Source organism: Pseudopipra pipra, chromosome 2, assembly GCF_036250125.1.
Source record: "Pseudopipra pipra isolate bDixPip1 chromosome 2, bDixPip1.hap1, whole genome shotgun sequence".
NCBI lineage: Eukaryota > Metazoa > Chordata > Aves > Passeriformes > Pipridae > Pseudopipra > Pseudopipra pipra.
The window spans coordinates 17,325,447-17,468,927 of record NC_087550.1 but is presented as its reverse complement, the minus strand read 5'-3'; the positions used below and the strand labels follow the sequence as shown (position 1 = coordinate 17,468,927).

The following is a 143,481-nucleotide window of genomic DNA, read 5'->3' as shown; positions in this document are numbered from 1 at the left end:
AATGAAAAAGAGGGGGGAAAAGAAAGTGTGGCTTTTACAGAATTGCATTTCACAGATGCAAACTGTGACATGTTTCTGCAGGTTTTTCCTAGTACTGGTTTCCCATTACTAGGTGGTGGAGTTGTTCACTGGACCTGCTAAGGAGAGGTGCAATTTAGAAGTCCTGCATAACTTGATTCTCATGCATCTCATTGAAAGGCTCGGTTTCAGAGCACTCATTTCTTCTTGCCATGGGGGTTGGCCATGGCTGCTTTCAGGTGGCATGTGTGACTGCAGATTTTCAGTGGGAGAGGACAACTCTTTGGGAGGGGTAAAAATTAATTCTTGCCAACATGTAGCGGCTTGTCAGGAGTGTTGGATGATGAGCCTGATTTTGGTACTGAATCTTCCTTACAGCTGATCTAAGTCTCATCTTTGTGTTTGCAGGGAAAAAACCTGCTCCAAAGTGTCCTGTAGACTGTGAGGGTGGGATGTGACAGTGCTGGGATAATACTCAACATGAATGAACTTCAGGTATCCCACACTATGGTGCCCAAGTCATGAAATGGCATAAAGCCTATTCCTTAACAAGCAGAGCTTGCATATTCCTGATGATGGCCAAAATAGGAATATTTTGCTGTGGCAGGAAATCCTCTTAAAGCAGTGGTACAGTGTAAATGGCAGTTTTGCTGCTGACAGTTTTAACTGTGGAAAAGCTGTGCCCTCTTTAAAGATTCTCAGAGAGACCAAGTGACTACTTTATAGTTCATTTCCTATACCGTGGAAGTGATGTGTTAGCCATTTTATTTTATGGAGGAATATGTAATGGTGTTAAAAATTTGGCTTTAGCAAAATAGGAAGATTTATGGAACATTGAAGTTTACAAGTGAAGGAAAAAATCATAGGGAATTGCAGTAGGCAGTTTTTAAATTTCCTTGAAACTGTAATGTTCTAACAGTTTTTGTTATGACAAGGTGCCTCTTCATTTCCAAGTTTAAATGCCTTTTGAAGGCAAAGATAATTGTTTTTTCATGCAAATCAAATGACCATGCTTACTTTGGTCTTCAAAGTGAAAGATCCACCGACCAGTATTAACAAGAAATGGTGTTATTAGAGTCAACAAGAAATAGTTTCTGCAATGCCATGCTTGACTGTAGAAGAGAATAGTACAACTGTAAGCAGTAAAACAGAATACTGCTGCAAAAGGGGTTAATTAAGTGGTTTTGGAAATCCAGATTTTGAGTTTCTCTGAGACTTGCGTGATGGAATTTTGTGTGTGTCAAATAATAATTTTAGATCCAGACCACTTAGATCCTTGGTTTTATTGTGCTGTTATAATGCCCTTGGAAATTAATGGGAAATAAAACTGAGCATGTGCAGACCATGTTGATCATTGACACTATCAACTGATGTTTTTCAGCTTAAGCTGTACTGTATTTTGGCACTGTTCCTTTCTTATTCTTTTTATGTTTGGTTTTTTGGTTTGTTTTTTTTTTTTTTTTTGATCCTGGCTTCACTGAAACTGGTCAGACCCTAAGCCTTCACACTTAGGGATGACATTCTTACACTCTGCCTTTTGCAAGGTGCAGCAAGCAAAAATGTTTTTGTTCCATCCAGCACAAACACCAGACATTACCTGGCTGTGTGTGTGTGAAGGGGAGCAGGATCTGGCATGCAAAGGAGCAGTGACTGCCTGTGAGGTGGGATTGCTCCTTGTAAGCACTGCAGGCATGCCCTTGGTCTGCAGTTAGTGTGGAGTGGGCAGTCAGCCAAAATCCCTTGAACTGGGGAAAAAACCAAATTTTGTACGATGCAGCAGCAAATCAGTCCTCTGTGGTCCTCTTGATTATAATGAAGGTGGTGAAGCACAGGAATAGGTTGCCCCAAGGTGTTGTGGATGCCTCATCAATGAGAGTGTTCAAGGCCAGGTTGGATGGGGCTTTGGACAACCTGATCTACTGGAAGGTGTCCCTGCCCACAGCAGGGGGGTTGGAACAGGATGATCTTCAAAGATTGCTTTCAATTCAAACCATTCTATAACCCTATAAAGAGCATTCTGGGGCCTGTCCTTCAAGGGGATAGTAGAAATAGATAGGCAATGACCGACCCGATTTGCTTCAGAGACAGCTTGGGAAGAGATATTAGGAGATCAGGTTTTGGAAGAGAGGGTAAAATGTGGCTGTGTCTTCTGAGAGAGAACATGGGATACTTGTCACTCTTCCTCTTCTGCTTGGTAAATCCATGCTTGCTGAAGATGTTTTATCCTGCAGCTTTTCAGTCAGTCCTCTGCAGAGGGAAGCAGTTTGATCGTCCCTTTTCAACACCACAGTAGTTTACATCAGTCTTTAAAAGATGATACAGCAAATGTGAATGTGTCCTTTATTAATCAAACCTTCTTACTAAGTGTTGGTATTGTCTTGCTTGATAAGTCTTGGGAAATATGATATAATCAAACAGTGGATCAGAAAAGTGCTCTTCAAGTGCAAGTCAGGCTCATTATCCAAATGAAGGAATTCATCAGAGAGGCCTCATGTCACTTAGTATTTTTCCTGATGACCTGGACGATGGAACAGTGATTCATGATTAAATATATTTGAAAATGGAAAATTTGAGATGGGAGTGGGGCTCAGGAGTTCTAGGCAACAAGTTTCTGGTTCAAAATAACTGAAAGAAACTGAAAAAAATTATTTGAAAATAGATTATAGTCCAAGGAAGAAAAATGTGAATTTCTGTATTGTAACAAGTCATAACTTTTCAGTTGGTTACAAGGTGGGAAACAAATGGATAGACTGCAATTCTGCAGAAAAAGATCTAAAAATGACAGTGACTGAGGTGATAAATATATTATCAATAATATATATTATCAGTTATTCCACAAGGTTAAACAGACAGAGATGATAGGACATGCAAAGGGATCATGCTCCCTGTGGAGGTAATAGTGGTAAGACCAATTGGAGAGGCTTGAAAAGAATAAGACAGACCAGGGTCCTATACCATGAAGAGAAAGGTATGGGGTTGTGTAATTTAAGTGATGGTAAAGCTGAAAGAAACCAAATGAGTTTTGTGAAGATAAAAGCAATACTCTGTTCTCTGGTCCACGGTGGCCAGAAGAGGAATTAAGATGGTTTCACTGAAAGTAAGAGTCGTTGGGACAGGCAACTTGCAGTAACTCTGTTCATACCATGTAGATGACCATGTCAGTCAGGGGTGGTGTGTGTGCAGCCATGCCTGGGGGTGTGAATTCATGAGGCCCCATTTGGTCTTGTGCTTCTGCAATCAAATCAGGACATGAGGGGGAGGGAGGAACTCTTAACCAGTAGTGATCTAACATTTTGGCCAGTGCTTGCTTCTGCCTCTCTTCAACCTTGTGCTTCTAATTCCTGAGCTCAGACTCTTTGCTCTGCTTGTGTGTTGACATAAATTATACAGCAAGTCCATTCAAGCAGGGGCTTTGTTTACCTGCCTATTTGTCTGGCATCAGTGGGGCTCCAGTGTTGACTGGCGCTCCAAGCATAAACAATAACCATTGTCAGAGTAGATTATTCAGAGCAGAGCAATCATGAAGTCATTTGCTTATGAAAAGCTCCCCAGAGCATGAGTGCTTGCTGTGACCCAGAAATGTTGGCATGAAAATCGATTACATGGTAGGATTTATGTGGCAAACTTGTGGTTCTTCCTTGTGCAGACAGTGCATGGTGTCATGGAGATGGTGCCTATTGTGTGAAATGTATGTGCAGCCTTCCTAAAGGGAACACAAACTCTAGCCACTGGGAAAGAGGGCTGAAGGAGCCCGTTTGTTGGGAAGGGCAGTGATGAAAAGTCTTTGGATTTTTTGAAGTGAGATGATACGAACAATAATTGTTGGGGAGGGAGTGAGATATAGAGGCCAAAGATGCAGGGTACGGAGCCGAGTGACTCCCTTTGGACACATTCTCTGAAGTCATGGCAGCACTGTTGCTTGAGAGCTGATTAGACAAAGCACTGGAGAATACAGAACTGTTTGAAATGGGCCCAAAGCCCTTTCCCTCTTCCATTTCTCTGCCCTGCTGCTTCCTGCCTCTGATGAACATTCCTGCCAGATCCTGCTTGCTTTTTGGTTGGTGAGGAGAAACTGGGCATAATTGTTCACATCATCTGCCCTATTTCCACAGCTTTGCTGCTGTTACTGCTGCAGCCTGGCAGCGGCTGAAGGTACAGCATCTCTTGAATGTGGATTCAGGCCCTGGAAACTGCGGTTGTGTTCCCCACCAAAATTTTGGAAACTGTTCAGAAGGTCTCCAGCTGTTTTACCTAGCAGGTTTCTCAGAGCTGTTAAGGACAGCCACCTGGGCAGACACATTGTGGGTGCATCACACCCCGCCCCCCAAAATCTTTATGAAAACTTGGATTTTTCTAAAAATAGCTTTAAAATGTAAAATTTGTGCTTAACAAAAAGCAAAAAAACCCCAAAACAATAACAAACAACCCACCCACGCACACACAAACAAACAAACAAACAAGCAAACAAAGCTAACTAAAACCCTCAAAATGGCTAAAGGTCCTAATGGGAACTATGTTAAAACTTAATCTGAAATGAAAAATCAGCCCCAAAGACTGAATGCATCTGAAGATGATCAAAGCCATTCTTCCAGTGCATTCTAACTAGCACAGCAAGGGTATTTCCTAGCAAGTCATTATTGGTATGTGAAAGTGCAATGTGTGAAATCTCACAAAGGCATGCTCAGCTCAGAGCAATGAAACTTGTCTTGATTTCTGCTCTGGACAAGTTTCAAAAACACAGAGCTAGAAAAACAAAGCAGCAGGGGGAAGATATGCATATCCAGCATCCACACCTCCAGCTGGGGCAAGTACTTAATTCTTGAGCCTACAGCAAAGAAACCACTAACAGAGCTATGAACTGGTGTGATAGTTTCATATGCGGTGAGACACAGTTTCTTTCCTAATCCATATGGTGATCAGTTTAAACCATGAAGTGTGAAATGTGATTACCCTTGTCCAGTGTTTGAATTAGAGGGCTGCAAGTAAAGCCTTATTGCTCTGACTTGCATGAAGGAGGGGAAAACAGGCATAAGGACTAAGAGCAGCTCCTGCATGTCTCTGTGAGGCAGGGCAGAAATAATCCTCTTCCATTTATTCCCTGAGATTTAAGTAGGATGAAATAGATAAAATTCTCTCAGGAGGGCTTTAATACAGGTCTTTGGTAGGGGCAACAGCTGCTATGGAGGACAAAAGAATGACATTTCATGTTAGTCTTTCTCCACAAATTGGAAATCAATTCTTGGGAAAAACAAGACACTTTGAAATTAACATTTAGCTACTGCCAGCCTTTTGGCAGTTCATGACCACTTATGTTATAAGTAGGGTCACAGTCTTATATTGGCTTTACCTGAACATGTTAGTTGGCACAAAACTCAGAGTGCAACTGCCTGTGAATTAACTTGCATTTGCAGATTTTTCTTCCTCTGGTAAGCCCATCCATTCTGAGTGGGCCTACTGGTTATGAGGAGAGAAGCTGATGGGAACCCTTGTTTCCTTCTTCAGTGGTTGAAGATATACTTTGATACTGATGCTTTGGCACAGGTCTGATGCTGTGAGTAGGAGTAGAAGCAATGAGATGGAAAGACTACCACTTCTATCTACTGTACAACAGAATTGGGGATGCCTCATGGTAATGCTTTGAACTGACAAACAGGATTCAGTTTTGCCCAAAAAAGTGTTCCTCACTATGTCTAAATGGAACAAATACAAATGTGTCTACAGAAGTACAGAAAAGACTACTGATGGTGGGCTGCAATGTGTGACCTGGAGCCCCCACCCTGCCCCAAAAGGTTTTCTAATTAATAGAAAAGCTTCTGTGTTTTGCTGTTGATCTAGCACTGGTACTTTTCACACTACAAGGCTGAGAAATTCAGTTTGGGGTTAGAGAAGCTTTTTTTTTTTTTTTTTGAATCTGTGCTGCCATTTGGGCTGTTACCTTCATAGAGAAATCACAGTATTCACTAAACTGTGTGTCAGGCTAGAATGTGAAAACAAAACCAGCTGAAAAACAGCGGTGGGTGTCATTGAAATTCTGAGTGTAATTTTCTGTTGCTTCTTCACTTGTTTAGCTTCTACAGGCTAAATTTCCATTATCTAACCAGTTCTGGTAGCTTTCTAGAGTCAGAAGGGTTGCTGCCCTGCTCTGGAAGCAGCTGCATGAAATGTTTTGATTTTAACAGTGTGGCTTCATCTTAGTGCACTGGCACTCTTTGATTGCCTTTTGAGAGACAAATCCCAACATAGGCTCTGTGTGCTGTAATCAACTGCTTGCAAGCGCTTGACTCTGCAGTTGCTTGGACTTGGACATGTTATAATATTCATGAAATATTGATGGTCTGTGTCAAAGGAAAAGAATTCATTATGCTAGCCAAGTCTGAAAGATAGACTGGAAGAAATCTACACAGTATGAAAATCTCAGCTTTAATTTTAGTTTTTAGTTGGGCTCCTAATATGTGGTTGGTCTATTGAATTCTAACAGAATTATATGTTCTTTGCTTGCCTATAAAATGCTACAGAGCAAATACATTAGGGTGGTAAAGATTAGTAGTCTTTACTCTTATTCTTAAAGGCTTTCTACTGGCCTTTGAAAACAAACTTATTTTCAATATTTCATTATTCACTCCGTGCAATATCCACTCCATTGTGTAGACTATTGGCAAGCTACCTACAAAGAAATTCCATTCTGGTTGCCTGTTGCCCTTTTCTGTCACATTTATTGATGTATTAACATCTTTCTAAGCATAAGTCTGTGCACTGGGATTTTTTTTTTCATGGCATTTTTTCCCAGTCTGCTGTGTCCTTGAGGGAATTCTGGAGGGATGCTGGAGAGCTGTTGTCATATTGGGTGTGTCTCACTGCTGAGCACAGGGATTTTCACTCATGAGCTGAAGCCTCCTTGACCCAATTCTGTGACTCTGCTGCTCAGTAAGAAAAGACAGTGAAGGAAAGAGTGGCTTCAGGCTGGGAGCCAGGAAAAGTGGGGACATCCCTGTGTTTGGCCCACTGGGGATTTGGCTAGGGTTTTGGGGTGCCTTTCAATGAGCCCCCCTATTCAGCAGCAGCAGGGGATTTTTTCATGTATGCCCTGTCCTAGGCTTGAGCTGCCAGCATGGAAGTACAAGGCTGTGGATCTCATGAGAGTTAGTATTTAAAAGGCCCATTTTTTATTATAAAATAAGCAAGTACAGATAGGAATGACATAGCTTGAGCTATGAATCACACCTGACTCACATTATAGGTTACAAGTCCAATTCTGCTTTCATCTGTATTGAGTGCTGTTCTGCTATTGGTGCTAATACATGGAAAAACAGGTGTTAGTACAAGAAAGTATTTAATATGAGGGATTCATCTTATCTTGTTTCAGACTAGGTATTTCAACTGTGTCATCACTTGTATTTAACAGTTGTCAAAACAGTTGAATAAGGCAGAGGGGTTGTTTCTCATCAGCAAACTTTGCAGCCTGCCTGACTTCACATAATAAATCCCTTCAGAGCACAAGATATTTTCCTGTGGAGAAACCAGTTATTAACTTTTGCCTTCCTCAACATTTTAATAATATGCTGCATACAGGAGATATCTGTGGTTTGGATGGGAGAGAGATGAGAAGAAATATAGCAATTTATTTTTACATATTAGGCAATATGTCTGGATGATGGGGGATGTGATAGAATTATTTATGTAGAGCTGCAGTGACAACTAAAAAATGGAGCATACAAATATGGATGAATGTCTTGACTGTTGCTAGTGCTGGCCACCACAAATAACAGAGTATGAAGTTGGGCCTGCTTGGTTAGTTCATTATTTCCAATTAACTCTAATTTCCTCCAGATGTATGTGGCATTAGTCATTTTTGTATGGTGTATATATAGTTTGCTTAATATTTTTGGATTATTTGCTCTTCTTACTCTGGGCTTGGTCTAGTTATCCTGATTATGCTACTTCTATTCCCCCACTACATGACTGAAATACATGGAAGAGCATTAGAGAAAGAAAGGAAATGTACTTGGACATTCTAAATTTCATAATCTTGTTAATATTGATCAATGCTTTAGGAGCCACAGACACTTTTACAAATACTTGGTAATCTTCAAATATTTGCAAGCAATTAATATTCTGGTTTGGCAAACGAACACAAATTAAACTTGGGTTTAATTGTTTTTAAAACTGTGTATTAATTTAAGCTTTCTTTTCTCTTCTCATGCTACTGTATTTGATGAAATTGTTGCTAGCCACAGGGGTTTGTGTTTGTCACAGGGTATCATTTTCCACAGGAAGTCAGAAGCCTTTGGGTTCCTGGGGCCAGGAGCTCTCCTGCTGCATTGCTCTGCTTTGTTCCCAGGGTCTCTGCCCTGAGCACAGCCACGCTCACCACTGCTGCCCTGGCTGCTTTTCTTTTTCTTTGCTATTGCACAAGCTCAGCATTATTCGATTTGCATGGCAAGGGTTTGGTAGCAGTGGGGTTACAGGGGTGACTCCTGTGAGAAGCTGCCAGCAGCTTCCCCCATGTCCAATGGAGCCAATGCCAGCTCCAGGATGGACCCACCACTGATCAAAGCTGAGCCCATCAGTGACAGGAGTAATGCCTCTGTGATAACATGTTCAAGAAAGGGGGAAAAGTTATTCTGCAGAAACAAATTGCAGTCAGAGAAGAGAGGAGTGAGAATATGTGAAAGAATCAGCTCTGCAGACACAAAGGTCAGTGCAGGAGGGCAGAGGAGGTGCTCCAGGCACTGGAGCAGAGATTCTCCTGCAGCCCATGGTGAAGACCACAGTGAGGAAGGATGTCCCCCTGCAGCCTATGGTGCAGCAGATATCCACCTGCAGCCTGTGGAGGACCAGAGCAGGTGGATGCCCAAAGCAGGCTGTGTTCCTGTGGCCAGCCTGGGCCTTTTGTTATATTTTCTGTGCCCTGTCCAGCTGAAGAAGGGAGTGATAGAGTGGCTTTGATGGGCACCTGGTGTCTAGCCAGGATCAACCCACAACATCAGCTTAGTGGATATATTTTTTGGCACTGGCAGTCCCTCTTATGGCACCCATTGGCAGGCACTCTTGTGCCTACTGGCTGGTGCACAAAGCACGGGAAGCTCCTGACCTGTGCCTCCAGGCAGCTCTCGTGACTGGTACCAGCAAGTACCACCTTCCCACATAAATCCTCATCTACTACTGCCCCCCACCATTTCCTAATTTTTCATCACTGATCCATCTTCACTTAGAAGCATGGTTCCCAAAATTAGTTTACCTCAGTATTGACACTGGTAACAGCAGCAGCTCTGGACTCTGTGCTTTGTACACAAGCAGTAAGAGATGGTTGCTGGTTCAGGCAGTTTCTGTGATATGAGAAGTATCTTGCATGCAACTTGTCTGGGAAACCTTAATTAAGACCATTCAGGTCCTGCAGCATTGTTCATCTATGGCTGGATGTAGAGTTGAGGAGATGTCATGGGCCTACCTGGAGCCTCAGCAGTGAGCCTCTCACTCTTGGTACCAGACTTCTTATTTCTGCTGTTCTTGAATCCTTGAAAGAAAGTTAAGAAGCAAGTGACATCTGTCTTGCACGTCTCTTCTTCACACGCTAGTAATGGATCTAATAATTATCAAAGGAGACTTTGAGTGGAACAAGCAACAGAGAGGCACAGGCTCAAAACTTTGCAAAAATTTTAACTGTGTAGCTCCTCCGGATGTTTGCTTCATCTGTGTGGCTCCTAAATTTTCAGGCTAATTACTTTAAATCCAAGCTAAGCAGGACATATAATTGTGTAGCCTTAGTAGCCTTTGGAAATAAAAATTTTTTTGCTGTTAGGCCCCTCTAACCTTGTCAGGAAAATCCCGTTTCATAATATCAAGCAAAAAAATTAAACTTTACCCTAGCTGAGGCCTCTTTGGGTATTTGTACAACTTTGCATGATCTTTTGGAAATGCCTGATGTAGATGAGCCTAATAAATCTCCTGCAGTGTCTCAGCTGTAGGCAAATGGCTTTGTCTCTGAATGGTCCATGCAAATGATTTGCTATCCTTGAGGGGCAAATTGTATGATTAGGCAATTAATACTACAAAAACTGCACTCTTCCCACTGGAGAGAAACAATATTCAGCTGAATGTATTGCTCATTTGTTCCTTGTAGTTCTTCTTTGCTTCCTAAACAGTCAGCACTGGTTGAGTAATCACTTTTTCATATAAGAAAAACAGCTCTGATTGCAGAGTCATTGCTTTCTGTAGCCCCATATTGAATGCATCTAAGACTCATTTCTCCTTTTGGACCTACATGTAGAAGAGTCATCAATACAAGATACTTTGCAATTACCTCTGCTTGTTCAGAGAAGGCAATTAAGCATGTGATTCTTCATCTTGTAAGGTGATGTTTTGTCTCAGTGGACCATTTTGCAAACAAATTCTGAGGATCCATTGAGCACATGGGTTCAAGTGCTGCAGCCATAGGTGGTAAATAAAGCAAAGGGATATATAGGGAGTAGCAGCCTTTTCATGAGGGTATATGATGTGGTTAAGGGAGAAAATATTAGTACTGGGGAAAAAAAGCAATCTTCCATTCCTCACAGAGTCACTGATATCCAGTCTTTCCAGTGTTATCAGTTTTGATAATATAGGCCTGTTTGTAAGGAGCAGCAGAACTTGCCTAAAACAGAGTATGCCTTTGACAAGCCATTACTTTGCCTCAGAAAGGATTATGTGTATTTGCTGACTCATTTGGCATAGGCACGTGATTATTTTACTTTGTTAGATAGTATTAAAAGATGGTTTTTTGAGACTATTTGGTTGGTGAGTTTAAACGTCCCTGTGACTCGCACGGGGAATAAACAGTCTGGAGGAAGATGTTTAATGTGTCATCATTCTTCATTAATGAAGCAAAATCTAAAGAAAAGTGTGAAGATGGACCCTAGTATGGCTGACTTCAGTCTAGTCCTGAGGTATTGCCTGTTCACACTATCTAGCTTGGGCTTCTCTGGTACCAATCAAAAGTCGAGATCTCCAGCATATGTAAGCACAACCCCTGCCCAGTGCCTCCCAGCCTCTAGGTATGGCTGCTTCTGATCAGTTTAAAAAGATATATATTTTAGTGATGATTAAAGACTCAGACAGAAAACCAGTCTCTTCAATTTTATAAGAAATGAAGGTACACTTGCATAAGGACTGCAGCTGACTTAGGATTTGAATATATAGGAATATTCCTTAGGCTATTAATGCTGACAGATGATTTTTGTATAGGAACAGTTCTTAGCTTATAGAAGATTGATTTTCAGCTTTGAATATCATTTTTTTTAGCCAGCTTTAAATATTGACACTTTTAACACATTTATCTTCTTAATGTGAATCTTCTCACCCCACCTCCTTTTCTTTGCACCTCCAGAAGCTGTTCCAGCATGTCTGACCATATTATTTGGGCTGCTGGTCGATGTCTGAACACGGGCAGCCCGGGCATATGGAGGAAATAGAAAGGGAGGTGGTTGAACACCCCCTCTCACCCTGGTTTACAGGACAGGGATGGCCTGAAGCTGGCAGAAGGCAGCACATGTATGTGCACACACCTGTGTCTCTGCCTGGCCTCTCTGTGGCCCCTCTGTCACTTGTAAGAGCTGTCTGTGAGGACAGAAAGGCAGAACATACATGAGTGGTGGTAGGAGAGGCTGAAACACCCAGTACCTCCTTGTGCACTTTGGATGCCGTCAAGGTCAGTGACTACACTCCTAAAGGCAAATGTAAGCTGGCCAGAAAATCGAGGACTTGAGCTGGATATCTAGAGGTGTTTTGTATCCCCAAGGTAAGTGCCAAGGGCATTCGGCCCACCTAAATAGTGGGGCAAGGCTGGGAAAGCCTTTCCTCATGCAGGCAGCTTGGAGCAGGAGCATTGCTTCAGTTCAGTACTTGGTCATTCCTTATATCCTAAACATGGGCTCTCAGTAGCTGCTGTACAGCAGGAAAGGGGCTAGTTAGCCCACAGCCACCAGCAGCCCCTTGGGGTTCGTACATAGGGTTCAGGCCATGGCTGTCCTAAGAAATCTGTGTCATGAATGAGCTGCAGAAGCAGGAACTTCAGGCTGTCTCTTCCCCCAGGGAATTAAAACCCCCCTTAGACCAAAGCTGTCCCTATTCCATGGCATGGGATGGCTGGGTGGGTATCTGGCAGTTCACAAAGGAAGAAAAAAAAGGATTCTCATGACACAGCTCCCAAATACTGAGTCGTCCCTTCTTCAAAGGTGTATTGGTGTCACCAGCTGCTTATATATCCCTGACAGAAAGATCAAAGAGGGTGCATGAGGAGACTGGTCCTGTAATGTAACCTCCTGAGGTAGGTCCCTCAATTAGGCAGTGAAACTACCCCATCTTTCCCTTGGCAATGAAAATAGCTGTTTAAAATTTACTTTGAGAATTGTGACAAAAAACTGCATGTGGATTATGGGTGATCCATAATGAAGTCCCTGCTGAAGCACAGGTTGAAATTGCATGGCATAATTTTCTACAGTGACTATTGGTGTTGTCTTCCCAGTGGTGGCTTCTTAAAGTACACCATGTAGGATCTGGGTTTTCAGAGGGAAAGTCTTCAATACTGTCTGCAAAACAATGCCATCTGAGCTGCTCTGTGTGTTGCATATGCAGAATCAGAGATCCAAACTCACAGTTACTTTAGAAAATACAGACTAGAATATTTAAAAATGAATTCTTCATATTTTTATTTCCAGGACTAATTCTCTTAACTTCACCAGTGACATAGATGTTGTCAGTCTCAGTTTTATTACTATTGCTGTGGGTATTTAAGCAATGGGAGCTTTATAATACTTGCAGTTCTTATAGTGCAAAGAAAATCTCAGCCTTTTTTAAGAGACTTGTTTGCTCTGACTGAATTCTGAGAAAAATCCTAGCCTTTGGCTTGGGTATCTAATTAGAATTTTGGTTAACTCGTGACATGTTGCAGTCTATTTATGGAATCACAGAATCAATTATGTTGGAAAAGATCTCTGAGGTCGAGTCCAACTTTTGACTGAACACCACCATGTCACCTAGACCACGGCACTAAGATTTGTCTACATGTTTCTGCAAATCTAGATTTTCTGGTATATCATGAATCAAAAACTAAATGAAGTGGAGCAAGACTTCAAAATATTAGTTTTTCCAGATGTGCCAGTTGAGCCTAACATGTTCAAAGAAAAAGCTTTTGGCTTTCTACCAAGATGTCGATGACATTTGTGATGGATTAAAATACATTTTGTTAACTGCCAAAAACCAAAAGCGTTTTGTGCAAATATAAAAAATTATTCTGACTCCTTCCCATTACACTGGATGGTAAGATCTAAATTCCCTACTCAGGCTGAGGCAGATGCATAGTTGGCCTTCCAAAATCAATACCTAACTCATATTTACAGGCAAGTGAACTCAATATTCCTCAGGTACTTTCTGCAACTTGGATAAACATTCCTATTTTTGAAGAAGAATCACTTCAGATTAAACTTTTAAAAGGTTTACATAAGTCTTAAAATGTATATTTATTTTTTGAATATTTCAAATTGAAAGTACAGAGCAATCTGTTTGTGGAAAATAAAGCCATGTTTTAATTGATACTAACTCCATCTTGCTAAAATATTTTCTGAAATTTAACAACAAGTGAAACTTTATGGTTTAGAAAAAGAAAAGCTGCTTATTTAGAGATACAGGGAGTTAAATTTAACAACCTAGTTGCAGGCATTAAGCATTAGAAAGACCTTAAATTAAAACAGTAATAGTGATATTTCATTTTGGATTAATCTCTAAAAGGACAACCTGCTAATTAAAAACAAAATACTGAATGTTTCTCCCATTACAATGCTTATAATGCTTCCTAGAAAATGGGAGTTACTTGCTTCAAACAAGTCCCTGACTACACATGCTCTTACTTTACCAAACTGCCCAGACCCAGCAGGACACACATTGAGCTCCTGTGCTGAGATAAAAGATAACATTTGAAATGCACCTAAACCACAAGGGATGTCAGCTCAGCCAAACTGAAAGTACCCTGTTAATGTTTCTCTGGGGCCAGCCCTTTGTGGCAGAATCCCTGCTTGGTCCCCCGTCCCTTTTTGGGCAACAGCAGCAGAGCTGTTTGTGTGGTGTGTGTTGATGCTGTTTGTCTGAATAGTTCCTGCTTAAAGATAATAAAAATCAGAGGATTGCTGCTGGAGATACTGATACAGAGCTGCATCCTTCTGAAATGGGACTCTAGTAGACTCTGAATGAATCAGGGAGTACTAAAATGTCATTAGTTTGCCTTCTAGAAAGTGGATCTAAAAAATTTCCATGGTTTGCTTTTCTTTCTAGTAGCATGCATTCAAAGTCCATCGAGAGGCGTACACAGACATTTTGTTGCTTCTTGTGCTCTTTTGTATTTGGCCTGAAATGGTTTAGCAGATTGGATCTGAATTTGTACTTTTAGTTCAAATAAATTTGTCACTGTATTACGCCAGTACTTATTTCTCTTGCTAATACCGAGTAAGAAAAGAATTTTATTTGTGCATCAAACTTCATGAAGCAGGAGTATGCCTAGAGGGATAGAGCATGCCTTGGGATTAAATCATTAAATTTAGTGTATAATACAAGTGACAGAATTAGCAGAGTAAAGCAGTTTATATATAGCATTTATTGTACATTAAACAAGATAAATACTTCAGTCATTATTAATACAGCAGAGAATAAAGTCAAGAATCAGAGAAAAGAGGGACACAAGACTACTTTTTAAATATTAGTTTAAGTTAATGATTAAAAAAACTCCAAATATCTGTGGAATAGGTCATGGTGGGAGAAGAAACAAAGTAATGACAGATCAGTGGCTGGTGTACTCTTAATATAACCTATGGCTCCTTGGGCCCCAAAGCTCATCTTTGGAAGGAACAAATAAGGCTTTTCAGTGAATGTGATGGTTTCACAGGGTCCTACTGGCTTGAGAGCTTCTGGAAATGTTTCCTGTCTTGGTGCCATTTGGGTGCCTGTTACTCATGATTAGGTTTCCAGACCACTTTGGTGTTTTGGAGAAATCTGAGAATAAAAAACAACTATCTCATCTTTTTAGAAACTAAAAGAGTCTGCTTTTGAGTTTTAGCTACAGGAGAAGCTGGACTTTTCTGAGGGACAAAATAGGATGGCGTAAGAAATGGCATGTTTTAGTACTTGTGTGTTTTACATTAGATGAAGATGACAGATATCACTTGTTTTCACTTAGAAGCCTCCTTCAGTTAGAGCCACCCTTCTTTCAGTGTGGCCTTAACCTATATGCAGCAAGTTACTGTGTGAAATTAATTAATTTAAAACATACTGTTTGTATTAAGGCCACACAGAAGAGTTTTTAATCTGAATCTTCAAAAAGTCTTTGACCTGAGCAATCAATCTCTTTCTTGTCCTTTATATTCAATCCAGTTTTCATTCCATTCACCTCACTGCCTCATGCAGATACTAAACGCATACTATTCTTGTTTACCTTTGGCTGCAATTTCTGTATCTCTGTGGGGTTTTTCCCCCCACCCAGCCAGGAAACAAAAAGCAGGGTGTGCTTTTAAAGGCAGGAAAGTAGCTTTAAATATCCTATTGGAAGAACTGTGAGATTATTTTTTTTTTGCTTTAAAAAAGGCATCATTTCCCTGAAGACTTTCAAAATTTGTGGCTTTGTGAAATATTTATTTTAGAGTCTCTTTCTGAGTCTAGCAGTGAAGCTTCTTCTAACAACATAAGCAGGACTTCCTTTTCTCCTCTCATCCCCCTGCCTTCCTGGGGCCTTACAAATAGCATTTTTCCTGTAGAATAAATAACTTCACCGAAATAGATACATAAGCCCACTGTAAAACTCAGTTTGTTTATAGGTGAAACTGAACTGTTATTCTGCAGCTGGTCTCTGTAGTTCATGTTTACACTCACAGAACGTTGTTAACTCCTCTGAGATCTTTGTTTTACACATTAGTTCCTTTTGAAGGAGAAATCAGCCTTGTTCCTGACCTTTCTTAATGACAACTTCTACAAGTAGTAGGTACAGGAAGGCTCAATAGAAATAGCTGGGGGTTAGTGAGTATTTACAAACTGTTCAGCACATAGACTTTCCAAATGGGGAAGTTCACCAGAGGCAGGAGCTGGTGTCAGGGCTGGATGCAGCTCTGGCAGTCATCAAGGCAAGGAGAGGAAGGTGATGTGACTGTGTGCTGAGATAATACGGATCAAGAAAAAGCTCCATGTAATTATCATTATTCCTGCTCTACTCATCTATGCTGCTTTGCTTTTTCAGTTTTTGAGGTAGGGGAAGAGAGACAGAAACAAGATTTATGAATTAATCTGTGCAGGGCCTTTTGTGGGTGAGTTAAGGAGAGAGCTTCATTTTGTAATAAACTGTAACTTCTAAGCTATAGGTCATGGTCATAAAAGGTTCATGATCCCGGGGGTGATGTTATGTGCCTAGAAGCATGAATAAGAAATGTATTTACAAAGCAAAAATTTTGGGAAGCAGCCCTCTCTTTCTGTCAGAGCTACTTTTAGGTTCTGACCACAAGAAAGCAAAGTGTGGAGACAACTGGAAAATTATGTTGCTGTTCCAGTTCAGGTGGTGGTGTCAGAATATGCAAGACTTAACAAGATTAGAGCAGTTTTGCCCTTTAATTTGAACAGATGCAAGTTGAAGTCACTAGTAGATTTACATCACAACTCTGGTTCAGCCCTGAGTCATGGGTTTATTTCATTCTGCTATACTCATTCTTGATGAACCACTTTGCTCCTTTTTTTTTTTTTGTAAGGGTGGGTTAAACAAATGCTAATTCCTCAGAGAAAAATTTCTCCCTTGTTGAAACTTGAATGGGATATTTTACAGAGTGCAAGATCAGAAACCACCCTTCATGCAATAGCTGTGCCAGAAATGGCTTACCAGGAAAGCAGATTGCCAAGGGCTGGGTAACATTAATGAAATGGACAAGGGGAGGGGCTTTTTAAGGAGTACTTTTATTTCAACGTTTTTCTTGTCTTGTGACATTAATCTAATTTTTTTTTTTTACTGAAGCAAGTTGGATGTCACACGTTTCTTTTATCCAAGTTGTTAAAATTCCCAGCTCTTGCTCAAGCACACTGTCATTTCTGCTTTTCATTAAGGTTGCTTGACTATTTCATGCCATAGAAAAATAGGTTATTCAGATCACAGCTTTGCTAGCTGTGAGCACCAGATAGGACCGTATCCACCTGACTGCTACAGCAAGTCCAGGACCAGGTAGTGACTCTGGATTTTGGTAGGAACCCACATGTTCAGCTGCCGACAAGGGGAACCGGGCAGGAATGCAGAACCACAGCACCTTCCTCAGCCCAGCTGAGGAGGAGTCCCAGGCCATTTGCGATGTGTGGGTCACCTGTGCAGCTCCAAATTGCAGCTGCTGCAGAATCATAGGAAAGCACTAAACTGGAGCTTAAAAACAAGGGAAAAGGACAAACTCAGTGTAAAAAGAAACTGCAGGCTAGCTGAAGGATACAGAAAGGATTTTAAGAGAGACCTATAAGATTTTCTTGTCATTCCTACCCTATAATGAATAGAAGCATTTGTCCCAGGATGGAGAATAAAATACAGTTATGTATATAGTCAGACTAGGCTTGACTGTGGATTTTATTTTTCAAGGCACTCTATTTAAACCAGAGTTTAAAGTATTAAGAAAAAAGACCATTCATGCCCAACACTGATTTTCCCCTGTACATTTTACCTATTTTTAAATCTGTCGTGCTTTCTCTCCTAGAAATTAAATTGTCCGTAAAGGAGACTATGTAGCTAAAGGAGCAAAACTGCACTGCTCTTGGAAAGATCTGCATACCTTTGTGCTTACATTTCCTTGCTTTTGCGTCTGAGCTGAGCCCCTGACAACTGAAAATATTTAAAGAAGAGAAACTAAAATCTAATGAATGTGAAAGGCATCTGCACAAAAACACAAGCCTTCTTCCCTCTGTTTCAATTGAAACACCCTAAAAGGCTTGTGTAGGCTATACAAATAAACACATCTACTCATTCCCTCTGTGCTCTTGTGTGCCAGTTTCTGTGTCCTTATTCTTTCCCCTAATAAAGATCCCCAAGTAAAATTTCTGCCTGTGTAAAAGCTCAGCAGCTACGTGGTCACATCTTTTCCGTATCGTTTTCCCTGTGAACTTTCCGTTCCTTCTTCTTTACTTGGAATAAAATCAAGCACTCTGTTAATGGCCAGATGCCTGCAGCGGGCGAGCCATACCACAGCTCATCTGGGCCTGTGGATGCAATAGGTGAAATGCTATCAGTCTACTGGAACGGTGATTAGTATCTTTAAAGTCACTTTCCTATAATAGAAACTTAGTTTAAGAGCAGAAAAAGCACGGGGCTGCTTCACGCCTTCTCAAGACCTGCTTTCACCATGTAAAGTCAATTGGCTCTAAGCTGTGGACCCAGCTTGGCTTCCAAGTGCGCCTGGCTCTTCATTCACAAACTAAATGCTCTAGAGAGCTGCCAAATTGGGGAGATTATTCTGTCTCATTTTCTGGCAAGCTGCGACTGCGTGTACCACTTAATTTATATGCTAATTGAGGCCAAGCCTCCAAATACACTCCGTACAATATCAGTGTGACTTGGCTTTGACTGTATGGTTATTCTGCCTTCCAGCAGCCTTGGTGTGTGTGCTCCGAGCCCGACAAGGTTTAGCATGTCTTCATCAGTGAAGTCCTGTGTCCCAACCCCAGCTTTTGGAAAGCGACAACTAAACTTGAGGAGTGCGGGTCATTCACACTGAGGATTCACCACGTTGCTGTGAAGGTGAGCTCATGCCATTTCTTGACTGGGGCTCTACACATTTCAAGTCTGAGGAAATGTTGATGTTTCTTAGGTCAGCTGGCCTAATAAGAGGTTGCAGAGGGCACAGCTAATTATGGGGACAGCGTGTTGCCGAGCCAGCTAAGTTGAACAGCTGGTTTTGTTACCTCTTCTCCTCTGCCAGCTCATGCATGACTGAATGGCAAAAGCCCACTCTCTCCTAGACTGCCCATTTTAAAAGCATAGTAAGGATCCATGCTTTGTCAGCCATTCCTTGAGGAGCACTGTATTGTTACAAAAAGAGCAGATACAAATATATGCATTCAGGGCTACTGTAAAAATATACACATTAAGGGTTCTATTTGACAGTTTAGGATTTTGTGAATTTCAAAAGTCAAGGATGAACTAGCCAGTAAAGGGACATGTGCCTCATGCTGAATATAGGATGTTTCACTGAAGGCTTCTGAACTTAGGTTGGGAAATGTACATACCTTTTCAGAGAGAAGTATTAGTACCTCATGCTTTAAGGCAGATATGTGACATTGGCTCTCATGTGTACTTTACCATTAACCCCACAGATCAGAGCTCTGTACTAAGTTTTGAAGTTTCTATGTGATATTACTTCCATGCTTTTTTAAACTTCCTTTTAGAAACATATCAAAGTGTATTTTTAGAATCTTGTTAAAAGAGAAATGATTGCTTGAAAGTTAGAAAATTTCCAGCTGTCAGTCACCTTGTGAATCTTTTGTGAGTCTACACAGCAGTAGCATATGTCATTTTGGACAACAGCAGCATGGGAACAATGATTTGCAACATACCTAACTAAAAGCAAGGGCTCACACTGCAATTCCAAGTCTTAGTCCAAGTGTTTAAAATGGGGCTCACTAGCCATTACATACTGGAGAGAGAGCAAAAAGCTATGGAAAGGCTGTTGACAGGAACAAAAATGTGCCAAAAATTCCTGTGCTCTCCCAAGCTGAATGTATGCTTACAGATTTGAAATAAGGGATTATTTGAAACCAGGATTCATGGCTTGAGCTCAGGCACCTGTATTGTGTCTTGATATATGGGGGAATTGCTGTTCTCTTCTGAGTTGTGTCAGTGCCCACCTCTTAGCCAGGAAGCAGGGGTATCACTTCAGCATGAGCCCTTTCCTGAGGCTGCTCAAATTTACACCTCCTGTGCAGGATAATTGGCTTATCCAGTTAAAGAATTGACACAGAGAGGCTCTCCACCTCACATGTGGATGTGAGGTCACGATCTGGTCAGAAAAGGAAGGAAAGACTCATCAAGCCACAGAGTAAAAAGCAAGAGGTAGCGTGACTCCTCTGCCTAGTGATGATGCAATTTCCTGGGATGGAGCAGTTATGGGATCTGGTACTTCCCAGAAGTATTTAAGCATTTTTGTGATCTGCTCGTCATTCATCAGGTAAAAATTTCATGGGATTTCCAAAGCCTGCCTATGCATTCAGTTTTCTTTGTTCCTGTGAACAGCTTGTGCCTGTTCTCAATAGTGTGTTGCCTCTGGGTAATGACCTGTTGGTTGGCAAAAACAGGTGCCAGGTGAGGTACCTGCCAGGGCAGGACCCGCCAGGCTGAAGAATCCCAAGGAAGTGGCTCATTTATTTCCATGACACTGTGCTCCTTTGTGTGCTTTGTGCAGCAGGTCTTGGCAAGCAGCATTGAAGCAAGTCTCTCTGTTTAAAGTGGAAAAGCTCCAAAGCTGATAAATTTCCTCTGTCAAGTGGGTCAGAGAGAGGACATCCCTGTTCCAGGCAAGGCTGGTGTCATTAGGCAAACAGGGATTGTTCCTCAGCCTTGGAGCTGGCCCAGCCTAGAGTTCAGCATTCAGAAGCTGTGCTAAAGGAGATGATTGCAAAGGGCAGGATCAGGGTGGGGGATCAGCTGCACCACAGGGAGGAGAACTTGCTGCTGTGCTCAGAGCACCATCCCGTGCTTTGGGAAGTTCTGCAAGGGCCAGTAGTCCTTGTTCCATCACACATCAGCTTTTGCCCAGGAAGCAAAGGAAGTAAAAAAAAACTGAACAAGCTGTGGAGTGCCAAGTTGGCTCCTAGGAGACTCATATCTGAAGAACCACCCAAAAGTCTGAAAATACCCTGTGAACAGTGGAACTTAAAGGTTTCTGCCCAAACTCCACTGGTGCTAATGCTGTGGTTCTGTTACTGCTGGAGTACAATGTTTGGTCCTTAGCAGTGTCAGAGGCTTGAAATTTGTTTATTCCCTGCTGGAGTGAAAGGAGAACTGTTTGAAATGTTCCTCTCTTTTTTACGTATATATTTTTCCTGTTAACTCAGTTATGTTAATGTTTGCTTTTGGATGCTAATGGGATGTTTTAATTCGTGAACCTTTTTTTTTCTGGTATCAGGCACTGACCTGACATAGGATCCCACTTTAAAGTTCTGCCCAAGTTGGAGCAGAGGTTTTTACTCCACACCTGCTCAGATGAATACATCAGGAACTTGACTGTGGGTGTCTCATTGTCAAGAGCTTTCCAGAGTATGAAACCAGCTTCTACTCATTGCCAAAAATGCCATCTTTGACCAAAAGGTAAAAATGTCTTTATTCCCCAAGATACTCTGATTACTCTGTCTTACCACATTAAGGCTAGCTGACAATATGGGTTAATTTTGAAATGTGTAGAGTTGTGTTTCAAAGGTATGAATCTACAGCTAAGGCAAAATCCAGATTTTTCAGCAAATAGAGCAGCCTGTTGGCATATTTAACTGGAAAATTGAATTTGTTGGAGAGACGAGAATGATTTAAAGAGCAGGAAGAAGAGTGGAACAGATTCTACCTCTGTCAAGGAAAAGGGAGCTGCTGCATTTAAACACAGAGCTTCTCTACTTTAGAAATATAGAGGAATGTGTTCTGCAGCTCTAGCAGTTTCTAGCAGTTTCATGGGAAGTGATCTGTGTGTCTGAGAAAACTTGCTATCAGTGGTTAGTGTCCTGTTGAGCAGTTCTGAGGCACACAAACACAATGGCTTGCCTGGGTACTAAAAATGCTCATCTTGTGATGCCGGCAGTTGCTGAAGGTAGTGGGTGTAACAACCACCTTTCATTTAAGTCAACTGCAAAGTGCAATTAGGCTTTAGGGAATAGATAGCTGAAACAATAGGAGCCACCACCCCGAAAATGGGGGTACACACAAAGCTGTTTAAGAATGTGTCGCGTAGGTGGAGGGTTTGATAACAGGCAGAGTTAACATGCAGGTGGCTGAATATTGTTCATGTGTAAGAGAAACCAGAAAGACATCAGGGCAGCATGCAGAGAAGGCATCAAGAAAGTCACAGCCAAACAAATACTTTCTGCCTGACTGAATAAAAGCTGAGTTTTCAGAAGTCCGGCACCTGGAGTTCCAAGCAAGCAAGGTGTTATCTGCCCTGAATTGTCACTGATATGTGAGAACTTGTGTTTAAGGAGTTGCTCTGAAATCAGAAGGCTTTGTATCAGAAAAATGCAGTACCAGTTTCCAACATCTGTCTGTCTGCAAGAGACAAATGACACAAAAGTACTGACCAGGTAGAACGTGGCAATGCTTTATGGATCTCCTCATTATTGCAGTGGTAAAGAAGCAGGTATCTCTGCTTCTAACTGTAGTTAAGCAAATTTATCTTTTATATGGAATGAAACTTCAGATTTCAGTGTGGAAAATATAAATGAACATCAACCAGAAGGGAAAGGCCAGATCAGAATAAAACTCAAACTAGGCCCACCTGGCTTAAGTCAGGACCTTTCTACATAGGAATATTTACTTGCTGCAGAGTTGAACTTGGCAAAGTGAGACTTACACTTGGCTTTGGAGGTTTGCTTTTTCTCCCTATTATACAGTCAATTTGCTCACAGTTCACCTTGATTTTTTGAGCAGTATCCCACATGCTCTCTCCACTGAAAGAGCTTTACTTGGTTATTCACCTATCTTATTGCTTAGAAGACACCAGATTTTTTGCACAATGTTTGCTTTGCTGATTACATTTAGCATGTGAATAGGTTGTCTGGCTATGACAGAAAGGTTGTTCCTTATGTCTTTATTTATAAAAACCCCAAACTTTTGACAGTCTGTTTATAAGCCTGACCTTAAGAGATTTCTAACATTATGAGTTTCGGCTGCAACTGAGACAAAGTTCAAGACCATCCAAACTGTCCCTTCCACAGATATTTCCCCTGGTTTGAAAGTGTCTGCAGGCTCCACGTAATTTCCCGTGCAACTGAGTCTGACTTTTATTAGAGCACTGTCTGCATCTGACTTTCATTAGTTCCATGAATGATCACTAAGTGTAGATTTAGATTCTTCTTAAACTTTCATTGCAGAAAATGAAAAGCAAATGGGTTCAAGCTAAAACTGAAGCCAGGCTGCACGTAATTCTGCTGCATTCTTCTGAACCCCAGCTAGCTCTCTGGTGATGCACTGGCCAGACTACTGGCTTTTCTGGGCTTTCCAAAATGCATTACCTAGAGTTCAACCTCTTTCATATGTATTAAAGAAGTTTTTCATCAACTTTCAAAGTGAGAATATAATCAATGCAATAATTTATTTCTCATAAAATAGTGAGCAGTGTGAGATATCACGCACTGTACATGGAATAAGCCACCAGGGCCATCCAATCCAATGCCTCACAAGTGCAGAGGTAATAGTTGGTTAGACCCAAAAGATCTACAAATCACCCATTCTGCATATACCACAAGCCACAAAACACTCCCCAATGCTCTATAACAGCTTTAAGAGGTACAGTACAACCCATTCAAAGCCACAGACCATTGTTTGTCATAGTCAGGCTGTTGCAATCATGCCAATCTAGCATCTCTTATCACATACCACAAGAGGATAGCAAAGAAATCTAAGGCATTTTCAACATCCTAAGCACCAAACACCCTGAAGGCCTCTAAACAAAAATGCACTAAGCAATGTATCCTACCCCATTCTTTAGCCAGACTTCAGCACCCTGCTGGTGTTACATACACTGAGTACAGGATGCACACCTTGCGCTTGCACATGCAAGAACATGAACACGATACCTGCTGAGCTTTCAGAAGCTGCTCTTCTGTCTTCATGGCACATTCCTGTTGTCTTCTAGCCTCTCCAGAGCCAGAGCTTGTCCTTCCCAAGCACTTCCAAAACCTGTCAGCAAGGCAACTGAGGGTTCAGCAGCCTTGGCCATGACCCAGTCCAGAGACTAAAGGTTTATTGGTCTCTTTGGTCACTGGAAAAAGAGAAAAAACTCTGATCTGTGTTTTAAGTGGAGCAAGTTTTGGGTCCCAACCATCTGAGCAGAAACATACCCTGGGACTTTCACTGCTCAGATGCACAGCTTTTTTTCCTCTCACATCCTGCTGGTGACTTTTATTTCCATGAATAATTAGGTGTGAATTGCCAGGGATATTTGTCCTCTCATGCAAAACCACCTTCTGTAATTTCAGAAACAGCTGTGTGTGTTAAATATCACCATATCTGGATGCTTCTAGCAGAGTTGCTGTGCCCTGCTGTCTGTACATGTGCAGAAGAGATATGGAGTATGCTTTTCTCCCCCTCTCAGAGCAAAACATCAGATATAGTACCCAAAAAGATATGTGCTATGCAGGACCCTATAGAGAGTAGGTGTGCTTTCAAAAAGATGCTTGGTTTTAATTTTGAGATTTAGTCCAGTTTAGGTCTTCACTTACCCAAAACAGCTGCATCCATCTTAATTTAATAAATGGAAATAGCAGCTCTATTAGGGACCTAAAGCTAGTTCCAAATGAAATCTGAGAAAAAAAAAAAAAGGAAGAAAATCTAAGAGCAGTACTATTCTGATAGCAGGTAGATGAGAGCTTTGCTTCAGATGAAGGATAGGCTTGGACTATTGGCATCCAGGCAGAGCAGCAATGTGACATTTTTTTCTCACAGGAAAATCCTTTCCCTAGGGTAGAGACAGGAAATCCAAAATGAGAGGAGGTAAATACCAAAGGACCACTGAGGAAAGGGGAGGAGAAAGAGCAGAAAGCACGGTGTTCATTTGTGTCCACTAAGGAAAGGCTTGGGAAAGAAAACTGCATGAGAAATAAGTGCTTATTTTGATATTATATGAAATGCTGTGACTGCAGGATGAACCACTTCCGTGCTGCGAAGCTGTAGTGCAGATTGTTGTCCCACTCAGTGAAGTCCTTATTTACTGTGTTCTTTATTTCTTTAAATACCATTGAATTCCTTTGTGAAAAAAAAAAAAATCAAAATTCACCTTATTCAACTAATGCATGAGACAGACCTTTGAGTTTGTTCACAGCAGTTGTTTTCCTGACTGCTGACCATTGTAGCTTCTGTGAAGTCCTTGACTCTTTTGTGTTAGAAATTTTGGTGCAAACCCAGTGATCCAGTAGCAGGTGAGGATTACAGCAGCACGCGTACTTAACCTGGGGAGCTTTTGCCTACCGTACCTCTTCTAGGATAACACAGCCTTCTCAGGCTGCTTGCCTCTGAGTGCAGGATGCTATGCTTCAGATGTAATGAGGGGTGGGAGGGACAAGGGCCAACCCACTGAGCCTTGCAATGGCTCCTTGAACCCACTGATGGGAGCTTCGTTTTGGACCGATGCTGTCACATCAGCCTCCCCCAGAGCTCAGCATACAAACGCTGGGCAGACACGGGTGGGTTACAAGAGCTAATTACTTAAGCATGAGGAACAGGGTAAGGATAATTCACCTTGTAAGGAAGGGCCAGGCAAGGCTCTGCTGTGTGGTGCTATTGAGGTGTTCCGTGACAGGGAGACTGTGAAACAGGGACTCTGAAAAGGACATTCTTCACATTGGATTTGCTGACTTGAGGTTTTTGTCAGCTGGATCTTTGGGCTTCTTGCCAGCCCAGAAAAAGCTAACAAAGGCCGTTTCTACTGTTGCACATGATCAGAGAAGAAGTAAAGGAGGAAGAAAAGAAATGAGGGACTGTAATACTTTTAAAAGAGAAACATTTTTTCCAGAGAAGTAAAAATGTCTTCTTTATATAGATACTCGGCCTTTGGTTACTGTGAGCCCCAGCATAATTCTTAAATCTTTACAAAGTGGCACAGACCACACTGCGTTAACATTCTTCATATGCCATTTGGTACTACATGGAAAGTTAGGACAGCCTGGAAACTGGAGCTACAATCTTACTGGGGTCGAAAATTAGAAAAGATACAACATTAAGACTCAGAGGGAATTGTTTGAACTGTGTTTGTTAATCAAAAGCAAATTTATTTAAAGTGTTATTTTCACTTAACATTTTTTCACTCAGTTTCATATGTTCTTCGGAGTGTTTGTGCTGTCTTAAGACAATGTTTATCACAGTGCTGTGATTTCTGTGCTTTCCAATAAAAAAATAGATTGGATACTCATATATCCCTATTTTTCAAAGCTCCCATTTCAGTTTTTCAGCCATTTAAAAGCTGTCCAACTGAGCTCAGTGATTTCATGGTGCTCACAGCCCCTGGCAATGGCATATTTGATGAAAGTTGAGCTCTTAGATAGCATTTCCCAGACAAATTCCAGTACAGCTACATTTTGACATTCTCTTCCTGAGCTGCGACCAGATACAAGTGGCACCATTTCATTGCCATATTCTATCCAACTGCTCGAAAAAAAAAATTAAAAAAAAGAAAGAAAGAAAAAAGAGAGGTGAAAACAAGATTTTTAATAGTGAAGTATAACAAACTGTTGCTGTCCCTTCTCTGTATAAACTGTTATCAAGACTTTGAAGTTCTGCCAGCTTGTTTCCATTACAAGGAAAACCTGATACCAGCTGGAATTTTTGGAGTACAGAGGGTGCAATGGCAATGGTCCTGCTGACTTAAAAACTTTGCGTAGTGTCCTGAGGTTTAGGAACACAGAATAAAGAAACTGGAAACAATTTCTTTTTAGAGGTCTTTGCTTTTTCAAGACCCCTAAGAAGCTTCATCTGTTAAAACTTCTTCCTAATGTGACATCCACAGGAACTTTTCTCATGCTGTCTCTTGTTTTCAAGGCTTTCATTTCTTGTCTCTCCTGCCCATAAGTACTTCAGGCTATCAAATATTCCAGTCCTGTGCTTATCTGCCCCACGAGAAGCTTTCCAGCTCACATAGCGTAACTTCTACTTCACGTTTTGGGTGTTAGCTTCTGGGATTTTTCAGACATCACTACCCCTGAGCGTCTTCCAGTTTGCTTAATGCAAGCCTGGGACCGATGAAAAGGGTGATTAACACTTTCAGTCTAACAGCTGGCTGCAGCTAGAGACATAAAAACCAGCTGCCATGTTCTGTTGATTGCACGCATCAGCGGGCAGGTAAAGCTTTATACTCAAGATAATCTGCAGTAAGGGTCCTTCCTCGGATACTCAGTATGCACAAACAAGCTATAGCCCTGCTTCACCTCCAAAACAGCCTTCAGTTTCAGCATGTGTACCGTATTAAGCTTTCTTTGCATCAATGTAAAAAAAATCTTCTGCAATATGTCAGGATTTGAGCCATATGGTGTGTGAGAAACAGGTGGAGCAAAGGCTGAGCAACAAGCACTGAAAGACAAAAACAACCACTATTTTACTAGTCAAGATAAAGGACTATATTTGTGGCCATCACCCTCCAAACAATTATTATCAGAATAAATAGACAAGGCCTTCTTAATAAAGAACTTATCTAGAGAATGGAGGCTGAATATAAGAAGTTATCCACTGGTGTGCTGCACGCCTGAGAGAGGTGCTACTAACAGTTTTGTGGTGTATGTTGTCTATGACCATAAAGTGCTCAGGACTGCTGTCTCTGACTTATATTTTTGAGTATTCACAATCTGCTCCTTTTGTTTTGATTTTTTTCACCTCCATCAAGGAGATTTATTTCAATGCCCTGATTGTGTGATTCTCAAACCCACTAATACTCTTCAAAGTGGTCACTGGACCACTTCCCAAGTAAATATTTGTTGAACTGCTTATTAGCAAGACGATTTCCTTGGATATTTTCTGTTTCCATAAACATTCTTATTAGAAATGTTAACAGAAATGAGAGGTAATTTTCAAAATTTGTTGATATTTCTAGCATAGTTGAATAGGATGGTTTAATCAGGGTATTTACAAATGCAAGCCTACTTATTATTTTGCCTTTTGCTTGACATCTGTTTTCTTTTTGTAACAAAAAAATAGTATGCAGTTGCATGTTCCTATGGCGAGTAAAAGCCAAAGCAGTCATCCAGCTGTTAAAATTAGTGTTAAATCTGAATTTTCTATGGATTTCCCACTGCACGGCAGGAAATCAGCTTTCATTGCTGCTTCCCCCTCCTCCCCATCCAGCCTCCTATTAGATTAATACCAGAAGCATGAAGTAACGTTTAACAGAAAGTTGTTGCTTTTAGCTCTGGGAAAACTTGGCAGCCTCTCCAGAAATGAAGGGGGAGGGGGAACCTGAAACCTCCGTTAACTAAAGAGGAGATCGGAGGCAGAAAGAAGCATTTATCTCCCGTTAAAATTCTGAGGTTTAAGAAAACATGCTAATGACAAACTGTTCCTAAGTTTAATGAGGATCTGCTGTCAGCCCTTCTCTCTCTTTATGCACTAATCGCCTGGCTCCTATGGGCTAGTTTTGTGTCCCCATTTCATGTTGCTCAGTAATTTACGTCCTGTTAGCAAAGCCTATCACTGAGATAGTGCATTTCTCTTCTTGGTTAGAATGGGCTTCTAGTTCACAGGATGGTTTGGGAAGCCTGCAACCAAAATGAAGGTTGTTGCTCACCAGCACTGGGATGCCTCCCCCTGAGTGCTGTAAGGTTTCAGTAGTACAAAGAGAAAGAAAAAAAAAGCAACGTGCAAACAAGGCATTATGAAAAAGAAGCCAGACTACTCCCAGCTTCCTATCTCAGATTTCACAGTGGTCTTTAAACTACAGTACAAAATTATAATTTATTAAAACAGTGTGTTAAATATTGTCATATGTTAATTTCCTGTGATACTGTGGGATCAGCAAGCATATTTTATTACTTCCTGTGGGCCTAATCCTACATCAGTCAGTGGAAATTTCATGGGAAGCATGTGGTGTCACGGCCACACCAGTGCAGGCCCAGAGTGAAGAGCACATACAGGGTTTTGTGGCAAACAGGCTACCCAGGCTGCCTGGAACAGCACTGTGGGATGGGGACGGACGCTCTCCAGCGAGCAGCGTAGACAAGGATATGTGCGTAAGTCAGCAGACTTCTCATGGTCCAGCTCCTGTAAAATAGCATTTCCAAACTACTCGTATTCCCAAAATCTCTGTGTTTGTTTGCTTCTCAGTTTACCTTGTACTGTTAGCTGGGTGCTGCTCTGTAAATCTTTAGCTTCTGGTTAAAGTGCAGGATTCCCAGCCACTGCAGGCTGGGCGGGTGGAGAGGTGCGGAGCTTTGAATCTGAAGTACCCAAGTGCTTTACTTCCTTTACACAAAGATCGTGGTACCAAAAGCTCTTCCAGCAGTTTGCAGCCTGCACAGAGGCTGAGGTCATCTGGAGCCCTCCCAGTTTCATCCCCTGCCCTGCCTGCCAGAGCCCAATCCTGTAACTAGCAAGCATGACGGCAGACTCTGTGAGGAAGGTGGCACACCCAAGAGCAGGCAGAGGGAAACAGCGTTACCGGTAGGATGGCTGGGCATGGTCCCCCATTATTCCCCAGGGTAACCCAAAATGGGGCTGACATAAGGAGGAAAGGGAAGGACAGGACACGGATTAATCTGGCACAGGGCGTATATGATGGGCATGTGCCACATCCTACCTCACAGTGCCTTGCACACCAACAAGCTCTCTGGTACAGAAGCTGTCCTGGCCTCAGGAGTCAGATTTTGACAGCACCCATCAGTTAAAAACCTGTTGGGAGATGCTAAACTACCTTCCCCCTTCCCCTGGATATTCTGATGGGAGATCTGCTCTTCCTTTGTACTGACTGCCCAGCCCAGTGTATGACTGTATTCCATTCTGTGACATTCTCTACTACCCTGTAATACTTTTAGGATTTTGTTGAAGGGGGTGCAAGTGCAGTGGGGAAGCTAGATGGTCAGTTTTCACTTGGTTTCTATTTTGGTTTAGGTTGATTTTACCTTGTGTATTCATGCATCTTCAGGATGTTTATCATCGGGTTTAGTATATTTTGTCTAAGCATTTAAGGCAATTTTAAGTAGAGTCTTTGTAGGGAGAGAATGGTTATAATTTGCATTTTGCAGTTGCTTATAATCCTTCCTCTGTTAGGAGGAAAAAGAAACAGAAATCTGAGGCTAAAATATATCTCTGCATCTTACTCTGCCCCTACTAGTGTGAGAAAGTAGTAGCGATACTGTGTCATCCTTTGTGCTGTTAATGGGACATAATTCCACATTTGGGGGCCATCTGCTGAGAAGAAAATCTCTACAACCCTTCTCAATGCACATATAAAAACTTGCCAGCAAAGGCAGCTTCACGAATCCGTTGTGAGAATATATTTTATCTCAACTTTGTTAGGCAAAGCTTTTTACTTTACAAAAGACCAAATGACTCTTAATAGAATGAAGTAAGTTTTGGCAACCATCTTTCCTTTTGGTACAAATACACTGGCTTACCTCTTTTGACTGTACTAGTTAATTTAATTCCACTTGAAGGGGAAGAACACTTTTTGCAGGAGGAAGAAACCAAATGAGAATTTATTTCAGCACAGGGAGATCTATCTTTACAAAGATTAATTGTGAAATTAAAGTAGTAACGCTGGTTCTTGTGTTCCACACTTTGCCCCTACTGAGATTTCTCATGTAACCCTCGGCAAACAGCTTAAATTCTTTTAGATTTCTTCTCACTTCCTACTAAAGAAAGTACTATCTCACCGACATGACCCACAATATTGTTATATGCGCACGCCGATTTGATAAACAGAGACCAAAGGAGAACAGAAAACTTCCTGGCTTGGCATCAGAAGCAAATCATAAGGCCCCAGACTAATGTACATATAGGAACTTTTGTCCTGTGCAGGGTTAAGGTATGGACTCAATGACCCTTGCGGGTCTCTTCCAACTCCAGACATTCTGTGATTCTATGAGTAGCTTTACTGCTTGCTGGGAAAAACGCAAGACTGGCAACTGTAAAGCGAAGGTACCCATGTATCCAACCACTGAGTACAGAATGATTGGCTGCCCTGATCCATGACTATAACTGTAAGCCAGTGTAGCTACAGAATTCGCACCATGTCTTCTGCCAACTGTTTTCCTACTGTTTTGGCATCTATGAGGAGCGCTGACCAAGGTTTTGCCTGCAGACCTAATGCTTGCAGTTTTCAACATGTTTTCTCACAGATCATATGTCAAAAACGTACTTGTGTACAGGAAAAAAACACTTTAGTACCACTGTAGATAGCTTAGCTGCTGTAGCAGCTAATGAAGCCCTAAGCCACCCCCACTCACTAACACACCCTGATTGTAGGAAAGGGAAGCAATTAATCAGCAATGAAGACAGAGAGCCATACACAAGCTAACAGGGGAATGCTCTTGTGAGTTGAAGCAATGTCTGTCCTGTGTTAGAAAAAATTCTTTTGATCGCTAAAATGCTCTATTTAAAGAAGAAACAGCATGATCTTTTATTGCATTAAATGGTCTAGTTGCTTAATAAAAATGGTTACCTCTCCAACAAATCTTGTCTTGTTTATATCTTTAGGCCATTATGGCTACAACACTGCTGCTACTTAAATGAGTCATTATGAGTTGTGCAATTATTGACAGAGAGATTTTTTAAGGTAACTACTTATTATTAACAGAAAATTAACTGCCTAAATTAGTCTCGCTTTAATGGTAGTTCTGCAACACAGTCATACTCTGGGCTAGGCAGTCAGCACAAAGGAAGAGCAAATCTCACAACTGCACTGCAACTCCAGGCAAAGCCTCACAGAACTGCAACAAAACCCACCTACCAGACCTGTCCTTTCAGCTCTGAATTCAGCTGCAAAAGCAGCCAGTGCCCAATGATTCAGAGGAATGCAAGACCTAACTGCTTTCTTGCCTTGCAATTACAACCTAGTTAATTGTGTACAACTGTGCAAAGGAAGAGAGTGAGGAAATTCCTTTCTTGACCCTTCCAGCAATTGACTTGCGCCCTGGAGCATGAGATTTGATTACTCATGTAACTTATTTTCCCCGGGCAGTTTCTTCTTGATAGCTCTTGTGTGACGACTTAGGTTTCAGGCCGAGTCATAAGAACACTCCACTGGTTGAACACCAATTTACATTATTATATCACTGTTTGATATGCATCCCCTACTGTGTGCTGCATTTACAGATTTTTAGATTTTTAACTAGGATGACCACTGTAACTATGGGGTGTGATTTTTTTTTCCACTGGAATGGTACTGATGAATGCAGTACCATTCATGTTGCCTTTAGATTTTGCAGAGATTCCCAGCGAGCCATAAAAATCAAGTTTCTTTCAGTACCTAGCATCCAGTCTTCTACACTGCCTCAAAATGTCTTTGAGGAAGTTACAGTGGAAGAATCACTGCTTGCTTTGAAGTTTCACCAGAAGTTCTGATTGTGACGGTTGTTATTATTTTCAAGCTATAAACAATTGTATAATTTTATTCTTCAATGGCAAACAACAGCTGGGTTTTTTCACAGTGGTTCAAAATGCTCTGGTTAAATGATGGAAAGCACTGAACCTTATGATTTCATTTGTTGTGACATGTTTTTTCAAAGAGGGTGCAACTTAATAATCCATTAGTGTGTTGGTGATGCCAGTTCAAGAAACAGAGGTTTGGTCTCAAGCACAGCGGCTCATATCTATTTGTTTCTCTTCTCATCAATCACCCTAATGCAAGTACTGTTTGAAAATTTGTTGGAAGGGGTAAAGGTGCAGGGAAGGAAGAGGTTTCACCTGGATTATTTTCTTGGTCTGGTTTTTACAAATAACTGCATCAACCCTCCAAAGAAGGTCACAAACCATAAATCAGGAACCCAAATTAATAGTTAAGGCAGGAAAGGGAAGAAACCAGACCAGTTTTGTCACCAAAGACTGGGTGTAACAGCACCCAGTCATCAATGGGTAGCTTTATCTCAACCGATTTTGTCAGGCTCTCCTCCTGCAGGTAACATAAAACCTGAACCAACTCCCAGCTGTGGGCTCTGGCTCATTTGACAGAAATGCAGTCATGTCCACACCTGATGTGGATAAAATCTGTAAAGGTAAGGGACCAGGTTGTGATTGTGGGTGCCTGCTCAGAGGTTCTGAAGCAGCTGATCTCTCCTTCCCTCTTACAGGAACATGACATTGAAATATGGTAATAAAATGATGTTTTATTACCATTTGCAATGCTCCTGATTAAAGCATGATTTTTGCAAACATTCCAACATTTGATTTCTACTTATATGAATTACCATGGAAACTAAACTTTTATTGGGCATGCTTGCATGCTGAGGGGTGGAGAATTTTAAAAGCTCTATAATATGCAGTACAGTTGTTGTAGCTGAGCAATTGCCATTAAAATAATTTATACTAGCTAGGTGGATTGTTGAACCCATCTATGGCTTGTAGCTCTTGTGCCAGTTTCCATACACTTTTTCCTGACTTTCTTTAATAGTAGCATTGTTGCTTTTATTTCAGCAAGAGTTTTCAGCTCTTTAGGTTTTGGAGTTTCACTTCTTTGCTAATTTTTAAGTGTTTCCCACTCGTAAAAATTCCAAGACGGGTTTTTTTTGTTGTTGTTTTAAATTGCCAGAGTCTTACCTGTTAGACATTACAACCCACCAAGTTATTTTAGGGCCTCAGCTATGGCTGGTTTTAAGTACCTCTTATTATTTAGAGATAAGTCCTATTCCTTATTTTTATTTCCTTTGCTGCCAAGAAACAGATGACATTTATTCAGATAGAGTTGTCCAATCATACAGGTATCAGGGGAAGCACATGGTCTGCCTTATCCAGGTGTGCTGCCACCTCTTGTGTTGTGTAGGAATTAACTGAAGGTGTGTTTCAGCTCGCATATCGAAAGTCCTTCAGAGTAACAGTTTAACGGCAAGAGCAAAGTTACAGCTTTCCGTACTATTAGGCTTCGTTTTCTCTAGGGAGCTTTTTGCAGACTGTTATCTAGAGTTTTCCCATTTAAAAGGAAAAAGAAGATCGTGTTAGATGAAGGGAAGGCTGGCTGCTTTCAGTTCTGGCTGTGGCAGGGTTAAGAGTCATTCTCACCTCTACCAGCTGTTTAGCATGTCCTTAACTCTGTATTAATTACATGCATCTACCTTTATTTTTTTAACCCTGTGTACTCCTTCTTTCTTGTTCAATGAACAAAACAGAAAAGCCAGGTTCAATGCTGGTGATAAATGAAGCATTGGGATGTTTGTGGAGGCATCACAGAAGTTCTGGCCTATTAGTGTAAGTAGTCTCAAAGCTGTCTTTTTGTATGTAAACTACAGTAGACATCAGGACAGTCAGGGGTGTCGGGTTTTTTTGTTTGGTTGGTTGGTTGGTTTGGGTTTTTTTAAATATTCTCTGGTATTTTGGGTGTTACTAGACAGATTCCAGATATTAATGAATTATTACAACATTTATATTGTGGTAAAGTAACTGTTCTAGCCAAGTAAAATATCCTCTGGAATATGCCAGGTAGGAATCGGATCACCAGGGCCCCCATTTCCTCATGGGAACACTCAGCAATCACAGTAATGTGTTACCTGGCTGAGGGCTGTGTGAGCTTTGACTCATCCCACAGGACCCTTGCACAGCAGGTATGTGCTGCGATGCCTGAATTTCCTCTTTGAGAAACAAACGGGAAAAGGTAGAGTGATGAGGCCACACAGCACGAAACAAGATCGCTATGCAGGATACTCTGGCTCACTGCCCTGAGCACAGCCCTCCAGGCTGGCTCGCATCTCTCATCGCCGGGCTTTGCCTTACCAAGCTGACACTACACGAGCGCTTGGAAAGCGAAGGTTGCTTATATGCCCTGGGCTCCCAGCGATCCCAGGGATGGCATGACACCTCCCCGGAGGCTTTATCCTCTTTTCCCTGTAACAGCTGCAACCCAGTGGTCAGCCTCGCTGCCTCTGTCAATGAGCACTCTCCAGAGCCAGGAACCCTGAAGGGTCCAGACTGGCATCCCCAGGCACTTGCCAAACGTGGGATGGGTGAGATGCGCTGATCTGGCAAACATGCTTTGCGGAGCCGGTGCTGGTTCGTAGGCTTGCTTTGGTGTGAAAACCCCTCCAGCAAGGGCCAGACAGGCTCACCGGCCCATTGCCCGCTTTTGGGACAGCTGCCACCTGCGTGCGTCCTTCGCTGATGCGTGGGGCCTGGATGGGGGTTTTTTGGGACCCCTGTGCGTGTGTATGCACACACGTGTGTCTGTGCACACACACACGTTCAGAGGCGTACTTTCCCCAGGTAAGACTGAATCGCGGGACGCCTCTGGCAGGTGGCAGCAGGGTGTGACCCCAGGCTGGGTGAGCGGCAGGGACACCCCAACCAAGGCACGGAGGCAACCCGGCTCCGTTCCGGAGTCTGGAGGTCAGAGGGCAGCCCCCCCTGCAACACGGCTTCACCGGAGATGATGAAGAGAGGAAGACGAGGTGGAGGGCGAGCGCAGGTAAAGGCAGCCCCGGGCACGGAAAACCGGGCCCGCGCCCTGCCAGCGCCGCCCTATTTGCTCAGCTAATCTCGCGGGCAGGAAATTGCCTGGCGACTCATATTTATGGATCGTGAAGAGCCCGCGGCAGCCCCTCCGGGGGCATCCCTGTGCCCGTTTGCCCCTTTTCGCCCGTCTACCCCCGCCCCCGGCACACCCCCATCCCGGCTGCCCTTCGGCCGCCCCGCTCCCGCGACCCCGGCCTGAGGGGAGCGAACCATTCCGCCCGCGGGGGTGTCCCGGCCGCGCCGGGGGGCGGGCGCTGCGGCGGGGGGCGGCTCCCGGGGGCGGTGGCGGCGCTCCCAGAGCCGGGCGGGCAGCGGGGACCGGGATGCGCGGGGAGCGGCGGCGGCCGGAGCCGGCGGTGAGTGCGGGGGAAGCACCGTCCCGCGGGGCGGGTGAAGCCCACCCGGGCAGCGGCGGCCCCGCTCTCGGCGGCGGAGCCCCGCGGGCGTGGGGAGAGGGTCCCTCCCGCGCGCGCAGAGCCCGGGCTGACGCCGGCTCAGCCACTCGCAGCCGTGCCCTGGTTTTGGCTACTTTTAGGGGAGTTTGTGCCACCCCCTCGCCTCCAGCCCCCTCGCACGTCTGACGGGTGTGGGCGGCGGGGTCCCCCGCTTGTTGCCCGTCTCGGCAGGGACCCCGCAGCTGAAAGAGACGGGGCTCCCCCCGTTGTCCCTTTCGTCACCGGACGCCTCTCCCTCCCTCTTCGTCCGGGTGTTCTCCCCGGTTCTGCCGCGTCCCCGCCGATGAACAAAGCCTCTGACCCGGGCGGCGGCGGGGACATCCGTCCTCGCGCGTCCGTGGTCCGAGGAGGCAAGGGAGGAACGGCAGGGCTTGGCTTGGCTTGGCTTGCCTTGGCTTGGTTTTCCATCGTCAGTAGTCTACCTGATGGAAGGGAAGACGTGGGACAGGGCTCTTTGTCCGCGCTCCTTTGTTCGGCTAGTGGCTTTTAAAGGCTCCTGCGGCTGTGCGAGGGCTGCCGTGCCCGGCGGGGATGGGTTCCCGGGGCTGAGCCGGTGATGGATGCCGTCTCGGCATCACTGGAGTTTAGCAACAGGAACCCGGCGTTACGGCTGATCGGTTTGCGGACGGAAATCGAGGGGTTTGGGCTCGGTCTCCCCTGACAGATTTAGACCTCGTAAGTCCTGCCTCGTGTAGCCCTGTCAGCAGCCGGGGTGGGATTCGGTGGCGCTGGGAGCCGCACGCTCGGCGGTGAATTCAGCTTGGAAATCAGAGCTTTCTCGGAAAGATACCTGCTGCCCACCAGCAAAAAGAGGAACGGGATGAAAACTACAGCCCCCACTCCTTCTCCTCCTGCTCCAAAGCTGCCCGAGGAATTTCCCCCTGTGCAGAAGTGTAAATAGACTGAGCGTGCTTGCATAGAGGCTCAAGAGATGGGCTTTCTGCTCCTGCCACAGTGCTTGCGTGATCTCGAACACATGGCTTTTGTCACCAGTTCCTTTTCCCCCAAATGCTCATCTTGTCAACCTGTCATCTTGTCTCTGAGCCTTGACTCCGCACGTGCCCAAATTCTCTGTGTCTGCATCTCCAGGGCATCTGCGTGAACATGATGCCAGTCAGAACATGGTGAATATTTCATCTTTGTGCCACACGTTCCCTCTCTTTTGGGGGAAGAGGGACACAGGAGCAGCCCTTTTTGCAAGTTTTCGTGTTGGTGAACTTCTCAGTTTTTCCTTTCACTATAGTCTCATGGATAATGTCACCAAAGATAAGGTACTAACATGGGAGGAGGTAAAGCACGATAGTGCCAAATGGAATTTCGAAGGATGAGGATGGGATTGCTTTCCCGCAGCAGAAGGAAGCAATATAGGAAAGAAACAAGATGAAGTAATCAGAAGATGGGAGAGTGCCTACATCTGCTGTCATGGGGAGGGGTAGTCTGAACCGAGAGGATAACAGAGAAAGAGATTCTTTTCAGGCTGTCAAATAGTAATACTATCATTTCTAGATAGTTCATTTTACACACTTCCTTTTGCACACCAGCAATTTATTTCCCTTCCATTTTGACAAATGCTAAATGGACTCACTTGTGTGTCAACATTTTTACTGAGGGAATGGAAATATTTGCCAGCAAGCAGGAGGGGAAGAGTAGTAATTTTTTCCATATCAGTTACTGTCTACGCTTATCAGATGCAGTTATCAACCAGCTCCTTGAAAGTAGGCAAAGGCACCAGTTGACTATTGCTGGGAAGGAACAAAGACCATCGTGAAAAATTTGAAGTATTTTGTTTGTAGATAGGAAGCTGAGAATGGGTGAGGTAAAGATTGCTGATCTATCTTGAGGCTGGAGTTGGATCAGAAGGACTAAAAGGGTTTGGATAGGAAGATTTTTTTGGTCTTTTTTACTTGAAGATCCTGAGAAAAGCTGAAATAAGCGAAGTGGATGGGGGGAAATGCTGATGATTGTTAATGCTGTGTTCACTGCACATGGAGTGTATTCTTTCCATTTTAATTTGTTAAAACAGTTGATTCTGATGTGTGGTAGCTGTCAATGTAGGAAGCAGTGTTTCCCATTGAATTAAATGACTACCTATAAGGTGATGCCCTGCTCTGGGGTGTTCAGAGCAGGTGCTGTTCATTTAGTTTTTGTTTTAGACCAGTGGGACACACCCAAGATGCCACAGAAACTAAAGGGGAGTTTTCCCCTGTAGAAAGGAAGTCTTCCAGAGACTGTCATGTAGAGTGAACTCCATAAATGTGACCAAGCTTGGTTTTTTCTTTACTTAGATCTCATGCAGGGATCAGTTTTTAAGTGAACCATTTTGTTTAAGTTCATTAATTATAGTAAATGGTGTAACTGCAGGTATTAGTACCCATATTCCTTGCTTAAGGGAACAACAGTGCTGGGACTTGCTGATAAATTCTGTCCTGTGTTTGTGCAAGAAGACCCATGGCTTGGTAGCACAGCAGCCACAGCAGATGCCACTTGAGCTATCACTGTCATGACGGGGTTTGCCAAGCAAGTGTGATGAGAAGTATTTAGTCTGGGGGCATGCTTGCTGCCCTGAGAGTGCTGGAAAATGAAGAAGCGTTAAAGAGCTAGAGGGGACGTTGGGAAATATGGGGCAAGCATTTCGGAAAGGAGACAAATTGAGGAGAAATGGAAGAACAAAATGAGAGACAGAAACTGTCAGAATAAGTGGGCACTGGAGAGAACTGATTAACGAAAGGAAGTGACAGGCACAAAGTGGCAGTGAAAGAAATCAGCACAGAGGAAAGCAGATCGTGGGAGAAATTTGTCTGAGAGAGTGGGAAAATGCAATAGATGGGGGAAAATGGTAAGGACATCCAAGAAAGAAAGAAAAAAGAAAAAAGAGTAGATGATCTTTGAAGCTGTTCTGGTTAGTTTTTCTATCTGCTTAGATTTTCTAGGCCTAACTTACCTGCTTACCTTACTTACCTGTAGCAAGCTCTCATTGAATTTGTTAGGGGCGTCCCAGAGGCAAGTTGATCATGTCAAGTAGGATGGGAAAAAGGAGAAACTTTACTTTAAGGCCTTTGTGCTCTTGTACAGTGACAACTGCCGCTCCTTTGTGGTATGAATTTGGATACCTAACTGTTTTGTGCTCCATCCCCTTCCTGAAATTTTAGATGAAGAAAGTCTGTATTTCTTGGACTTCAGGAGTGAGGATTATATTGATCTAGATATTACTACAGCAGCTATGTTGTTTGGTTTGTTGGTGGTTGTTTTGTTTGTTAGTCTGCACAATGAGGTGTAAGCAGTCACAGCCCACTAGCCACCAGCAGAGCTTTCTATTTGCCACTCTGTGTGAAATTTTAAAGTCTCAATTTGCAAATCTTTTGAGCATGCTCACAATTTCAATAGGAAAGGAGTTAATGAAATAGTGTCAGAACAATACCAGGGAGCTTGTCATTACTGTCATGAGATGAATCAGTCATTGGTCAGACTCCTTAGCTTAACTACCAGAAAGGTTCCAAGATGGAAAAGAGGCATATGACTGGTATTAGGCTTGTCCAACCTGTTCTTCTGTGTGAAGAAAGGAGTTAAGTGTTTTAACAGAGATCTCTTCTAGTATGTTTCTACCCTCGGTGGCTTTTATTTGGGCAGAAAAGAATTAACTCTCCTTCTTCCTTTAACTTCTCTTGGTGAACTAGTCCAGATGAAACAGTGGTTTGTATGACTGTAAGATAAGGAGGAGACAGTGACGTCTACTAAAATAATGTGGTATGAGTAAGTGGTCTAGTTTCTTGTCCTACCAAATGCATAGGAATGAGGTTAAATTCATTGAAATGTGTACTTTAACAATTTCAATTTCAGGTAAGAGTACCTATTATGGCACAAAAGTTATAAAGCTTCAACTTTTCCGCAGTCATCACTCAGCAGTTGGTATCTCTTATATCAGTGGCTTAAATCTCAATTTGTAGTCACCAAACCATAGTATTTACATGGTAATGAATGTTTTCGTTTTTGATGTGCATTTAAAATTGTCAGCTGTCGTGACCTGATTAAAATGATTACATCTGTCTACTTGAAAGAGCAATTGATGTGACAATGCCTACAACATCAATCCTTATCAAATAAGAGAGAATCATGTCTTAACAGTAAGAGAGAATGGTAAAAAATGTCGTATTTAGGTGCAGGTTTGGCAGTAGCTGGGGTGGTTATTATAGGAAAATAGATGTGGTTTATGAGGGGAGTAAAGTTATTTACGGTGTTTTCTGCTGTATTGTTTTATTTCTGCTCCTTCTCCAATATCCAACATGCTAATTTCTCAGAGGAAGAGGTAAGCCATAAGAGCGACTTCCTGTGCCACTCCCTTTTCCACATCGGAAACCTGCAGGATTGCAAGAGGATGACTTAGTCAAATCTGATTCACAGATATTTGATTTTTAACTTATTTAGTGTTGCTGAAGGTGCCAAACTGTGAGTTTTAGCAACTAAAACACCCTGTGCCTGTAACCAGACTTTGTGCTCATTTGCATGCAGGGACCTATGTGTGGCAGGACTTACACTGTGAAAAGTCAGGGACTGAGCAGGTTTCAGGGCTATGCTGGGAGGAAATTAGCTGTAGCTTTTGGGGTCTAATGTACTGTGTTGTGGGAGAGGCGGAAATGAAGAAGGATGTTTAGGGTGATCTTTAGATAATGGCTTTGCTGAGTTGTCCAGTTTTTGGCAGAGATGGCTTTGCTCTCTCTTAAGGATGTGTCCATTCAATAATTCATGGGTACAGAATCTCCACCAAATTATGCAGGTGCCTTTCTGTGAATATATTGTTTTAGTTTGACAGTGGGCTTCAAGGGGTTGGGGAAAGATGAATTTACACCTAAGTGTTTTGGAGGTAAACAGTAGATCCCAGTGAGTTTTACTTTGCCATCAGATTGAGCCTATCAAGACTTTTGTTTGTAAATAAGCAAAGTAAGTCGGGGGGGAGGGAGGGAACAGGCTTGATTTAATCAGGAGCAAGTACATTGTCCTCAAATTATGCAGGAAAAAGGTAAATCAGTTTGGTAATGGAACAGTCTATTTATGCACGTAGGTGTGCTATACTGTGGAAAAACAAAATCTCTGGATACTGAAGCTATCAGCACTCATTCACCAAATTTTGTTCAAGGTGTGAAAATTCAGGAGCCTTTCTTATTTCCAAAACAGTGTGTGTTTTATTGGAATAATTGGAACAGACTCTAATAATTTGAAAATCTCATTGCAGAACAAATGAAACTGTAATGATGAGAAGATGGTGCCAGTGATGGGCTTTTGTCCTCACTCTCCACTACTTGGAGTTTAGTCTGTTTCCAAGAGTGGCAATACACTGCTATAGGAGTTTCTGAGGAGAAGTGTCAGAGATAGTTAGAGGTAACAGGAGCTGCAGGGAGCTACGGGTAATGTTTTGAGAGAAACTGAAAATGAAAAAACAATGAAGAACAGAAAAACCTTAAAGGAAGGATGGTCAAGTTTGAGAGCTTTGTTTAAAACTGACTATTTTCAGTCAGAGGAGCGCTTTAGCGATGCTTGAGGCACTGCAATCCATTCCCTTGGTAAAGTAAGAACCAAGTGGGTGCTATAGCAGTCTCTGCTAAAGGGAGGTGGGAATCAGTCCAGGCAGAAGTAAAGGAAGAGGTGAGACACTTATGCACTGAGAAACATCGCCCTAAATCTATGGACTAACTGCTGTGTACACCTGTTCCTGTAGCTTAGTTGAGCTGCAGCTTTAGGCTCTTAAGGCAAAGTGTCCTGATTTTGGCTGGTATTTCTTCCTAGTAGCTGTTACAGCATTGTGTTTTGGATTTAGAATGAGAATAATGTTGATAACACCCCGATGTTTTTAGTTTTTGCTAAGTAGTGTTTCTTTTAAGTCAAGGACTTTTCAACTTCTTATGCCATGCCAGTGAGAAGGCTGGGGGGTACAAGAAGTTTGGAGGGGATGCAACTGTGACAGGCTTACCCGAGGGATATCCCACATCATATGGCATCATGCTCAGCATATAAAGCTGGGGAAAGAGCAAAAAAGGTGGTGCAACATTCAGAGTGATGGTTTTTGTCTTCCCAAGTCACTCTTACGGGTGATGGAACCCTACTTTCCTGAGGATTTAATTCCTTGTTTTGCTTTGCCTTGTGTGTCACTTCTGTTTTACCCATTAAACTGTTTTTAACTCAATCCACGAATTTTCCCTCTGTTACTCTTCTGATTTTCTCCCCCATCTTGAGGGGGAAGAGAGCGAGCCACTGGTGGGGCTGAGTTGCCAGCTGGTGTTAAACCACTGCACAAGGGAAAGGAGTTTTTACTGTAGAGCCACCTGGTGTTATAATGTCTTAAAATTGGAATCCTTTGTTAGACTGTTTGAGTTGTGAATCACTGTTTCTTCTGGTCGTTAGTGGAACAAAACTTAATTTGGCCTGGGCTCTGTAGAGATGAAACATGATTGGTAGTGCTGTATACATTCACTTCAGATGACTTTATAAATCCCAGATGAAATCATTTTGCTTCGTTCCAGACAAGGCAGAGTGTGGCATGTGCTCTGTAACGAGAGTCAGCCTTGCTGGAGGCCTTGTTGGAGGCTCTGTATAACCTCAACTGAAAGCATATGATTTCAGGAAAGCAGATATACTGTGGATTTTGAGCTGTTTGTTATCTTAGCTCATTAATTCATTAATTGTTTCTTTTTTTTGCTCACAGCAGAGAGTTTTTAGAAAGTTCTCCTCCCCCAAATCCAATTATTACGAGGTGATGACTTCTCTGATCTCTCATCCTCTAAGAAAAGAGATGTGTAATGAGTTCTCAAACTCGAACTGAAACCATATAAATATTTAACCTTAAAAAAGACATTTTTCCTTTTAGTTATTAGCAAACCCAGGTGTTCACCAAACTGAATTGAAGATTGAATTTTCAATTGCGTAGAAACCCTTCTCTTCTAGCTGTGCTCTCCTTAATGTTTGTCACATTGATTAAGTGGTAGTCGTCATCTCACGAGATAAAAAGGATGGGGTCTTTTTGGTGATCTTAACCATAAAGCAGCAATGTTAGAGACACAGGAAGTGCAATTATATCTTCCTTTCTTCTGTCTTTTAATTCCAAGTTGCCCATATTTTGTTTTTTCCTGTTCAGTGATACAGTGACAATTTTTTTGCAGAACAGTGTGAAATGTTGAGAGTCACTAGTTTTCTGTGTCAACTTGAACACGTTCTCAAAAAGTTAAAGTTTTGGTTGTTTTCTGGGGAGCTCTGGGCTTGAAGTGCAGTATTTTTAATAGAGATTACACAAGCAATATGCCAAGATGGCAATGTATTGGCAGTATTAACTGGATTTGTGTCCTAGTGCTTCACATTTGGAAGGCAGACGAAATGCAGAGACAAGTGGACATGCAAAGACACGGTTACCTCTTGCTGGGCTCAGCTGCCTGTTGCCACAGCCCTGCTAGGGATCTGTGGGCAGTCCCCCAGACCTGCTCCAGCAAAGTTAGGCTCCTGAGATGCTAGGCAGGTTTTGAGTTTGGAGGAGCTGAGGCAAACTTGGAGGAATTAGGGAGGGAGTCTGTCTGTGGGGTGGAAGACCCAGTGAGGTAAAAAGGATGGTGAATGTTTCATGTCAATAAAATAACCCGTTGAGCGTGAAACTTGGGTGGAAAAGCTCTCTGCTGTCCAGGTTCTTTTCCCCCCATCTGCTTTGGAGAGTTTCAGTCCTGTGATGCTGGAGAGGGTGGACGTGGTGGGTGAGTCCCCTCATGAAGTGTGGTGCTCCAGGGATCTCCCTCCTCATCCTGGCTCCTTGAAAAGCAGTGCTGTTTTTGGGGAATGGTCAATTGTGTCATCTTGGAGGAAGGCCACTTCTCACTGTGAGGGGGAGGAGGTGCCTGGTGGGGTGGAAACTCCCCTTAGGACTAAGAAGTGACCTCTGCAGAGAAAGAAAAAGCACTGCAAAGTGAGACCAGCACAGAGGGATTCCTGGGGGAACAGAGCAAAAGGACAGGGATCGGCTTCCCTTTGGGAGAGCAGCTTGTGAGGAGCAGATGAGGTAAAAGCCAGAGGTCACAATAAAGGAGCCTCCCTCTGCAAGGATCAGCAATCAGCTCCCTTCTCCCAGGGCTGCCCTCCCAGGAGACTAATATGAAAAATCATGGCACAGAAAGTCTGTGCACCAGAAACCTGGAACCTCGGGGCTGTGATGACTGTGGTTAATTAAATAGGTGGCTTGTCTCTAGACAACCCCAGACATCTGTCTCCATTCTTCACTTGTTTTACTGATGCGTTTCTGTTTGCTTGTCCAGAGTTAAAGCCCAGAGGACCTACAGATGGTCGCCATTAAGTTTGTCACTTGATGCAATTTAAATTTTTTTTTTGCCAACCATTTAAAAACAGATGTGTGTGTAAAAAAAATAAATCTTGTAATAGATCAACTCACTAGAGATCTTCTATTTGGATTTAAATTTAATTTTAGTCTTTAGTGGCTGGAATTTAATTTTGGCATTTCTTTTAAGCTAAGTCTCTCTTGTAACCATATCAATTTTTTTTTTATTTTTTTTTTAACAAACTGTAAAGAATCTCTTTGCATTCCTAGTCTAGCTTCTTTGGAAACTCAGAAATCATTGCATGCCAAAACGTTTTCTGTGTTTTGGATCACACACCTGGTTTTGCATAGGTTTGCTCATGATTGCAGGATGCTGGTGTTGCCTGGGCTGAAACTGGGCTTTGGGCTTTCAAAAATAAAGTCTTCAGAATCAAAGTCCAACCGTGTTAATGATTTCTTAAGGAAGCAACAGGATCACAGACAAAACTCAGGAGCTGTGACTAGTAACTGCCTGTAGAGAGTGAGGATCATAGATAATAGCTGATTATCAAATCAAATTATATGTACTTTGCAGACAGGTGTTTGTTTTGGTTTTTTTTCCACAGTCTCCACATTAAGCACCAGTGTCCCTTCCAAATATCCTTTTAACTCTTTTTTTTTTTTTTTGAGATGTCTTGGGAAATTTCCCTTTAAGAAAAGCCAGTTGTTGTCTATAATATATACTTCAAAAATGTTCTCAGAATGCAGTTCTTAACACAATATTTATTTGTTTGTTTTCTTTTGTTATTTATTTGCAGGTCAAAATTTATCTGGTTCACTCTAATTAGTGTTGTTTTAACCATCCTGTAGAAGACAAATATGATGCCGAACAGAAGTAACCTCTCCTCCTTTCAGAATGTTGGATCAGGTAATCAATTAAAATGAAATTTGTTTGTAAATGTACTGAGATCTTTCAGCATTTGTGATTGATTTTGGTCCTTTAATTCTCCTGACACATGGATAAGATCAGCACTCTGTTCTTATTCCATGCCTAACTCCATTTACCAGGCAGAACAAGGCCACAGCTGGATACGCTGCAGACAGCCAACCCTCCCCCATCAGTTTAATGCCTGGCTGGAGTATATATCAGTGACCCCCAGCTAAACAGCTCGGGAGAGGAAGAAAAGGAATGAGGGGGGAAAAAAAGAGAATATAAAAAACTGGAAGAATTTCCTTCTGTAGCTCCAGGCAGCAGATACTTTGCTAAACAGAGGACCCTTGTGCTGTGTGTGAAAGCTGGGGCTGACCTGGATGCAGGATGGGTTCAGGGCACGTCATGTCCCAATGCTCCTGGCCTCAGTCTCTATAGCTGCATGTGAAGACAGCATCAGCCAGGATGTGTAACGCATCCTGGCATATTCATAAAGTCTCTACCCAAACATTGTCCTAAAAATAAACAAAACAAACAAGATCTGGTTTGCGGGAAGCAGCTACTTTTCATCTAAACATGTGCTGTCATCCGGTTGGGATTTAACCACTGTCGTGCTGGAACCAAAAATGCAGAGGGAACTGGTGTAAGGTGTAGTAGAGAAAAGCTGAAATGGAGTGGCTACATGAAGGTATCGTCACCTTTTCTTACTGTACTTGTTTGGATTTCAAGTACAATGAACCCTTCTCTGCTGTGGTGAACAGGCATGCAAGTTTCCGTGAACTAACTTGGTTGTTGGCAAAAGCATCCCCTCTTTGTAGGATTAAATGTGCCCTACTGGTGTAGCAAGAGAGTAATGAACAATTTTTAATGTCCTATTAATGTGTCTGCTAAGCTATTTATATAGAAGCCAGTGGAATTTATGCAAAAATAGTTGAACTTCAGCTGTATTCAAGTCAAGTTTTGGACAGTAAAATTTTGATATGAGATTATATTTCAAATTTAGGAGAGATTTGGAAGAGAGGAGGAGAAAGAAAGATGAAGGTGGAACTTAGATTGGGTTCCACAATGGAAGGCTAAGTATAGAAGGCATATACATTGTGCTTTGTATCCGTGCTCTTAAATAACTTCTACATCGTATTCTTCTTCCTTAAAACACCACTAATACGATGAATGCTTGATTTTCCAGGTGATGTTGTCTTGTCCTGACAAGAGTTCTTTTGAATGTGGGTCATGTTCCTCCTTTTGTTCATTTGAACTTAATTACTGCTGTTATCAAAATTTATGAAAGTAGCTAAAACATGTCAAGTAAAATGTCTTAATATAAGAAACTGCAGTTTCACTGCCCAAAGTGTGAGGAGGACTCTGTGAACTCACTGGTTCAAAGGCAACTTAGATAGCTGGATTATCATTACAAATGTGTTAAAATTATAAATGTAGTATAAATCACATAATCACAGCCAGTATAAAAATATTAAATTCTGTGTAGTACTAAACTTGAGGTTTAGTTTTGAAGGTGCAAGTTAATGTTTTTGGCCACTACCAGAGCTTGTAATTAACAGCTGCTTAGCCAGGTCCACTATGGTCAAGGTGTTTGATTTAATTTTGGGGTTTGTGTGTACGTTCTCTAATGATGACTCCTTTTATCTTCTGCCTGTTCAATTCTATTCTTAGTGATGGTTACCTTTGTTCTTAAACTTATGGGGTTTTTTTCCCTAAGAATTTAGGAGAATGTGGTGTTACGTACTTGGACTAACCGTGGTTTGCACAGAGGAAGCCTGTGCAACAGAGATTTGTTGATGCCTTGGACAGCAATGAATTCCATGGGGTTTTGCCTTATTAGCAAGGAAGGTCCCAGAAACAAGGACTCTCATGAAGAATGCATTGCCACCTTCCACTAGATATCTGAACCTAATGATCCTCAGTGAGACCAGATCATATGAACTCAGGTGGGGGGCAGGAATCCCATGTTTTGTTTCTAGGTTCTTATAATTGCCTGAAGTGGTACTTGGAAGAGGACTAAAATATTGCCTCCAAGGATTTTAAGGGCACTTTGCACATTAGGTTTTCCTGCTGAGTGACAAGCTGAAATTAGGTTTCTCATGAGGTGACTGAAGTCACAGGTGAAACGTGACTGAGCCAAGAGTAAATCCCAGAGCTGACCCTTATTTTCAGAATCAACACTCACTGGCACTGAAGGAACTGACACTCAAGTCCTTTATTAGTTTGAAGCACAGCCTAGCACATCCCAGGAGCTGCTGTAAATGTTAAATAATGTCATATCTACATCAGCTGAGGTCTGAATGTAGGCCTGCTGGGGGTCCTGTTTATCTCCTGCAGTGACTGGCACTGTCAGGAGCTGAATTCCTTTCTGTGCTTTTGGCAAAGTGGAGCTCAGAACTGTAGGCTGGAGCTTGACACATCATTGAACAATAACATTCACCACAGTAAAGGCTTTTTTAGCCTATTCCCTCTTCCAGAATATAAATTGTAGTTCTGAACATGAAACATTAGGACCTGTAACCTTAACCCCCATCAGTGTTTTTAACAGTCATGTGGTTTTGTTGTTTTGAATGAAGTCATGGAGCCTAGCATTGTACTTCCTTAAGGTTATATTTTAACCAAAGTGCTCTTTGCAGATGTAGTTACAGCTTTATATTTTAAGAGCAATGAGCTGAAACACCTTGAAAAACGTGCCTTGATTTTTTACTTTTCCCATTAAGCTTTGCAGGATAATCCACAGGGTAAGCAAAAGGGTGACAAACTCCTACTGAGCTTTGAATTGAGCTCATTAGTACGTTGGGCTTGGATGCACTAGCTGCACAGGTTAAAAGAAGAGGTGATCCAGAGCAGGATCTTATGTCCTTGGCCCTGGGAAACCTGACTTTGGTTCTTTACTCTGCTGTCTGCTTTGCATCTTCTCCCTGAGCCTCAGTTCCACAGCTGTAATACATCAGGACAGTAATGCTTCCTTACATCATGGACATCTTAAGAGGCTCAGAATTATAAAGGCTAACCCACAGACTCCTGCAATGGATAGAACAGCACAGGAAGAGTATAGCATCTTTGCGATTGTGTTGCTGATTTGTGGTATGAATTTGGTGATGTCCCTCTACCTTTTTCAGTCTCTCATCTTTTGCAAAAACAGAGATGGGAAAATTGTGCATCCCCACCTTTTAGTACAAGCACAGTAATTACTCCAAGAAGTGTTCTTTTTAAGTTAATGTGAAGGCATGCACATGCAAGAGGGTACTTCCTTGCTAAAAACTTCTTTTTTCTTCTTTTGTCTTCTTTACAGATTCCAGTAAGATTATGGCAGAGTATAGCCACGCACAAAAACAGATGGAATTACAAAATGCTAGTTTGGGAAAGGGTTCTGTGGCAAATTCCCTTGAAAATGGTCTCCAGGATATTATGGAAAACCTCAGTACGAAGAAATATTCATCAACTCTCAAATTTAAAACCAACGGGGACTATGCTGGCTCTTATTTAACCCTTTCACAACCTATGCCAGTTAAACCTAATCCTTCCTCCAGTGTTAAAAATACACACTCTATTAACAAAATTCAAGGAGGCAAGCAGTTCCCCTGTGAAAGCCCATATCTTCCAGATAAAAGCATCTCTGTAAAGCATTTGGGTTCCATATCAGGTGCATCACCATCCCTCAGCGGGTACAATTTAGGAAGGACAGACTTTGATACTCATGCCAGCAGAGAAAATGAAAAATCCCTTGGACACATGGATAAGTTTCACTACTCAAAGTACAGTCAGAAAAATAAATCTTATGACAACATCTACTTCCCAGGGATGCTGGAGACAAAGAAGATCTCAGGCTCTCTTCTGACTATGTGGAATGGAAGCTTGGGGAACGAGCTGGTGCTTTCACCTGCGAGCAATTCGGGGGCAGCCAGCATGCCTTCTAGCCCAAAGCAAGGTAGGAGGATGAATGTTGAAAACAGCCTGGCCCTTCACATGAAGCCAGTTAAGTACAAGGATGTGATGATGGAAACTCTGGGTTCACGGCCTAGGAAATACTCTGGTGGATCTCTAAGTCATATGGGAGCATACAGTCGTTCCCTACCCAGACTTTATAAATCAACAGAAAACCAGCTGGTGCCATTAAGTTTGCCCCCCAGAAGCTCTCTGGGTAATAGTAAAAGGAAAAAACTTGGAGAAAAAGATCTACCTCAGAATGCTTTAGATGCTGATAATTACCTGAATTTTTCTTCTTGCAGCTCAGGGGTTTCACCACATGCAAACTCTATCTCTGGGAGTAATCCCTATGTCAGTTCAACTCTTAGTGTTCCTGCAAGCCCTCGAATTGCTAAAAAAATGCTTTTAGCACCTTCTTCCCCATATTTGCCTGATGATTTTGATAGACTTGGGCTCTCAGGAACAAGTCCGAGTAGTTCTTTCTCCCCAGTGGATTTTGACAGGTCGTTCTCTGTCCGAAGAAACCTTTCCACCAGTTCCATGGAACTTGATGACCCAGATCTGGAAAGTTACAGACAGATGCCAAATTCTCTGCAAACGTCCATGCGAGAGCGGAAGAACAGCATTAGCTCCATTTCAGGAAGAGAAGATCTCATGGACTACCACAGGAGGCAGAGGGAAGAGCGACTTCGTGAGCAGGAGATGGAACGCCTGGTAATTTTTTTTTTTTCCTCTTAGTTTTTCATGACATTTAGCACTTGCAAAATGTCCATCCCGGGTACCTTTCTGATGGCTAGACAGCAAAGCATAGGCTGCTCTGTTCTGAAATTCAAATGTTGGCTGCTTCAGACACGTCATTTATTATCGCGCTACACAAAGCTAACGCTTAAATAGCTTGCTGCAGTAACAGCTTGGATAGTACTGTTCAGCCATCCTGAAAAAATGTTGGAACCCATGTAAATTGCATTCAGTTATCCTGTGGGCTCTGTTAAAATGTCTATGTACATAAAACCCATAAATTACACTGCAGGGATCCAGGACTTTTAGTTTTAGATGATGGCACTGTTTTGTGGTAAGTGGGGAAATAAAAGGGATTCTGCTCTAAGCTGCTGAGCCATGTGTGCTGTGGAGTTAGGTATACATTGGTGTGGGCTCAACATCCATCAGCAGAGCTTCTTCTGCTTAGTTTTTACTTTTCCTCCTGAGTATTTGCATTAAAATACAGGCCTCCTTGCTTCTCCCCCTCCCAAAATGGCAAGTAGCTGAGGGGGACAGAGTTTCTTTCTTTGCCTCTAGTCAATGTAAAGCAGTGCATGCTGCTTCAGTTTGGGTAGTAAAATGGTAATTTACTTGGTAAGTAAATGGTAAACTTGGTAGTAAAATGTAATTTATGCATTACAGAAACAACTTTTGAGTAGGAAAAGTAGAAAGGTCTTCAGAGCAAACAAAGATCTTTGAAACAGCTTCTTATTGAAACTGTCTCTGGAGGAATACTTAGTAGTTCTTCAAAAAGGTTTTCTAAGTTGCTCCAGGAGTCCCTGACCCTGTTATCATGCATTGATATTTCCTAATTTTATAGATGGGCCAGTTGGTATTCCTGAGTCTTAGATTGGAGACATTAACTTTACGTTTTTGTGCTTTAATTCAAATTATGAATTTGAGCAAAATGATGGTAGGATATTCTTAAACCTGTCTAGTTTGCATACAGACACTAAGGCTGCAGGAGAGTTCACTTCCTGGGTGGACTGGGGATGAAAAGCCATGGGGAGGCAGGATGCAGGGGTAGGGGGAATGTGGGAGCAGGGGCTGCCTGTAAAGGGCCACTAGCAATGACCCAGTGCCTGTGCAGGGCCACTGTTCCCATCTCGAATCACACAAGTGAGCAGGTTCAGCTAAAGAATTGGAACCCATTCAGATATCTCCCCTGCCTTGTCTCACTGATGTCCTTGATGCAAGTTGGTGAGGAACCTGTTAAACAGGCAGGAGCCTTCCTTTTCATCCCTAACCCACTCAGCGCTGTAGTTTATGAGGTACACACTGTTGTTTGCAAGATGTGAAAATGTTCATCTTTGCCTGCTCAAAGCCAGGGCTGTGGAGTTGAGGCATGGGTGTGAGAGGGTGGCAGGCATTGCCCCTTTCACGCTCCATGAGTGTCAGGGTGTGTGCACCCCTGCCCTGCTTTGTCCCCCAGAACCTCTGCTGGCTCCCCTTGAAACTGCGGCTTCTCAGGAGCAGGGACTGGGCTCCCCAGGGTGAGAAGGACCAGCTGTGAGTGGAAACGGCTGGATGGCTTAGGAAAGGTTGTGGGAAGCATCAGCAGAAATGGTGGTGGGTTGTTTCTCTCTCTTCTTGCTGCCTTTGTCCTGCTGTTCCTCTGCTCCTTTCAGAAATCTCCTTCCTTCTCCCTAGTCCTGGTATTTTGTGTCTACGACGTGGTGATTTCTTCTTTGCTTCTTATCAGAAGGTTTTCCAGACAGTCATGCTGTAAAACCTGAGATAATCAGCCATAAAAGCAACGTATTTGTATTTCAAAGAGAACAGCTTGCCTTTTTTTTTTTTTTTTTTTTTAATTTGTGGTGAGGGATGAAAGATACAGGGTTGTTTCACTATTTGGTAATGGTAAAACTATTCTGATTTTATATTTGGATGTAATGGGTACATCCTGTCCCACCCCCCCAATATTTCTTCTCTTGCTGAATAGTACTTCCTTCAAGTCCTGATTCTTTAAAAAGAGAATTTTCATACTGTGTTTCCAAGCATGGAAAAAAAATGATGTTTTGTGTGTTGCATATAATTTGAACATGAAGGAGCCTCCTTCTGCTTGAGTTCATCTTATACTCAAGATCCTCCTCAATACCTTTTTTTTCCCCTTGTTAGAGCTATCTGGTAGAAGAGGGGAATATTTGGACAATGCCCTTTTCCAATGGTTTGAGAGTCTGAAAAACACCATGAACAGGTTTTTAGATCTCTGAGAAGTAAAAATATATATTAAAAAGAAATCCACACATTAGCACTTTGTACATTACGGTCTGTCCTGTTTTCCTGTTTTGGTTTTATTTTTGTCCTTCTGTGTGAATCCCTGCCCAAAGGACAGTCAGGGATCTGTCCAAACAGGGACTTGATATATGCAGCCTGAGCTTCCGAAGGAGAGTTTTGTTTGCCCTTGCCTGTACATGGACAAAGGTTAGACAAAGGTCAGAGATCCATATCTGTTCAGGTCTCTCTTTTTTGAGCAGTGGGGGAAGGTGTGAATAAAAAACCCCAACTAAACAAGCACTCATGGATATCAAAACTGTGTGCTCTGAGCCTTCAGTGCTGTCTAAAAGTTGAGGTTGAGTAGCTGGTAGGTAAATGGCAGGGGAAATGTAGTCCCTCTGTGCACAAGTGTCAGACTCTTCCATACTGGGTTTTTGAAGCAAGGAAGACAGAAAAACCATGTAAGGCTATTCAGGCAACTCCATCAGAAACATAAACCTTTTTAGAGGACTAGACTGCTCTATGGCTCAGATATGAAGTGGAGAATATCTTTGTTTGCACCAGCACTGCCTCTGTAGCTATGGTGCTTGCACAGGGTGGTTTGGGAGCGTTGTGTTTGATAGCTGCTATTTACTTCTGGATTTTTTTGGGTAGTAAAATCTATGCACTTATTTTAATCTGACCTAGTATCTGCCCTTGAGCTCTGCTGTTTACTTTACCTTGTTTTCTTTTTCTTTTCCGTATAAATTATTCTATGAGTTTTACTTGTGCTTAGTTTGCTTTTTGAGTGACAGAGGCTCCTCTGGAAGTTTGTGTTTTGAGCTGCTGCTACAGCCTGCATATGAAACCAAACTATCTGCTGTCATTGCCCAAATAAATAAACAGAGAATAAATTTTAGAAAAAAGGTACAAATAGTGAAAATATGCAAGATTTTTTTTTAAAAAACGTTATTTTAAAAGTCTGAGTTGTATTTTGTTTCTGTGCACCAAACATAAAAGACATGTATGTACTTGGGTAGGATTTGGTGTTTTTTCCCTATCACCTTCTCTAGATTTGCTTTCTAGGCTGGGTTCCCTCAAGCTAGCTGAAGACTGATGCCATTTCTGTTTTGCCAGCCTGTTCCTCTGTGACTTGAAGAGTGGGAGGAACTGGAATTCTCGTGGCTGCCATCCCTCTGGCATTACTACTGGGGGCTGATGGGCTATGGGAGCAGGTGGGACAGCATGGGGTTGCTCTTGGAGCTGGCACAGGCATCAGGCTGGTGGGTCATGATCTGCTTCTGCTTCCTCTCCAGCTCAGCTGACCGGACATTGCATCTTGGTGTAGGGATGTTTATACAAGCTGTATACAAGTAGAAGGGAGAGGAGCTATTGCTGATGATAGCCCAGGAGCCCTATAAACAAGGGAAAAAATTATCACTCTGATCTAATAATATTCAATGCGATTCAATTAGCTATTGATTTTTTTAATTTTTTTTTTTAATTTAGAGAGGAAATCTCACTCTTTTTTTCCTGTCTGAGATGAAAGCCCAATTGTGGTTGCTGCTGGAACTAAAAGGCAGTCTTTCTCTTCGGCCCATGGGGAGGTCAGAGGTGGAACAGCACAGGCAACATAGCTGGGTAGATATTAAAGGCCATCTGTTTTCTTTGATAGCCGCTCATTTGAATAGCACTGAAGCTGAATTTTCTACCGCTGCTTTTTAGGCAGTACAACGTATTTCCTCTAGATGGTGGTAGGTACTTAAAAATTACATGTGCATTAACTGTGTGAGGACTTCCTAGGCCAGCTGTCTGTATGGATCTGTAAACATACGCTTGTTAATGAGGTTTTACTGGATGCAGGAGTTGTACTGGGAGAGATTTCAGTTTATCAATACCTGAACAAGCAGTAATAAAATTCATGGAGCTTATTCCATAGTCCACTTTTTCACAGTCAGAAGAGCACCGAATTTCATGAGTTAATTTAGAAGTAGGGAATAATACAGAATATCCCTGTGCCTGGTTTGCATTGGCAGATTACAGTTTAGTAAGATGTGCTCATTGTGAAGGGAAAATGAAATGAAAATATTTCTGTTTTCAACATGGTACTGCTTTAAAATCATGCTTAATAGAGCTTATGTAAATCTCCCATGCAGCTTGTGGAAAACATCATATACATGTTTTATAAATTTATATCGGTACTGTGTCTTTCAGCATAAAGTACCCAAGCTGTATGTAAAACTGTAAGTGATTAGCTCTTACAGGAACCCCAGCCAAGTAGACAAAGGCTACCTTCAAGTTAATTTTTCACACTACTGGTATTTGACAGTCTCTATAGTGTTATAGAATAGCTACTTAACATCAGTTTAGTTTTGTAATTGAAAAAGTGTTGTATAATAGGATAAAACCTCCCTGCAGAATATAACTAACATTGATGACTCCATAACTTTTCAGGAACATTCAGTTTCAATTGTGTTGTAAAACATTTCTGTGGGATCTTTAATAAGCCACAATGTGGATTACGTATGCTTAATTTTTGCAGCTATATTTTATGCAACCTAACAGTATGGGCCAGGAAGAAATCAATTTCAGGAGACCCATTCTCATTTACAGAACCTAAATACTGCAGTGCAGCTCTAGTCTTCAGGCTCTTGCCTTCAGTGTGATTTGAAAAGGAGCATCTGCATAGGTACTGTAGGGACAAAAGTTCTGTGCTGAACAACACTGTTATTTTGGAAGCTGATGGCATTCCCTCAGGAGCCAAATACATGGCTGCAGATATAGGAGCTAATTCTGCAGGAAGTCATCTGCTCAGCTCCTCCCTGGAGGCTGTCTCTACCCTGTGCCACCGATCTCTTCTGCTTTTACCAGTCTGTTTCTGCTGTGCCTGTACTGGGGAGGTAAGGACGAGGCACACTCAGTCCTTTGCTGTGATCTGGGCTGGTCTGTCCACAAGCTCGCTGTGCAGGTGCCTCTGCTGTCAAAGGCTGCCTGTGAGAGACAGACACGAAATACAGGCGCTTCTTCTGAATTCTGTGCTGTTGGTGGTAACCTCAAAGCCAAAACAGTAACTATAGCAAAACAAGGACTGAAAATGAGAAAATAAATGAGGCTGGAGTGAGAAACTGGTGCAAACTGGAGGGAAGGGGAAGAACAGTTGGCTAACTGTTATACGTGACAGGTAAAGTTTAGCTTTGAAATAAGCTCCTGAGAAATGCAGGAAGAAAAGAGAAAGTTTCTCCTGCCTCTTCTCTCTGGGGCACTGAATGTATTTGTAAGAAAGTAAGTTTGGGGAGTTTCTGCTGTTCTCTTCCTCAGTCTCTCTACCTCTTTCCCCACCATCCTTTTTGACTAACCGCTGCTCCAAGCTTTTGCTGAGAAGATGGTTGGTTGTCTGCATCAGCAACAGTAGAAAAGTGCTGTTCTTTGGTAGCTGAATAGAGCAACAGTCACTTCTTCAGGCAAAGGAAACCTGGCTGCATGGACTAGCTGTAATTCATGTTAGTGTTTGCCACAAGGGATAGACTGCACATGTATTTTTAATGAAATGTGAAGTTATTCAGTTGCTAATGGCACTTATCTAAAAAGCTTCTTGCTTGCCACAGCTGATTAACTAAGTCTTGCCTTGATGTCTAGATATAGGATCCCCTCTACGCATTTGTAAAATTCATAAACGTGAATGCAGCAGATGAACAAATCCAGGAATCATCTCTTGGTTACTGTTAAAAAAGTGGGATATTTATCTCTGCTGTTTTGGAAATTTCTTTTAACAGTGTGTCAGGGATGTCTCTTAATGTCATTGTTAATCAATAGGAGAAGAGAGTTATTATCTCCTTATCCCACCCTTCTCCTTCAGCACGTAAATTTGCAGCCAACCATAGGTGATGTGTAGCTTTCTCAAAGCCAGGAGTAGTGAAACTGCTCAGGCAGAAAGCACACAAGACCTGTTACCTCTTTTTGTGGCAGGCAAAGAGAACCACAGAAAATACACAGAGGTGTTTTAGTCTGTTAAAAAGCACATTTTATGGGGAAACACACTGACAGGCTTATAAGGCTTGATTCAACACTCCTCCCTCCCATCAGAGGAAATTTAAACCCATTCCTTCTTTGACATACCTTTTTTTTTTCCTTTTTTTTACCTTTTTTCTTCCCCTCTGCTGTGTTCAGCATCACAAATAACTTGTTTTTTATTTCTTGTAAAATTGTTGACTGGATTTTCCATTGGCTAATCCTTCTGCACTTCTCTTTGCAGGGGTACTTTCCTAGCTTGCTGCTTCACTGAGAAATTTATTTTGGAAACAGTTAAATGCAGGTGTGCTGGAGCTGGAATGAGTTGACTGAGATGAAATGATGAGAATAGAGCGTATAAAATAACCACAGAGCTTCCTGTCCGTAAGCTTCTCAGCACATGTCAAAATAGAAGTGAGAGATATCAGTATTTCTGTAATGTGTCTGAAAGCTCATCAGGAATTTTTTTAAGACTGACAGAGGTTTTCCTACAATTTTTATGCTTTTTCTGAGCATCTGAGACTTGGGGGAAAAAGAAATCCCTTTTTTTTCTGGGCTGCTCAGCAAAGGGCAGGTTTGCAATGAGAGCCCCTCACCTGAGCACTTCAGCTGGGGTGAGCAGGGTCCCCGCTTTGAAATTTGCCATTTCCTATTATTTATTACCAACGGGATGGAGGTTTAACACGGGGTAACCTGATACAGCCTGTTGTTGCAGGGAAGGATGGGACCTCATGTCCTCATGCCATGTTTCCTGTCTATAACCATTATGAGAGGCCCGATGCCGTCACAACAGGGAGAGCTGCATAATTACTGGCAGTCCCAGCCAGCACTTGCTCAGCGCTTTAGGAATTGGGTTGCGTGGCCAAATGACTTAGTAAGAGGGAGGATAGCGGTGTTGGAGGGGTAAGGGAAGAGTCTTAGGGTCTGGCAGTAGTTGCCTGGAGGGAACAAGGCTTTTGAGAGTTATAATTATGTCGGTCATTTGGGGTTGAAGGATGTCTGCAGAATCTGCTGGACTATTTTGTGGAAAATAGAAGCTTGCAGTTGCTGCCCCAGGCTCCGTTATTTCAGCGCCTCGTCTCTGCTGGTGCTTCAGGAGGCTTCAGAGGAAACCTGCAGTGGGAACCTGGGAATAAGCTACCCAAAGGCAAAATTTCTCTCTCGCAGCGCTCTCTTGTTTGGGTAGTGCTTGGAAACGGGCGGGTTCAGATGGGTTCTCCAGCTCAGAAACAGAGCTCTTAACTGCGGGTGATGTGGGGTGATGCGAACATGTGGTGCGTACGGCCGGGTAATCTCTTGGTGGCTGTATAAAGAGCTGGGTGCTTGTAAACCAGTGTTAAATTTTCATGCAGTCCAGTGGCTTGCTGTGGGGAAAAGGGTAGGCAATGCATTGCCCCAACTGCTTTGCTTGACCTTTGTAATCACTTGCTGTTGGGCATAGGAAGTGTTAGGGCTGTCAGAAGTAGCTGCTTTGCAAATCCTGTTTACAAATCTAATGCCAGGTAGAGCTTGGAAAATAAACATGTCTGTAGTGGTTCCTGGGAAAGGAGGCTGAGGCTGTTGGGTTTTTCGAATTTCTTTTTAAATACTACTAAAAGTAAGAAGGATTTCCTAGAAATCAGAAATGACATCATTAGTGCAGGTATTAATGCCAAGCTTGGAACTCTCACAGTGGTCTTTTTTCCAGCAAAATTTTCAATAGGCTTATGGTAAGCAATTTCTTATTTACTTTTTGGTTAGCAAAGGTAACATGAAATTTCGTAAAATCATTACCTTAAAAACAAAAGGATAAAAAAATTTCATCTGAAATAGAAGTTACAGGAAGCTATGCAGACAGTAACATAAAGCAAATATTGCTTTCTGATAGTTTATAAACAGTATCATAGAGATCTAGAAATCCTGTAGGAATTAAATGTTTATAGCAACTTGAAGCACATCAAGTTAAACTGGCACAGCTATTCAGAGTCTCATGTTTGAAATGTTGGTATGAATCCATAGGGAATTTGAATAAACTGTTACATAAAGATTTCCCTCATTCTGTGCATTTAACAGCTGTTGTATTATAGATGTGATGTCTGATTTCTCTCTTAATGCTCCTAAAACTGTGAGTTTCAAAATGTGGACTAATTCTCTCAAAAAAGGGAACCATAGTTAACAAAATGGAAAAAAAATCCAAAAAGTCAGGAATGAGTGAGTTCATGGAAAATCTGTGCTAAATTTTGCAGCTTGGTAGGAATATAGCATAAGTGTGAAGTGGAACCCTTAGTGATTTACGCAGTGAGATCACTTGACATGTGTATGTACAAATGGGGTGTGGAGACAACAACCTGAATAAAAAGTTTTAAAGTACATTTCACAGAAATTAATAGCTACTTAAATATGTCCTAATACTTATTTATCTTTCCAGTGTAGAACATTTTAATATTTTTTTAATTATTCTTCCATGTTAACTTTGATTCGTCACTTGCACTGTAATTTATTTATGTATCTATATTTATTATCTCTAAGTGGGACATCGACTTTACATGGACTTTAATCCTTCACTCTGGAAAAAAAACAACCCAAAACAAACAAACAAAAACTCAACCTTAACAAAACAAAAAAACCCAGCAAAATTTTATTTTTCACTTCATCTTTAGCTCACATGTGACACTCAGTGCTGCTATCTTTTTTTAAACTAGGAACGACAGCGGCTCGAGACAATCCTCAATCTGTGTGCAGAATACTCCAAATCTGACACCAGCCCTGCTGCAGCTACCACAGTTGCTGATGTTCAAAAAATTAACAAAGAACTCGAAAAACTTCAGCTTTCTGACGAGGATTCAGTGTTCGAAGACTCCCAGATGAACCTGGAAACGAGGTTCAGAAGCCACTTGAAATCATCTGCAAGCGATTCAGACTTCTCCGAGCTCAGCAACCACAGCCGTGGCACTGCTGCTTACCTTCCCTCCAGGGGGCTGAGAGCTGATGAGCACTTCAGTGAAAGTGGGAAGCCTCCACCTTTTCCTGCTCCCAGCTTCCTGAAGGATGCCACTGAGTCATCCTACCTAAGCATCACACCAAAGGTAACACTCTGTAGAAGTAGAGAGTATAAACCAGGTTTTGCTGTTTGAAATCCTCCTCTAGACTGTCCTGGCAGGGACAATGATTAGGCTGGCTTAGATATGAGAATTAATCTCAGAACTCATACAGTTTTATAAGCCAGCAAGTGTAGAAAATATAGCCAGCAAAATGTAGCAGCCAGCACATCATTATTTTGTATTTTGTGGAAGCTAATGGTATTGGAAGTTTGGGTTTTTTTCAGAGGGATGTACAGTTCAGGAGGAGTTTAAGGTTTTTCCAGGAGAAAAGGATTTGCTTGAACAATTATAGCTACTGGAATAAGGAAGGTTTTGGGAACCGTGCTTATAGCATCATTCTGGCTTGTAGGAGGGAAGGGAAGCTCTGCTGTTTTCTTCCAACCTGAGGCTCCTGTCTTCTGTAAGAGGAGCATGTTTTCTCATTGTCAAACCAGAACAGTCACATGGAAGGTTGTTGCCTGAGCTGAATTTACTGTCCTGTCTCCTTTCCCAGGGTTGGACTTAAGCCATTTGTTGGATCAGCTGTTGTCTCTAGGGGCACATGGCAGCAGCCAGCCTCCTGCCCCTCTAACCCAACTCCTGCATTTAATAAGCTGCACCTCCTTTCCTGTACACTTCACACTGCTGTTTTCATTACTGAAGAGAAATTGTCCTTTAAAAAATGAACTAACAGCATTCCTAACCATTTGCTTGCTAGAGCAGCAGGAACCTTCCCTGGGCTGGGATAAGAGCCTTTCCTTTCCTTGGGTCAGTTCCTAGACTCTGCCGTGCCAGAGCATCAGCACAGCAAGTCTCAGAGACATTATTATGTTAAAAACTGGATTCAAGAGTTAGAATCAAGAGCATAATAAGACCAAGCAAAGCTATAAAAGCAAGTTTCTGTTTAACAAATTCATGTCTTCAAAATACTTTGTTTCTTTTCTCTTTCATGTTATTTACACACTGTATGATCTCCAGCATGCTTACACGTGAATTGTATTTAAACCCTGCTTAACTTACAACTTAATAGAAGTATGTGTAGGTAGAAGAAGGAGGAGGTGTGGTAGAAAAACATTTTCTATTCTAAAAGGTTATCTCTGGAAATCTGTCTGCTGAGTCTTCTGGTGTGAAATTGTGTTGAACAGAAATGTTCAACACAGTATAGAAATAGAATGGAAAGCTATTATGGCTTTACTTGGTCTTTCCATGTTGAAGAGGTAGTAGGACATTTCAAGTTGCTGTGGTCTTGCATTTCTTTCCCATTTGCTGCTTTCTTCATGCAAGTCAAAGATCCTATTTTAAATCCTTATTAGGAAGTTGAAATCAAAGATGTTTTGTCAGCATTATCCGAACAGGAGACCGGACAAAAAGAGGCTTTCCTGCTAGGATTACTATTGCTAAATCAAGGAATACCATTCATTCATTCATTCATTGTAAAGCGTGTTCTGCTAAGCCCTTTAGAAAAGCAGTAGCAAGCAAGAACTGTGTTAATGAAACACAGTACATTGTTTTAAAATATCGAGCTCAGATTTGTTCAGGATAAAACGGCTGCTCTCAGAATAGCCATTCAGTGGCTGAGCTGAGCCTCTTTTGAGCAAGGCTGTGTGGTCCAGTGGTTACTGTGAAGCCCTGCACGCAGCCCACCTCTAATTCTGACTGGGGACAATGAGCGAGCAGCCTTACCAGAGTAATTGGATCACAAACCCCTGGGGTCAGGCAAATGTGAAGAATGAATGATCTGCTTGATCTAGCATTTGCTACTGTAAGATCACAGGTATTTTCTTCATAAAGTGGTTTAATTCTTGGCACAGTTACTGGTAAGTAAATGGCAACGAAAAGAAGAACATTAAGGGTACTGCTTCCTCAGCGCTACCTGGGGGGACAGAACCAACTTTTGTCCTTATTTTATGTAGCCTGCCCATCTTAATGGCTGGTTACAAAAATGTCCTATCCTACCTCCTAGCCTCTCTTATATGAACAGCTGACATAAAAAGCATCTTCATCTATCTGCATTATTTTTATAAGGGAAAAATTGGATTTTTACCACCTATATAGCACAGCATATAAAGTATTTTCAAAGGTTAAGTTTTAGTAATTGCTTTAGAATGAATAGTATTTACTGTTAAGTATAGTATTTAATTCCAATGCCTGGAAGTAAAGTATCATGTTTGTTTCTCTTGTGCACCTTCTAAATATAGAAGTAGCAATACAGTAGATGGGAAATATGTAATGGGTTCAAAACCAGCAGTACTGTACTTGCCTAAAGTGAAAAATATATGAAAAGGGGAAGAAAAGACAGTGTTTAACTCTTTTTCTAATGAACATCTCGTGGTGTGCAACTGCAGATACCAGAATGCACCAGTGATGAGCAAAGAAGGCAGGAGCTCGGTCGGCTGGAGGAGGAGCGCATAGTAATACTAAACAACTTGGAAGAACTTGAGCAGAAGATCAAAGATTTAAATGACCAGATGGATGAATCCTCAAGGGAGGTATGAAATATGTTTTGGTTTTAGATGTCTTGCTTGTTACGTATGTCTACATAGCACAAGTCTGATGGGTCCAGTAAGTACATGGGGAACTCACTGATGTATGAAGCCTTCATATTCTGTGATTTTCACCAGGATTAGGCACAGAATCACAGACCTGGCTGTCTCCTGTTATGAAGGTTGTTTTTCCCCAGCTGGGAGATGGATATGATGGTCGGGTTAGCGTTTCCCAGCTGTAACCATTACACTCCTAGGTGGAATTGGAACAATCTTGCTTGTTTAATGGCCACTCAGCTGATCCAAATGCCTTGTGTCACTTGGGAGTTTTATGGTGGTGTCTCCTATGACTGTTTAAAGAGACAGGAAGTGAGACAACTTCCTTTCAAACCTCCTTGGCTTTACGGTGGCAAGGGTGTGTTGACACCCCCTTGACTTCTGGAATCTCTCAGTTGCAAACTAAGCTGGCCAGGCATTTGGGTTTTGCTTGCTCCAGTTATCAGCGACAGGAAAGGAACAGCTGTTCCAGAAGGGTTTCCTGACTGAGCTGGGCACAGAGACAGTACAGTATCATAACAGGAGGGAGCACAGAGAAGAGATAGAAAATAAGTAGTTTGGGAAAAAAAGAATCTTCAAGCTAAAGTTGGTTTGGACTTTATTTTGCAGTATTTTGTGTTTCAGTTTTACTTCTTCTGAGATCTGTGATCTCTTTTTAACTTCTGTGGCGGTAAAACATTTTTCCCCCCTCCCCTCTTTTTAAAATACTTCTCTTGTGAATAACCACCAACTCACTACCCTTCCCCCAGAAAATAATGTGTATCAAGATTTCTTCTGAATCTGGACTGCTTCTGAAAGATGTTTTGTGTTCCTAGTTGGATATGGAATGTGCCCTTTTGGATGGGGAACAGAAATCTGAAACAACAGAGCTGCTGAAAGAGAAGGAAATTTTGGATCATCTAAACAGAAAAATAGCTGAACTGGAGAGAAATGTTATTGGTGAAAAGACAAAGGTAATTCAGTTATCTTAGCTGTGTGCTCTGTTCCCCTTGATCTTCAAAATATATTTATATGATTAACTTTGATGGAAGTTATTTTATGAAGTATTGTCTATAGGTAAATTTACTTGATAAATCTGGAAGAAAAAAATAGTTGCTTCACCATCATTTCCCTTTAACAGTAATGTGTTCCAAGGTATGCTTGACAAGCCAAATATAATATGCTTAAGTAAAAAGACCTGATCTACCGTAAAAAAATTTTTATTAATAAAAAAAAAATATATATAGGGCTTGTACTTGGGTTATCTGTTGTTTAAAAGAACAATACTAGTTGAGCTGTTCCATTGTAGGTTATATAATTTGGAGAACAAAAAAAAGAACCCTTTTTCAGCAAAGAAACAGAATGAAAGAAGGCTGCAGGTTTTTTCTGTTATTGTATAGAATGATGTATAAGACATCTGTCAATTATGTAATTTTAAAGCAATCATTTTTTTTATTTTGTTTGCTGACTGACAGTTTTAGTACTGTAGAATTATTCTCTCTGTGATTAAGTCCCAGGAATTAATTAGTTTTCCTATACAGTCAGATACTTAATTGCTCTCCACTATATAGCAAAACATGTTCCAAAATAGGATAGCACTATAATAGGATTTTAAGTGCAGAAATGGAAAGGGCCTGCAAGATGAAGTTGTCCCCCTCAAGCCTGGGCTGCCAGTTCCCTCCACCAGGCTCTTCAATGGCCTCTCCAGGCATGCAGTTCCCTTCTCCACAGGGGATGTGCCAGGGCCAATAATACTTCAAGGTCAGGAAGTTTTTCCAGGAATTTCAGCCAGTGTTATTTCCTTTTTAAATTTCATCCTCTGCCTCATAACTTAGACCTATCACTTGTGGAAGTGCTCTAGCTAGTCTCTCTTCTCTTTTAAGCCTTCCAGAAATATCTGGAAGTCTTCTGCATTATTTGCTTTTTCTTAGACAAGCTGCACATTTTTAGCACTTTTGCAGTTCCCACTTAATTCTCACCTTACAGCTTGCATTGTTTTATTCTGAGCTTTTTGTCTTTGATTTCTGCTTGCCCTGTCATGAGCCTGACTGCTATTTTGTGGCTGTGCTCATCAAGCCTGTGGTTGAGAAGGAAAATGTTGCTCCCACTTCTCTGCTCTGTGGGGAGACAATCCTGTTTAAGTTTGAACTTCCCTGCCTGCACTTTTTTTTGTTCGTGTGTACTCCACACAGATCCTTCAGCTTTCAGTGTTACCTGTGGTCATGTTTTAAGTTGCCTATGGGACATGTTTCATTCTTGCTTTTTAGTATAAAGATGAGTTTAAAGTGGGCAGATAGGATCGTGCGAGCAGATACCCTCCAGAAGGATGCTGCTAGAAGTTTTGGTTGGTAAGTGGTAAAAAATAACATGTCCAGAAATTCAAGAGATCTTTTGCCTTTTATATTGCTTCTCTAGTAGCCTCAAAGTTGAATTAAGCTAATGGAAATTACTGTAAAATCTGTAGGTCATTTAAATTTCCTTGCAGTCATATGGTGGAACATTAGTATGTAGCAGTCAGAAAATAAAAGTGCCGAGCCTAGTTTAGATTTTCAGTTGAACTGAAACATGGAAAGCAGCCTAGAAAAAGCATGTTGTTATTTAAAAGGCAAGTTCACTCAGAACATTTTTTTCAGTATGAAGCATAGGCACTAGTCAGATCAGTTAAAAAATATTAGTTGTCTTGTGTTTTGTGTTTCTTTTTGTTTTAAACAAACAAAATAAAAAACCCCAGCTGTGAGTGTGTCCTCTAAACTTAAAGCCATGGCTCAGTTAATACTGAAATATTCTTTGTAGGAATAAAGCATTGCATAAAAGTGAAAGTTTAAAATAGAAATCGGACATGAGCCTCTGTGAACAGGCAAAATATAAAGTGACAGCTGAAGGGTTCTGGAGAAAGTAGTGTCAGCCAGCAAAGCAGATGGCACTGATCATGTCAACAAATAAAAGTTTGGGCTGGCTTGAAACAGTAGCATTTTTTAAAAGCTTGATTTGTGTGTCCAAGTTAAGGTTGGAGCCCTGCAGATCTGATGCAAGACAGGCAACATCTTGGCTCTGTAGTAGCACAGGATCAGCCCTCCACTCCCCAAAAGGGGCTCAGGTGGAGGCAGTAAGTGGTCCTTTTTGCTGAAATAAATCAAAACTTAGGACTTCCTCAACAGCATTAAGGCTCAAGTTTTGGCCAAGAGTTGCCACTCTGCTGATGGTACTGTCTGTGTTGTTTTTTGCAAGAACGAGTGTCCCAGTGTCCACAGGGTGGTCACAATTTCTATTAGTTGCCTGAATATTTCACCCCTAGTGATACCTGGGGTCTTGGTTTTGGTGGGGCTTCAAGGCAAGAAGCTTTTGGTGTCCCGTATTTCAAACAGTGGTTACATTTTTGTCAGGGTAAGGGAGTGATACCCTCATACACCACATGGTGTTGGTTGTCTGGAGGTGAGAGGGAGAGCTCATTTGACTTGTGAAATGACGGTGAGGCATTAGTCTCGTACATGATGGCACTTGTCCCTGAAGAGACTTGAGCATCTCATGGAATTTGCCACTGATCTTGGCACCTGTTTGACAGGAAACCCCTGCCTGGCTGTGTCTCATCCTTACCCATGCACCTGTTTGAAAACCTTGTGAAATTTTTGAAAAGGTGGGTCACAAACTACAGCCTAATTATTGGGCCATGTTATGTACCTAAAATGGACTGCAGGTGGAAGCTCTTGTACTACCTTCTACCTGATTATTGGATTTTTTTTTTTTAATGCCTCATGCACAATTCATTTAGGTGAGGACACAAAGTTTTGCCAACTTTTGCACAATTTTAAAGCCACAGTTTCTAGTCTTTGTGAGGTAAAAGAATTGACTGGAAAACATACTTGAAGGCAGATGGCAGGAGAGTTGTGAGTTTGGTTTCAGGCTGTGTCAGTGTGCTCTTTGCTCTGGTACAATGTGTCCCAGCACCTCGCTTGTACATCAGGAACGTATTTTGTGAGCAGGTTTGTACATTATATATTAAACTGCACCCTGATCTCATTCGAGTCCTGTGCTCAACCCTACTGAATACGTGGCAGGACTAATGGTGAGGAAGAATGAATGAATTGGTGGGAAAGATGATGTAGCACACACCCTGGCTGAGCTGGGACCGTTTCCCTTGCCTTCGTGACCATGCCACCACTCAAAATGTAAGGAGCAAAGAAATTAGTGTTGATTTACTTGGGTTTTAGAAATAAGAGCTATGAGTGGTTGCCATTTTGAAAAGATGGTAAAACCTTTTAGCACTCTTGCAGGACTTGGTGTAGTTCTGGTTGTGGTGCCTCTTTGTCAGGTGTAAGTGCTGTCAGGACTCAGTTGTCATGGCTGGGGTAGCTGCTTCCACAGCTGCTTGGTATGGCCTGTGCTTTCAGCTACACTGGAAATCATGCCAGGGTAATGGAGGAAGGTACCACTTTGCCTCCATGGCTGTGCTTCTTGAGCAAAGCTTACAATCTTTCATTATTTTATTTTATTTTATTTTTTCTTTTTTTAACTACCTTGCACTACATATTTGGTTTTATCTGCAGAAGAAGGTGACCAGCTACATCACAGAATCACAGAATATGCTGAGTTGGAAGGGACCCACAAGGATCGAGTCCAACTCTTAGCCCCGCACAGGACCATCCCCAAGAGTCACACCATGTGCCTGAAAGCATTGTCCAAACACTTTGTGAACTCTATCAGGCTTGGTGCTGTTACCACTTCCCTGGGGAGCTTGTTCCAGTGCCCAGTAGGGACATATGGGAATATCAACATTTAAGATCACAAGCTCCATTTATGCAGGGGCAGCCCTTATAAGTCACTACTAACACAATTTGACAGATACAGCTTGAAGTTCTGAGGGAAAGAGCTGTGCTACAGATATTGAGAAAAATACCTTGAGCACAGCCTGTTCTGGAGAGAGCTGAGCTGGACAGACCCAGAAATAAGCAAGCAGGTGAACCAAGCTCCCTTTTCCCTGCCATCCAGGCCCAGCTCCCTGTAGTTACACAGCAGGCATTCATGTTGCTGTACTGTTGGTGTACAATAATGATGGTATTGTTTGCAGTGGAACAGCACCTCAGGCCCATGGTGGAATTTACATTTACAACTTCCTCCCAGTGAATCTTCGCTTGTGAGACTTAGTTCAGGATTGACATTTGTCTGTAAGGGAGCTGAAGAAAATTGCATTTGCCTGCTTGAATGTTATCCAGTTCTGCAACGTATTTTCTTTTCATACAGTGCTTCCTTAATCTGTGCCATTTTAAAAAATGCAGTCCAGCATATGTGGAGAAGGATGCTTAATGATCCCCCATGCCTGAGGTCTCCAAGTTAAAGCATGAGGTTAAAAGTAACAGTGTAGCCAGGGAAAGAAAGAAAAGATCAGTGAGCATGAATATACTGGAGTAACTGGAAATTAATAATGAATTCAGCAGAAGTGCTGTGGGAGGCAATCATAGCTAAATGGGAGTTTTGGCATAGAGTTTCAAAACAATTATTTATGCAAAAGTTGAGACTTTTTTAGAGAGAGGGACATTATTCCTGTTCTTCTGGAGGAGCTTTGCCTTACGTCATGGTGCCTTTGGAACTCTTTTATCAACCAGGGTTTCCTGTCTCTCTTCAACAGCAGAAATCAGGAGCAGCTGGCAGCAGATAACTCATCTTTTTTTGGAATACATTTAATTTTGTCCACATGCTTTTGTGGAAATGTTTTTCAGTCATGAACAGAATATCCCAGACATGCCAAAACACTTAAAACTCAGTCTCTTTGCCGAATTAGTACTGCAAAGACTTTGAAGAATAGAGTCAAGGAAAGAACATGTTAAATATACTGGTGATCTATCCTCAGTCCTTTCTCTTCTGAATGCAAAATTCCTGCTGCTGTTATCCTGATGAATCTGACAAATTTATGTCTCCTATATCCTGGTCAGATTCCAGTTCAGCAATATATAAGCAAGTGTTTCATATGGATGAGTTGTCATATCCATAACATTAGCTACCTCCTTAAGACACAATACACAGATTAAGGGTTTTGAGGCATACTTGCATCCACTGGATATAACCACATAAGGATATCCTGTAGAGAGAACACTGATAAAGAAAAATATGATTACAAAGACCAAAGGAGAAAAATCTGAATTTGCAAGCTTTCTTTTAAAACGGTCATGAGAGAAATAGCAGAATGGGTTATACTGCTGATGGGAATCCTCCTATTGTCATCTAGATGTTAAAGACTATACAGAATTTGAATTTTCTAACTTGAAATTTTTTTTCTGCTGGTTGGATGATTATTTTCTCTTCTACACTCATGAGTCAGGGATTTTCTTTTGCCTCCCCACCTGTTCATTAGGACAAGACATTACAATGGGCAGAGAATGAGCTTAGAAACTGCAAAAAACTTGAGTTGTCTTAGTAGCAAGTTAATGTGTGCACTTGTGATTTTTTTTTTCTTTTACTTAAAGCAGAGAGATTGCTTACTCTGGTTTAAAATGCTTTTTAACAGTAACTTTATGCATGCACCCGAAACAAAAATATTGAGATCTCTTGTATAGATGCCATCACTGAATATAATCAGTTATATAATAAATTAGTTACCATTCATTCAGAAAAAAGAACTATTGTGAAATACCTTCTTCTGACTTATTATGCTCCTCTTAATACACCTGACATACTCTTTCCTCTTAATGGCTTCTGTCATGAAACCCACGGGGATTTAATGACAAACAGTTAAATTGTTACAAGTTTTATGCTTCTGTCCTGAAAGAGACCTGAAAGAGTAGTCTGAAAATACAGATGAGCACATACAGTTTGAAAAGGAGGCTCTCTTCTATTTCAACAGTATTTTTTTTAAACAATTGTATGTGGTCTGATTTGTATCAGCCACAGTATTGTAAATGCTTTTAATTTGCCAGAGTACTGGACAAGTCGGTAGACCTCACATTTAACACTTTTCCCAAATATACCACTTGCCCTCTTCCTTCAATGGATAACCACTGAAGAGCAGATGATTTTTTTTGTTGGTGTTGTTATCTTTGTATCTCCTTTTTTGTTAGAGAGTAGACTATTTTCTTACAAATTCATGGGAAGGGTTAAGCCAATTTAATCAGTGTTCAAGTCAAATTTTCTTGCTTTTCTGCTTATTCTCCATTACTACTGAATAGACAAACCCAGCAGCATCACACCATTTCCAAGTAGAAAGGAATAATTTCTGTAGTCTCCTCTTTCTCTTCCACTTTTAGCTTTTGCAGTAGGTTATTTTGGAGAAGGGGAGGATGTTCTTTTGCAGTGTAAAGAAAAAGGCTTGGCTAGAAGTGAAAGCATGAAGATGAGGTGGAGAAGCTTTTCAAAGAACTGCATGTGCTTCTCCTTATTTCTCAGAAACCCGTGAGAGTTGTGAGACTGATTCTGTAGTGAGAGACAGAGCATGCATATCTGAAGGTTAGTGTAGATGACAAATGTTGTTATCTTAAAAGATGATTTATAGGTGGGTTGGACTGAGAAAGACTGTGGAGTACTTTGGACTGCAGCTTTGAAAGTTAAGAGCCTATTAGATGGGAATACATTCAGGTTTGGGGTTTTTTTCTTCCATTTGTCTTGTAGGTTTATTTGCCATTTCTGTATGAAAATGACACGTCTTGATTTTTGGAAGTTTTTTTGTTCATGGAAGTTTTTTTGTGTTTTTTTGTGGAGTGATTTGGAAGGTTGTACAGTGAACCAAATTCACGTAGCCATTTAATCCATTTCACACTGACCTGGTAAAAATGATAGGGGTTCTTATTTTTGGGGTTTGGGTTTGGTTTCCCCACACACACACACAGTTTTTATCTGGGTTTTTGAGAAGCTTTCTGTATTTCATCAAATTTACTCCCATTTTTGAGGAGTTCCTACCAGTTTATGCGAGAAGGTTGGTTCAGAGGGCACATGTGCATGCAGCCACATGTTGCTCTACAGTTTTAGCCAGCCTGCCTGCAGTAGCAGACTGTGATGAATGACAAACTGAAAAGCAGAAGTTCTCTGCAGAAAGGGTGTGGAGATCCACTAGAGCTTTAAAAGTAGCAGCATTGATCAGGCATAGAGCATCTTTAACCACCAGAGACAACACTGAAGCAATTTGTTTTGCTTTCTTTCTGTTGTTCCCATTCATCTAGGGGCTACGTTTGTCTTTAAAACCATCCTTTTATCTCCTCTGTGTCCTCATCATCTCTGAGATGTGTCGGCTATATTTTCTTTTTTTTTTTTCTCTTTCTTTGCCCTAAAATGATTTCTGCCAGATCTAAAGACTGATTTCCTTTTGTGACCCATGTTAATCAGTAATGGTCTGTGTTCATACCACATGTGCTCTTGCTGACATCCCATGTCTGTGCTCTTGGGGGACAGTGTGACATGTCAATTCTTTCTACTGCTGTCCCTCACAATTTTCAGAAATCCTCCAAAAGTGATCCAAGCTGTGCCCCAGTATCATCAAACCCCAAATCAGCCCTGCTCTGTATCCTGGCTGACCCCAAGTTCATTTAACATGCATCTAGAGGCAGACCATAGGGCAAGTTGGGCAGTAGGCTAAGACCAGATGTTCTACTTTTTTCCCTGGAAATAGGACTCAACCAGACTGTAGTTAATGTGCTTCTGGCATCAGTGCTGGGGCTGGGAAGCGATTGTCTGCAGAGAAATACTTAACAAGTACGAGCTCATGCGGTTAAATGAGGATGAGCAGCAGGAGCACATGGATTCTGTTCACAGCTCTGCTGCTGGCTGCTCTTGGGCAAACAGCTCGTGGAGTCAGCCACAGGCCTGCCTCAGCTGCATCTTGCACTTGGCTTGCAAACTTATGAATCCTTTCCCTTCTAGAAGAATTTGCCTGGATTCATTTGTGGAAAAGACTGTATGAAAAAATTATAATTATTGATTTATTTATCAGATTACCAATGCACAGCCTGAGACGTCAGCAAACTTAACTCCACAGCTGCAAAACATATAATGCATCTCGTTGCTGAAAGTGATATTTCCTGTTAAGACTGCACATTTTGAAGGGAGCCAGTTTGGTGAGATGCTAGCACTTCCTATGCTATAAATAGACCAGATGAGTATCACTTTCAATCTCAAAGGAATACATTTCTAATTTCTTGAGGGATGTAACAGTATCTCTGGCAAGATTCTCAGGGAGTTTTATACTTGCTGATGATGTCTCCTCACGCTCGAGATTTGACTTGCTTGTTAATCAATGAGCACACTTGTTGCAGAGCATAGACATTTAGAGAGCTATTAATGGCTTCAGAGGCACGATACTGCAGCTAAGGTCAGAGAAGTCCTTGCTGCTTTGGATGGTAAGGTGGGTAGAAAAAGAAAGTGTGAAATAATGTGGCAGACCGTAGGTTGCATGTTAAATGGTCGACAAGGTTTGTGAGGAGAGGAACTACCAGTTTATCCATAGATTTCCTTCCGTGTTGGAAGTAAGGGTGATTCAGCAAACGGGGCTTCTTGGGGATAGAGGTCTAGAGCTGATCTCTCAGGAGTTGCATGATTCTCCCTTACTGTACAGCTTGCACGTGCTACATGCTCTGTATTTCTGATCCCTGCTGCCGCTGTTGTAAGACAGCAGCTAGTACAGGAACTCCAGGTAATAGAATATTCGTGCTCAGTTGCTCATTTTCATAAGCTGAAAAAAATATATTTGTGCTCAGCATTTTGTTCATCTGCTTGTATGAACTGAGAAGCTGCATGTGTAAGTGAGCATAAGGGCACTGGGAATCTGGTCGACATTGGTCTTGAATAAAATGTTTCCTGCTGTTGTTTTTAAATACTGGGAAAATTAGATCCCAGCCCCTGTTCCCACTCAGATTTAGAGATAAAATCATAAAGACAGCAGGCAGCTAATACATGTTACTATGCCTCTGCCATGCATAAGGGTTTGAGAACCTTGTCAGGCATAGCAGAGAGTAGGTTTGAAATGGCACATACTGTATAGTACTGTATAGTACTGTATAGTACTGTATAGTACTGTATAGTACTGTATAGTACTGTATAGTACTGTATAGTACTGTATAGTACTGTATAGTACTGTATAGTACTGTATAGTAAAAGACATTCCTTCTCTATGGCATGTGCCATAAGAGTGATGCAGAGTGTCTAATCATATAGCACCTGTTACGCCACACATTTGATTTTAAATATTAATTGGGACTGGAAAGAGAAGAAATGAGTAGATGCTATGACAGAATTGAACTGTTCTTGGAGTAGCCAGAAGATGCTAAAGTTTTGGGGCTGATACTGTCAATTTTTGAGTGTTAAGGAGAGTTAGAGACTATCTGAGAGGAGATGCATTACTACAGAACAACAAGTAGGAAAAGAGAACTATACCAGTGTTATTCTACAAGGTATCAGAGAGCCAGGCTTCAGGGACTTAGTTGATTATTTATGCCTGGCATATCAGGCATATTGTTTTTTCCAGTTACTAATTGCTCATTTGAAGAAAATGCATCTGCTGTGTTGGCCAGTGTAGATGCAAGTGAAAGGTGCTAAAAGAATTCTCTGTACTCTGATATATTGTTTGGTCCCCAGATAAATAATAGTCTGCAGGGTAGCTTTAAGTGATCTGCAGCCAGTCTTCAGAGCAGCGTTGCACAGTAAATCATGTAGTATTTGATTACAAAGATTAAAAGGCCAAAGGCTTTGGAGGGTGAGAAGTAGTGTGCTGAGTACTGCTGCTTGAGTGGGCCGAGAGGAAAGCTGACCTAGTTGGTGGAGACCAGGGAGGTGAAGCTGTCACCTTTGATCCCCATGAACAGGTTACAGTTCCTGTCTCCTGAAGCAAATTTGCTGGATCACTTGGTGTTTCTGCTGCAACAGGACTTCCTGGCCCAGAGTTATTTCTTTATAAAGCTCTGTCTTGTTCTGGTTTTTCACTGCTTGCTAAATGTACTTGTCTGTACAGAGCCACACAGGCATGTAATTCATTCTCCTGGGAAGATCCATTTATCCCTCACTGCCAGACTACAGTCATTTTCCATCCATTTTGCTTTCTAAAAGCTACTCTTTCTCTCTCGGCTTTACCAGTTACCTTGCTAACATGGCAACTGTTTCCTTATTTTTTTTTTCATTAGGTGAGACAGGCAGTGGGCTTTAAAAGCATCATCCAGGCACGGGTACAAAACACAGTGACAACGGAGAGAATTAATCACCCCACTAAAATGATTTCTGTTTTGTTTTGATCATTTTGCATCCCACCATTGCATTTCAACTAACAAGAGGTTTCTGTCTTTGACCAACATGCTTCAACTGTTCATTAAGGTTTTGCCACGCACTGTCATAATCACTAACAACTGCTTGGGTTTGAAGGTAATTGTGTTTATTTTCTGGTTCATGCTTCAGGAAAAATTAAAACTTGATGCTGAGAGGGAAAAACTAGAGAGGCTTCAGGAGCTTTACTCCGAGCAGAAGACGCAGCTTGATAATTGCCCTGAGTCCATGAGGGAACAGTTACAGCAGCAGCTGAAGAGGGTTAGTAGCAAGTTTCAAGAGTGCACTTTTTTATTTTGTTGATTTTTAATTTTTTTCTTTTTTTTTTAGTTAAGTGTAACATATTCTCTTTCAAGTATCCAGTGTCTGAACATATTTGCAACTTAGAATTTTTAATAGTCACGAGGGTGGGGTTTTTTGTGGAATGGTTGTAGTAGATGATGTTCATGATGGCAGACAAGTAGAGTGCAAATGGGTGAATTAGAAATCATTTTGTGTTGAATGTTTTTAAAGTTTTGGGCTACTTGCCTGTAATTAGCCCCTTAGGCCTTCTGAGTGATGTGGAAGCTGTTGTGATTTTTAGCTGAATGGTGGAGCATCATTCTTTACCTGTGTGAGCAAAGCCTGGAATTGGCCAGTAAATGTCTGTCTCAGTGAAGCCATGGGTAACTTCTTTTTTTCAGTATATAACTTAGCTGTTAGCCTGAACTGTATTTGAAAAATTAATTTTGAAGATTTTGCCACTTAGTAAAATAGCTTTGTTTTGTCCTACACTTTCATTTTCAACAGTTACACATTGGTATAAATAAACTTTTCATACTGTCTAATTGCAACTTGATTTTAGTTTGTATAATTTGTAATCAAAAAAAAACTGCAATACTGTCTATGAAGGTACCATTAGCACCTTCTTAGTATTCATTAACGTGAAGTGGGTTATACAGCACATGTAGTTAGCTTTAGCAGGGGAGGAAATAATTTTCAAAGCATCAGTATGGCAAGCTCAAGAGGCCATATGAGAGTCAAATCTTTTTTTCTGTCTTGATTGTTTGTATCAGGAAAAAGGGCTGTAATAGCACTGATTAAAAAAAAAAGGCTTTATAGGAAATACTCTTTGTATGTTGTTTTATTTCCAGAATTCATTTCGTTGGGGGTTTTTTGTTTGGGTTTTTTTGTTTATTTTTTTGTTTTGTTTTTGTTTTTTGTTTGTTTGTTTCAGAGAACAAAAAGTGAAAAGGTCCAGCTTTGGAAATAACAATGTTAAATTCTCAGTTAGTACAGAATAAGTTTGCTGGTTTTGAGACGCTTAAAGATTTTTGTGTTACCTTAAAAAAAAAAAAGGCAGTGTTATGTAATGTCTCATACATATTAAAAGGAAAGCAAGCCTTTCATCTGCAGTCAAATACTTAAAGGTATTAATTTGTGAGAAGCTGCAGTATTGTTGCTATGGGAGGGTAGTAAATCTTTTTTTCACTATTGACCATCAAGTGGCTTCTAGAAATACGTTTGGTTGAATTTTGTTTGTTTGTTTGTTTCTTCCAACGTGTTTTAATAACGATTTTGGATTTGAAAGTGGGACAAAACTTGAAATGTGGCGGTGTAGTTAAGTGTCCAGTTAGTCCTATTGCATATTATTCCAGGCCAGCTGTAGTGGAAGTTAGCAGTGGTCAGTGCAGTAGAAGTTATCACTGAGTTAGTGCACAGTAGCTCTCTAATGAGGGAATGAAATGACTCTAAGTATTGTACCCAAAATAGAAAATCGTCTTCCTCCAAAATAAGTCCAGCTCTGGGGCTCCCTGCAAATGAAAGACATGGACCTGTTGGAGTGAGTCCAGAGAAGGCCACAAAGATGACCAGAGGTCCGGAGCATGTCTCCTATGAAGACAGGCTGAGATCTGGGATTGTTGAGCCTGGAGAAGAGCAGGCTCCATCCAGGGAGACCTTATAGCAGCCTCCTTTGGAGCAGCTGGGCTACAAGAGAGCTGGAGAGGGATCTTTTAGTGATAGGACAAGGGGTAATGGCTTTTAACTGAAAGAGGGAAGGTTTATATTAGATATTGGGAAGAAATTCTTTACCCAGAGGGTGATGAGGCACTGGAACAGGTGGCTCAGAGAAGCTCTGGACTCCTCATCCCTGGATGTGTTCAAGGCCAGGTTGGATGGGACTTTGAGCAACTTGGTCTAGTGGAAGGTGTCCCTGCCCACGGCAGGCAGGTTGGAACCAGATGATCTTTAAGGTCCCTTTCAACCCAAACTATTGTATGAAATACCTGAGTCTGCAGCAGCTTATGTTGTGCTACTTTACTGCCAACAAAGAAGGTGTGAAGACGAATTCCCTTCAGGGGCTTCAGTAGCTTAATAATTTTTGCCTGGGGGAGTGGGCAGCCAATTTCACTGCAGAAGCTGGCTGCAGGGTGGGTCTGGAGTTTGGATTGGGGTGTGCAGCTGGCAAACTCTTGGCTTTCCTGTGTCCAAAATGCATATACACTCTCCCTCTTGGGCAGGAAGGGTATTTTCAATGCTCCAAGTTGTCTTTGGCTATCGGTTGCCTTCCCTGAAGTCTGTTCTTCTGCCTTAGCAATTAATGTGGTATGCAATAGGCTGAATTTATTGACTTTCATGGCCCAAGCAAAGGCCTTCTGTTTGTTTTAGATGCTGAAGATGTCTGACCAATGTGAACAAAGCATTTCTGTATTGTAGGTAACTCCTTTCCTGTAACTTTTAGCCCACACCTTTGCTTTTGATCACTGTCTCCTACAAGTGAAGGGCACATCTTTGGAGAGTAATGGGAAGATGCTGGTATTTCATATAGTAACTTGGATTCTTCAGTTTCTGCATCCTATGTCTTTCCCTGGTACATTGGAAGCTGGGTTTGAATGACTTTTGTAGGGACCTGTCTTCTTATCCCAGTCACTAACCTTTGCCATAGGTTGAAATTAGAAAAGCAGAAAATTTGCATTCCTCTAAAATGATAAATTGCTTCTAGGATGTAGGTTTTCTTGTGTAACAAGCTATGCACAACATGCTTATTTTAGAGAGCCTTAGCATTTACTAATGCTGTGATTATTAAAAAAACCTTTTTCTTCAGAACTCTAGAACTTATAAGCAGGAATTCATATTATGAATGCACAGATGTTTCATGATTAGCATTCAGTTCTTGTGCTTCCCTAAGTGGTGTGTTCTTATTTCGTAGAATCACAGAATCAGCTGGGTTGGAAAAGATCTCTGAGATCATCAAGTCCAACCCTTGATCCAACACCGCCGTGGTTACTAGACCATGGCACTAAGTGCCACATCCAGTCTCATCTTAAAAACCTCCAGGGACGGAGAATCCACCACCTCCCTGGGCAGCCCATTCCAATGTCTGATTACTCTCTCTGTAAAAAATTTCTTACTAATATCCAACCTAAACCTCCCCTGGCAGAGCTTAAGACCATGCCCTCTTGTCCTACTGCTGGTTGCCTGGGAGAAGAGACCAACCCCCACCTGGCTACAACCTCCTTTCAGAGAGTTGTAGAGAGTGATGAGGTCTCCCCTGAGCCTCCTCTTCTCCAGGCTGAACAGCTCCAGCTCCCTCAGCCTCTCCTCAGAGGACCTCTGCTCAAGTCCCTTCACCAGCCTCATTGCTCTTCTCTGAACTCTTTTCTTGGGTCTTTTTTGCTGCAATCAACTTCTTTTTTTTTTTTTTTTCTGACAAAACCTGGTGTCGTTTCAAGGAAATGCATAAAAGTGGGCTGATACCTTTTCTGGAGTAATACACCTACTGGCTGGGGTGGGTGACCAGAGTCCTTAATTGCACAGAGAGCAATTTTCAGCTCCAGTTTGGTGTCCATGATCAGCCTCTGGTTGAGCAACTTACATGGTTGGACATCACTGCTGAGGTGCTGGCAGCGCGCTGAAGGCACACAGCTCCACACATCTTTTGTCTTATCTGACTATGTCTGTTAATAAAATCAGTGCTGGTACTTGGGATAGATCTGAAGAAATTCTAACTGCAGTCCAGACTCCTTTGTTTTAGTGTGATTTCCCATAATCAGTTAATTCTGTGTGCAGTTCTCTGGTGTTACTGGCATGATCCTTTCTGTCCTTTTCGGTTGGTAAGCAGACGCTCTCCCCATTTGGCATCTGACAACCTCCCCAGATGGGTTCATGCTTTGTTGGTGTCCCAGTTAGGCTACAGCAGAGAGATCTGCCCAGCCAATCTGGGAGGCTTCAGCTTGCTCTGAACACGGCAAAACGGCTCCCTCACTCTGAAGGTGCTTCTTAGCAAGAGGCACAGTAGGAGTGATGGAGAAAGCAACATCAAAATAATAATTAGCCCTATTTCCTCTCTTATTATGACAGTAGGCCACTAAAAGCGTTGAGCTCCTGGTGGAACATGTTGTATGAGATAGGTAAATATAATTTTAGGTTGATTTTTGTGTTTGTTTGTAAGTACACTGGTGTCAGTGAAAGCACAATTACTTTTTTATATATATATTACCTTTTTTTTTTCCCCCCCTTAAGGATGCTGATCTTCTGGACATAGAAAGCAAGCACTTTGAAGATTTGGAATTTCAGCAGCTTGAACATGAAAGCAGGTTAGATGAAGAGAAAGAAAATCTGACCCAACAGCTCCTGCATGAAGTAGCTGAATATCAGCGCAGCATTGTCAGTAGAAAGGTAAAAGCACTAACAGTCGATTAACTTGTTCTTTGTTGTTGAGTATAAAGGTAATGAAATGGCTCTACAACCTGCCCGTCTGTGGGAAACAATGCAAAATGTTCCTCTTTGAAAAAGTTTTTGAAGCAGAGCAAAGACAATAGCCCAGTGACATCCCCCACAGATCAAATCATTCACTTTTCCAAAAGAAAGTAAATCGACAGCATTTCCTGCCCTGTTTGTATATTTGCACATGAAAATCAAACCCTTTAATTTGCTACAAAAAAGCACCAAAGCATTTTTTTTTCTTCTTTAAGAAAGGAGATTTGTACACTCTGGACAAAACTACAGTTATTTTAGGCTTGTTAGTTGATGTTAAATGATTTTGTTAAAATAATAATAGAACATCAATGGTGAACTCTCATGAATTGGATCCTTGATGCAGGTTGTTTTGTACTTTGAAAATGAAACATAAATTGTGATTATTTTCTTTTTATGTTAGGAAAAGATTTCTGCTCTCAAAAAACAGGCCAATCATATTGTCCAACAAGCACAAAGAGAACAAGATCATTTTGTAAAAGAGAAAAACAACTTAATAATGATGCTGCAAAGGGTAAGTATTTATTGTCTTTCAAACATTTTTAGCATGTAGTAAAGGAGCATTTCATAAAATAAAAGAATGTAGAGCACAAGTAAAGCATCAGTTCTGCAAAAGCTAACAAGTTGGTGTTATGTGAGACAAGGTTTATATCCATTCACCTTTAAAAAAAAAAGAAATCTTTTGCAATTAATCAGCAGATTTCTTAAGAGAAAATGCTAGTGTGATTAGGTAATTAAAAGGGTTTTAGAGGTGCCCCCTTTTCAGAGGGCTCAACCTGAGAACTCAACTTCACCTGGATGCTGAAGCTAGAAGCTTGTGCTCCCTATGTGGCTGCTGGAACTGTGCAGCTTGTAATATTGGCTTGTAATAGCCTATACTTAGGCCACAAGACAAGCTCCTTAACATCAGCTAACAGCTGGGTAATAAGAAGCTGGTGTGAATCCTTTGCATCCATTTTATGTTTTGCTTTTAAGTATGAGAAAAATCACATTAGTTTACTGAGCAGAATCATCATTTCCAAAATGCTGAAGGAACACTTATTTGGTTTGGCTGGGCTGTGGTTATTAAATAAAATATTCTACTAACTTTTCCTTCTGCACCTCCATTTTTTGTTCAGTTCTACTCTAAATGGATGAAGCTAAAACTCTGCTGTGCAGTTTCAGCCTTCCATCCCAGTGTGCTTCTTCATACAGTTAAGAAAATGACTAGCATTTATTTTTTGCTTACAAAACTGTTGGCGTTTAACATGAAATGTCTGGTTTTAACAGGAAAAAGAAAATCTCTGTAATCTGGAAAAGAAATATTCCACACTTTCCGGAGGAAAGGGATTTCCTGTCAGTCCCAATAGTCTAAAAGAGGTAAAGACTTTCACTGTCTTTGACATTACCATAAGTAACTTTTAATAATGCTTCATACAAAAGCACTTTAGTATTTAGTGAAGTCCTAGTCATCACATCTTTCCAAAGTAATTTCATACAATTTCAGGTTTTTTAAGTTATTGATGGAAGTCCAGATGAATGAGTGAGCAAAAATAGCTTCTCTTGACAGTCTTCCAGATATGACTGGTATTGCCTTAATCTCTTGCTTTGGAAAATTGGTTGTTTTTATGTGTGGAGTGTGTGTATATGTCTAATTTTCTCAAAATAGACAATTAAACCTTATTGAAATGAAGAAGAATGAGTCTGGGAATAACTCTGTTCGAGTACAAATACAGTTCAGTCTTATTTTTGCACTGTAGATTTTATCATTGCATCCCCTCCCCTATTCTAAGGCTCTGCATTAAAGCATGACAAATGTACATTCTGTTCTTTTCAAAAAGCACTAAATTGAAGACTTCAGGCTATTGTTGTTGTAAAATACCTATTGAGATATTTATTTATCCTTTCTTAATAGCTAGAGTAAGTGGAAAATTTAGCATTTAAAATACACTGACAGTTATTTATGGCTGCATCATTAACTTCTGCTTAAGAGGACTGACTGGACTTGCTGGATCTGCTTGTACCAAAGCCCTGAACAAGGTCTGCCACATCTAATGATGTAGGTGTCACTGTGGGAAGTTGGGCTGTTGAAGTCTAAAGCACCCATGTGTCCTTTCAGCACCTGGGAATTGGGATCTTGCTTATGTGGTCTCCAAGTTCCTGGTGTGCAGTTTCACGTGCCAGTGGGGCTGAGCACTGTTCCCTGCTGCAAGCCATGTTGCAGATGCTTAGACTTCCAGTGCCCTAGGGTGTGTTCTGACCTGGACATCTGATTTCCCACCAGGACATCTGGCTAGTCTAAGCTTCTTTTTTTTTTTCTTTTAGAGATGGATCTGTTCATTCTCTTACTAGAGTGGGTGCTATCTCTGTGTTTTGTTCTTCATATCCACATAATGGCTTGTTTAATCACATATTTCAAAATGCAACTACATTAAGTGAGCCTACACTCTTTAATGAAATGGATTATTCAGTGGTGTCATTTTGTTCACTGCAGTGAAGTCAGTTAGGACTTACTCCAAGGCAAATAAGAGAAGGAACAGCATGAGTTATCTGTTTCATCCTCAGTGTTCCCATAGGTTCTGTGTTATAAAAGAAATGCCTTTCTTTGCCAGATGTTGTGTTCATCTCAGTCGAGTTTAACTTTTCTCTGGCTGTTCTGGCACTTTAAAAATCAGGCACCAAATGGCACACAGGCTTAAACAGTCTGCTGGCACACAGCAGTTAATCTCACCATGCAGTTGCTCACGCATCAGTCAAGTCTGTGCTCCAGCGTTTCCCAGGCCCTCTTCACCAAAGTACCCATTTGTAACTCCTCCATCCATTGTGAAGCTTACTCCCTTTCTGCAAAGCAAGGAAGTAACATGGCCTTACATAAGGAGGGCAGGATGCTTATCCTAGTACTTAAATAAGCACAGAAAATCAATGCTGTTTAAAAGTTCAGCATTGACAAAATTACTTGGATGACTAATCTGACCTGAAACCATTTATTTATCTAATGTAATAGGGGCCTGAGCTAATGAACAGCACAGTCATTTGTTCTTTACTTTGTCTTTTATCCTCATGATGAATCCTCATTGGCATTGTAAGTCAGAACTGAATGTTTTTCATACAGTGGTGACAGTGCTTTTGTCTTTAAAAATGAACACAGTATTGTATCCATAGACTTGCTGAGCTTTGGTTATTGCTACTATGAGATGATTAAGCAACTTTTATGTTAATTCATACTGGACTCTATTTTACTGTAGTCACATGTTTTGAGAGATAAACTTTAGTATCTTACCCAGTTTCCTCATTTAATAGATCATGACATAATATCAGCATTAAGATTTGCCTCCTATTTGTATAGTGCTGTGTTCACTGTATGATACCTTATCTTCCAGAATTGTCTTATCTGCTTGAGATAACTGATAATTCTCTGCTTGAGAATTATGCCAACAGATAGCAATGCTGGTATTTTTTTCAACTTGCCTTCTATGATCATTGCTAAATTTAGGCATTTTTAAAAAGAAGAAATACTATACTAGTCTGTGGCTTCTCTTACTGAACTGCTGAAGCAGACATACTGGTACATCACTGTGTTGGCACAGGAATAGAAACACAATCCCTTCAACACATTCTCAATGTGAAAGCAGCTTACCCTCTTGATTTAAAAAATAAGCATATTTCTGTCTCATCTTTATGACATTGCTTCAGCAGTCATTTATCCTTCCTTTTGTATAGCCTTGTTGGATAAGAAATTATGACATTTGACGTTGTTCAGCCTGGAATCCTATACACAATGGATTAGAATCCATATTTTATTTTCTAAATAACATTTTTTCAGCTAACACGAAAACACATCCATTAATTCTATTTTGCCAAAATCTGCCTGCATACATCTTCTCTGCAAGCAGCAGCACACTCTGATGTCCCTGCCATCCCTCACTCCATCACATCCTGTATGACTGTTAATTAAAAAAAAAAAAAAGACAGCAAATTGTAATGGCTACAGGGCTGACAATAACAGCATCTTAACTGAGTCTTCTGGTAAGATATAAAAGTCACAAGTATCTTCCAGACAATGCAATTGAAAGATATTGTGTTAGCATAATTTAAGGGATAGCTTGTCCTTATGTAAGTTCCTCCCAGTTTCATTAATCATTTGATTTACTCAAATTAGCTTAGTAGGTAGGCAAGAAACAAATCAGGCTATTTTATTTAAACATGGACAAAAAAATTAGGATATAAAAATAAGATTTGTTCTTCCTTTTCCCCCAATTTGCTTTCCTGAGAAAGAGCTACATAATTGCTGATGGAATGGGTATTTACATTTTAGTAAAATCTTTTGGACACTTAAAGTACATTTGGGTTTTGATTACACAAATGTTTTTGAAAATAAATTAAGGACAATTTTCGGAATCCAAGTATTTAACGCTTAAAAAGCTTGAAGCTAATTTTATTTTAGTTGTGATTAAGTATTTAATTGATAACAAATATTTGGCTGTATCACTCTAAACTAACTTTCATTGTACTGGATACATTAATACTCTTGCACGTCTTTTGGCTTTTGCTCCTTTTAACTTCTGAATTCCTCCTTTTAGGGCTATATCAGTGTAAGTGAAATTAGTGAGCTGTATGGCAGTTCCACGAATATATCCCCTTCCACTCAGACCCCCACAGATGCTGAAGCAGTTGCCACTGAGCCTTCCACGGCTGTGCTGACGAGCCAGCCACAAAATAAAGAGGTTTGTTTGAGAGACATTTCCCTTTGTTTGCATTGTTTTTTCATGAGTGCCTTTTTATTTTATTTATTTTTCATTTTTTGGTAATTAAACATGTAACAAATTGACCCGAAGGCAAACTGCTATATGGCAGTTACCAGGTCAGGTAACAGGTTTAATAGTAAAGCTGAAGGAGTGTTCCAGTTGTAAAGTGTCTTTGATGAGATAGATGGAACTGAAGGTCAAAAAACCTGAATCCTTATGACCCAAGCAGCACTAAATGACAGTCTTTGCCTGTCAAACACAAAACATCTTTGGGAAACGGTCTTTGGACAAGCTTAATGATGACTGGATCAGTGATGCTCAGGTGTTCTTTTGGTATGTTTTGCAGCTTCTTCTTGTTTTGTTTTTTTCCCTGTAAGGTGGTAGAAGTATATCTCGAATATTTGTGGGAGATGGGTGGCTTCTACCTATCTTAGCTATTCCATGCAGTCTGTCCAGTCTGTCTTCTAGCTTACTCTCCTTTCCTCAGTCTTTGTGATGTTTTTGGCTTTGTAATGACCATAGCGAATTTTTAATAAATCCCCTTTTAAAGGAATGGAATAACCTTACAATTGTAAAGCCACCTACCTTTATGTTGCAATAAGGCAGCAACTGGTTTAGAATTTGGCATTTCTGTGCTGCTTCTCTTAGCTCAGTATGCCTTGGGAGTTGCAATACAACACATGTCCTTTCCTGCTAAACACTGCAACAAACACAGTGCTAGAACTGCAGTTTGTATGTGCCGTATCTTTTGAGAAATTCCAAAAAGAAAACTCTGTGTGTAATTTCTCTTTTTTCTATAAAGCTAAGATCACCTCTCTGTTCTGGATTTGTGTTTCCTCACTCTCTTTCTCCTCGCTCTATTGCTCAACTTCCATCAGTCCATTGGCCTGAGGTCATGGCTACTCATGTAGATCCTATTCCTTTATCTGATACACCTCCACCTCTGCCAGCTAAGAAACACCGCAGGCAACAACAGGTAACAGATTCAAAGATGGTAATTTGGGATTATTTTGTTTTGTTTGCTTTTCTTATGGTGGCCATGAAGTTGATTTACATGTGAGGTTTTTAGAGTAATATGATAGATCATGAGTTGATTGTGCTTGCAGAGTGTTGCACTTAAAGGCAAAAATCATTAAGGCAAAAATAACTTAAAAATAAACACAGTGTATTTTAGAATATTACTGAACAAAATCTCTCCTTATATGAACAATGCAGAGGCAAATACTAATATTTAAGAACCACTGTTACTGTCAGAGGACTTGCAACAATAAAGTTCATGTGCCTATATTTGAAATCCTAAATTAATTTTTCATATACATTTGGACAATGCCTTTCAAAAACTGTATTGGTTTTAAGCCACCAATTCATTAGAATAACTTGTAAATAAAACTTTTTCTTTGTAATTGGGTTCTACTTGTACGCTAGACTTGAATTTTTAAAACAAAAGCTACAGGGACAAGTAGACAAAATGTGCACGTGAATTTAATGTGTTTTTTTAATCAGTATTCTTTTAATGTGATATTTGTAAAACTCCTGGAAAGTGCTGCGAAGCGGGATGTACTCTGTATTTTAGATTTTGCTCTTTCCAGGCTTCTGCCTTCAGTATTTTCCATATAGAGCATAACTGAGCAAGGACGTCCAATTCATTTTGTCAAAACTGTAACAAATTGCATTTGAAGCATTTCAGAAATCTGGAAGAGCGCAAGAAGCAGCACAGGGAATGCACGTACATGAGCGATACTTTACCTCGCAAGAAAACCACTCCGTCTGTGTCACCGCACTTCAATAGCGCCACGCTGGGACGGAACACCGCATCCAAAGTACGTGGCTGCTGTTTATAGCCTTCCAGCACCTGTATAAAACCTGTATCCTGTTACAGGGTCGTGCTGTAAGCATTAGGTAATCCCCCAAATTCACACCTCAAATTACTTTGAAAGAACTTCAGGTTTATTAACATATAGGAGTGTACACAAAGCCTTCTGCCACGGCCCGAAGCGGGGATGGGACCGTGGCACAGCACGGGTCCGGGACACAAGGGAGGAGGGTGCAAGTAGAATCCTTTATTGATGTGTGCACGTGGTCTTTTATCAGCTCGGGAGGGGAAAGGGCCAGAACATAGGGCGGAGTATGAGACAGACAAGCGGGGGGACAAACCAGGATAGGGACACGGGCAAAAGGGGGAGGAGCGGGGGAAGCAGGGAGCAGGCAAACTCATGGCAAACCTGGGCATGTCCAGTCTGTGCACTGTGTAGTGTGAATACAATGAAACCACATAATAACAGTAAAGTCCATATAATAACTGTAAGGGCCATGTAATAAAATCCTGTCAATTGCTGTATGTTTTTCTCCACACCTGGAACTGTTCCCATCACAGCCTTCCATTCTTCCAGCCATTATTCCGACCTGTGGAAATGCCGTGCTGTAGTGCAGTAATCATAAATGCATGATTTCTATCTCAAGGATTGTATTTTCAGGCTAGTTTAAATTGATTCTAGGGACACAACGTGTCGTTTTCTTTCCTACCTAAGGCCTTTAAATGGTAAAGATAAGGTTATGTATAAAGTGAAATAATCTTCATTTGTAAATGAGCAAACAGCAGGAAGGTGGAGATACTACTTTGAAAACATGTTGATACCCATGACAAAGCAAGTTGCTGATACAAAAAAAAGTCTTGTAATGTAGTTTTAAGCATGTATGTACAATATTTCCTGCAGGGACATTTACCACTGGGACAAAGCAACAGCTGTGGCAGCGTACTTCCTCACTGCCTGGCAACCATGACCAAAGAGTCAGAGTCAAGAAGGATGCACAAAGGTAAGACCTTTTTATTTGATTCATTTCAGTTTAAAGTTAGTGTTCAGTTTTTCAGGAAATAAGCCTGAAACTGGTGTTGTTACAATCAACAGATATGTAAAATAAATCTACTTCTTAGTGGAAAAAAACAATTTCTAAGTGTAATTTTTTTTAATAGGCAAAATAAGATATTAATATTATGATGTAGGTCCACGTGTAGTTTTGAAGTACATGGTAACCAAATATAATCCAGTAAAGAAGAAAAGTATATTGAAAAATACACATTGTGCTAATTGGGTAATTTTTCTGAATGATTTCGAGGCAGTATATTACATGTTGGGCTTTTTTTCCTTTTTTTTTTTTAATATGATCTTAAAAATTGTTTTTCACAGGCATATATTTTTGCCTGCATAAATTCCTCAGACAGGGAATTGAGAAGCTATGACTGTGGTACTGTAAGTGTTCTTAAATATTTGGGCCACAAAATAGGAAGGGAGAGATATGTTCCATTGTGGATAGATGGCTGAGTTCTGTAATAGGGACACGGCAAATCTGGATCCAAAAGCAAGTTACATCTCTGAAAGATGATCTCGTAGGCTATGGGATTCTGTGTCTGTTTTTTGTTGACTTGAGTCAATACACTTATTTTCTGCTTTAATAAGATAGATTATTCATAAGTGTTCCATCTTCAAATGGAGTCACTCCTCAGTGCCATCTCTCCATTTATTTTCTTTCCAGCATCTGCACTGCTGTTATGGGTATTAGTGCAAGAGGCCCTTATGTAGAATTGCACTGACTAAGGCTGAGCTGAGATAGGATCCATCCTGTTGTTATAGGACTTGTCAGAGCTAGCAGCTGTTAAAGGTCAAAGCAGATGACTGATGTTAGTCATAAGCACCAAGATGACTCAATACAGGGATAGAACAAGCATGCTGAGAAAGGATCATGACCTAATACATCCCCTTTGTAGAGCTGATATAGTTGTGATCTGTTGGTTTTGAGCTTTAGTTATGCAGCAGGCCTTCTACAAACCTACTATGTTGTAGCTAACTTACCTTGAGGTATTTTAGATGCAATACAAAAAGAGCTTCATGCTCAGCTTCAAAATGATGTGTGTGCAAGGGTGGAATATCGTTGGTATGTTTTTTCAGTTTGAAAATCATTAGAATGTCTTGGCTAAACTTTGACAAGAGATCATGTTTAAAATTGGAAATACTTCTGTAAAGTGGCTGCAAAAGCGCATTAGGGTGTGACCTAAAACATGATTACAAAGTGTTACCAAACCTAACACAGGCAAGGAGTTTTAAAAATAAATCAGTTTTAATATTTAATTTTTTGTCACTGTGCAACTAAGACAATCTAAGAGTAGGGTCAGATTTCTTGTCACAAGAGTGAGAAAGAGAGAAACCTCACGAATCAAAATTGAATATGGCAGAAGGGAAGCAGGGGAGAATGAGAGAGATGTATTCATAAAGGCACTTGGCACAGCGCTTTTCATATGCCATTGAGGAATCATGTGCTATACTGCTTCTCATACTAGGTGATCATTATGTTTTGAAAGATCCAACAGTTGGAATGGAAATAGTAAATTATGAAGAGAGCCTTAAGGGATTAATTTGTTACTGGGAAAGAGGACGGTTCTAGATATCCTTTTCTGAAACATCAGCTTTGCCAAAGGGAAATAATGCTGCTGACAGGTGCTTTATTTGAACTGTCACAGGATTTGCAAAGTAAGAGAGTTGTAACAGGAAGGATAGAGGAACACGAGGATTGTTTGTGTCCTCTCTTAGTAGTTAGTGAAGGGTTTATTTCCTTTATGTTCAACATAGAGCTCCCTGAATTTATTGCTATTGGAGGAACTTGAAGAGTGTAACTGCTTTTGCACTGAAGTGCCACGTTTGTAGGTTGGGGAAAGCTCCTCTGACGGGGTAACACACCACAGAAGTGTTTGCAGGGCTCTTTCTGCCCCGCAGGACAGAACTCGGCAAGGACAGAGATGTCCAAATCAGGTGGCTGGAGCCAGATTTCTATCCAATATTTCTATCCAGCTATACAGAAGGGCCAGACAAACAGTCTTCAGGCACCTTTCATTCAGCATTATGGGCATAGCCTTAATAAATGTCAGGGTTTGAGCAGGGAAGGGACTGAGTTTCCCCTAGCACTTCATACCCATGCTTAGCACACAGAGGGAAAGTAAACTTTCTTCAAGGTCACAAGTAAAGAAAGTGCATTTCTGTGGAATGGTGAGATTTGGGTAATGTTCTGAACACAATGTGCTATTTAAACCACACACCACACAGTAAAACTGAAATGGAATACCACTGCTCATTAAAATTCTAAAATCTTACTTGTCTTTCACTAAAATCAGTGCAACTTGTCTGAGTAACTAGGATGAATTTCAGCAGGCTCCCTTAAATACATCATTGAAAACCAAGCCAAATGCCATGTCAGCGGACATACTTGGAGAAGTTTTCTTATTCTATCACTGAATGACAAATGTTTATAATAAATACAGTGTATTTATTACAAAACCATTCTTGAGGCAGGTCAGATTTACCTTTTCAGACTGTGAATATTTTTGAGGAATAAGATTTGCTATCAAATCAGTGGAACTCTGCAAATGTATAGAGACTGATTATACTGATAAATATGAGCTCGCTTCTGTTCCTGCTCCAGAAATTAGTTGTTTACCTAAAAAAGGTGATGAATAGATAAAGTGGTCTCTACCTGTCATGTACTGAACCAGTGCTTGCTTTCCTTGGGTCTGTTTTCCCACTTGACAGGTTTTTCAGTCCGTCAGTTTTCTGTGTTCAGGATGATCTATTGCAAATGACACGGGAATCTTGGCTTCCTGATGCCTTGAGCATAGAGCTGCACCCAGTGCCTTGGATCTGGGGGTACTTGGCTCAGTGGAGAGCCAGGGTCTCATGTGTTAAATGCCACTTCATCCCCTCACTCTGGAGCCCTGGATATCATGCAGTGGCCCACAAACTGCTATCCGAAGAGGATGGTGCAGTCCTGAAGTGGTATTAGTAGCTCCCTGTGTTCCTTAGGGCTTGATAGCATTGAGCAAACTTCTAGACCAGATGTTTTTGGGGGTATGTATAGATCTAAAAACAAGTATAGTCGACACTGGCTGGAGGAAGTGGCAGCTCAGCTAGTTTTAAGATATTTTCTTAGTGTTATCCCTAAACTAGTCATGGTCTGAAATAAGTCTCGTCTAATATGCTCTCTCCAGTTTTTCTTCTTTCAGTCCAAGAAGGTAAACATAAAACTCTGAGATGAAAAAACAAAAATTAAAAGTGAATTCAGGAAATGAAGAACAGCCACTTGAGTTTGAACGTGAATTTCAATTTCGTTTTCCTTATGCAGGAACAAGTAATATCTATGAATAAATTTTAGGCTGAATGCAGTAGGAAATAATTTCATAGATTTTTAAGTACCAAATTGTCTTTATTCCAGGATTACCAAAACTGTGTTTAGTCAGTCATGTGAGTTCAAGAATTGTTATTGAAAGAAAAGGTCACTGTCAGTAATCATAGCCTGAGTTAAGAGCAACTTATAAATTGTTTCAGAGGATGCATATTGGTTATAAATCTTTAGTGGAAAAGCTGTTTCTTAGCTGCCACTCATGAGGTATTTTTGAAGCACTGTATTTATAAATTCACCTCCTGTGTACATGCCTTTGTAACCAAAGGACATGCAAAAAAAAAAAAAGAATGAAGAAGCTGCTGTTTGGTACCAGCTAGAGACCTCACACTGCACAGGTTGAGACTTGGCCACAGGGAGCTCCCATGGAGCACGGGGTGCCAGAAGAGCCTGCACAAGGACAGGCAGGAGTGAGGAGGGAGAGTTAGCCAGTTCAGTCCCATTGACTGCAGGATTGACTCCAGAAGGGAAAAGGGAATGGCTAGCTGGGAATTAAGGTGTAAGACCAGACATAGCACAGGGAACAAAGCTGTTGGGACAGGGAAGTGAGGTACCAGCAAGATGATTATTTGTATTCTTTCTAAGCTCTATAGAAAAAACAGTATACTGCAGGCAAGGGATATTTGTACAAATAAATTATAAGCTTTTCAAAGCAGTTTGCCTTTTTTTTTGTTGTTGTTGTTGTTTGTCTGTTTTTCACTCTTTTTCTTACCAAACTCAGGAAAAGCCAGAAAAGGTATGAAACAACCCTTTACCTGGCTTTATCTAGTGTGTCATGTTTTTGCAAAAGTACCAATTGCATCAGCACTGTCAAGTAGTTCCCAAAATATTGCAAAACTTTTAAATAATTGTTAAATAATGATAACACTTCAAAAATTCTTTTCTTCGTGCTGTCAAATAACCTATCACAACAAAACTTCTGATTTATGCTAATATCTGCAGAGCTATGGCTTTGCACAGGCCTAATTTTTCTTCTTTGCTCATAGCAAGTAGAGCAGAAAATTTAGAAATCTTTGCAGCTCTATGGGTGAAAATGACAAGGTAGACAGACTTGGGCTTCCTACTTTGGCATGTTTCCACACAACAAATGTATCTTGACATGTTAATGTCAGTCTTTAAAAAAAAAAAAAAAAAGGAAAAGAAGGGGGAAAGAAGGAAGAATAGAAATAAAAGAAAAAGAAAATGTGATGGGATCTTTTGCATGAAATACTGGTGGGTTTTTTACATACTTGACAGTGCCACTTTCAGTAATAGCTTTCACCTTTATTTCTACCCGCACAAGAATTTTGTGGTGGTATACCTGGTTTTTGTGATTCTGCAGTAACTCCTTTGGAATATTTTGCTTTAATGATATGGCTTTATGGATATTTGCAATATTTTGCTCAACAGTATGGCTGTTAACACAGTTAAGTTTACTGTTTTACTACAGAGCAATGGATTTCTGTAGTTAAGCCAATGCAGCAAGAAACATTTTAGCTTTTGTATCAGATTAGACTTTGCTGGTCTAAGACAAATCTTGTCTTGTGGGAAAATTTTAGTTAAGTGCTGGATCTGACAAGGAGTCTAATATTTTTAAGTGCATGTTGTGTGAATAGGCACCCCAGCAGTTAATAATTCCTTAAACAACAGATGGTGCCTGCCTGCTGTGTAAGTGTGGCTGTAAAGGAGGCAGGTTGGTTGTGAGGCTCTTGGTGTCGGTGCTCAGCTCATCCTGAGCTTTGAGCTGCCTGTTGCTTACAGCATGAAGATAAAAGGAGAACACTGAGTTATGCTTTTTTTTTCTGTGAACGAGTCTCATTTTTTGCAACGAACAAATGTGTGTTTCTTACAGTGTTCATTTACATTTGCATGAGTACAAAAATTTAAGTGATAAATGTTTGACTTAAAAATAGGCTCCTTATCTTAATGGAAAGTTGACTCCTTTAGGAGAGTGTAGAACTGCTATGCTTCTCTATGTCTTTTAGATGGATTTATTTTTCAGTGAAATATAAGATGTGGAATTAAGATTTCTGAATAGGCAAGGTTTTGCAGAGAGCTCAATAGAAAAACATGCATTTGAATAAAGCTCTTGCAGTAATTTATTTTTTTTCTCTTTCCCTAATGAATAATTGATAACCATTTCACAGGAGCAATTAGTCATTCCAAAGGTTTGCGTATGAAAGGTAATTGCTTATCTGCAATAACAGCAGCATCTGCCAAAATAATGGGGGGAAAAAACAAACTGCACATATGAATCAGTAACACCTGTGTTGTGTGACGCTGTTATTTATGGCTGCTGAGGTGTGTTTGTGTCCCCTTTGTCTCTTTTACTAATCGATGCAACTGAACTTTTATTGAAATTTAGTGTTCTTTTAAATGGCAAATAAAGTCCCATTAGTTCCTTAGAAACCAGCTTTAACTGCGAGAAACCTTTGTACTGTACAAAGGGAAGTGAGGAGGAAACAATCTGCCGTGAAAATGCTTGTAGGGCACAATTTCTTTAATAATGTGCTTTAATTATTCAGCTGCAGACACACTTCTCAGATACCTGCAGCTGTTGTCTCTCTGAACTGGGACTCGCCCCCAGTCTGGCATGGCAAAAAATACCAGAGAGTAACCTTGTATGTGCAGACAGAGAAAAAAGGCAGGAAAATATTCCCACTTCAAGCATGTTTTCCTAACATCAGTGTCTTAATAGTGTCTAGTAAACATTTTTATCTGGACCTTGCTGCATTTCTACAGTTGTCTGCATTTCTCCTGTGTCTGTTTATCTTAAATATGTGGAATGTCAGTGGCTGCCTTCCTGTACAAATGGGAGATTTTCATGTAGTCTGTCAGTCCTTTCTAATCTCCAGCTCTGCCAGCAGCTCAGAATTTGGGTCAGGAATGTGCAGAGAATATTATAAACCTGACTGAGTATCAGAACTGTGAGAAAGTCTCACTTCTTCCATTCACTGAAGGAAAAGATGAGCAGTACAGTTGGATTTGTAATCACATAGATTAAACAGCCCTTAAAAGGGCACTGTGAAATACTTCAGCAGTTAAATTGACAACTGTCATTATACTCTCCTCTTCATCAGGCAAGCTCAACAACCTCTCTGCAAGTCTGTATAAATACTGCTGCAACATATTGAAAGAGCAATGGAGACATGAGATAAAAATAATTCTGAAGAAACATTTTCAAATAGCCAAATAAAATTCCCTGTGTTCAAGAAGTATGGCTTTTCAGAAAAAACGATTTTGTGGAAAAATCATGATTGTGTGGATAAAGAATGTAACCATTGTGTAAACCTGATTTTTTCTTTACAGTCATTGAGCTATAAGGATCTGCTTCAGTCATGTAGGGTGAACTGCAGTTTCAAAACTCCAGGAAAGTACCTCTACACTAGTAACTACAGTGATGTGACAAGCAGCCTGTATTATTTCAGCTGAAACTAAAACTTCAACTTGCAGTTACCAGAAGGCAAAGTTTCCTAAACAGACAAAAAATAACCCACATTCAATAAAATCAATCAGAAAAGTACTTAAGACCCTTTTTTTTTTTTTGCCTAATTTAATCAGTGTCAGTTCTCCTAGATCCCTGAGTTTAACTGCCTTACTTTCCAGATTAGGCTTAATTTTCATTTTAAAATGAAAGTTTTAAAATTTTAATTTTAAAATGAAAATTTTATTCGTTCAAATTAGATTTTCATCATACACATAGAAGAATATTTATTGACAAGTCAGCTGTATACTAATCTGCATATATTTGCATACACCATAGATTAAAACAGGTATTTAAAGCTTTTATTTCAGTTATGATTAACTTGTAGCACCTTGGCCACAGTTGCAGTTAAGACTGAGGTGATGTTCAAAATGCTTGTGCTGCTAACAAGTTACGTTCCAGTCACAAAATTTTTGTGTAAAACAAAGGTTTTCTCTGTCCTTTATAGGGTATAACCATCAGCGCATCTGTGAAAACCAAAGGCAGAAGTCTCCTGAATTCTACAGCAGAACAGCATCCGAATCCAATGTGTATTTGAATAGTTTCCATTACCCAGACCGTAGCTACAAGGACCATGCCTTCGATACATTAAGCTTAGACAGTTCCGACAGTATGGAGACAAGCATATCAGCATGCTCACCAGATAACATTTCCAGGTAAACCATCTTTCTTTCTGAGCTTGTAATGTCACAGGGTCATAATGAAAAAAGAGAACAGGCACATGTTGATACTATGGTAGTGTGAATGCTGCTAACTGGTTAAGAAAATAGAAGATCACTAGACAGGCATAATAGTTGTGTAGCATCTCACAATCAGGTTTAACTACATCTCACCTGTTTATTTGAAGATGCAAAATAAAAATATGGAAATGGTAAGTGATAATGTTGAAGCTTACAGAGATATCCTTACAGTGCTTCCTCCCCTGGTCACTATAGGGAAGGAATTTCCTCTGATAGGAAATTTCTCAAAGACATATGCTGTCAGTGATGTACACTTGTTCCATAAGTCCAACATGTTAACTTACTAGATGCTTAAGATGAAACACTTAGGGCTCCTCCAGGAGTCTTTTTTGCCCTCTCCCTCTTCTGGGTCAGTAAAAACGAAGAGATGGCACTGAAAGGTTTAGAGCCCTTGGCTGCTTTTCTCATCCTCAGACGCCACTCCTCAGATCAAAGGAACATCCACGATCTGTGTTAAAAGTCCAGCCGAGTCTCAAAATTGTGTGCAAACAATTTCCTTCTGACAGTCTGGTTTTCATTTCTGACAGTATGGTAGTGCTTTCATTCATCCTCACAGTCCTGCCCCAGCAGTTTCACAAGCATAAGTGGAGGCTGATAATTAAGTACAGCCTTGTCACAGCATTATGAATCCCTTGTGAACACAAGGACAGCTTTTTTTGGCTAGCATGTTGTGTGTTGTACAGCATCTGTTTCCTGTGACAGGGAAAGCCCCCTGATTTCCCCTTGTAGTCTTTATCACTGCAATGTTAAGTGCTTCATAAAATAGCTATGGCATTCATTCTGCTGGCTTCTTCGTTTGGGCTTTTTTGGGTTGGTTGGTGTTGGGTTTGGTTTTTTTAAAGTAAAAACATTAGGACTCAAGTTTTGAGCATTTCTGTTTTAAATAGATACAGTCAGCCAGTTTCTGATAGCTGGAGATAGGCTGTGAATTAACTCTATCTATGCAGTGATCTAATGTGGCAGTGGTGTGAGATCTGTGTCCCTGAGACTTGTTGCTCTGACCATTTTGGAGGAGGATGGGGTGTGTCTGAGCTACAGCAGGGCCATTTTGTACACGCAGTCTCCAGCCCAGGATGAGGGAGCCCCGATGGCTGTTGAATTTCACTGATGCTGTTTGTCCCTCTGCCTCACGCTGGTTCTTTGTAAGCTTCCAGCCAATGCTGGAAGAAACCAAACCAATAAACAAAACCAATTGAAAAACCAGAAAAGGACCCAGTACAACAGATCTTTCAGTTTCTCACAAGGCAGACTTTGGTGAGGGAAGAAAAGAGTGTGGGCTGATTTTGTTGATAAAATTTGGAAGATAGGCAGATAATTTTCCTTGACAAAACTTCCCTTAAGCAAAATTAATTTCAGATTGTTTTAGATGGTGTTTGACAATATTTTCTAGCCACGTCAGACTGTAAGGGAAGACAATTTATGATGCTTTGTTCTGACATATTTAAAATACTTAAGTTATATTTTACCATGTTTAAGGTGAGAGAGACATTTTTTTCCTGAAAATACATAACATTTGTCAGTGCTCATGGTACAGAAGAAACAGAACTGTAGTCATTCATCAATGTGCCAAACAGTAGTACATCTTTTTTTTTTGTTAGTGGCTATTGCACTGAATTGGATCAGAAACTATCAACTCCATTCTTAAACTGTCTGATGTTGGAATGAAAAATACTTCTTTAAATACCAAGTATTCCTTTAAATAACTCTGGGCTTCTTTTTTGTTTGTTTGTTTGTTTGGGGGTTTTTTGTGCAGTGCTAGCACTTCAAACGTTGCAAGAATAGAAGAGATGGAGAGACTTCTGAAACAAGCACATGCTGAAAAGACTAGGCTGCTTGAGACCAGGGTAAGCATAACTTTGAGTAAAACTAAGACTAGTTAGTTTAGATAATATCCTCCTAAATGCAGTACTGAACCCTGAATAGTTTACACCTAATAAACACGTAAACAGTACCTCTCCTTTCCTGGTTTCACCCTCACACTATACCTTTGAGCCCATATGCAATATCTGCTGTCTCAGTGGGCGAGTTGATGGCAAAACCCCATGAGAAGCTAGGTCAGCCTACTTAAGAGGCAAAAAGGTATTTAGCCCTAGCTTAGAAATTGCATTACCAACTATAAGTTTCACATATAACTGAAGTTCTGAGTGTGCTGTGGTATTTAGGAACGGGAGATGGAAGCTAAAAAACGAGCTCTGGAAGAAGAAAAACGCCGTAGAGAGCAACTGGAGAAAAGATTGGAGGAAGAAACTAGCCAGAGGCAAAAACTAATTGAAAAGGAAGTCAAAATACGTGAGAAACAAAGAGCACAGGTGAGATATGTTGATGTGAAATAGTTTTGAAGTGCAAGACTTCCCCTTCATATACAGAAAGGACTAAGTGTATTTCTGCCCGTGGTAAACAGAACAGCTTTCAGCTGAACAGATGGATTTAATATTTCTGAGGTACAACTGTTTTGCTAAAACTGTGTTTGGGCTGTTGGAGCCTTAGATGCCCAAGTATTCATTTAAAATTAAATAATAGCATTGATATCTATTTAGCATCTTACATATAAAGTATAAATATTAATCCTGTAAGCTTTGTTACTGAATAGGGGCAGAGCAGATTTTTTTTTTAGCCAGAGCAACAGAAATTTGTGAGTTTGTTAATTTTGTAAACCACTGGTGTGGGGTTTGTGGGGTTTGTTTTGTTTTGTTTTTTCTTTTAATACATAAAATACCTTAAAATGTGAATCGTTGCTTCCAAATAGTTAACAAAAAAACAAAACAAAATAACACCAAAAAACAAACCACACAAAAAAACCTGCAAAACAAAACAAACCCACAAGAAAAACATAATCTTTTTCAGCTCCATATCTACTGTAGAGAGGAAATAGTATTTTTTCTAAAATTACTGAAACTATACATGAGAAACACTACTGAATTTAAAAAAGTGTTACCTCTTATACATTTTTGCTTCTCTTTAGGATTTAGAGGCATCTTGAGCTTTCTTTAGGCTTAGAGGTTCTTACCTATTTGTTTATTCTGCCAAAACTAATAATACCTATAAGGTACAGCAAATAGAATAGGCAGCCATTGTTAGTATACTAGAGCAAGAAAATGTCTCCACCATAATAGATGTACCTGAGTGCAGAAGTTTCTATATCATATTTGAACATCTTTCTCGTTTTATCTGTGCTACCTTTGCTGGTATTTAACCAGCTGTTTCTAGTCAAAATAGATACATTCCTTTGTTTTAATATAAGATGTAGTTACAGATACTAAATTTTACTTACTTGATGGCCTTTTTTCCTAAGAAATTTTGATGACAACTCAAGTATGACATAAACAACAATGCAATGCTGATATCTTTATCCCCAATTACAGTGTGCATGTGTTGTAAATAGAATGCCCTATTAGTTACTGCTGATTAGCAGAGTTGGCAGAGAGGCTGAAGACTGAGTTGGCAGGAAGACAAAACATATCTGCCAGAAATGACTACAATTTTTTGCTAACTTTTTTCTTTCCTTTGTAGAGTGAGACCCAATTTTTTTTCCAACAGTTTTTGACACTTAGAAACATAAGCTAGAGGAAGGAACTCCACCTTTGCACTTGCCAAAGCTGGTGCCAGCTTGTATCATACAGGACTGCATAATTTTAGAAGGGTGCTAAGAGTTCTTGTGGGCAACACAGCTCCCATTGCATCAAGAGGTTCTTAAGAATGCAATGAGGGAAAGTCCCTTCGATTTGAGAGTCACAGTGGGATTTAACAGCCTAACTTTAGGAGTGAAGCAGGGGCAGATTAGTTTCTCCAGGTCACTGACTTCTCTGGCGTCCAGGGGAAGAGAGAGAGGGAGATGCTCCTTTCACAGATGATTCAAAGTGCCTAAAATCAGCTTCTGTTCCAAAGTAGCCTCTCTCTGCCTTGACTGCAGCAGGTGCCCTGGGAGACATGTCTTTTATGTTTAAAATGAGCAGGGGTGGTTATGCATAGGCCCTCCAGACACAGAAAACAAGCATATCCCCTCAGCTGGCAGAGATCCCAAATTACTATCTCCTCCTGCTCGTTCTCCCAACTGACACTATCCAGGCTTGATGTGCAGTCTTGAGCTGCAGTCAGAAATGAGGCACCATCTCCTGCACTGCTTTCCTGACTCTTGCAGAGGGATGTGTTTCATCTCTCTATACCATGTTGCTGATTGTGAACTAGATATCATATTTCATTCATTCAGAAGAAAATAATTCTATTTTATTCACTGTAATCTCTGAAACTAACTAGTGATTACAGTTCACTCCCATTGTTAATTTTTCCTGTAATATCAAGTTCTTATTATTTGTATTAGACTTTGCATGAAAATACCTGTAACAGTGAAATATTAAAGAGTGAGATACGTGCAATGAGTATTTAGCCCAGAAAAATAAAGGATTTGCTTAACATCATAGAAGTGAAGTTCTTGGACTTCATCTAAAGTAGCAACACACCTTTAAATTAAATTAGCATCTTAATTCTAAAACAACCTTTCTATGCTGTGTTTTACCAGCTTATCAGCTGATGATTTCAAGAAACTACCATGCTCTACCTGGCTTTTATAAAGTAAGTTCTCCAACACTGTAAACTTAGAAGTTTAAAGGATTTTTCTTTCAAAGAAAATTAGGGCTGCAGCAAAAAACTCTTTATTTTTCTTATATTCATCCTTAGAGTCTGCGAGCAGTTTGCAGTTACGTCCTCGCAGCAGCAGAAGTGAAGGAGAAGTTAAGACCTCTCTGAAAAATAATATGATTTCTTTTCTTTCCTGTAGGCCCGTCCCTTGACTCGCTATTTGCCCGTTAGAAAGGAAGACTTTGACCTACGTAGTCACATCGAAACAGCGGGGCACAACATCGAGACCTGTTACCATATCTCCCTCACAGAGAAGACCTGCCGAGGCTTTCTGATTAAAATGGGAGGAAAAATTAAAACGTGGAAAAAACGATGGTTTGTTTTTGACAGAAACAAGAGGACTTTTAGTTACTACGCAGGTAGGTGGCAGGATCACTGCTAGGGTACATCTCTCTCTCTCTGTTTTCCTATCAACCTCATCTGTGTTATGAATGTAGGGAGTCCAGATAAAACATTTCCATTTCATCCGGTGTTTTACACATATACTTAGAGCTCATGCAGTCCCTTCCCTACAGTGTTCAATCCTAATGTCAGGTAAGGCAGAACTGAGCATGCGAAACAAAGGAAGACATGCAGATAGGCAAGAAAAAAATGGAAGATGATCAGGTTCCAAGTACACAGAATAATGGCTCCACATAATTTATTTTAAAATATTACATACTTCCCCCCCAATGACAGAATGATTTCTTGTACCCTTCATACAAGAATATAATTTATTATACCTACCATGAAAATTGAATGGAATGCTTCTGTAGTCCTGTTGCTTGATGTGCTGAAAAGACTTTCAGGAAATTAAATATACAGAGGTAGACTTTTGAGTTTGCCTTATTTTGAGAGTCTAAGGAATTTCAGATGAAGAACATGCAATACTCTAAAGAGGTTTCTGTACATTAAGTTGTGCTATACAATATCTGGAGACATAAACAGTACATTGCTTTGTTATCTTGGGGTAAACCCAGAAATTTGGAATTTAGGAACATACATGTTTCTCCAGTTGCTGTGCACATGGTTTGACTTTGAAGTTTCAGAGGAAGCCAGAAAAATGACATTGTGTTCTGAATATTTATTGTTAGGAGAGGCCAGACAGGGGCATAAGTAGGATGGTCATTGCTAAAAAGCATAAGAAAACATCGAGTACAAAACCCATCCAAACAGTTTCATTTATTTTTATGACATTACTGCTTTCTAGCAGCTCATAAGGAACTTAAAATTGATGGTAGGGTTGTGCATTGCTCTCTATCTCTTTTAAAACATATATTTGAATTCATTATATTCATTCATTACATTCCCACTGAATATTTCTTACTAGTTTGCAATAATACTATGAAGAATGTGACAAACATTTTTTATTTTGTTCTTAACATCTGGTTAGCAAGGCCTGTAACACAAATTAGTGTTTTCATCTGCTACTGATCTCTTTTTTTTTTTCCTTTTTAGTAGTTATGTTAACAGTTAACAGTATCAGTTTTGACTGCATTACAGTTGCCATAATTTAATCTCAGTTACAAAAGAAAACTTTTCATAAAGTCTGAAGGACTTCAGCCCAGAAGAATAGTTTTATGAGAATTCTGTACCAGCTGCACTAAAATGCCACTGCTTGTATGAGTGAGGGTCTGTCTAGATCTTTAAATGCATAGTAGACTTACAAAATAAATATTGATGCTGTAAACTCAGAGTATTTCAACACTAAGTGAATATACTGGTACATTGCTATAGTTCTGCAAGTGCATTTGACAAAGTGCACTAAAGTCTGACAATTTAGTGTGGTGACTGAAGCATCTGCACTTTCTGACCTGAAGAACACAGGGAACTCTGTAGACTGGTGTGGTGGGAGCTTGTGGGTACCTGAAATAATCTTGTAACCAAGTTCCCAGGTGGGGCTTGAAAGGAGAGTGGATCCACTGTTTGCTCCTACTGCACAGACAGTATACTTTGTGTAGTATTGCGTTTACTTGAGTATAATCTGTGCTATAATCTCGTAATCTGATACCTCAGTACTTCTACTGGTCCTCTGGGGGCTGGCAGAGAGATTCCCAACACTGTATCGTTTGCTCTCCGGGATTTCATTTTGCCATCATACGTAGCTTTCAAAACTGCCTGCAGCTACCAACAGCATTTAAGCTGAGTTCTGTGAGTGTTCAGAATGACAGCAGGATCTCTCAAGGGACTGATAAAGATGTTCTGTTCAGTGATAAAGATGATAAAGATGACTGTTCAGTGTTAAGGTGATACTATAATTTGGGGTCAGAAAGCACTATACTCCCCTAATACAACCGTGCCAGGAGTGGAAGGAAGTTTGCCCTTCACTGTCACATGCAGTTGTGATGCTTCTTAACAATTTCTCATCCCACTGCAGGAAAATGCAGGGTAGATGCTGATCTGTCTCGCTCCTTTTTCTTGTGAAACGTTATAGTTGAGACTGGTAAGATGTTAAGTTCCCAGTCTGTACCCTCCCTGCCCTAATGATTCACTAGGTAATGATGGGACCAAAGGCAATATGAGATAATGTCTGAAATAGTTTAGAACTGACCCCTTGCAAGTGTCTGCTTCTTTCCACTGCCTTTCAAGGGACATTAAGTCAACCGTGTCTCCATTGTAAGTATCAAAACTCGAGTGAAAAAATTCCCGGCCTGTATTTCAGCTTTGCTGCAGTGGGATATTGGTACATAGTACCACTGGATAACAACTTACTCCTTGTTAGCTGCCTCCCTAGAAAACTATCCATTCAGGCATTCCTATTTCAGACACTGAAGCAAATAGGGAGTTAGTTCCCTTTTGCAATGAGAGCAAACTCTGTGTAATTACTTTGGCTTTTACCTTGGGTGTCAGAGTAGGAGAGCACAAACAGATGATTATGGTGCTGGAGCTGCTGCCCCAGAACTTTCAACCCCCTGCAAACTTTTCCATGTGTCAGAACCCATAGAAACTTGCCTACAATCTGCTAACCCCTCATTTGAATAACAGATATTAGCTTGAGACTGAGGGAGATTATTATAAGTATGGACTTTTTTAAAAAAGTCCAAGCACAAAGGATGTTCTAATGTAAAGGTTTTGCCATCAGATCATATTGAAAATTTGCTTATCATAACACTTTTCCTTTGAAGGCAAACTGGAGGTCTTAACCTGCAAGCTGTGTGAAGTCCAGCTAGCTTTCATTCAGTTGGATGTACCTGAGAGACATCTGTCCTTCTGTGGGCTAATACCAACCATAATGTTTAGACACCTCAGTGAAGGGAGTTACTTGCAAATAGAGGAGCAAATTGCAGAATCTTTTCTCCTTTGAAACCAGGTAGAAAAGAAAACATAGTAAAATTAAAACTGCATTTCTCAAAAAAAACGGACAAACTAATAACAAAGGTTGAAGGTTTCCGTGGGATTTTACAAGCAGGAATATTGAGCCAGTTATTTATCAGCTGAACATATATGGAAATGAAATTAAGATTTTGGTTCTTAAAGTACTGTTTATTTCAGTTCTCAAGTCATTCTCTTCTCTCTTTTCTATTTTAGACAAACACGAAACTAAATTAAAAGGTGTAATATATTTTCAAGCTATTGAAGAAGTCTATTATGATCATCTAAAAAATGCATATAAGGTAAACTTTGTTATTGCTGTTTTAACCACATATCATAGAGCAATACCCAGAGTATGGTAACTGCTGTGAAGTAAAAGGGAGAGTTGACATTATTCGGGGGAAAAGAAGCACCAACAAAAAAACAAAACAAACATTTAAAAAAAAAAGAAAAGAAAAACTGGAGTGGAGGAAAAGGAAGAGGAAGCTAATCAGTGATTAACACTGGGGTTTTTTTTAATACTGATGAAAGCAGAGATAAGAGTGTCTACCTGGAAACTGGGATTTGCCGCAAGGAGTTCCTTAGTCCAGTGGCAGGACCACTGAAATCAGTGGCTTAGGCAAATCAAGGGATGCCTCTGTCCCAGGGAGGGAGTTAACTGGCACCCCCTGCCTCTCACCTGTAAGTTAAATGAGTTGTGTGTGACTCAATGGATTTGTGAAAGCCACTGGACAGTGGGGTGCGGAGTTTAGTTATCTGGGCATGAAACAACAAGGTAGAACCCTGTATTGCTGTGCAGAAGTCTAGTGGAAACACGCTGTAAAATTGTTTATGATGGATACAAACACTTTAAACACATCTGCTGCACGATAAGATGCAGTGGTGCAGCATTTGGCATTTTATCATCTTCTTAACCCTATTCATAAATATCCCTGTAGGCAGTTTCACTTCTGGTACCAATAAATGGCTTTGATTTCATTCTTTTTGATATCCCTCTTTGTGTTCTGTTTTAGAGTCCCAACCCGTTGCTCACTTTCAGCGTTAAGACCCATGACCGCATATACTATATGGTTGCTCCTTCTCCAGAAGCCATGAGGATATGGATGGATGTCATTGTCACGGGCGCAGAAGGCTACACCCACTTCATGTTGTAATAAGAGGGGAGCAGTAGGGCATATTGCAATAACATAACAAATGAAGTTAGCCATATGTAGTGAAAGCTGAAAAGCCAGTGAGTACCCTGAAATGTCCTCCTTATGATGTGCACCCAAAACCTCAGACTGAGAGGGGTTTACAAATGCATTGAAAAGGGGGGGGGGAGGGGGGGTGTTACCTGTTTTAGTTGATATTTATAGGAACAAAAGAGCTAAAGCTGTTGAGAGAATCGTAGTGCTCCAAAACAGATAATCAGGCAATTTTCATTAAACCGTCTTGATTCAGCGACAGGTTTCTGCAAATTCTCTTATATGGAGAATGCCTTTGTAAACTCTTACTGAACTGTTTACAAATGTGTGTGTTGTTGTCATCAGTGTGCAGAAAAATTCTAGTACTGGAACAAAAAAGGTGTAATAAGCATATATTTTAATATGCAGCATTTGACATTTATAGATGATTAGGTGATTTTTTAAAAACTTTTAATCAAGTATTTTATAAAAATACAAACAAAAAAAGCAACGCTAAGGTACACACAGTTCTTGCCTTAGTAGTTAAGTGTCACAACAGAGCCAAAGAGTTATAAGATTCCAGTATCATGTCTTCATATTGTTAGTTCTACCTAACTTCGTGTAAGGGGACAGTGCCAAATTCCTTCACGACTTTTAATGTAATTAAATTGTTATGATATCCTGCGTGTTCAAGCACTCAGAGGCACCAACTGTATGTTTAAAGTCTGCATCTATGGAGCTTGACAAAAAACCAGAAGGATAGCCTTATAAAGATGCAATTGTTTTCCACAAGGATGTTAAATGAAACACATGTATTCACTTCCTCATAAGGAGCGGTTTTTTTAATCTTCACTGTTGAATAGAATGAGCTGATTCTGGACCCTACAGCAATTTTCTTTTATGTAGTAAGGTCCCAGTGTGGTTCTTATCTTACTCTGTGCCAAGTGAACCCTCTACTGAAATCTCTCAAACACTGCCCACCTTGAAGCCAGGACCACAATCTCTACCTATCTAAATTCTTTGGAGCCAGGTTCTCAGCCCCAGAGAGTAGGTTTGTTGTTTTTGTTTAATGTATATCTGCACATAATAATGCTGTCAAATAGAATAAAAAGAGAGAGGCAAGTTCTAAGAGTTCACACTAAGCAGTATATGAATAAAAACCCTGAAATTTTTAAGTAGCAGGGATTGAGATTCCTCAAACAACAAAAACACTGAGGGTGCAGTAGTCTCCCATTTTAAAATCGCTTCGAAGTCCTTGACTAATATTGCAAAAATGTAAATTATTTAATTGAAACTGAACTTCAAGAAAGTCTTTTATATTATGACTTTAAAGAGGTTCAGTTTCTGTAATCGAAACTCACGTGCTCTGTGGTTTGTGTACTATAAGAAAGCACATTAGCCTTCTTTTTTTCTTGACGAAAAGTTCATGGCTTTTGATGGAGCAAACTGAAAGCAGAATAGAAGTATCCTGGCAGAATATTTTTTTTTATATTTTTTAAACCCTATATCTAATGAGTGGGTTGCATTTTTTCTGGTATACACAGGTGATGTGGTTGCTCTAGCATGACAAACATCAGTTTTGACTTGACTCATGAAAGAAGGGACTATTATCACAAGATAATTGTTATCATCTGTGCAGATCACAGCCTGTAATCTAGGATTTAAAACACTATCAGAAATAAACTGGTTTTGTTTATACAATTATTATTTTTCCCTGATGTATCTTGATTTTACTCCTAAGTATGGTTATAAAGGTTTTCTAATAATAACTTTTGTATCCTGCATGATGCAATGAAGGCATTTCAATAAACATTTTTAAAAATACACTTGTTTCAAATATTTTCTTGCTGCTTTATCTCGAGACATTTCTGCTTGTCTATTAAATTGTCATATACAGTTGTGCAAGCAATAATGTGTTTCATAGTAATGCTTAATTGAGCTGTTCCCTGTTTCCCCATAAAAGAGCTATGCAAAATAATCTTTCAGATGGCAGTGAAATTAGGAGCATAGTCTGTTTAATGCATGTATATATTATATTACCTTTTTCAATTTTTTTTGAGTCTGTTTGAAAAATTTATCACCAGACTTGGATGTAGACAATTTTTTTTTAATCTGCAACCAGAAATTGCTCAAGTTTGAGGATTTCCTAGTTTTCACAGTATTTGACTTAGACGTGACTTGAATTGCAGGAATTATTAGCTTGTTGGGGAAGTCCATGCAGTTTATTATTTATTCCTTTTTTATTTCTTGTGATTTATTTCATTTCTGTTTGCAGTCGTCATCGCAAAGTGTGATGGACTTTGTAGTGATGGACATCGGGACACTGTAAGCAAAGCATGGTGGTAGGCACCATCTTTTATGATCAGTCTTCAAGCTCTCCAACCTTAACTCCCATGGGAGTCAAGCCCCCACTTACCCTGAAGGATCTTGGGCAATTGCAAACCATGTAGGCTGCATTTTAAAAACCTCAGCTGCTGTGTCCCATGTCCCATGGCTGGTTGGACTCGATCATGGAGATCCTTTCCAACCTAAATGATTCAGCGATTCTGTGATTGCTTTCTTCCTTTCTGAGTGTCTGCCACAGGCTGTATGTAAAAGGTACAGTGAAGAAAGACCTTCTTTTGGCTACTGTGCCCATACAGCCAAGGCTGAGGAGAGAAGGTGAGGAGGTGTGAACCTGTTCGGGGGCCCTGCAGGCTGACAAACAGCCATGCACCGATGCCGCTGGAGAGGTGACTGAGGGAGGGAAGCTGGCGTTTCAAATGCCCTTTCTGGCTGTCTATAAGGGGCAGGTAATTAGTGTAAGATTTTTTTATATGTATATATATGTATATATAATTACAAAATGTATCCTAACAGATACAGAACCCTAACATTATACCTACATATGGAGAGGCAACCTAAGGTACAGGTGCATCCAGCCCTGCCTGATACAGAGGCCCTCGAGGAGGGTGCCCTCTCCAGAACACACACAGGATCAGAGAATGGGTGATGTTGGAAGGACCACAGTGCATCAACTGGTCCAACCTTCCTGCTCAAGCAGGGCCATCCCAGAGCACATGGCACAGGATTGTGTCCAGACAGTTCTTCCATGTCTCCAATCAGGGAGACACCACACCCTCTCTGGACAATCTATTCCAGTCTGTGGTCACCCGCACAGTAAAGTTTATCCTTGTGTTCAGGTGGAACTCCTGTGCATCAGTTTCTGCCTGCTGCCTCTCATCCTAGTGCTTGGCATCACCAAGAAGAGCCTGGCTTCACCCTCCTAGCATCTCCTCTTCAGGTATTTATGCACATTAATGAGGTCCCCTCTCAGTCATCTCTCCTCGAGGCTGAGCAGGCCCAACACCCTCGGCCTTTCCTTGTAATAGAGATGCTGCAGTCCTTTAATCATTTTTTGTTGCCCTCTGCTACACCTGCTCCAGGAGCTCCACGTCTCTCTTGCCCTCAGGAGCCCAGAACCGGCCCCGGCACTGCAGACACCGCCTCACCAGGGCTGAGCCGAGGGGCGGCATCACCTCCCTCGACCTGCTGGCAGTGCTCCCCCTCACGCACCCCAGGATTCCGCCGGCCTTCCTGGCCACAAGGGCACACCGCTGGCTCAGGGAAACACGCACCTAGGGAAGCGCACACTCAGCGCTTTCTCACTGAAAAAACGCTGTTTCGTGCTTCCCGAGGCGGTTCCCGGCACCGACCGCACGGATCCCCGCCCGCCTCACAGCCGGGGCAGGCGGGAGGCGGGGCGGCGCCTGCGCGGGGCGGCGGCCATGGCGGCCATGGCGGGAGCGCTGCGGGCGCTGGTGCGGGGCGGCCGCGGTGCCTCGGCCATGGGGGTGTCGCTGTCGCCGCCGAGCGCGGCCCGGGGGCTCCCGGGTAAGGGAAGGGCCCCGGGGAGCTCGGAGGAGAAGGGGTGTCAGCCGCAGGGCAGAGGATTGGGGCGGTGCCGGCTGTGCTGGCCGCGGGGCGGTTCTCGGGCAGCTGGGGGTGACACCCCTTCAGCGCCGTCTCCATCGGGAACGGCCCGGGCGCGTCCTCCGGGTTTGGGATGGGCGTGTTAAAATCCGCTCCCCTCTGGGGACGGCGCTCCTGACGGGTTTCCCGCCCCCTGCCAACCCTGCCCGGGGGCGGTTCGGTATCTGTGTGCACAGGGCAGGGCAGCTGCTTTCCCGCGTGTGTTTTGGGGGCTCTAAGCTCCTCCTGCCCCTGCTGCGTTTTGAGGAGCCGGGGATCAGTGTGCCAGTTCCTTGGCTTGGGTGTGAAACTCGCCTGCGTGCAAAGCTTCACCAGGCACCTGAAAAACTTTGCTGGCATCCACTTCTGAGTGAGATGGTCCTCTGGCAAAACGCATAATGTCCCCCACACCTTCTTCCAGATTCTGTGCTTGTCTGACTTGTTGAGTTTATTCATTGCCTTAAATTTGACAGAAAAGTGATGAACCTCATCTGAGGCTGCTCAGTGAGTAAAATTTACTTGCCACTAAGGGTGCACGTTTCATAGCTGCATTAAAACAAGACTGCAGTGGGGTTCTGGTGCTGTTTTTTCTGTGGGTTTATAACGATAACATGAGCAGAGTGTCTGTTTGTTTGAGTGTGTCTTTGGGTGCTCTGGGACCCGGCTAAGCAGCAGTTCCTGCTGGCAGAGCTGGTCCTGCCTTACTCCTGTAGCTCAGGAGATTGCATGAAACTAGGTGTGGACAGGGTTTAGTCCATGACCTGTCACAGCTGCATTACTCTGCTGCTGTCGGCAGTGGGTAGATTGCAGTGCTGGAGCATTCCCAAAGTTGCTCAGAGGACTTCTTTGGTTTTGACATATAGCACTGGTCTCAGTCACAGTTTCTGATGTTCATAACGCAATTAAAATTGCACAGGGATTCTGATATGAAGAGAATTCCACAGCATCAGGCAAGAGTCCTGTGGTACTCCTATAGCTGTCTTGTGTCTGTAACGTGGTTTTATAAACACTGAGTACCACCTTACACCCTTCAAAAATGCTTCCCTGCTCTTAGCAAGGTCTTTCACTGAAATGAGGAGGAGAAATTACTGGGTAGCTACTCCATTATTTATGGTTTTGTCTGTCTAAAAGGAAATCAGTGTTACTCCAGTGAGCTTTGTTTTTGGGTTGGCTGAGGTGGTTGCTTTAGGGTTAGGATTGCTGCTGGTGCAGTAACTTGTTAAATGCAGAACAGTTTGTGGAATAGCTTAGACAGTGGTTGTGTCTTGTAGCTGCAGTTTAAACCCTGCCCAGTGTCAAACCAGCTTGAGGACACCTCCAGGGTGCTGCAGGAAGGAAAACCAGTGACTTCAGAGATGGTTATCAGGGCTTAAGTGAGAGAAAAGTACTCCTAATTATTTTTCTGTTAAATTTAACACTTCTTGATGTATCTTCTCTGTTATCAGCAGGCAAAGAAGTCACTCATTTAGTGACAGAGACACACAAACCGAAAGCCTTAGCGTGGATGCATCCAAATACCTTTACTGTGGCATTTATTCTCCTTTATAATAATTTATGCATCAGTAGGATAAAGAATTGTCCCGTTGTGTGAGGAGAAATTTAATGGTTCTAATCTACAGTTCAAATGATATAATTTGTTAGACTCTAGGAAAGTGCCAGAAACATCCTGCATCTGTTACGCACCCACATTTATTCACGCACATGCAAGTTTAACAACAAACAGAACCCCCCAGGCCCCTTGAATGTAATCTCTCTGATAGTGACAAAACAGAACTCAAGGCTGCACTGTGATGCTGTCGGGGCCTGGTTCTGCAGTATTTATCCTGTTATTATGCCACTAGGAAGCCCTGAAACATTATATCGGGTTGCACAGTTTCTGTACCCCACTACTGAATAACTAGTCTTCTAATCTAAGAATTAAGCGTATCAAAGCCTTAGAAGACTTGACCAAGCTTTTAATTTAACAAATTACCTTGCTGAGTGGTATAATAGAGTGGATTAAATCTCCATAACACCTCTCTATGAATTACTTGTTCCTCACCCACAGCAGAGGTACAATTGCCTGCTAAAGTTAGATTAAATACTGTAGCAGCTGCTGAGATCAGCATAGTTATTAATTAGTTAACATTTCCTTTGTTAATCCTCTTTTCTTGCTTGAAAACTCGAGGGGGGTTGGTTGATGTTTATTAATGTGAATAACAGAGTCCAACCTAGTGTTTGTTTTCTAAATGTGTCTCATTTGTTATTTTGAAGTAAACCAGAACAAAATAATTTTAAGTTTATGCTGATAGGAAAGCTTCTCACTCTTATAATGTGTTGCAGATTTCTTTGACAGAATTTGCACAAAATTATTTTTCATTTTTTTAATATTTGCAAACTGCTTAGAGTTGCAATGTGCTTTTTTTCATTCTGGATAAACAGAACAATCCAAGTACTGGAATAATGTAACCTTTCCAGCGAGAATGCACCAGACCATGCAGTAGGATATCTTTTGAAAAAACATAAGAAAATCACAGCTCTACAGAGGTCAATTCTGTTTCTTCGTATGGGATGTGTTTAATGTGCTGCTCTTTGTTTACACAAAATGTAGCTGTGCTTCCTATCTGAGAAAACGGCTGATGTTATCATAGCATAGGGTTAAAATGATTCTTTTTCTTCAGTGTTCCTGGCAATATTCTTTTACTTAAGCAGAATAGCTGTTGAAGGTATCATGAAAAGCGCTGGATGTTACTTATTTCATTTGGTTTTGAGCAGTGCTAATGTTATGTTCATCGTGTTAAAAAAGTTAGTCACAACATTCCCAATTCTTGATTTTGAACTTCCCCACTGTACCTCTCTATATATGGTGTGGGTCTCGGATTTTGATACAGCTGCAGTTTTGTCATTTAGTTTTGATTTTCATGGAAAATTTGTCACCTCATGTACTTGTAAACTTAACATTGCACAGCGTACTCTTGTCCCAAAATTTTACTTTTTTGAAATCCAGTCCAGAAAAAAACAAAAAGGTGAAATAAAAAGTTAAAAGAAGCAGATAAAAAAAAATCTTACCATTTCATGGGAAGTGAGTAAATGCATTCAAGATGGTATAAAAACATGAGGACAGATGAAGTCTAGGAAATCTTAGCATTTGTCTTCAGTCAACCACTTTACTAATTGCTGAGTGAACTCTGTATGTGGTTGGCATTTAATAAGTTGAGAATGAATCACAGTCAGCTTTCCCTTTCAGGTTCATCAGTACTTGTCAGTCATTAAATAATATAGGACATGCTTTTTTCTTCTCGGGCCAAAATATCTTGTTTTCATGTAATGTGCTCATCTTTCCTGAACCCTAGGTTTATAAAACACTAATATTTCTGCCAAGGTTATCATGATGATTCTACTAAATAGCTCTTTTTATTAGTTTGCAGGCTGAAGTCATCAGTGAGCTTTCTTACTCGACCTGATCGACCCAACCTTGCTTATCATAAAGTAAAAGGCAGGAGTCCAGGGGTTATTTTCCTTCCAGGCTATAATTCAAATATGAATGGTGAGAAAGCAACTGCCCTTGAAGACTTCTGCAAATCACTAGGTCATTCCTTCATCAGGTACATGCAGTGTATTGTTCTTGAGAAATGTAAACTCTGGCATTTGGATTGGAATGTGTCCTGTGCTGTAGATAAGCTACGAAGTCTTTCTTCTGTTTCCAAACTTAGGATTTCTGTCTGTAGGGAGACTGAGGTAAATTGAGAGAATGTATTCTGAAAGCAATTCAGAAAACTCTCTAATATAAATTTCTGTAGTCTAGCCAGTGTTGAACGTTACAATCGGGATATAGGCACAGCAATGAAAAAGGAAGGACCTGGAATTCTCTTTTTTTAAGTTACCACTGTCAGCATGGTCCTTACCTGCCAAGTCTGACTAAGTTACCCTGTGTCTTCTGTAGTTTTGGAAGAACATGCCTGTGGTCGATGATGCCATCCTTTGATAGACCAGGCTGAATGCTGAGTGTCCTAAATTTTCCTGTTTGGCTACAGTGTTTGAAAGAGAGTTTGTACATTTTAAAAATACCTTTAAAATTGAAGTATTTGGGATTTTTTTGTCTGTAAGAAAAATTGCCTATTCTTGTAAGTTAAGATATTATTATATCAAATTATAAGAGAACACTGCATAACTTAGTTGTGTATGCTGTATTTAAACCTCTTTTTAAGTAATGAGTGGGACCAAGTAAGAAAATATTTAATGTGTCAGATTGTCCCCTGTCAATTTGTTTAAGCAGTAGTGTTTAGTTAGTGTCTGTGTTGCTGTAGACAGTACTATGACTTCCACTTTGATGGTTACTTTTTCAGATTTGATTATACAGGATGTGGAAGTTCAGATGGTATCTTTGAGGAGTGTACAGTTGGGAAGTGGAGAAAAGATGTTCTGTCTGTACTGGATGAACTTACAGATGGACCACAGGTAATATTTTATTTTAAATCCTTTTTTTGCCCCTCGAGGTAGAACATTGATCAAAGATATGCCGTAATAGCTCTGGCAGACAGTAGCTTCTGCTGAACAACTGACACTTGCTCACTTTCAAGCTGAATCATTTGAGAGGTCCTATTTGTAGAACCTTTTTTGCAAACAGGTAGATCGTAAAATCACGGAAGCGTGCGTTGGCAGGACCTCCTGGCAGCTGTTTATTAGAACCTCCTGCTCAGAGCAGGGCTGTCATCCCAGAGAGTCTGAGAAAGCCTCATGAGGGAGGTGCCACCTGACAGGGGACAGGGAACTGTTCCAGTGCAGTGCAGCCCTCTTAAGAAAAAGTGTGTTGCTGTCCCATGCTGACACATTAATTAAAGGATTTGCAGGAAGGTTACAAGCTAAGATACTCTATATGATTAAATAGCTTTAAAAAAAAGTCAAGCAGAAGCAGTATTTGACTTCTTCACTGACTTTAGAAATTACTGTGAGAAACTTGGAATCTCCTTCAATCTGGAAATACCTAGTATTTTGTTTAAAACAATTTTGTATTATGAATTGCATTTGTTTACTTCTTTCACTGCACTGAGCCTTTCCCATGTGCATTTATTTTAAGAAGGAAACATAAAGTATGCATGTGATACTGAATTGTTTCAACTCTCATTTTGTTTTCAGTGTTTCAGTCTCAGACAGCAATAACCAACCATGCCAAACAGAATAATAAATACCAGATCTTGTGGTGCTTACTCAGGCAAAATTTCCACTAGAGGTGACAGCAGTTCTGCCTGGGTAAGGACAGCAGGATTATGCCCAAGGTTTCAGTAGTTAAACAAAGTGAAAACGGATACTTTGTAAAAGAAGAAAAAACTTATCACCCTTTTCCCTGTAAAACACTATATTTTCTTCTCTTTTTTATTATTTTTTTTCCAGATTCTGGTGGGCTCCAGCATGGGTGGATGGCTGATGCTTCATGCTGCAATAGCACGCCCAGATAAAGTAGCTGCTCTGGTTGGAGTAGCTGTAGCAGCAGACCACCTCGTAACAAGTTTCAAGAGGCTTCCCATTGAGGTCAGTGTTGATGATTGGCTTTTGTGCAGTCTGAAAATCCATCAACTGTTTAAGAAACCCTGTTGTTCAAACTGTATTTTTCCTGCAGATTTGCAGTTAAGTTTTCTGTGTTTGTGGTGGATGTAAGCTAAAAATTAACATTAATCTAAAAGTCTGCAAAATACTATGCATTGTAGGATGAGACTAGTGTGAGCACTACCCAGAATGTGTCTCTATTACTGTGCCATAGGGGATGTGAAGTCAGATCCCTACTGTTAGCAGTCCATTAGATTTCAGCGTTGAGTATCTTATATTTGCATTGAAATTGAATCCTTGTGCTTTCAGGGATGGAGAAGTAGCTACTAATGTATTTGACATGACATTGGATGAGATGAGCATGACATATGTTGTGTGTGTAGGAAGGAAATTCTTCACATTAATGTGTTTGTAAAGACTGTAAGATTTGGGTAGTGGGAACTGCCTTTCTGAGTTTCTTCCTTGATGATAATAATGTCCAGTCTTTAGGAAAGTAAATCAGGTGTTATATGGCAATAAATAACTTGTGCTTTAGAATAATTAAAATATTTTCCTGATTTTTTGGGGTTTTTTCTAAGGCACTTTGTAGTGTCAGCATTACTACTCAGGATTAAGGTAAAAATCTGGAAGTACAGTATTTAGATACAGCAATTGTGCCAAATACTGAAAGGACTGATTAATGGAAGATTCCTTTTTGTAGGATTCTCCTTGGTTGATGTTCAGTGAACTGATTGAAGCCAAGGAGACTTACTGGTCACAGTGTCTATGCATTTTTTTATTTTTTTTTTAAGATTCTGACTGAGAAACTTAATTTCATTGATGAATTTTAACTATATTAATTTGCAGGAGAGATGTGCAGAGCAGCTTCTGTGGCATGGTAGGGGGTTAGTCTGCTCAGATGCTGTGAGAAGAACAGGAATACACCTTTGCTAATGAAAATGAACAAGGTGAAATCTAATGATTCGAGGAGTTCTAGAAAAGAAATAAGTTGAGGCACTCTAAAATACTCCTAACATCTGTCTTGTCTATTCTTTGCTCTCTTTTTTTTATAGGCACAAAAGGAAATAGAAGAAAAAGGTGAATGGAAGTTTCCAACAAAGCATAATGAGGAAGGATATTACTCCTTGACATATGACTTTATCAAAGAAGCAGAAAACCACTGTGTGCTGAATAGTCCTATTCCTATAACATGTCCCTTACGACTTATTCATGGCATGAAGGATGGTGATGTCCCTTGGCAGATCTCTATGCAAGTTGCCGATCGCGTGTTGAGCAAAGACGTGGATGTTATCCTGCGCAAAATCGGCCAACACCGCATGAGCGAGAAGGAGGACACGAAACTCCTTGTGAATACTGTTGATGATTTAATTGACAAGCTGTCAACACTAGCATAAGCTGCAGAGTAGCACTAGTGCATGAACTCTACACCTGACTCTTTTCCTTGAGTAGCAGAAGCCCTGTTCTTAACCAGATGATGGCAGGCCTGTGACTATCACAGTAGGAACTGAGCTTTATCTGCTGTTTTCATACCTCTGTATTGTAAATACAGGTATTGTATTATTGCTGCATTTGCACACAGTCCAAAATGTAAAGGAGTGCTGCTCTTTCGTTCAGAACCTCTCCTTCAGCACTTAAACCTTTTTTTTTCCCACAGATTTCCTACAATTTTGTACTGAAATGTTGATTAATTTTTGTTACTATTGGCCTGTACAGTAAAACTTTATTTTCACATCTTTGAAACCTTTTAGTATTGTCCTTCTGCTGTAACAGTATTGTATCTTATGTCTGAAACCATCTGTGCAAGGCAAAATACAACTTGTTTACTGAAGTTAATTATTAGAAATAGTGAATACCATGAAGCACAATAAACAGATTTCAGATAAATGATTATTTTGTTCTTAAGTACTGTTAAAATTGAAAAGTGGAAGGCAGACTCTGATGGCATGCTTGGGGTGCTACGTAAGAAAGAATTTAACTTCTAAGAATACAGGGCCTCAAAATTTTAAGACTTCTCTTATCTATGGTTATCAGGAGGGTGTATGTTGTCTTTTCCAGGCTGCTTGTTTGTAATAGTTCATTGTGGGCCTCCTATTAAGGGAGCAATATATAATCTTGGTGTGAACTGAAACTGGATCTGTATGGTGACTTTTATAGTAACTTCTTTAAAGTGGGGGTACAGGTGCCATAGAGCACTACTGCCTCTTTCCCATGGCTTAGGAGCTGTAGTTCACTGAGAACAGTGTTTTCTGAGTTAGGAATTTGAGCTGCACAAGTGCAACCCTGAAAAGCTGTAAATGCGATTGGATAGTTGGATAAATCTCGTAATATAAATCCATAGAATTTATAAGTAAGTGGATTTAATTGCAAACATGGCTATTACCTGTTTTTTCTCCAAGAATACAGTGTCATTCATACACTTGAGAGAGAGGAACTTAGATGAGAGGCTGAAATAAGTTCAGGCTGGCCCTAATGTGAAACATCAGTCAAAATTATATAGTTGTTTTTCTGGTTTTATTATTTTAAGTAGTAAATGGCATCACTATTGTTACCTTAAAAGAGTAAAGCTCCTGGGAATATGATATTTCTAGAGTTTGTTTTTTTTCTGTTTTAGTTGTGTCACTATTAGTGTGCTGTATGGGGCTTTGCTGAGGTAATGGGTTTTAATTTAAAAAACACAAATAACTAAAGCAAAAAAAAATCCACAACAACAACAACAAAACCTCTAAATTTCAGATGAGTTTCTGTGAAGTACAGTTTTATTTAGGCTTCAATACTGCAAAAAACAAGAAGCTGTCATGTAAAAAATTTGAATTTTGGTAGGAGAGTAAAAAAGATGGCTCTTCCTTAGATGCAGATTTTCTAATTCAACCATACCAATTCCCTAACTCAGTCTTAGAATCATAGAATGGTTTGGGTTGGAAGGGACCTTAAGAATCATCTACTTCCACTCCCCCTGCCATGGGCAGAGACACTTTCCCCTAGGCCAGGTTGCTCAAAGCCCCATCCAACCTGGCCTTGGACACTTCCAGGGATGGGGCATTCACAGCTTCTGTTTGCAACCTGAGGTAGGCCTTATGCAGGCAGACCTTCTTCCCTAACTTTGCCCTGGTAATTCCACTGGTATTTCTCTTTGCAAGCATTTTCCTTGTGTTCATGCTGGAAATAACCAGAGTTTTGATTGTTGTCAAACTTGGCATGTTCAGATGCCTGATAGAAAGGATAGTGATAACCAGGGAGATTTACATCTTACCTCTCACTAGCTCTTGACCTGTCAGGAAGTTCTGACAATCTTCACCACAATATTCACATATTATGGTGTCATTCAAAATTGCTGCTGTTATGTCCCCTGATTTAGTGCCTGTGGCATTGCTTTTGTCTTTGCCAGTAGATGCCTACATAGTAAATTATTTTCCGTTTAGTCATGTTTAAAAACAAGTATTTCTTTCCTCTATAGAAATACTGTATTAAACTAGGGTGTTGCACATTTGGGAAGCTCTGCATGGTGCAAACTTTTTAAATTCTTTGTAATGAATGTTCTGTTTTGGTTTTTTTTAGTAACAGCTGATTTGTTGCCAAATACAAAGTATATTTTGTGAATATATAATATTCATTCAAATATACATTTCCTCAGCAATAAGCTTGATTCTCATCAAATAATCAGTGTCTTATGGTTTCAGAGTTTTACCAACTCTGTCTTGTACTGCCTGGGGTGGGGATTGGCTTTCTCCAAATACCTTAATCTATGCTTAATTATTTCCAGTAGTGCACTTAGCTGAATTTGTTAGTATTCTCGTTGTCTTTTGCTTTTGGCAGGTCTGAAAAATTACTTTTTGGGTTCCTCTGTCATTGAGTGTACTGCGGACATGTCAGGGCTGACACTGCTGTCACAGTACAAGGGAACTCTGGACACTAATCAAGCAACTCATCTGCTTGTGTTGTTGATTTTGATCAAACAATACCGCTTGAATAAGCACCTCGAGGTATTCGCCTTCTACGTAAAGCTTAAGCTACATAATGTTAACTTTTGCCGAGGAGTTATGATCATTCACCTTTCATGAGTAAATAACAACAAGCTGTTGTAGCTAGGCAGGATGTTTGATTAGCATAGCAGAGGAGTAGGTAGTAGTTCTCATGTAAAAGAACCGCAAACATTACCAGCTGGCCTCGACTGTCCCTAGTCCTTATCAACATTTTCTTTCTGAATCTGTTGCAAAAGCAAACTGCTTGAGATTTAACTGGTGAAGCAAACTCTTCTGCCTTCTGAAAAGGAAAAAAAACGATGAGGCAGGCTTTCCTGTGTTTGGGATTGAACTCTGCAGTAAACCAGGGTGTGCTGAAAGTTTCTAAAGGTTATTCAACTTGTTTCCTAATAAACAAGTGCTCTTATTCTGCTTATATTGAGCTGTACTTACTTGAGTTTAGATACATGTATTTTTATCTTGTTAAATATTCTACTTGGTTTGTCTCTTCTGTTGTTTGGCTTTGTTTATTTTTTTACTTAATTGATATTAAGTATTTCATGTAGTTTCAGTTTAGTTAACCTATTTTCTCTTGCATCAACACTAAATGCAAACAAATCAGTGTTCACAAAAAAGCCCTTGGTGCATAGGCCTCAGAACTAACTCCTGCTGTTTCATTTTTATGTTAATTTTGATTATGAGGTCTCTTGGACATGCTGTTATTCAGTGGGACTAAAAGATTTATGGTACCATGCTTTTCATATCAAATGAAAAGGTGCTTAGAGAGAGACTTTGAACCAGTGATTTATCTGCAGCTGCTCAAGAATTTTTAATGCTCTGGTTGTGCTGCAATACAGAGTTACAACATTTTCTGAACCACTGCCTTGGTCAGTTTCTACATTAGGATTGTGCTTGTCACTTCTCCTTGGCCCCCATCCTTTCCTCTGTGGCAGGAAAAAAAACAACAACACAGGTGGGAGGGAAAATCGTGTTCTGGGGAGATAACGAGATTTCAACTTCCTTGGTTTTTAAGTTACTCAGTTGTGCTGTTATAAAGAGGCCTACCTTGCCTTGTCAGATTTTTTGCTTTAAGTCATGAAAAGTTACGTTAAAACTGAAGGCTTCCCTGGAAATAGAAGAGGGTTATGTGTTTCACCTGTCTCTAAGATCAGCAGTCTGTGCTTTGAGCTGATGAACTAATTCATTAAGATGTGTGTGAATGTAAAATTTCCCTAAGGCTTGGTGAATATTCATCAGCTGTATAAGGAATGCATATAGAAATACCACAAATCAGTGCACATTCTCACCCTTCTACCTTTGTTCTCCAGCACAGCAGGGACAGGAAAGGCAGAGGGAACTCAGCCATTATGTTAAATAGCAGGCAGCTCGCTAAGTATAAGGTTTTCATGCCACTGTCCATAGTGCTTTGCTCCTGGCAAGTGTTTTCTAGGGGAAGAGATTACTGTTGGGAAGGAGAGGCAGAGATGAAGGATGAAAGCACGCTGCTCATAGATTTACTGCTTGTTGGTTGGTTTCTGTAGCTCAGATTGACTTTCTGACTGTAGGACCTCATCTCCCTTCAATACGTATTTGCCTAGAACACAATAATGTTACTTACAACCCTGGGCTTGTAATGGATAAATCTAAATTGCAGGACTTATTGCAGTCTGGTTGCAGGCTTGACCTTGTATTTCTCTTTCAAGTCCTGCATATGTATGTTATATGGTCCAATGCTCCTATTCCATTAAAGAGAAAGGGGCGTCCTCCATCTGACACAGTAATTGTAGCTTGTGCTACAATTGTAGCTCACGGGTGAGGAATAGACATGTTCTCAGCCTGCTACCGTCACTTGATTTGTGTTTGGCAAGGGGCTTCAGGCAGCTCTGCATTCAGATTTGGAAGGAAAAGCAAATGGCAGCTCCTAAAACTTCCAGCCATTTGGTCCTGAAATTAAAATGCATATTTAAAATGTTTTCAGGCTAGCACGTGAAAGGCTGTGTTCTTTTTGGGCCTTCTGATCTGCACGATGTTGTCCACTGGCCTCCCACATGGCAACATGAGAAGGTCACTGCTGCCTGTCGGGGTGGAAGCAGGTGCTCATATCTGTGGCAAAGGTATGCTGAACAGTAGCACGCCTGGGCACTGGAGGGATGCAAACGGCCTGCCCGGACTTTAGTCTGGGAAAAGCAATCCCTGAAGGCTGGCTAGGATTGGGTCTGATCCTTACAAGAATCCTCACTTTTGAGTTTTAACTGAATACAGTTTGCTGGCAAAAAATGTGCCAGTGTGTGCTAGTCCTTAGGACAGTAACTCTTGAAAAAGTTCCTAACAGCAAAGCTAAATCCCTAACCATAAGAAGCAGCCTTTATTTAGTTAGGGGATTTGATCTTGTTTGTTTGTTTATTTGTAAATCTTGCTGTCTGTTTTGACCTATGTTTCAGAGAAATAAAGATGATACTTCCTTTCTGTTCTACTGGTAAATGTGTACTGCAATGTATAATTTTCAAACCAAAGTAGTTCTCAGGAGGTACCGTTTTTGTTGGGGACAGATGAAAAATTGGTATAATGAAATGTATTGGTTTTCTTTCACAGGAGTCTGTCAATCCAGCACAAGACTTAAGAGACCGTGAGAACTAAAATGCGCAATCTACCTTCAAGATCACCTTGAATCGTGGGAATGCTGACAATTATATCCAGAGGAATTGGTTTCCAGTGCTAAGCTGGCAAGCTGCATGGAAGGTGGGCAGTGACTTACAAATTCCAGAAACACTTCCAGTCATGGCAGTCTTGGGAGCTGCCTTGTTCCGTAGGTTGCAGTGTTAGTGCATTCTGTTCTGTCACACAAATAGGAAGGTCCTTCCTTCCTGAATTACTTTTCTTTTAATCACAAATTGGAGGTGTTCAAACTATGTACTGGCTTGGGGATTAACATCTTCAGAGCTGGCAAAGGAACCGTTTTGCAGGTGAAAGGGAAGATGCTTGCTTAGCTTAGCGCTTTTAGTCTTTGAAGTTCTCTAGATTGTAGATTTCAAAGTAATGGGGAAGTTAGAATTTTTAAAATTAATGTTGCTCCCTGATTCTGATATCTCTGCCACTTGTTTTTGCACAGTTAATAAGATGGCAATATTCCAGTAGCTACTTTTTCCGCCTAGTCTGAGTAGTTCTTTTGTGTAGAACATCTCCAGGTATCTTACAACAAAGCAAGGCTGTGAATAAAACCAAGGGTCTGCAGAGCAGTTTCCTGCCTTGCAACTCCCTGAAAAAGGCCCTGTACTTTCACCGAGCTTGTATTGGACCTGAGCATCCTCTGCAACTCTAGAAAACATGACATCACACATAGACATTCATGTCTATTCTCAGGAGGATCTTTGACCAGAAACTTCTTCAGAAGTTTTCTTGTGAAGGGAGGTTCTGTAAACTTAAAGTGTTGGGAAACTTCCTGGTTTGTTTTGTTTTGTTTGCTTATTTGTTTTTTAACTTAGTTATGAAAGGTCCATTATTTTACAGTGGCACACCAGGAAAATGAAGCCTGGACTTCCCAGCTATTGTAATTGCTGGATAGCTTTGTCTGATGGAGATTGACCCAGCATACCTTGTAAGATAGTGTTTTGGAATGGTTGAAATACAAGGCTCTTTCTGAGGAGTGAATCACCAAACAGTGAATCTAGCAAAGATTAAGGGTTGCTCTGTGTTAGGGTAAGTTTTACTTTTCCCTCCGTGTTCCAGTTGGAAGACACTGAAAGCTATTGAGTTACCCTGGATCTAAACGTGGGTAGAGAGCTAGTTAATGTCAGTTTTGTTGTTGTTGGCATGACTTGTTTATAGACTTAAAAAGATTTTTAAATTTATAGGGTAATACTGTGATTATCTGAAAGCAGAAGAGGAGCCATAGTGCTTACAGGCATAAAAAGCTACTTCGGTTATTCAAGCTTCAACTCTATTTTTAGTCATAAATTCCAGTCTTGTGTTGCCAAGAAAAGTGAGAGAACAAAATCCATCAGAAGCAATAAGTGAAGTGTTCTAATGGTAGTATTTTTGCAGCTGAAAACCTTCCCCTTTCTTCCGTAACCCATTTCTAACCATCAGGCTTTAATACACCTGTGTCTGACAGGTATATTGTAGGCACCTGTACTTGCCATTTCTTAACTTCTGGTTTTGGTGAGCTAAACAGATAATGCTTCTGAAGTGATTACTGTAAAGGCTCTAATTTTCAGTCTTGGTTACTGGAATAATTATTTGAATTTACTTCACTCTTCCAACACTTTTTTTGGAGAGTGATTGTCAGAACTGGATATAATATTCCCACTGCTGTTGCTGCACGTCCTGTCTTTCATTCAGCCAAACCCCTCAACCACAGTGTCTTACCCAGCATCTGTGCCCACCTGATTATCTTCATCACCCTTTGCATTTTTTTTAGCATCTGTTTTGTCATAGGACAGGGTGCTGCACTCTGAAAAGCACGTTTCTTATGATGGCTGGACTTCAGCTGCAATGAGACATGTTTTTGCCTGCTTGCAGGTAGACTGCTTTCAAGGAGGCTTTTTTTATCTTTTTTGTTTTATTCATCACAGCTCACATGAGCTGGGATCTTCTTAGGAGCCTGGATTTTTTTGGTGTCTTCTAATAACATATTAAATAGTTCAGGCCTGGGAACATATTCTAGTACAAACTGAATAAAATATACACCATCATTAGTGATTTTTCAGTCACACTAATATTACAGTACCTACTAGTTACCAGGTTTATTCTCTAATGTGTCTTGTTGTTTCAGAAATCAGCACAGTTCCCTAATTAGTCTGTCATGCAGTAGCCAACTCTAATGTATTACCAAGCTTTTAGTAAACTGCATCAACACTATCACTTATAAAAAAAATAATTATTCCACTGGTTTTCCCAGGGTTGATGGCACAGAAGCAGGCCAGATGATTTGTTTAGTGCTGCCTTGGAAATATTGGGGAGGGGCTGGTGTTTTTCCAGTCCTCTGGAGTTTTCCAGATTTTCAAAGCCTTGTTAAAAATTTGTACTGATGGAGAAGCTTGCTTTTCAGCTTTCACAGTATGGAATGGTCCCTCGAGAACAGGTTGCATAGCCAACAGCTGTGAAGGGGGAGACCTCTGCTCTGCAGCTTAGGAGAGTTAAATTACTCATCCCTGCCCCCAAGTTAGGAAACAGAGTCAGAGGCTGATGCAAAGGTAAGTGACTTTCATGAGATCTTAGTGCCAGTGAGCCTGAACACCCTGGTGTGACCAGAAGCAGCGAAGCAACCTCAGTAGTTCCCTTCTAAACAGAAGAACACAAAAAGATCTAAAAATGCAAAGTAAAGCTTATTCTTGATGGGACTGGCCAAAGAGTGTGAAGCCCAGCCTTTAACAGTTGCTGGAAGGGAAAGGATGTCAAATTCACGTTCTGCCTCTTACTGTTGCAGCTGCAGCTTGGTCCTTCTCTGATCTCCAGGCTGGGTTTGAAGCCTTGGTTCCTGCGTATTTGCTGTGCCTTCAACAGCATGTTCACTGAGGTGGAAAGTGCTCAAGTGGTGGCCCTGTCACGTAGCACTCTCTGAGTTATGTAATCAAGTGTTTCATAGGGGTTTAAAACTACTAGTGCAGAGAAGAGAAAGCACTAAAGGAAATGCCTGTGGAGGACAACAATGAATTCGGTCATCTATTAAATTTTTCATCTCTTGAGTCTGACAAGCCCAGTAGCATCTGAAGCAGTATAAATCTGATAATTTAAGGTCTTAAAATGAGAAAGTAACGGATGAAGAGACCATTATGAAACAGATATACAAGGAACTGTATTCCTTTCTCCCCCCCTTTTTGTTTGTTTTTTTTTCCTTTCCAAATGCAGCAGGAGGACTTTTCTTGGCAAAACTGGTTGTGAATCCACCTCAGGTTTATCAACCTCCTTGCATATCAAGCTGAACATGAATCATTTGCCAAAAAGAAACTATTTTGTACCAGGGTGGATAATACAGAATGAATGAAAGACACTTGACAAAGCCTTGTGTCATTCGAAAAGAAGCAAAGTTATTTTATTTAATATAGGATTAAATCTGTATAAATCAGACCACAAGAAAAGTCTCTTGTCTTAGCATGCCTCCTCTCCCCTTCCACATTGTACCACTGCAGTGGTATAATCAAAATTTAAACTACTGTACATGGGCATAGTTCCCTTGCTATCTCTGGAGTTTAGCTGACTCATACCAGCAGAAAGTAAAATCCTTGTGCTTCATAGTAGGTTTGCTACTTTTCAGTGATTTCCCCTTGTTTTTAGTGGTTCCAGTTGTTTTCTCAGGACACTATTGCACTATTTGATAGCCTAATACATACTAATGATAGGGTGATAATATTCTGCTACCTGCCTTCTCTTCCTTGACTTTTCATCCTGTTGTCCCCTTGTTGAAACTTTTTATCAGCATTTGAACAGGGAAAAAGAGAAATTATTTTTCACATTCTAAGCCTGTTAGCATCGGGATGCAGAACAGGGAGGAAAAGGGTTTGCTTCTGCTCTGTGATTAAAAATAAATTATATTTGTGGTAATTTCTGTTTACCTTCATTTAGCAGAATGCCTCTATTTGTATTCGTAGCTATCTGTCGGTGGGATGCTTGGTGCAGTTTGGGTTGATGCAGACTAGGTGGAGTAAATCTGAGCCTGTGGGGTGAGCAGCGCAAGGCTGAGGAAAGATGCATGAAAACAGACTGCAGATGGGTGAGATAAACAGGATCCCCGGGCTGTGACTGAGTAGGCAGGCCTCTTTAATGGCTCTTAGCAACGCCCCTGCTCTGACCCTCCTCATATGTGAGGGAAATCAAATCAATACACTGTTCTTCAAACCACGATGCTGCAGCAGCAGCAGGGCATTGTGGCAACCTTCATCTCCTAAATTCATCAACGCTTCTCGGTTTGCTGATCTCTGGATATCCATCCTTGCATCTCTGCTGAGGAAGACTGACTGCATCTTTAATCGGATTGCTTGAGCTCCCATGTACAACCTTCTTCTTAGCAAGTATTAGGTAGGCAATTTTAAAGTGCTTTTGGATTTGCAGGCAGCTTTAACACTGATCTGAGAACCCTATTGTATTCTCTGTAAACGTAGCAGAAGCCTCTCTTTAAACCTACTCCGTTTTAAATTTTGCTTTTCTTCTGTTTTTGTGGTTGGGCAGGGGGCACTGCTGTTTTTCCCTTCCTTTAAAAAAAAAATGTTGTAGCTGATTTGTGCTTTTGGAAAAGGATATTCCCTCGTTGATCCCTCCCCTGTTCTGTGGAACAGCTATAACCGGTGCCATACAGTTACTTTCCACGTTCATGAACATCTGTTCAGCTCTCTAACATTGAGGGCAGGCTGCTCACTCTGTTGTTCTTTAGTTTTCCGGTGCATACTTCAAAGCTGTAGATCAGGACTCTGCCCACTAAATAAGTTCTACCTTGTTTCCAGAGATGGCTAACAGAGGACCAAGCTATGGCTTAAGTCGAGAAGTTCAGGAAAAGATCGAACAGAAATATGACCCGGAATTAGAGTCCAGGTTGGTGAACTGGATTATTGTCCAGTGTGGAGAACACATAGAGCACCCTCCTCCTGGAAGGCAACATTTTCAGACCTGGTTGATGGATGGAACGGTAAGTGTTTTGTCCAATTATACATTTTCATATGTTTATATGCACAGTGTCCTTATGTTCTGTCTTCCTCCAGCTAAATTCATCACAGCTCATGGTTGGTGCAGAAATATATATCTTAGTATCTGATTTATTTCCTTTCAACCAAGAGTCTTAATCTCAAAAGATAAATTATTCTGCTAGTGCACTGGGATCAGTACAATATTTATGATTCTTATGAGTCATGCATGTTATGACTCATTCCTTCAGCATCTTTTCTCATACAGTTAAATGTGATCCATTTTAAAATCAGATGCATACTTTTCTCTTTAAGAAATAATCAGTGTTGACAAGGAAAGGCGAAGAGACAGCAAATTTGAAGGATTGAATTGTGTCGTAACTGTCTTCTTGGGAATAATTCTGTAGCTAAAACATTGTATTCCATTTGTTTATTGAACAACAGGCAGATGCTGCTGTTTGCAGTGGGCTGTAAGACTATGCTAATCATTGAATCTCTGCCAAAGTGACTTTAACAATATTTCAATTGACATTGCTTATTTTTGGCTTGGGCATGAGGTTTCTTCTCTGTCAGTTGTTATATAACCTCTACCAGTGATTGCTTTGTTGTTTCTAGCAGATTAGGATTTATATGGTCAGGCTATTGCCTCAGTTAATGAAAGCTTTTATGCTTTTCTAATAGTGATTATTATCAATTCACTTCTTTGTTTTTATCTGAAGAAATTATGTCCCTGACAGAAAGTTGCCAGGTCAAAAACATTTTGCGGCATCATTTCATGTGCAGAAATTGCCTTCTAGGTTGGTGACTTTTTTCTAATTTTGTTTCTGTCTTTATTTCTCAGCTGTTATGCAAGTTAATAAACAGTTTACATCCAAAGGGAAATGAGCCCATCACAAAGATCTCTGAATCAAAAATGGCTTTCAAGCAGATGGAACAAATATCTCAGTTCTTAAAAGCTGCTGAAATCTACGGAGTAAGAACAACAGATATTTTTCAGACAGTGGATTTATGGGAAGGTAAAAATAATAAACTGGAAGTCAGCTTGCAGTCTTCATTTTACTTTGATCTGCATTTTGTCTAAGACATATTCTCTAATGTAATTATCTTTTGTTTCTGTTTGCCTTACCTCATTACCATGTTCTTCCCGGGCTGCATTATCTCCTCTGAGGGATTTATATTACCCTGAGGGCATAACGGAACCTTTCCAAGCTCATATGTTATCCAAAAGCCCATCATTCTGATAGAAATCCACAGACCTGATAAAACAACTGTTCTCTGTGCTAATTATTTCGAAGTAAATAGCTTCTAATAACAAATATGGAAACCTCTGATTTTCTGATGACAAGATTTTATTGCAGTTTTCAAATTATAAGCAAAGCTTTAATTGGAGCTATAAAATGCATTCCCAGGAGCGTGTATGCCTCTGTGAAGCTTATAAGGCCTCATTTATAATTAGTGAGAAGCAAAACTCACTGCTTAATGCCATGTTAGCTGAGCTTCTCTCTCTAAGGAGAGTCTTTTAAGAGAGGTCACTATGGCAACAGCAAAAAAATTCAGGGTGCTTCTGTGATTTTGCAGTAAGCCAGGTGAAGGCTGTCTCCATCCCATGTTCGAAATGGAAACTGCTTGTTCTAGTTGCTGAAGAGCTGAGTCATTTGTACGTTCATGTGGCTGGCTTTGCCCACTTCTGTGGTGTTGATGCATCCCTTCATGGTGCTTTAACCAAGTACACTGTATATCCTGCATCTCTCTGGACAAGGTGATGCAATGCTTTGGATGAGGGCTCAGAGCAAGGACAGCTGCAGGGTAGTGAAAGGCACATTTGAAAGGGTCAAAAATCTGCCTTGAGAATGAAACACTGGAAAGAGGAAAACAATCCACTGGGAACGCTGGTCAGCATAGTTTGTGTAGGAGCACACAGTGAGAGAAAAAAGTGGGGTTTGTTTTCACAGGCAGTCGGGATATGTGGAAGAGATCACTCCTATGAAGGACAGCTGGAGGAATGAAATACTAGGGAGCTCATTGTGAATGGGTTAGAGGGAAAGGATATATTGACAGCTGGAGGCTGGAGTTACTGGGATATGTAATGGTCTCAGAGTGCCAAATTTGCTTGACAAAACCATACATCTGGGGGCCAAGGGCAGGATTGTTTCTTCCAGTTCAGTCTTTGCTGTTTCATCCAATCTACCTTTAAATGTCTTAAATGAAGAGATTTTCACTTCCCTGACCTAGCACCTTCCCACCCCTCAGCCTAGCAGGCTGTTGACAGAGAAGCTCCATCTATCTTGTTAAGGATGATAATGGCTCATTTCAGATGTTCTTTGCAGTCCTTTGCAACTTACAGTGGCTTCACACCATGCAAATGAAAATACAGTACTTTGATCCTTACTAGGAAAAGGACTTGCTTTGAAGACAAAAAGTTCCTAATGATTGTGGCTGTCTCCTAATTTCTCTCTTTCACTCATCACCTTTTCTCAACAGATGTAAGGAAAAAAGGTAGTAACTTCCAGAGGACAGCAAGTCAAAACACAACTTGCAACCTAGGAGGGAGACATATAAGACTTTTCTTCACTGTTATTTTAAGACTTCCCAGAGCTAATCTGTCTCCTCACTTTCCCACTCCCTTTTCATTCTTCCTGCTGCTCATTTCAGTGCTGAGATGAAACAGTATGTCTCTCCAGCAGTGAGTCACTGCAAGCTTTTTGTGCCTAACTGTAACTCTGACCTGTAGCATCTGTCCTTCAGGGATGAATCATCTGAACCTGGATGCATCAGCTGGACAGAAAGGACAGTCTCTTTTTTGCTATTTCATAATTGCAGCACTCCTACTCTTCACACCATAACCTCTTTAGAAAGAGAGATGTCAATGTTTATAGTGAAAGAAAAGGGTGTGAGTGAAAAACAGCTTTTCCCTTGCACTAATTGTTTTCTGGGAGCTTCTGCTTTGAAATTCTTAGCAATGATTAATGAAAATGTTTTAGGACACAATTTGCTGTTGGCTGTTTCAAACTCACTGAGTCCATCTGGTGCATTTGTCTTCATCTCTGAGACTTCTTGATCTGGGGAAGTATCACCTCTCTTTTGGCCTTTTCTTACATAAATGCATTGTGCAGATACCTCCTTGGTATATTTCCAGGCAGGCAAGAGGCAGCTGCACCTCTGGGTATTTGTTCAACCTTTGCAAAAAAAGCATTTCAGGAATACTAGGCAGAGCAGTTCTCCATCTTTGTGCTTGAACCTTCCCCTTTCTGGACTTGTAGAAGAGGCCCTTCCAGAGAGGTTTCTGCCAAAGAGAAAGGCATAAGACATGAGCAGAGGCCCCTTCCTCCTTGCACTGCCAGTGCCAAGTTCCTCTTGGAGGCTGTGCTATTCCAAGCACACCGCAGAGGACACTGAAGATGCAGGCGTGCCATCAGCGTGGGTCCCTGCAGCACAATTCAGGGAGCCGAAGCTGTGGGCCAGGTGGGCAGCCCATGTGGCTGCCAGTAAACAAGTACTGGAGCTGAGGGAAGGCACTAACTACAATGTACTGCAATGCCAGTGTCAAGTCTGGCTTCAGAGAACATGTATGATCCTTTCTGTCAGGTGGCTGCAGCATTAGGTGACTTTTTCACTGGAAATTTAAAATCTTTCACAGTGGTTTTTTTTACAGTGACCATCGAGCCCCTTGTAACATTTGCTAGAAGAGGTCAAGTGACACAAGACCATTTGGATTTTGGGTCTTTCCTCACTCACAGCACCCCTCACATGCAGCAAGGAGTCTCTGCAGAGCAGAGTCATGGCCGTGGCTTTGTTTTGTCACGTGTTGTTCAGCTCCCACTCACTCTTTTTCCCCTGCAGCATCTCCGACTCGTCAGTGACAAATAAAGCAGAGCTGAGCGCAGAGCGTGGGGGGGCTGCCAGATGGCTCTGCGAGGCTGATCATCATGTTTCACTGCCTGTCTTTTGTTTCTTTTTCTTTTTTCTTCACTTGCCGTCACTATTCAGCTGATTCACTTTTAAATCTTTCTTCACATCCCTTTTCATCCCAGTCAGTCACTGCACTCCTTGTTATATGGGAGGCATCCCAAGGACGTTGTATGTGGCATCTGTTGCAGCATATGGTACATCTGCTGCTTCGGGGAGCTCTGAGTGCCTCTGCCTCGCTCTCCTCGGTGCGCGCCCGTGTACGTGCGCGTGTGGGATGTCGGCTCTTCAGCTGCCCTCCTTACGCAAGGACTCGCCTGATGCAGTTTGCATTAAGAGTAAAAGGAGGATTCTGGGTGACCGACAATTTATTTTCTGAGCAAATGGTCCTCTGCAGATAGGATTCTGATAGACTGTAGTAGTCTGAATGACAGCCACAACTGGAAGCTGATAGGTGTTTTCAGCCTTGGCGTGTCTTCCTCACCTCAGCCACAGTGTCAGGCATTTAGGTTTGTACGAACCAAAGCCCCAGGCTGAATCTGCCTATAATCAGTGATGCTCAACATAAACACAGACACTGCAGTGCTCGCTTCCCTCTACACTCCAGCTGGTGTACAGTGATATTCCTTGATACTGGACCACTGGAGGTATTTCTGAGGTCTATTATCATCATCTCTCTGGTATCTCATGTTTTTATGAATTACTTGCTTTCACACGTGAAGAACCATAATCAGATCTGTTAACTAGATACATTACATTAGGAAAGAGGGAGAACTGGAATGGGAAGAAGGGGAGGGGAGTCATAGAAACACTTATGGAAGAATTTCAGAAGAAGTTAGAAGCAGCAGGTGGATTTCCAAGAACTTACCACCTCAGACAATTGGAAATACCTGCTGCAAACTCAATTTTGCTAGAAAGTTTTCCAAAAGTTAGCATATCTGGATTGGGCAACGAGTTCTATAATTTTTATTTGGCTAAAAATGAGATGAGCCATGACTTTTTGAACTGAGGAATGAAGTAAGATAGCATAGGGAGAAAGGGGAAGAATAGTGGACTGGATGGCAGAAACTGAAAGTATGAAAGTGCAGAGAATTGAAGCCAGTAGGAAGGATTAGGGTGGTTTGATGGTTAAATTGGGAAGAACTGATAAAAGTTATCTGCACAGGAGCTCACCAAGACTGCTGTGAGCTTTGTTAGCAGCTCACTGGATCAACTTTACTCTGAACAAAATGAGACACAGCACTGTTATTTGACACACTGTTCTCCTTCAGACATATTTTACTGAGTATATTACCGTTATTTGTACACCAAAGTAATCTCTTCTTAGGAGAAAATTTTACCAAAAGGATTATATAGCCTTAAAATGGTATGGCAGAAGGCATTAAAATAACCAAAGGCCAGGAAACCTTGAAGTGTCTGAATAATTAAGTTTCACTTTAACACTATCCCTTTGTTGACATTTTAATAAGCTCTTGCATGCCAGCACCTCCATTTTAGCAATAGTGAAATAGCATTTATAATGCTATTAATGCACTTCTTCAGGGGAGCTGAGGGAGTTAGTTAATACATTGGATAAAACTATTTATTGGTGTGCCAAGCTATTTATTGTGCAAAGACATATATTAACTTCACTGTCTGGCTTTCTAGGGAAGGACATGGCAGCAGTGCAGAGAACCTTAATGGCTCTAGGCAGTTTGGCAGTCACCAAGGATGACGGCTGCTACAAAGGAGATCCATCCTGGTTTCACAGGTAAAGTCCAGAGCTGCTCAGAGCTGTCTTCCCTGGAAAGCTGATAATATTGTGTGCCTTTAGAATTAAAGGAAACTTATTGGGAAAAGAAAGGATGAATCTCTCCAAAGTTTCCTTGTAATGGAGAGATTTTTCTCTCTGGAGTCTAGAGAAGGGAATCAAAGGCTCAGGCAGCAATATTTTCTACCCTTCACTGGCTCCCAGCATTCTAGCTGTGTGTCCTACCCTATCTTGTTGGCCTAAAGTTACACCAGGACTGCTTGGGGAGGAGCCCCATGGGAACTGTGTACTGCAGCTTTTTCTCTTTGTAGCATATCCATCTTACTGCTTGAGGTGCCTGCAGTGGTCATTGAAGAAGATGCATAATTTTCTTGTTCACAGACTTTATCCCTGATTCTCGTTCCCTAGAAGGAAAGCAATGATACTTAGCAAATTTAGCCACCAGTTCTGATGACATTCATCTATTCAGAAGATTCAGCTAATCCTCAATATCCATATATGAATCCAAGGGAATGAAAACGGCAGCAGCCATACAGATATGTGTGTCCTGAGAGTAGCTGACAGCAAAAGTGTACACTTTTGCCTCACATCAGATAGCAGACAGAAATACTAATGAAGGCTGTTATGGATGTCTGGAAACCCCCATAGAGTGAGCCCTTTACCAAGCAGAGACAAGGCATGAAGCCTTTTTCCCTTTTTCATCAAACCAAAAATTGTATCATTTCCTAGTCTTCTTTTCTCTTGGGGAGCACCATTTATCTGTGAAGAAATCTCTGTCTTGGCAAAGCTGTTTAGTTGTTCTGAACCTCCTCTTGTTTTGGCTAGGGAAGCTGAGAAGCAGGGACAGGAAGAAAAGGAAATCCTCCCACAGGTAGCCCTCCTGCCCCACAGGCATATTATTGACATGAGATTCTGCCATCCAAGAGTATTTCTTACATAGAAATGTCTGAGGCATGTTAGCAAAAAGAATGCTGACTGCATTTCTTTTCTTCCCTTGAATTTTCTGATGTCTAGGAGAGGCTCAGCAAAAATAAAGCAAACTTCAGTTTGTTTGTCTTCAACCTTGAGCTGGTTAAACTGAGTGTAAGGGAGACTTGAATTTTAGGCGAATAAATGCAAACTCCTATGCATTGTTTATATGAAATCAGGTTACATTAACTTAATGCGGTGCACAAATAGATTTATATTTATGGAATATAATTGGGTTTAAAATTGATTTCAAATCCAGTTACATGCTTTAATATAAACCAGACATGAAATCACTATGACCCAGACAGGCTTATTTGTTTTATGTAACTAAAACAAAGTCCTTCATGGAAAAATTAATTTTCATCTGGACTCTTAATTGTGGGTGGGAGCAGTTTTCATTGGCATAGATGAAGAGGTGATCACCTCCCTTTTCCTCTAGCTGGCTGCCCAGCCCGTACTGCTTGGATAGCCAATCCATATCTGTTGCAGCCCCTGAAATACCCTTTTATAGCCACTAATTTAAGGAAAGCTGGTGTTACAATATGTTGCAGATCAGAAGTTGTTTTCTGAGTAGCTTGCCCATCCCTTCAGGCAGACCAAGCCCCCTTGCTGCCACCCAGTGTGACTCATAATTCAGGGCTTTCAGGCTGATTCTTAATCGCCTTTAGTGAAACTGAGAGACCAATATTAAATGGTGTAAGAGTACCCATGCAGGGATCTGCAGTGATTAGGATAATGCCACACTTGAGCTAAGCCATTTAACTTTCCATTGCCAGTGTCTCACATATGTGGTACCACCAGGCCTGATTCCCTCTTCCTTGCATGCCCCACCAAGGTTCATGGATCCATGGCTGTTTGTTATCCGGTGGTTTGCCAACCACGAGCACTGGTGTAAAGTTGGCACAAAAAGTTAACAGATCAGTTTGAGGTAAGAGTGATGCCAGGTGATGGCAGGCAAGCCAAAAAGAACTTGACATAGTGTGAGACATTGAGAGGGAGTAGACTTGCCCTCACCCCTTTTTCTACAGTCTCAGTAAAGGCCATTTCCACCCACCTAAAACCAAATTGTGTACATGTTGCTATCTGTAAGACCATCATATACTAAATGGGGTGCTTATGATGGTAAAAATAACTCTGTATAATCCGAACTGTATATATAATCAACTTTTATTAGCATACCCAGGCTTCCAGCTAGTATCTTTTTTATTTCTTTTTTGCAGTTCTCATTTTTTTTCCTCCTCAGTTACTTTTAGACTTTCTGTGGAAGTACTCATCAATACAGATGAAAATCCTAGGAGGAAAGAGAAAAAAAAAATGCTTTCCTGTTTTTTTAATTAAAGTAGAGGCAGACACAGTGAACCCGAGATTCAATTAGGTAATAGGAGTAGTTCTAAAAACATCCTCTTGTGGAGATCCTGGCAGTAGTTCCATGCCAATGTAAGTATTCTGGAAAAGACATTAAGCAGCAGTGAGAGGGGCTGCTTTCTGAGGCACCCACAGTTCTGTGTGCCTCCCTCCAAAACAGTGTGCTTGTGCTTTCTGGTGGGAGGTGTGGAATCTGAGAGCCTGTGACAGGCCTCTATAAGCCCTCTTACTAGTCAATACATTACCACTGAAGACCCATTCTAAAAAACAAGAGGTCAGTACTGGTTTCCTGTGGATCTTTTTCACCTTTCTGCTTTGCTGGGCTTTCATGTGGGTGTGGGTTCTTCTCCTGCAATGTCCTGAACGCCCTGAGCCTAGCAAAGAGTGTAAGTGCTTTTCTGGACTTGAGCCAGGGTTCTCAGCACAGGACAGGATCTGACCCTCACGGAGAGGATCATGTTGATGGTTTTCAATCACAGCAGGTACCTAATCTAGCATTCTCATCTAGTGGTGGGGTGGGGAGAAAAGGGGAACTGTAACTCGATGCAGTATTGCAGCATAACCTGATCCCAGGGTAAACAGACACAGCAAGGAAAAACATTGTACCTGGGTGGGAGTAGGGTGTGGTAGATGGAAAGCCTCCCTCAGTCTGGAGTTCTGCTGATTCATATGGCTCATTTGATAGGAAGAGACTGATCTTTCTCCCTTGTAAATTGCCTGTTTTCTCCACCTTGTTAAAATGAAAGATTAATCCAAACTGTACAGTTTCTTGCAGGGCAACAGAGTGCAAACTTCTGTGTTTCTTCTTTACCACTATGGCCCTCAATGCTGTTTTCAAGGAGATAAAGGCTCCTTTTACATTCCAGCAAAGGTTCATTAATCTAAAGGGCTTTTGAGACCTAGGACACCGAACAGAAGTGGTCAGCATCTCTTGACAGAATTTAAAGGACTGTCATACAGTTAAGACACAGGTGCAAAGGGAAAAGTCTGTTGCTTAGAGGTGAGAGATTTGGAAATGGAAACAGAGCAGTTGTTCTGTCCTGTGGGCAACCACCGTCTACTCCACAAAAATGAGCAAGTCCCTTCACCAACCTATTGTTGCTCTGAGGACATTCAGATCTTATTTACTCCCCTGAGTTAAATTATGCCAATTTGTACTGTTACTCTAGATGGGCATCAACTTGTAGTATAGCACAGGTAAGTGTCTCATTGATCAGATTCCATGGACTACAGCTGTTAAGAGCTATAGGGTTTAACACAAATTAATCCTATTTTGTGTGTTATATACAGCACTACATAAATATTTTACCTGTCATAGCTGCTAGGGAAGTCCCTCGGGCTTCTGGAATAAGTGGTACAGTGAAAGTCTGAAGCTTGACTAGAGCATTACTGCTAACTGCAGCAATGAGCCCAGCCAGTATTGTCCAGCACATGGGATGGTGCAAATGACATTACAAGGGACATAAGCCAATTTCAGATTGCTTTTTGTGGTCCTCTGAGCATATGGAGAATGATGGCATGTATGTTGCTTTTTTTGTGTGTATCTGGACAGGAAAGCACAGCAGAATCGACGAGGATTTTCAGAAGAGCAGCTTCGTCAGGGACAGAACGTAATAGGCCTTCAGATGGGCAGCAACAAAGGAGCATCACAGTCGGGTATGACAGGCTATGGAATGCCAAGGCAGATTATCTAAAAACGTCTCTGTCTGTGGAGAAAACACTCTTTCTGCAGCATGGTCTGTTAAGAAAAAAAAACAAAACAAAAAACACAACAAAAAAATCTCATTAGTTCCTTTTCTGCCTGGTTTTTAATAGTTAGCGCTCTCTAAGGTTTGGGGTATTTTTGGTTTGGTTTGTTTTCTTTGCAGCTGCAAGAGTTCATCTATGAACTTGGGTTTTTGTGGTGGTGTGTATCAGTTCACAGCACGTGCGCACTGCTGCCTCCTACTTTTCACTTCTGAACTATGCAAAGACAATTATTCTGTATTAATTTATTTGCAAAGTGGTATCTTCCATATTTGTCTCACACTGCACTTGTATTTCAACCAGTAACCTCGTTCTTCAATTCAGTGATGATATTGTTTGACCTAAGAATAAAGACAAATTAAAGACACCTCTTAGACTCATTATTTAGAGGTAAAAGCAAGTAAAACCAATGACCACATGGTACAGTGCAGAGGATTTAGGTATTTTCAATGGTCAATCTATCCCATCTCTAACCCAGAGCCCTGTTTGAGTGACTCTTTGCTGCAGTGTTTTACAGTGTTGTTACAGGTTCAATTTAGTGTTTCTCTAAAGGCACATCCAATGAATTTTCCTAAAAAGAAGAAAAGATTTATTATCCATTGAGTCTGATTCATGTAGTCCCTCCCAATTTAACTAGCGTGCTGGGTCAACTGCAGCCCACAAACTTGTGGATCAAGCCAAAATCCATTTAATAGAGAAAGCAAAAGCTGCATATGAAACCAAAGAAAAATAAGGAATTAATTCACTTATTTCCCATTGGCAGGCAGACGTTTAGCCACTTCTGGAAAGCATGGCCTCAGTATCCATGATGGTTACTTGTTACTACAGTTGTCCCCTTCCTCCTCCTTTTCCTTGAGCTTTTGTTGCTGACCCCGACAAAGTATGTATGAAATATCCCTTTGGCCAGTTGGGATCAGCTGTCCCATCTGTGTCCTCTCCCAACTTCTTGCCCAACCCCAGCTGTGGGAGCAGAATGAGAAAGAGAGAAGACCTTGGCACTGTTCAGGCACTGTTTAGCAGTAGCCACCACACTGGTGTGTAATTAACTTCTTTAGTCACCAGTCCAAAGCACAGCACCCTGCAGGCTCCATCCCAGCCAGACTCAGTACAGCTTGCAGCAGACAGGTCTCCAAACTTAGGGAATTCTTCACTGTGAAAGAACAGTCTGTCAGTCAGAGGTGAGAACGGGCTTCACCTTCTGATAGTTGATACTATATCAAACAACACACAAAGCAAGGTGTGTCTTAAATGCAATGAAAGAAATAGAACAAAAGTACCAAAACAATTCTGACCTGAAAAATGCCCGGAGTTCAAACTCAAACAATCTGTAAATGTGGCCAGTGGTTCATTCGGGGGCAGTTTGCTGGAGTGTCAATAGAACTCGCAGCCACAGTCATCTGGCCACAGGAGCACACCAGAGCTGACTCTGCATACTTGATTTGCTGGTCAGCTCAGGTTGCCTCGGGGCTGTGTGGCACATACACTTGAGGCATTCATGCAATTTTCTCTGCAGGGTTTTCTTGCTGTTAACTATCTCTGCTGTCTTCACTCGAAAAACCAAATCACTTTTTCCCCACAGGCAAGTGGGAAGGGAAACATGAGAATTGAACTCTGTGGGCTCTTTTTTTTTTTCCTTTTTAATTCATGACAGGCTTCCAAGAAGGCCTGAAAATGTAATATCTAGTCAGGTAACAAATGAAGAGTAATCTGTTCTGACAGCTCTCTGAGTGCCTACATACATAGGTAGGAGTGACTTCTGTCTGGCTTTAAACCCAGTGACACATGGTGGCAGCTAATTGTTTACTAAGTAGCCCTGGAGCCAGTGACACACATGTTGATGTAGCTTCAAAAGTTTCTACCACTGAGTAAACTGAACCCCAGCTCATAGGAAGCTCTATCATCCCTGTCAGGAGGAAGAACATCTCCCCACTTCGGCCAAGCACTGCAGAGCAGAGCAAGGAGGGATGTGAAGGTCACATTACATGGTTGGAGCTTAGTGGATCTGTAGTAGCTGCCACTGAAAAGGTCCTGTCCACACTAGTACCTCCTCTTATACCTGCCAGGGCATCTTGGCTCCTCCACTGTGCTACTGTCAAACACGTTTTTTGTGTTTACTGCCTGTTCAGGGATATTTTTCTGTTACTTAGGTGAATAAGCTCAGCAGAGGAGCAGATGACCACCCCAGATAGTGGATCTCATGTGGGAGCTCACCTTTCAGTTATGGTGGGGCCTTAGCTCAGTGCAAAGTGTAATATGTAACTTGCCCATAGACGTGACATCAGGTATAACATGAAGAGAATAGCAGTTTTTCTTAATAAAAGCAAATAAGATGACTAAGGAAATCTGGACTGATGGCAAGACAAATGGCAAGACAAATGCCACCAGAAGTTTCACCTTGATGAATGTGAACAGCAGCCACCTTCCTCTAACACAAAGTCACAGCCACAGCAGGCAAAATGGCTGGATGGGACGAGCTGGAAGAACTGCCTTGAAGGTAGGTAAGAGGTCTAAGAGGCCACAACCCCACACCTTCTCCCCCACACCACCCCCACAGGGGACACACAATCTTTCCTGAACTCAGTGACCTGGTTCTCCCCTCTCTGTTTGGCTGCAGAATTTCCATTCTGTATGCTCTTCTCTCTAAAAACACCATTTTTAAGTGCTGCTTACCAATTGAGTTCCCAGGGTATGTTGCCTTCTGTATCCCTGATGCCATGCTGTGGCACCACCTGCTCCACTGTCAGATTTTCTCCTGACCTTGCAGGAGAGGACCTGGGCAAATTCAGGTCCAAGTCATTAGCATGGCTGACTCAGAAGAGCAGATGGATCTACTGGTCAGAGCAGCAGTTTGTCTAGCCCAGCAGTCTGCCTCTGGCGGTGATAAAAAAAGAGGCTACAAGCCATCAAACTGTTCTAGTTGTTAATATCTGGCATTCAATGCTTCAAAATATACTTCATTCTGTGGGCTAATCTTGTCCTTCCATATGATAGATACAGAAATATTAATGCTATTGTTAATTAAATGTTAATGCACTCTGGCCTAGTAATCTTCTTCTGTTAAGATATCCTTACTAGTAAGTTTACAAACATCTGAAGCTAAGAAGTAAATTTAATACAGTACCATGCCAGTTGTAACCAAGTTATCAGGAAGCATTATCGCTTCTCTCATATTAACAAAAAGTCATTTTAAGTTTGCTTCTACTGCATCAAAAGCACTTACACAGGTGTCCCAGAAGGCTAATTATTTTCTGTAACAACCTTCTGCATTGTTACTACTTAAAAACCTTGATATACATTAGAATAAAGGCATACAGGAGCTCTGAACACTGAGGGGTATAGTATGTGTTTGGGAGAAGGGGGTTCATGTTTACTCTCCTAGCTCTACTGCTTAGAGAAGGATTTCCTCTGCAGATGATGAACAACATCTCACTGAAAGCTGTGGACTCAGTTTGACAGCAAGAATGAGTTAAGATCCCTCACACACACACTGCCTATAATCCTGTTTGAAGCTTGACTATAACGTAATCAGCTATCCCAGCTTTAGAATAGAATAGAATAGAATAGAATAGAATAGAATAGAATAGAATAGAATAGAATAGAATAGAATAGAATAGAATAGAATAGAATAGAATAGAATAGAATAGAATAGAATAGAATAGAATAGAATAGAATAGAATAGAATAGAATAGAATAGAATAGAATAGAATAGAATAGAATAGAATAGAATAGAATAGAATAGAATAGAATAGAATATTTTGGTGAGAAAGTGCTTTAAATATCACCCCCCTTCAGTAATGGTACCACAGAGATACCCATCATAGCAGGCTGGACCAGAAACACCTTAAATATTGCTACCCTTGAGCTTCAGTTTGACATACCTGTACACAAGTACATGACATTTATCTGCCTAAATAAAGGTTTTGAGACCATGACCTCATTATGTACAATTGCTTAGTAACTTCTTTTTACCATTAAGGTGGCATCTGATGGCCTTTGGAAAGGATGCTCAACACGTGTGAGGGAGGAAAAAGGATGCTCAACACGTGTGAGGGAGGAAGAACCAAATGCATGAGTGTAAGATCCAAGTTTATCCTCATGTATAAGGAGAGCAGAAAGAAAATACAAAGAAAGTCAGTATTAAGTCCAGCCAGTTCAATTAAGCAGGAGCTTGAGGACTGTCAGGCTAACATAACGTGGTGTGTTTTAAATGAAAACTAATGAGAGTGAACGGCATGAAGAGGCTTTGCTCTTCAGTAAATTAGCCCAAAGCATCACTTTTTAAGATACCTCTTCTAAACAGCATCCCCCAGGGATGAGAGGAGAAGGAAGGTGCTGCTGGCAGCAGCGGGCACCATCAGCCCTGTCCCTCTCATCTGGGAGCTGCCTGCATGGACTGTTCACACACTGGCCACAATGCATTCAGACTAAGCTGTTTTGTAGGCCAAAACAGAGCCAACAAGGAGCAAGGATAAGCACTCAGGACATCAGAGTTTCATTTTTATGTCTGTAATTGATTGCATTTGGCTCTGTCTGCATTGTTTGGATTTGCTACCTCCATTCTTCTAATGGGAAGGCTAATACTGATAGTGATGATTTGAACAGATCAGACATTAATAGCATCACTAATATAGTAATGTCTCCTGACTAGAAATAAGCTTTAAATATGTTGAGAAGGGGAGTGAGCACCTTTAGAGGAAAGAAATTCAGCCATTTACTCTAAGCTTGTTCGGTGACTGCCATGGTAGGTCCTGAGCCAGGGAGCGAGGAGTTACCAAGGCTACAGATAAGCCTGTGTACACAGACCTTCCTCCAGCTATTTTGCATTCTATAAACTTAAAAAGAAATATAGAAGCTGATATTTTTAATGCACGCGTAAGCTACCAAGGCAAACAATCTGCAACACCCTAAATTTAAGACTGGCACCAAACAGACAGGCAGAGGGACAGACAATTTTTTCAGCATGAATTTTACACACAGTATGCTTTTGACTGGAAACAAAACTGTTTTCCCCTTTGTGGGACTGGCTGTCCTGCAGAAACTGCAAGTGGCAGAGGCAAGAAGACAACACAAGTGACTGCTAGGAAAACATGCAGAGGCAGTCACTACTCCCCACCCTAACAAATCAATGTACCTATTTAAACTTCGCTGAGGTTGTTCTTCCCACAGGAATTTCCAAAATAAAACCACCATAGGTCTGTGACTAAGCTTGAGCAGTAGAAAACCATGAGATAAAATGGCAGAGGGGAGAGAAAAAAAGTATCTTAACTATTACCAAAGGGGGAAAATCACAGCCTTGGATGGAAGGAAATTTTTCTGCTCTCATCTTGCAGTGTTTACGCAACAGCAGAGTGCATGATGCTGTGACATTCAAGTGAAGTTCTAATGCCATTCCTCAGATGTGGAAATAGATTTGTCAGTGGTTCTATTGGATTTATAGGGGAAATTAGAGAGGTGAACTTTCTCCCTAATGAAATTCTGTTAAATGGCTCAGTTTGGTAGAAATGTTAAAGGCGTAAATCCTATGCTCCAGTGAGTCAGTGCTCTGCAGACCACATGGCAGCTTCAATCCTTAGGTTCAGAAGTGATGTCCAGAAATGCAGGAGAGGTCTCTGCTCTGGTCTGAGTTCTGCAGGGCCCAGCTTGCCTGGCAAGGGTAGAGGCAGTGCTGGAGGGAAGGAGCAGGTACCCCCAGGCACGTGGCTTGCGGGGGCTTGAAGCAGCACGTGTCTGAGACAGACTGATAACTGCTGGGTATTTCCAAACTGAGTTTTAAGAAAAGGTATGCATTGTCATCTTGTCGATAAAGATGTGAGGTGGGTGAAAGCTTTTTTGTTTGCACAGAAATCAACTAAATGTTCTGTTTCTCTCATTTCTTGTCAAGGCATGGAAAGGACAACAAAAGTGAACAGGGATTGCTTTTAGGAGCAGGCTTTGTGTTAGTGTCATTATGAGTCAACACTTCATTCTAAGTTTCTTTGTATTAGCTCCCACACATAATGTAAATGTATGGGTAACTCAGCTGCTTCTAGCTCCTACCAGCACACAACCAAAGAGTTGTTTTGACCAGGTTCTCAAAGATGCTGGAGGAGTGTTTCCCTCCATGGATGTGCCTTAACACCCCCAGAGCTGCTGAGCACCAGACCTGGTCTTTGTGGCTTTGGCTCTTGGTAAAAGGGGACAAAACCCCTTCCTCATCTCTCAGAAAAATGGTCACATAAATTCAGGGCTGACTTTTAGGTGCTTGGATACCATGGCAACATTGGTTTTCCAAGTGAATAGAAAAACCTTTTGATTCAAGGAGGAAAAATCAATAAATCAGATAGCAAATTTGGAAGGCGCAAGTGGAATATCAAGGGAATCTGTGCATGTGCCCAGTGCATTCATCATCCCCTGACATCCTTAAGGAGCCCTTTTCTCGTGTTCTGCCCCGACAGTTCAGATGCATTAAGCACTGTGCCAAAGTTCTGCCAGTGGTGCTAAATTAAAGCAGTATTTCTTGTATTCCCCTACCTCAAAAGTGTATTTTGGAATATGGATAATGGTTGGAATCAATTAGAGGTCTCAATAAGGTTCTTTTTCAACCTAAATGATTCTATGACTTTATGAAGATGAGCTACAGCTGGGTGCCCACATGAGTAGCAGCTGGAGAAGGTTTTGCTACTGAAAAGCAAGAGCTTGTTGCTAGATTGCATGAGGGAACTGGAGTGAAAGGTTCAGGCCTTGCTCGAGGAGAGAGAAGGTGAGGAAAACAAAACTCATGCTCATGTGCATAACCTAAAGTGCACTTTGCTTTCCTGTTGTGGGAGATTTTGCTCTGGGGCAGTGTCCCTAAAATGGCTCAGAATTGTCAGGTGCTGCTGGGACTGTGGCAAAGCAGCTATTAACCCTTTTCTTGGCTGTTTATTAGTAAGTGTGTTGCAGGGTGTTGATGGAGCTGTTGTTAGCAGGGGCAGCGTGGCCACAGCTGAAAGTGGACTGTGCAGGCATGCAGCTGTATGAAGGTGCCTGTCTCCCAAATGCAGGACAGCTGGATCACTTGGGAGAGCCCCAGATGTGCTGACTGCCACCATGAAGGTCGATATAGTGAGTTTTAAGGAACAGACCTGCAGTTTCTAAGTACTGGAAATTGCTTTGTGGACTCCTGTGCATTCAGTTTCATTCTCTACCATTTGTCTTGGAGATCTTCTCTGTAGGATTTCTTAATGTAATTAGAAGGCATTTCTACTCAGGTCTCATAAGGATCCACTGAACTCACAATGTGTTTTGTAAGATGTTTTGTGAGATGTTGCTTTAAAATGAAAGTCTTCTCTTTGTGCTGGGACACATTTAATTATGTGGATCCTTTCCCCAAAAGCATTACCATCTTACAAGCTGTTTTGTGGGGTGCCAAATACAACAGCTAGAACAGAGATGATTTTTCTGGGGTGTATGTGTTAATAAGTCAAGCTTTGCCATAACCTTCCCAGAGGGAATACAAGAAGAAGTATTGTGTGAAGGTAAGTGTTGTGGTAGGTTTCTGGGTTTTCTGGGTGTGACACACCTGTAATGTGTTAAGTTAAAATAAGTAGAAAAAAGAGTAGTGCATTTACAGTAATAAACTTTTTTTTTTCTGATTTATTTCTTCTGTCTTTTCCACTTTCTTTTTATGTACTTGGTATAGACAAGGATCAAAAGCAAAATTACTGTTTACAGCCGGATTCAGCAGTCTCTGTATTCTGTAAAATGAATCCATGAATGATTAAACAGTTTTTGTGTTGCTTGGTTTATAAGTGGGAGTTGTGAAATAAAAGCAAGCCATAGTACTGCCACGTCACTGAAGTGAAGCTCACTTTGGCAGAATATGTTCTGTATTTAAAGTGCTTGTCTCTGTGTAATATGATGAGTCCCCTAAGAACTACCTTCTGCATTTGCTCTGTGAATTGCCCTCCCACTGGAGGCAAGTACATCCAGGCAAATTGGATCATTAGCTGGAGATAAATGGGCCCAGGGAGCACTTAACTGCAGGAGCAATGATGCTCATGCCCTTCAGCTAAGTATAAATGCCAGCTCTTTAAAAAGCAGGAGGTATAGAAGAAGGAGTTTTCAGTCCTGAACATTGTCTGCTTTCTTTAAGAGACTCTCTACTAGGTATAATGGGATGAATCATTAGTTTTGAAGACAATGAATTTCAGAAAATGTTACATTCTTTACAGTGATTTTGAAATAAAAGGAGTAATTTTGCTTTGTTTTTAAGACCATCTCCTTAAAGATATTGTTAGTTTAATTGTACTGTAGCTATAACATGTGTGATCAAGGCCAGCACAGAATGGTTAGCATGCTTTAAACTTCAAAACTTTGCAGTGATATTTTTAGAGTATCAGAACATGTAGAATGGAAACAGCTGGATTTATTTGTTTGCTTGCAGTGTCATGGGGGTGAGATGTGAGCCCCAACAGAGCACTGTGTGGTCAGCAAAGTCTGCAAGGAACTGAACTGCAGTGGTCTTGGCTGGCCTAAGTGGGGGGTGATGCATATAACACCCTCCAATGAGCAGAGAAAACAAGGGGGGAGGGTTGTTTGTTTGTTTCTTGTGGTTTTGGTTTTTTTTTCTTTTTTTTTCTTTTTGTTTTTTTTTCTTTTTGTTTTTTTTTTTCTTTATGTTTTTTTTTCTTTTTGTTTTTTTTTTTCTTTTTGTTTTTTTTTTTTTCTTTTTGTTTTTTTTTTTCTTTTTGTTTTTTTTTTCTTTTTGTTTTTTTCTTTTTTTTTCTTTTTTTTCTTTTTGTTTTTTTCTTTTTGTTTTTTTTTCTTTTTGTCGCTTTCTTTTTGTCGCTTTCTTTTTGTCTGCTTTCTTTTTGTCTGCTTTCTTTTTGTCTGCTTTCTTTTTGTCTGCTTTCTTTTTGTCTGCTTTCTTTTTGTCTGCTTTCTTTTTGTCTGCTTTCTTTTTGTCTGCTTTCTTTTTGTCTGCTTTCTTTTTGTCTGCTTTCTTTTTGTCTGCTTTCTTTTTGTCTGCTTTCTTTTTGTCTGCTTTCTTTTTGTCTGCTTTCTTTTTGTCTGCTTTCTTTTTGTCTGCTTTCTTTTTGTCTGCTTTCTTTTTGTCTGCTTTCTTTTTGTCTGCTTTCTTTTTGTCTGCTTTCTTTTTGTCTGCTTTCTTTTTGTCTTTTTGTCTTTTTGTCTTTTTGTCTTTTTGTCTTTTTGTCTTTTTTTCTTTTTGTCTTTTTGTCTTTTTTTCTTTTTGTCTTTTTGTCTTTTTGTCTTTTTGTCTTTTTGTCTTTTTGTCTTTTTGTCTTTTTGTCTTTTTGTCTTTTTGTCTTTTTGTCTTTTTGTCTTTTTGTCTTTTTGTCTTTTTGTCTTTTTGTCTTTTTGTCTTTTTGTCTTTTTGTCTTTTTGTCTTTTTGTCTTTTTGTCTTTTTGTCTTTTTGTCTTTTTGTCTTTTTGTCTTTTTTCCTTTTTTCCTTTTTTCCTTTTTTCCTTTTTTCCTTTTTTCCTTTTTTCCTTTTTTCCTTTTTTCCTTTTTTCCTTTTTTCCTTTTTTCCTTTTTTCCTTTTTTTCCTTTTTTCCTTTTTTCCTTTTTTCCTTTTTTCCTTTTTTCCTTTTTTCCTTTTTTCCTTTTTTCCTTTTTTCCTTTTTTCCTTTTTTTCCTTTTTTTCCTTTTTTCCTTTTTTCCTTTTTTTCCTTTTTTCCTTTTTTCCTTTTTTCCTTTTTTTCCTTTTTTCCTTTTTTCCTTTTTTTCCTTTTTTCCTTTTTTCCTTTTTTCCTTTTTTTCCTTTTTTCCTTTTTTCCTTTTTTCCTTTTTTCCTTTTTTCCTTTTTTCCTTTTTTCCTTTTTTCCTTTTTTCCTTTTTTCCTTTTTTCCTTTTTTCCTTTTTTTCCTTTTTTCCTTTTTTTCCTTTTTTCCTTTTTTCCTTTTTTTCCTTTTTTTCCTTTTTTCCTTTTTTTCCTTTTTTCCTTTTTTCCTTTTTTCCTTTTTGTATTTTTCTTTTTGTTTTTTGTGTTTTTGTTTTTTTCGTTTTGTATTTTTCTTTTTGTATTTTTCTTTTTGTTTTTTGTGTTTTTGTTTTTTCTTTTTGTATTTTTCTTTTTGTTTTTTGTGTTTTTGTTTTTTGTTTTTTTTCTTTTTGTTTTTTCTTTTTTGTTTTTTCTTTTTTGTTGTTTTCTTTTTTGGTGTTTTTCTTTTTTGGTGTTTTTCTTTTTTGGTGTTTTTCTTTTTTGGTGTTTTTCTTTTTTGGTGTTTTTCTTTTTTGGTGTTTTTCTTTTTTGGTGTTTTTCTTTTTTGGTGTTTTTCTTTTTTGGTGTTTTTCTTTTTTGGTGTTTTTCTTTTTTGGTGTTTTTCTTTTTTGGTGTTTTTCTTTTTGGTGTTTTTCTTTTTGGTGTTTTTTGTGTTTTTTTTTTTTCTTTTTCTTTTTTTCTTTTTCTTTTTTTCTTTTTCTTTTTTTCTTTTTTTCTTTTTCTTTTTCTTTTTTCTTTTTCTTTTTTCTTTTTCTTTTTTCTTTTTCTTTTTTTCTTTTTCTTTTTTTCTTTTTCTTTTTTCTTTTTCTTTTTTCTTTTTCTTTTTTCTTTTTCTTTTTTTCTTTTTCTTTTTTTCTTTTTCTTTTTTTCTTTTTCTTTTTTTCTTTTTCTTTTTTTCTTTTTCTTTTTTTCTTTTTTTCTTTTTCTTTTTTTCTTTTTCTTTTTTTCTTTTTCTTTTTTTCTTTTTCTTTTTTTCTTTTTCTTTTTTTCTTTTTCTTTTTTCTTTTTCTTTTTTTCTTTTTCTTTTTTCTTTTTCTTTTTTTCTTTTTCTTTTTTTCTTTTTCTTTTTTTCTTTTTCTTTTTTTCTTTTTCTTTTTTTCTTTTTCTTTTTTTCTTTTTCTTTTTTTCTTTTTCTTTTTTTCTTTTTCTTTTTTTCTTTTTCTTTTTTTCTTTTTCTTTTTTTCTTTTTCTTTTTTTCTTTTTCTTTTTTTCTTTTTCTTTTTTTCTTTTTCTTTTTTTCTTTTTCTTTTTTTCTTTTTCTTTTTTTCTTTTTCTTTTT

At 40.7% G+C, this 143,481-nt stretch overlaps 3 protein-coding genes across 9 annotated transcripts; all 3 read left to right on the top strand.

Annotated features, from left to right (window-relative positions):
• Positions 1-35,644: 35,644 nt before the first annotated feature.
• On the top strand, positions 35,645-103,540 carry PHLDB2 (pleckstrin homology like domain family B member 2). 7 transcript variants are annotated; one of them, XM_064644114.1, is made up of 21 exons: positions 35,645-35,730; positions 44,929-45,038; positions 48,337-48,972; positions 49,462-49,685; positions 58,616-58,999; positions 61,339-61,482; positions 62,349-62,486; positions 72,874-73,002; positions 77,245-77,400; positions 77,882-77,992; positions 78,748-78,837; positions 82,038-82,181; positions 83,005-83,178; positions 83,882-84,022; positions 84,917-85,016; positions 92,336-92,543; positions 94,381-94,471; positions 94,790-94,936; positions 97,402-97,621; positions 100,770-100,855; positions 101,567-103,540. In XM_064644114.1, the coding sequence occupies exons 2-21, from the start codon at positions 44,990-44,992 to the stop codon at positions 101,705-101,707; spliced, it is 3,513 nt and encodes a 1,170-aa protein (XP_064500184.1). In that variant the 5' UTR covers positions 35,645-35,730; positions 44,929-44,989; the 3' UTR covers positions 101,708-103,540. The 7 variants fall into 7 exon arrangements, with proteins under 7 accessions (XP_064500184.1, XP_064500185.1, XP_064500179.1 ...); XM_064644115.1 differs by having other exon boundaries at positions 48,844-49,685; XM_064644109.1 differs by having other exon boundaries at positions 48,337-49,685.
• A 1,904-nt stretch (positions 103,541-105,444) lies between these two features.
• On the top strand, positions 105,445-113,077 carry ABHD10 (abhydrolase domain containing 10, depalmitoylase). The gene is made up of 5 exons (XM_064644116.1): positions 105,445-105,589; positions 109,068-109,251; positions 109,993-110,104; positions 111,038-111,175; positions 112,243-113,077. Exons 1-5 carry the CDS (start codon positions 105,484-105,486, stop codon positions 112,582-112,584), a joined length of 882 nt encoding a protein of 293 aa, XP_064500186.1. The 5' UTR covers positions 105,445-105,483; the 3' UTR covers positions 112,585-113,077.
• An 8,700-nt stretch (positions 113,078-121,777) lies between these two features.
• On the top strand, positions 121,778-132,865 carry TAGLN3 (transgelin 3). Its single transcript, XM_064644107.1, has 5 exons — positions 121,778-122,163; positions 122,586-122,767; positions 123,604-123,778; positions 128,316-128,418; positions 132,305-132,865. Exons 2-5 carry the CDS (start codon positions 122,588-122,590, stop codon positions 132,444-132,446), a joined length of 600 nt encoding a protein of 199 aa, XP_064500177.1. The 5' UTR covers positions 121,778-122,163; positions 122,586-122,587; the 3' UTR covers positions 132,447-132,865.
• The last annotated feature ends 10,616 nt before the right edge of the window (positions 132,866-143,481 follow it).

Coding starts and splice junctions, on each gene's coding strand:
- PHLDB2 (XM_064644109.1), top strand. CDS start 44,990: ATGATGCCGAACAGAAGTAACCTCTCCTCCTTTCAGAATGTTGGATCA. Junction 77,401..77,881: donor GCAGCATTGTCAGTAGAAAG/GTAAAAGCACTA, acceptor TTTTTATGTTAG/GAAAAGATTTCTGCTCTCAA. Junction 84,023..84,916: donor GACGGAACACCGCATCCAAA/GTACGTGGCTGC, acceptor TATTTCCTGCAG/GGACATTTACCACTGGGACA.
- ABHD10 (XM_064644116.1), top strand. CDS start 105,484: ATGGCGGCCATGGCGGGAGCGCTGCGGGCGCTGGTGCGGGGCGGCCGC. Junction 105,590..109,067: donor CGCGGCCCGGGGGCTCCCGG/GTAAGGGAAGGG, acceptor TCTTTTTATTAG/TTTGCAGGCTGAAGTCATCA. Junction 111,176..112,242: donor TCAAGAGGCTTCCCATTGAG/GTCAGTGTTGAT, acceptor TTTTTTTTATAG/GCACAAAAGGAAATAGAAGA.
- TAGLN3 (XM_064644107.1), top strand. CDS start 122,588: ATGGCTAACAGAGGACCAAGCTATGGCTTAAGTCGAGAAGTTCAGGAA. Junction 122,768..123,603: donor CCTGGTTGATGGATGGAACG/GTAAGTGTTTTG, acceptor TTTATTTCTCAG/CTGTTATGCAAGTTAATAAA. Junction 128,419..132,304: donor GATCCATCCTGGTTTCACAG/GTAAAGTCCAGA, acceptor GTATCTGGACAG/GAAAGCACAGCAGAATCGAC.